Source organism: Antennarius striatus, chromosome 17 (genome assembly GCF_040054535.1).
Source record: "Antennarius striatus isolate MH-2024 chromosome 17, ASM4005453v1, whole genome shotgun sequence".
NCBI lineage: Eukaryota > Metazoa > Chordata > Actinopteri > Lophiiformes > Antennariidae > Antennarius > Antennarius striatus.
In genome coordinates this window covers 13,713,346-13,857,524 of record NC_090792.1, presented here as the reverse complement: position 1 = coordinate 13,857,524, position 144,179 = coordinate 13,713,346, and the positions used below count along the sequence as shown (strand labels likewise).

At 41.1% G+C, this 144,179-nt stretch overlaps 4 protein-coding genes and 1 long non-coding RNA gene across 9 annotated transcripts; 2 read left to right on the top strand and 3 right to left on the bottom strand.

Annotated features, from left to right (window-relative positions):
* Nucleotides 1-54,067: 54,067 nt before the first annotated feature.
* On the bottom strand, nt 54,068-58,212 carry ctsl.1 (cathepsin L.1). Its single transcript, XM_068338334.1, has 8 exons — nt 58,098-58,212; nt 56,539-56,639; nt 56,169-56,311; nt 55,869-56,066; nt 55,571-55,762; nt 55,143-55,308; nt 54,946-55,051; nt 54,068-54,779 (listed from the first exon to the last, which is right to left on the bottom strand). Exons 2-8 carry the CDS (start codon nt 56,636-56,638, stop codon nt 54,680-54,682), a joined length of 1,005 nt encoding a protein of 334 aa, XP_068194435.1. The 5' UTR covers nt 56,639; nt 58,098-58,212; the 3' UTR covers nt 54,068-54,679.
* A 4,896-nt stretch (nt 58,213-63,108) lies between these two features.
* Nucleotides 63,109-67,806, bottom strand: vgll2b (vestigial-like family member 2b). Of its 3 annotated transcripts, XM_068338924.1 has the most exons (4): nt 67,469-67,805; nt 66,710-67,055; nt 64,525-64,971; nt 63,109-64,110 (listed from the first exon to the last, which is right to left on the bottom strand). In XM_068338924.1, exons 1-4 carry the CDS (start codon nt 67,553-67,555, stop codon nt 64,067-64,069), a joined length of 924 nt encoding a protein of 307 aa, XP_068195025.1. In that variant the 5' UTR covers nt 67,556-67,805; the 3' UTR covers nt 63,109-64,066. The 3 variants fall into 3 exon arrangements, with proteins under 3 accessions (XP_068195025.1, XP_068195024.1, XP_068195026.1); XM_068338923.1 differs by having other exon boundaries at nt 63,109-64,971; nt 67,469-67,806; XM_068338925.1 differs by lacking the exon at nt 67,469-67,805 and adding an exon at nt 67,295-67,462 and having other exon boundaries at nt 63,109-64,971.
* Nucleotides 67,807-75,662: 7,856 nt separating this feature from the next.
* On the top strand, nt 75,663-83,815 carry ythdf2 (YTH N6-methyladenosine RNA binding protein F2). Its single transcript, XM_068339450.1, has 6 exons — nt 75,663-75,834; nt 76,060-76,084; nt 77,257-77,336; nt 78,316-80,010; nt 81,946-82,008; nt 82,466-83,815. The coding sequence occupies exons 1-6, from the start codon at nt 75,808-75,810 to the stop codon at nt 82,487-82,489; spliced, it is 1,914 nt and encodes a 637-aa protein (XP_068195551.1). The 5' UTR covers nt 75,663-75,807; the 3' UTR covers nt 82,490-83,815.
* Nucleotides 83,816-84,233: 418 nt separating this feature from the next.
* On the top strand, nt 84,234-135,843 carry msrab (methionine sulfoxide reductase Ab). Of its 3 annotated transcripts, XM_068339544.1 has the most exons (10): nt 84,234-84,634; nt 84,749-84,842; nt 103,493-103,515; nt 103,651-103,880; nt 104,096-104,277; nt 110,774-110,842; nt 111,009-111,128; nt 115,579-115,683; nt 126,302-126,408; nt 135,184-135,843. In XM_068339544.1, exons 4-10 carry the CDS (start codon nt 103,810-103,812, stop codon nt 135,355-135,357), a joined length of 828 nt encoding a protein of 275 aa, XP_068195645.1. In that variant the 5' UTR covers nt 84,234-84,634; nt 84,749-84,842; nt 103,493-103,515; nt 103,651-103,809; the 3' UTR covers nt 135,358-135,843. The 3 variants fall into 3 exon arrangements, with proteins under 3 accessions (XP_068195645.1, XP_068195647.1, XP_068195648.1); XM_068339546.1 differs by lacking the exon at nt 103,493-103,515; XM_068339547.1 differs by lacking the exons at nt 84,234-84,634; nt 84,749-84,842; nt 103,493-103,515; nt 103,651-103,880; nt 104,096-104,277 and adding an exon at nt 108,209-108,265.
* LOC137611382 (uncharacterized) lies at nt 95,991-104,278 on the bottom strand. Its single transcript, XR_011038617.1, has 3 exons — nt 104,180-104,278; nt 101,046-101,114; nt 95,991-97,021 (listed from the first exon to the last, which is right to left on the bottom strand). It is a non-coding gene; the product is annotated as an uncharacterized lncRNA (long non-coding RNA).
* Nucleotides 135,844-144,179: the final 8,336 nt, after the last annotated feature.

Sequence of the window (144,179 nt, the reverse complement as noted above, 5' to 3'; positions counted from 1 at the left end):
CTACTCCAGCAGTCATTTTTGACTCACCTGTTGATTAATCCTCTTACCCCAAGTCTCTGCCCACTTGGAAATGGAAGCCAAGCACGGCAGCGGTCTTTGTGTTTCACCTACAAGCCTTTCACTTTGGGGGGAATTTGTTTAGCTGATTAGCTGTGAGCACTCTTCACAATCAAATGTGAACAACAGTCTCAAATTTGAGGTAAGCGGAGTCGCATACAGGCTGTAATTATCATCAGGCAAACAAAATGAAAAAAATGGAGAAAAAAATCCTTCAAAGATTGAACCTACCTATTTTCCTCCCAAAACCTCAAATTACTTTGATTCATCTGGTTTTTACCGAACAACAAATAGCAACAAAACACCACCATAAATAAATAAATACCCATAAAGGTGAAGGACATGGTCCCTATGGGCACACACTTCATGGTGACTGTGTCCATAATAACTGGCAAACAAGTGGAAACTATCATCGCTGCCTCATGCATGAGTAACAAGGCGTCAATAGCAGCTCTGAGGATCTCCAGGTTATATCTGGTGTCACCTGCAACCTTTTTAACCCTCCGTAATCCTGGCGAAACCCCTCCGTGGGCCGACTGACTATTTCCTCACCCAGCTCCACTTATTGCCTCTGATCTATGAAGCTTTAAATAGACTATTTTTTAGGTGTCCAGGTACCTCCTGTCTGTATTTCCCTGCACAGCTTTGTTACACTGTAACGGAGTAAGTGACTGCCCGACTGGAGATGCCAGCAGATTTAGGCAGAGAGGACTCTCTCTCTGGCTCTGATCCACACACCACAAAGCACCGGCACAATGGAGTTAGTGAAGTCTATCTGCCATAAACTAAATCCCCCTCACTCACCACAGCTCCCTCCATCCCCTCTCAACTGTCCTGCCCTCCTTCTTTGTCTCTCTCTCTCTCTCTCACACACACATACACACACACACACACACACACACACACAAAATGAAACACTCGTTAGTTTTCCTGAAAGCCCAAGTGCAGAAACAACGCTCCTCTCTCCCTCTTCCTATCCTTCTCTCTCGCTCTCATGCTGATGCATTGCGTGGGATTATGCGTAAAAGGCTGTGTGCTGTGCATTCCCCCCCCCCCCGCTGTGACAGGCCGTGTGCCACCGGCCCGTGTCTGCATGGCTGACTGTATTAAACATAAGCAGCTTTACTTGATAGGGCTCTATCCAGCTTTAATTACCACAAACCAAGTCTGTGGACAGCACTCTCCCACTCCTCACTTTTTTTTTTTTGGAGAACAAACACAGCAAAAAAGCCACTCATGTGTAATCCTGCCGGAGCAGAAATAAAAAGAGGGCCGTGATGGTGATGTAACATCGACACTCCTGATGATTCACATTCACCATCGCTGCAATCATCAGCTATAATGCTGGCTATGATGATGATGATGATGATGATGATGGGACACAATTTGTTACAGCAGTCCTTCTAACAGAGTAGCCGCCTGGAGGTAAGAGTGGCCGGATATTCCATGCATTTGCAATGTAAATACTGATCTCATAATGTGTGCGCGGCATGTTAGAATAGCGGCAGAGGCTTCAGACCTAAATAGCAGTCTGCATCCAAAGGGAATTTGTTGCAGCGGTTTAGATGAATTTTTACTGCACAGGACAATAAAAACAGGTCAATTTAACATTTTGCAAGGAGTCTGGTCCAAGTTTCTGACAATCGTGACTCAGAACCAATGAGTGCGGTCAAGGGAGGCAGGTGAGGCCAAATGGAAAATAGAAGAAATAAATTAAATGGTTCTATTTATCCAGTGATGTGTTTTATAGTTATTTTTCGTTTAACGTCACCAATTTGAGGTTATTTTTGCTCAAAATTGTGGAATTTTCACATTTAACGCTGAGAAGAGACCTGTGGTGAGGCAGCTGCCATCCGAGTCTCACTATGGTTTAACTAATGTATATAATGTACAGTGGGTTTTTTTCAACAACTATAAGTGTGTAACGTCTTTCTTGAGTTGAGCGATCCTTTGATTTTTCCGTCTGCCTTGCCTTACTATAAAAATGGAGGATTACATATCTCAACTCAAAATTTTTTTGATGCTTTTGTTCAGGAGCTGCACATGGATTTCATTTATAAGTACACATAACATATAAACAAACTTTTAGGAAACAACATAACTTTTTTGTTTTATCAAGTGTGCTTATGTGTGTTACAGTTTTGTAAGTGTAAATAATTCTGCTCTGAGACTTTAAACATAACTCGCTCACTGTTGCTACTTAAATGGTGAATAAATCTGATTGCGATCAAGTCAGTGCCTCACCAGCCATGAACCTCATCGCACGTCACTGCTCCGAACATACTGTTCTGGAGAAGCTAATACAGTGTGCATTCGCGCATTAATGATCTCGACTTCACCTCATCGCAGATTTTTGGTCGGCAGTCACGTGATACCGTACACGGATTCTATTGGCTTACGGTATTCAGAAGTGCGCTATGTTCTGTGTGTCTCATACTTACGTGAGACATAAAAGTGCTTTAAACAGTCGATAAGAGTGTGGGAAAAGGTAATACAGATAGAAGGTAGTTTAATATCAGTATGGGTAGGGTCACCAACATTTAAATTGCCGTAATTAATAAGATAAATAGTTTTTCACTCTATCGTGGAATTTGTTAATCGCATGTGGTTCCTGGAACGCATTGACCGCAAAGAACGAGGGCGCACTGTATTAGTTATTTTTTGTTTTAGGCAGGATAAAGGAAAACCTATAGAACCTGAAGGGTTTAAAGCTAATACCGTAGCTTGGCCTATTGAACCAGAAAACAGTGGGCGCCTACCTCCACCAAGGCCTGATTGAAAGTAACATGGAAGAAAAGTACTGAGAAGATATTTTGGTGAGGGCATTCCAACAAAGTTATGATGCTGCTGGGCAATGAAGAAATCTGAAATTCTGGATATTTCTGACGGAGTTAATTTTTTAATGGTTGTGGTTCGCATAATGAACATTTCTACTGTTTAAAGACAAAATCTACTTCTGAGAGCTGACTGGTTTAGATGTGCAGCTAAACAGAACATGAATCGCTGTCAGATCTGATAAAAGCTACGGCAATACGCTCATGTGTAAATGTGTAAATATCGCTAGTCAGTATTACTGTAAAGGCTCAGAACATTAAGGGTTGAAGCAGCAATGGCCAACAGGGCCTGCAGAGCTTTGACATCATGCTCATAGCTGCTTTGTTCACCGTTTCCAGACGGAGCAGATTTATTGAAAATGATTCCCATTTCATGTTTTTTGGAGTCAGATTTGTATTTCGATATCGGGGGAATAAATCAGCTTTATGGACAAATGTGATGTTGAGCCAATTAAAAATATTAGAGACAAATTTCCATGTTTCATAAATTGGGGGGATGTGACCCCTGTGATTGCGATTATGTGTGCAGATAATGAGCATAAATGTCAACAATAAAAAAAAATATGTCTCTCCTCAGTAATTACAAAACAATCACCTCCTCCCCGGCAGCAAAGCAAACCGTAATGATTCTATAAAAAAAAAACCCAGCAGCTGCTTAATGTAAGGATTAAGTAAATAAATATTCCATGGATGTGTAGCTGAGATGCATGAGAGCCCTTAAAACTTAAAACATGGAGGTCTTAACACAGCAATGCTGACAGCCTGCCCATTGCTATCTAAATGTAAACCCACTTTTCAGACAATGAATTAAGGGCTTTCAAGTTTCTCCTCTGTAAAGACCAACATGACCACAGACCATAATTGCTCAAAGAGGACTTTAGGTTGTCACAGTGTTGCGCCATAAATTAATTATCCTAAAGCGCTTAGTGAATGTTATTATAGTAGCTTACACTAAAGGAGCGCTGATGAATGGAGGTGAGGATGCAGCTGCAAATATGAGGGGAAAAACTTAAGAGACTGTAAATTCATACAGTATTTAGGAGTCAAGGTAGAAGTTATGTCCCCGAACTAAAAATATTCTTTGTGTCCTGGCTGTGACCCGTGTGTCCCTGAAGAACACCTGAAGAGAGACAACGGAGAACCGGTAGTGTTTGTTTTTTGTGAAGTTCTAACATGGTCCTGCAGCAACCTGGGAAATGACCTGACTGCATGCCGTCAATGGAAATCATCCATCTACCCTTGTAGTCATTGCTCAGATTCATTTGTTCCACATCATCCAAATATCTACATCATACTAACACATTAGAGAATGTACTTAAAATACATTCTATAACCTTTTCTTACACAATGATTGTGATGATGCAAAGCAGCGGCCCAGACAGCAGTGACATTTACACATGGTTTGAACTGCTCTTTGTAAATCATGAAATAATAGCAAAAATATGGCTCTGTGTCTAATTTTCAAGAGTTCTTCCATTGATTTTCTTCTTTTTTTGAGTTAGCTGCTAACTGCTATTTAGTGTTTTGTTTTTTTTAATCTTCTGGTTCTGGGTCGCATAAATGAGATGCCTTCACACACACACACACACGCACACACACACATACACACACGCACACGCACACACACACACACACATACACACACACACACACACACACATACACACAGACCCCACTCTGTTTAGGTTTTTGTCGCCCACTACTTTACACCACTGAGGTTTTGCTGGAGATCAAACCATTGACTTGTCATGGTAATCAATAGACTGGAGTCCTCCTCCTCCTCCTCCTGGAGTATCCTCCTCAGATGTTTTCTCTTTTCCACCCCTTAATTTGGCTTCATGCAGAGGAGTGTGTGGTCATCAGAGCTTTGTGCCGTTTGATGTAACAAGCTAACCTAATCCCTCACTAACAGGTCGGACGGAGACGCAGCTGAGTACCAGCATCCGCTCCAACATTATCCGTCCTGTTAGTTCAACCCTGATGCTGTGCTGTGATAAGCAGGGGTTAAAGAGTTAATATAATACAATGAGATTTTTTGCTGGTTAAGGAAAGGCTAAATAAAAGGGGGTTTGACAGGTGGGCTAAACTACTGGTTTGGCTACAAAATCAAGATGAAATCCAGAGGAAATATGTGATTCAATGAGTTAATAAAGAGTTAATATTTGACCTCTAAGCACAACCAAAAGCGTAGGAAAAAAATTACCATTAAACCCATTAAATAATGACTGTGAGATTCAAACAGCTTGAGAACTGATTCTTGTAACCATTACATTAATGAACTTGACATTTTCTCTGACTAATATCACGTATTTAATATTAAGCTAACATGACAGGCGACCTCCTCCCGGTAAACCGTGATCCAGCAAGACTGACTTGACATTATTAACCCTGCAACCGTTAATCAGATTTATTAATTATTGAAGGAGTTGCAGCGTTATTCTGAATGGTTCCAGTCCACCCTGCTGTTAAGTTACTGCTGGATTTTTAATTTAAATTCTTTTGAGTCTGTTAATTTGTTTTCATAGAGGAAATGGCTTTGTGAACCAAATTCAGAGGATAGATGGATGGATGGATGGATGGATGGATGGATGGATGGATGGATGGATGGATGGATGGATGGATGACCTCCACTGCCACACAATGTACCTAATATAATTGTTTTTGTTTGATTAAAAATGCAAACTACATTTTCAGGTGAAAAAAACCCAAACACAAGACACCTTCAGGTTTAACCCACGTTGACTCAACAACGTAGAGTCAATGAAGCCATCTGCCATCCTAATGTTTTAAACATAACCATTGGACGTATGAGTAAAGAGAGTCTGTCCAGTAGATATGCCGGTTATAAATTACATGTCCATGAGGAATGATTCCCCCTGACACGCTTCAAATATGCTTGAGTTCCTGGGCTGACCACATGTGAAAAAAATCCTTGTACGAACAGGCCAAGAGGAAAAGATTTCACATCACATAAGTTATTGATGAGGCTTAGAGTGAAGCATGCTGCCTCATGTGGAGGATTTAGAGGCTTTCTCGCTTTACTTACCCCATTCATTCTCAATTTTGGTCCCATCCTTCCCCCTCTATGTCATTTACCCGTGACAGTTTTATCTTTATGTTGTCTATCAGCATACTCTCCCCGGTTTTAGACACTCCTCATTTTTAGAAAAGAGTGCAGATGTCTGCCTTGCTGCAATCAAACAGATATATGTTCATTTATTTCACTTTGTCAGCAGGAAACTTCAAGGATTTGAAGGAAAAAGTTCATTAACAGACACACTTTATACAAGTCAAACATTTCTTTCATTTTCTGTCACTAATTATACTTCACAAGGCCGTTTGGAGGCTGGAGCCCACCACAAATAAGATGAGATGAGACTAATCTGGTAATTTGGCGTCCGCAGTTTGCCCACACATGGCGTGGAAAGGTTGGGTTTCGAACTAGGAACTTTGTAAGGCACTTTGTTTTGCCCACGAGTCAAGTTTTGTGAATAGATAAATAAATCCCAGTGTGAGGATGCACAGCCGGAGCACAGCGCTGGTCTCTGGGGTGTGGACCCCGGGACAGTGGAGCTCATCTCTTTTCTCCCTGTGGACTTCCTGACCCTGCTATTCCTTCAACTCCTGTTCCCACTCCCCAGTTGAGACTCCCTGTCTTCCAGAGTCAATATCAAAAAATGCTTCTATCCTATTCCACATTGTTTGACTCTTTTTTTTTTCCTTTCGTTTTTTCCTCAGCGCACCCCACCGCCACCTCTGCTTTTCCTCGCCTCCTCGCGACTGTTTGCATTCCGCCCCGTCTCATCCACATCACCTTCAGAGAAAAGAGAAATTCAATATGAATTGCTATCATTATTGCAAGGACGGGCTGAGAGAGAGAGGGAACGAGAGAGACGGAAAGAGATAAAGAGAGGAGGAAAAAAGAGGTGGGAGGTGGAATCGGATAAAATCTATATTCACTCCCCCTAATGTGCCAGCTATAGCCACAAAGGCCAAGCTCCTCTTTACAGAACTGTCTAAATGAGGGCACGACTAAAAGCCCAAACAGCCTTTCAGCCAGGCTTCACCACAGCTATCCTATCAATACAGTATAGCTACAGGCTCCAGGAGTAAAAAAAACTACAACAATAAAGGGGGGGAAAATACACAAGTACCCTGAGGCCAAGTGTAAGTCAGACATATGCAGCTGCTGTATTCTTGTTTCTAATAGCATGTGAGTATCCAGTCTGCATCCATCATTGATTACTCAATTACTTGAGTTGGAAACAGAAGAAATACAGGAGCATTAAGAGGGCAGTTTATTCCTGAAATTACACACAGAAGGAAAATGGGTTGAGGCAGACAATGAAACGATGGGGCTACAATGATGAAGAGGGACGTACATGCATTAGCGGGAGCTGCAAGAAAACAGAAAAGGAAAGAATGGAGGGGAAAGAATAGCCGTATATGGAGAATAGTGCATCATTGCCATGTCATAAAAGAGGTGATGTTCTGTATGTTCTTCATAAATGAGAACGTTTATGGAGATTCAGTACGGGCAGAGTTGTTTGGCGTCTTTAAATGATGACATTGTGTCTCTCTAACTTTGCAGTATTAAAATAAATGCCAGTCCAGAGGTTAAATATGAAAGGAAATGTCTCTAAAGCAGGGATTATGTGTTCTGTGTTAGTATTGTATTCCTTTTTATTTTAAGCCGTTAATAAAGTTAACCAGGGAGAGGCTTTCCAATACTGAATATAGATGAAAAATATGACGGTAAAAAAATGTCTTTTATTACTCTTAAGCAAATTGAGTTTTATTTCTCATGTGATCTCAAGACAAAGTAAGCATGTCAAAGACAAGTGGATTAAGATCAGTAGCTGCCATCAGTTTTATGATAAATACGATTTTAATTTAGCCAATCATGATGTTTCATGAGGGATAATTCATCGTGGAAACGACAAAGCCTTTGGTTCATGGGTTGGACATTTAAGAGAAAGGAGGGAAGCCAAAGGGAGGAAGGAAGAAACACCACAGAGCTGCATCTCGGATGTGTTTGTGCGTCTCAGCATCTATTAGAAAGATTAGGATAAATCTGAATATTCCAGTCTTGCAACCTTCCGTATACAAATCACTAAATGACTGGAGTGAAAGTCTAAATTGAGTTCCGGACCTTTCTCATCCACTCAGCTTAAGTGGTCAACAGCTTAAATTCTTATTGATATTTTATTAGGGACTAAATAATTCAAAAAATGCCATATTTAGCTAACAGTCAATCATTTTGTGGCTGTGCAAATTTTCTTTTTTCAACATGACAGTCGTTTGCATTTTTGACTACTACTAATACTGCAGTTTGTGTGTTGTACGTACTGTAGATTCAATACATGTATGCTTTATTGATTTAATACCTCATATTCTTGAGAATAACTTTACGACCTCATGTTACGATCGGGTATGAAATAACTTTTTTTTTTCTTTACTAATGAGTACTGTGTGTTGATTTGTAATTTTAAATCTGTAAGTACTTCGAGTTGTTGAAATCATCAATGGTTTAACTGACTGAGTAGATGTTGAAATTCAGTAATAAACAACTCTATGCTAGAAAGCTGTATGACAGATCCCACATCCATGAATGCGATCCAAGGGCGATCACCGGGGAAACGGGCTGATCAATAACAAGCATGATGAGCCCTAGGCCTGCTTCAAGTTTGAAGATTCCTGTATATCTACTGTTGGCATGGCACTGAGAATATCTTGCTCAAGCACAATTTGCAATAAGGTGCAGATGGCTGCTGTGGTATTAAAAACAATCTAGTGACGGGGCAGCTGCAGTATGGGTCAGTGGTTCTGTGGTGCTGTTTTCCATCTACAACAGATGGGCCTTGCAGCAGCTCTGGAAATCCCCTCGTGTCCCCGGAAAAAAAAAAAAAAAAGAAGTCACTACTGAACTCTGTCTCCACTTTACATCCAGGAACTGGATTATTTTATTTATTTGAATAACTTCTTTAGATCCATTATCTAATGGCATGATTCAATGAGTCACTATCCCCTAGATACCAGAGAAGAAGAAATGTTGGGATTTTTGGCAGCGTGACTCGAGTGCAGTGAAAAAAGAATTCAAAATGAATTTCAGAACAGAATATTGGAACAATTATAGAAGAATGTGTCCTTTTATCTAAAGGGAATATATGAGGAAAAAGTCCTTGATTCTCACTAAAAAATGTAGCTGCAAAAAGTAATATTCTACCATCAACACTTCACATTTCCCATACTCTGACCACGTCAGATGAGAATATATCCCAGACTCCCCACCAAGCGGTTTACTGATGAGAATGGACCAACGCAACAGACTACAGAAAAGTTGAGTTATCTCACATATAGGAGACAAAACCAATTCTGTGCAGAGGTTGGTATGACTGATGTCATGGTTAAGGTCAGAGAAAGGTTGACTTCATTCTGTTTCAAATAAGACAAAATACAAAAGATATCAGCTTTAGCTGAAATCATGAGCTGCTCTGACCTCATTTTACCTCTTTGCAGCTGTGAAATATCACCGAGTCCCAGCGCTGCTGAATAATTTTCTGGAGAGGAGGACAGGAAATTTTAAAGTCAAACCATCACAACTGTTGTTTGCCTGATTAGACTAGTTTTATATCATTGGCAAAAATACAACTGAAACAGGTGAGATGGTCTCTTTTGATTATTTGGGTTGGGTTATTTTTCCAAACTGGTGAATTACATTAAAATAAATTGGTTCCTGCTTCATTTTCATCAATGTAGTCATTGTGTATTCAATCACAAGTTGAGGGAGTGAGTGGTGATGAGGGATGCCATTTGAACTTCATTCCAACCACTTTATCTCCCCAGAGATTATCTGTTTAATTATACGTAACAGTATAGTGATACTGAACCACGGATTGGTACGCTGCATTTTTGCATGCCTAGTTTTGAAAAAGCTGTGTGTGTGTGTGTGTGTGTGTGTGTGTGTGTGTGTGTGTGTGTGTGTGTGTGCGTGTGCGTGTGCGTGTTACATCCTGCGTCAGAACACCAATCATCATCTTCTACATATAACATAAAAGCTGGTACAAAATGAATAGCCTATTTTTACATTAGTCAAATGTAGCAAGAATGAAAGCGAGCTCTAACTCGAAGCGCTGCATGATAAAACACTAGATGGATAATCTAATGTGAAGACCACAAACCGTGGACCTGTGACAAGGAGAATAAATCTGGTCTATCGAGTTTCATTCCTGCACTGGAATGAGTTGATGTTTGTCGAAGCCAACTGATGCTCACAGCATCCTTTGCCATCTGATAAACATGGAAGATCTGAATGGGTGCCGCCTGCAGCGTTCTTGCAGCCTTCAATTGCTCTATAGGGTCACATAACAGCTAACCAGCATGAGACTGTTTTATGATACCAGCTGCACCCTATGGTGCCAACACTGTTCCTTCATGTTCCCCACATTCCAAGAAGATAATGACTCTATATTCATTGCTCAGTAAGGGGAGGTTTCATAAAAAGGATGTAGTATGATGTCAAAAACCTCACATCGTTCCAAAGGCTCCTTGTCAGCCTTTGCGTGAACCTGTGTCATTTCTTTGGTAATGTGTTTTTATTTCATCACAGAATTCCAAAAAGCACACTTTAGGTCAGGAGGGAATAAAAGTGTTAAAGGTGAGTCGAATAGAGAGACTCAAATGGACATTTATGTATTAAATGTGTAACATTTAGAACTACTTCCTGATGCATGAAACCTGCTCTCTTTTTAGGTGTTCAGCCACTTCTCATTGGTCATATCTGAGGAAATCTTTCTTATTTCTTTTTTCTTTTCTTTTTTTTAAATTTGTTCAGCTGGGGGAAAGATTGAAAAATCCATGTCAGGATAAAACGGAGAATTCATCTGGAGTCCAACATGCTTTGTGAACATGGCAACTTGACCTCCCAAGAACAAAACCCACATGGCGAGTCCTGAGATTAGTCATTTTCATTGGGAAGGGGGTGTAGTACATGTTTCAATCGATGAAAATGTCATCAGGGACAAACCTATTTTCCTCAGCTCTCTTGTATATAAATATTGTCCAATTCTGCGCTGTCAATCCCCTTCTGCTATCAAATGGTGACACCCCCCCTCACCCCATACACACACACCTTCTCCCTCAGCGCCACACATAGACAGACTCATTCACAGTATCACAGATTTCATCAGGAGTGAAACACAAAAATCCAAAAGAGGTTTCTCTACTGGTGATGTTGTTTGTGTCCGATATGGATTTGTCAAGAGATGATGAATTACATGTTTTGTAACGAAACCCTATCAATCTCCTCAATCCTGCTTCTGGCTGATGCAACAGCTGAAACATACCGAATCAATGACACAAAACTCGTGCGCGCACGAATCAGGAAAAAATGGTGACAGAGATGGATGTAAAAGCAGAATGAGACATGGTTTCTTACCGACAGCTTCAGCAACTTTTCTTGTAATGGCTGCAATTACAGTTTTTCACCCCAGTGCACCGAGAGAACAGGAGGGGGTCTATTATCAAATGATTTCAGGGCTCTAAAATCCCAGCAACAACTTGATATTTTTGAGACAATGAAATTTGGGACAAAGCGTCACAACTGCTTATGGGATCGATATATGATTAGCGTTCACTGGTGAATAGAAAAGAAAGTGCTGCAAATAATGAGGGAAACAAAATTGGAGGCCGTTCTGTTACAACTCTGGTTGACAGCAAAGGTGTCAGGTTTGTGTTCCCTGCAGGTTGTGTTTATGAGCCTTCGGTCATTCAGAGGCCGATTGCACGAATCCTTCTGTCAGTGATGGCTGTTGCATCAGGCTGACGCGTCTCTTTCAGGCCTCGCCAAAGTCGAGCCTTTGGATCAAAAGAAATTCAATCAAAATAAATTTCATAGTTTACACTGTCCGATGTGTTTAAAATGAAATAAACCAGGCAACTCTTGGCTGTGTGTGTGAGATTAAATTATTTTGATTTAGACTCCTGGTGCGATAGGAGGAAGCGCATCTGTCCTTTAAGTGCCACAGACGGCATAAATGCAGGACCTCAGCTGTGGCTCCGCAATGGTCCTATGTATCACTTACAACATGGACCAGTGCCGTGTGTGTGTGTGTGTGTGTGTGTGTGTGTGTGTGTGTGCGTGTGTGTGTGTGTGTGTGTGCCCATGCAGCTTGCATGATTCTAGGCGTGTACGTTGGTGTGTATTCGTACATCGGGCAGGTGGCCATCGCTGGCAGAGTCTCTCTCCAAAGATGTGTGTGAATATAGAGGCCTGTTGTTAATGGAGGGTCTGTCTCTGTTTTTCATATCCGACAGTCCATACAGACCTCCACAGGCACCCGCTTCAGAGTGTGTGCTGGCAAGACATTCAGACCCATCACACTGGGACTCTCTTCCTGTCGAACACCAGGGTGTCAGGGCTTTTCACAGCACAGATCAGAGTCTGAGCCAAAAGCAAGAATAGGAGAAGGTCAGAGTGTGTAGATGGAGGAAGTTGTATCAGGATGCATGGCTGAAGAAAACACCAGTGTTTTCAGGCAGGAATATAATATTAGAAGATAATTTTGTCAATCCAACACTGGCTGGCCTTTGTTTAAACAATTATTTTGTCTCTTTTGAGTGTGGAATTTATAAAAGACCACCAATTCACATATGGCTGTATTTTATATGGTGCATTAGTCTTGCTTCAAATTATCAGGAATTCTAATTTAAGTCAAGATATTTGTCATGGAACAGACGGAAATAGTGGTAGAGTGGTAATACAGGATGTGATTAAAAGAATTGTAAAAGCCTCCTCCTCCCAGATTGGTGTGTGTGTGCTAAAAGTGTCAGGACAGGCGGGATTAGGACCCGAAAGCAGGACACGGGGGGGAGATGCCACTGATGACAACAACTTTCCTTTCAGACTTCAACTGAAAAATGTTGAACTCAAACTTATAAAAAAATAAATAAATCTTTCAAACTACTCATCACTTACCCCCAAGAGCACATGAAATACATTAAAAAGATGAAAAGGAATAGAATAGACAAATGTGGAAATAATGTCCAATTGAGGGATGGTAGCTGTGGTGAATCAGCAATGATTATCCCTCAGAGGTTGTTACCCCCCGCTGCTGCAGGATGGGTCACAGGCCGACTCATTTGGAGGAATAGACCTTCGTATAAGCATGCAGTAAGTCACTGCACAACGTGAATCAAAATCTACAAGCACATATTCAATTATTCTGTGAGTCAGATCAAATAAGATCCTGAAAGACGAAGGCCACAGAAATTCACTCATTCTTAGTTGTCTGCACACTCATCTCTTCCACTTCACCAGTCCCATCTGATCGAGCGTCTGCCACTGCTCTTGTCACATCTAATTGGTCTTTAAGTGCAAGAAGGCAAATTCTTTTGTGTGTTGGCAGGATATCAGCTTTTAGGCATTTTAATTCAAAATTCACAGCATGAAACTATTGCAGAAGTGGTCTCTTGAAGTGAATCACGACTGTAAGCTCTACTGTTTAGTCATTCAATGCAATGCATTGCAGTGCGCTGTGGGTAGTCTGACCAGGGAGGGCATACAAAAAAGTATTGGGATATCAACAATGGCAGCCACATGGTACCTTAATTTGTAAGCTTCTGTGCAAGTTAGTTTCCCAGACCATCAGGAAAAAAAAATCTCACTGGCCAAATTTTTAATTAAGAATCTAGCCAGAGGGCTTATTGTTTTTCACTATGTGGCTGAAAACGAGTTGAAACTTTTCCATGTTACCTTCATTATGCCAGCCTTCTGCACCTGTTTGCAAATTGCTCTGAAACACTTTCCTTTTCTTTTTTTTGTCCTGCAACAATTTTAGAGCATCAGATCGAATCAACCAATATGCCCGTAAGATTTGTCGCAGACAGTTCCTCATGGGGTCTCTGGACATTTGGCGTAATCACAATAAGGAAATTAAATATAGATACACACTGTTACCAATACTTGCCCTGCATCGACAAATCGTAACAGACCTGAGATTGTATATCAGGAAATCGATTGTGTACTTACTGTATGGAATAGATTAGTCCAACAGGCTGAGCTTGTCAGCCGTTGTTCAGTCCTATCTGTGATTAAACCATAGAGCGCTAATACTGCTCTGGTTATTATGGGGAGTTTTGTAAAATAAATCGTTTGCCATCACTAAATCCGGACCAATGAATCACAGCAAATGGTAGATCGGAAACAATTCTCAGAAAGGTTCTTATTTCCAAACGTCAAACGCAGCATCCAGTTTCCCTCCCTTCTCTCCCATGCTTCCTCTGGTTCCACGTTCCCCCCCCCCCATGTCTCCCTTGTCTGCGTTCACACCGTTGTCTCCAGGGTGGGGCTGATTGGTCCCCTCTCCAGTTTGCTCACACCCCCTCTTCTCATGATCACCCGTACCTAATCATCACATCAGCTCCACCTGACCCACTCCATCTCAGCCTTGGTCTTCCAAAGCTCAGTATTTGTCACAGTTGGTGATACTCTGCTGTGACTCCCTTTTGTGACAATCTGTGATTCTTGTTTTTCTTTGTCCGTTTTTTGCCGGCTTCTTTCTGACCGTTTCTCTATCTAATCTACAACCTGTTTGTGCTGCACCCTGGAAGTTTATATGTTCACTCCAAGTCAGTCAGTCTGGGATCAGAAGATCAAGGCTGCTTGTCTGCCTTGTCAGTCTGATTCGTCTTTCTTTTTGGTTTGATTCTTTATTCTTGCCCTATTTGTTTCCCCTTATTCAGAAAGCAGTCATCAAATCATTTTTTAATCCCATCTTTTTTGTGCCACATTGTTCCACATTGTGGGTCCATCTTTCAGGGAAAACCTGGTGAGTGGTCCTGGGCATCAAACTAGGATTACAAACAGATCGCTTAAAAGCACCACAAAGAAGACTCCTCTCAAAGCCGTCTTTGTTTATGTACACTGGACAAACAAAGACTAGAATAATGCCAACCCAGATTGTGATTTCAGATAGCATGTCAGTGTTCCGCAAGCAAAAGAGGTTTGATGCGAGTATCTATTGAAAGTTTTATAAACACATCAAACATAGCGGTTGAGCTCATCCTCTGCTCCTAGTATAAGAAGCTCCTGGGCTTCACTTTTCTTCCAAACATGGAACAATTTTTGGAAAATGCAAAACCTTTCAGTTTGCTCTTAATTGCTACTACAGTCAAACCTCGGTTTTCGAACACTTCTGTTCTTGACCAAATCGGTTTTCGACCAGAAAATCCGAGAATTTTACGTCTCTGAACTTGACCAAAATTCGGGTCTCGACCAAACCGAAAGAAGCCGAGCGTACCTGAACGCGACTCACTCGAATGCCCAGGATGCTTCCTCCGTAGCACATTCGTGTTCAAAGTTCGATAGGATATCTTTTATTAAAATAAAACCAGTGTCTATTTCTACCCTTTTTTATTTATGGTAAACAGTATACAGTGCAGTTTATGGTGTAAAATAGTTTTTAAAAAAAACTTTAAAAAAAAAGTCGTTTTTTAGACTTGGAACGGATTAAAATTATTTACATTAATTATAATGGGAAAAATAGTTTCGGATTTTGAACAACTCGCTTTTCGAACAGCCTTCTGGAACGGATTATGTTCGAAAACCGAGGGTTGACTGTATTTGTTTTTTAAATGTTACATTTCTGAATCACGTGATCATCAAAACCAGAAAGATGTGACAATATATACACATATATATGAAAATCTAACTAACTGGAATCGTCCATAACATTAATAAGAAGCTGAACAATTAGTAGTTTCTTTGAGAAAATCTTGTTAGCTGAGATAACAAGGTAACGTTACCCTCCAGAAATGCTTTAAAGTGATTCCATGAATTGCTTACAGAGCAAAACCAAACTTACATTCAAAAGTACTTCTCAGTTGATTTCAGCCAACCGTGTCTCTTCAGCTGTCAGTCAGCTACAACCATAGGAAACGTTTATGGCAAAGGCTGGTCGTACAAACGTGTTCTTTTACAAACCCGAATGTGAATTCTTCACTTTATCATAATTGTTCAGTGTCACCATGTGTATAGATTACATTCCCTAAATTCCAATGAAAACCATGTTTCTGAAAAGATGAATGCAGTGAAATCAAAATAAAAAATTTTTTTATCTGAGCTATGATAATGTTTGGTATAATGTTGTACAAATGTATAGTGCAGGAATAAAATGTTTAGCTAGGTAATAATGTGTTCATCCTCTATTAAATATCCCGTTGATCTATTCTGTCCTCGCGCGCGTGTGTGTGTGTGTGTGTGTGTGTGTGTGTGTGCGTGCGTGCGTGCGTGCGTGTGTGTGTGTGTGTGTGTGTGTGTGCGTGTGTGCAGCTCTGTGTACATCTCACCTCGCTCCTTTGACGATTCCTCCTCATTAAACGTTCCACCCATTCCACTGACAGTTTATTACGCACTTGTCTGGCTAATCAGAATCTCCTGCTGTTTGAATGAGGTTTAACAGTGTTATGCAACATTGTTTCATAACACTGATCATTAAGTTCAATTGATTGGCACATTAATCAGAGGAGTTAATTGGACAAGCACACGAATGCTAATAAGTGTCTGATTTGACAGAAACAGAAATCTGTTATTAGATTGTACATCATTATCCACAAAATACTATACACCATGCAAAAGTGTGAACATGTAATTTCATGTGCTTTCCCCAGAAAGACCAACTTTTTTGTAATTAGGCTTTAATTGGAAGAGTATGCTGAGAGTGAGAGGTAGGAGTAAGAAGGGCAAAGTTAATCTCAAAGAATATGAAATTTGGTTTGAGTAGAAGAAGATGTGAGATTCGCTTGTTGTTTTTTGCACCAGGTCTACATCAGCATTTTGTCCAGACAGTTTTATTTAGACAGTTAGCAGAATCATTAGCAGGAGTCTGGGGTGGTGTCTGACCTCTTCACCTCTCGGCAGTCGTGCCCAACATATTTTCCTGTAGGCTGCTAAATTTGTACAAGTCCCTGTGGTATTTCGTAAGTTCATTAATAAGGCGCTGTGACTGCAACAAGTTATTTTACAAAATGTAAAGGCAAAATCTGAGAAAACACGATGAGTAACTTTCTGCATTTTTACTCGTTCCACAAGTTTAGCCAAATATTACTTCATCTGTGTGATAAGTAAATATTTTGCACACACATTACATGCACGACCATCTCAGCTGTACTTTATGTTTAGTGCAAATTAAACATTTCATCCAACTGTACAGTGAGATTATCATGTTCAACATTAAATCTGCTTAACTTCCACATGCTGACATTGTCAGTGTGAGCACACGTAGCAGTTAGCTTGAGACGATGACCTCATGACTATTTGTTATAATAATCGTGAATCACTTTTTATTTAATTTGCTTTGTGCAACATTCTGGTTATTCTGTGCATATGATGCATTGCTGGCTAAGTTGTCAAAGTCACAAAACCACAGTCTTCAGCTCTTCTCTGCAGAGGCTTGGCGCGCTGCCCGGTGGTAAACTCCATGCCCTGCAGAAATAACTGGATCAATTGATAAATGGTCAGCATACACAGCTGCAGTGATTTGAACTACATTCAGCAACAATTCAAACATGTGCTATCCCCACCCGCCCCCCGAAAACAGTTCAATTGATTTGTCGGCCTGTGGTTCCTCCTATTACTGTGTTATTAGGCCATGTGTACAAACAAACTGTAACCAGAGCCCACAGCACGCTTATTAAAAGAAAGACTTCAAACAGAAAATACTGGCTTCACAACATTTGATGACACAATGGACACGTTGAACCTCTCCTCTACAGGAACTGACTGAGACAATGAGATCAACATGGACACGTTTACATTAAGCTGTTATGTACATAAAATAGGTATCAATAATTTGACATAACTATGATAAACCTTTCATTTGCAGTATAAAGCCTTTCAGATTCAATTGATTGCATGCTTATATCATAATCATGATCCACCCACTGGTTCATACAGAGGATTTATTGATCCTAATAGACGTGAAGAGAAACGCGTGATGAGCAAGAGAATGATCTTCAGTAACACGTCACACTCCTGAAAAAGCTGTGCAGAAAGAGCTGGAGAATGCAGGTTTGTTTGTTTTTTGTCCGTTTCATTGGCTCCCCATCATCGTCTGTGCTGGTAATGCATCATTATCAGTCACTTGATTCTCAACACACCGTGGACAAAATATCTCAGTTTATTTATGGTGAGAAATGTGATTCTCATGTCAGTGGAATACACTTTCAAGGGTATGGCACACAAATGGTTAGTAGGAAGGAGGAGAGCGGGACTTCCAGATAGTTTGGTAGACGACATGTAAACAGCATGTAGCATAAATACAAGCCTGCTGCTAGACTGATTGCTTCATTCAGCTGCTGTTTGGATACACACAGGTATAAAGTACAGTGTACACCGAGACATAACCACAGGTGCTTTAATTAGAAACTAAATAATGAAACAGAATGGACGAGTGAGCCGAAAGCAGAATAAAAGGACTAGTGGCCAGACTGAAGGGAGAAAGAAATGTTTCTTAATCATAGCTTTGTGCCTTGGAGCATGGAAAGTTTTAATGAATGATTGAAAACCAATCATAAATGGTGGTACATTAATACTGCAGGAGACCAGATGACCTTTTCCTTTTGAAGTGAGTGAAAAATGACATTCCGGCTGAAAATTTTGATGACTTTTTTTTTTTTTTTTTTTTATTTCTTCCTATTACATGTTTTCCCTCCTACTATACAGTTGCCAATCCTTTAAGAGTTTTCAATTAAATTGTCCTCCTGAATTATTCACTTACTTTCCTTAATCTCTCTCTTGGCTTGTGGCAAAAAGTGATTTTGTTTTTTGCCCCCAACCCCCCCCACCACCACCACCACCACCGATGTCATTTCCCATTTAATAGAAGTTTATTTTTGTTCAGCTGTGTTAGGAATTAAATGGAGATTTTTATGGGTAGAGGTGCAAGCTGCTATGGTTGAGCACTCCTTCATTCAAACTCTCTGTACCTTGAAGGTGAATAGACCAGTGCCTATGTGAACTCCATAAATTGAGTGGTAAGAGTTCTCCTTTGGTGTTGTTGAAGGTAGGGCTCTAGACTTGCCCTTGAGAAAGTGTTTGCTCCTTGTGAATTATAGATGCAGTCAGTCTGCATAAGTCAGTTCACTTAGAGGGATGTATTTTCTCAGGAGATATTAAACTCCATGTGATGAGTATTATCTCCATTAAGAGAGACAATGTCATGGTCGTTTATATGATTCATTATACAAAAAAATCCAAATTAAAACCAGGTCGTTTGATGCAACTGCTTTAGTAATGTCATCAGCAAAATAACACAACCTAGCCCTCTTCTTATTTCATGACTCAAGTGTGACTCATGGCAGCTGACAGATCAGAAATCTTTGAAACTTCCTTAGCGAAGCCTTGTCGTTCTGGGCTTTAGATTCAGCGGCATTAGAGCCTCTAATGAGGACAGCCCAGGGATCTGTGAACCGTGTACCCACAACATGAAAAGACAAGCAGAGAACAACCCATCCCAGAATAAAATAATAATGAAGGCTTTGGCGCTTGAAACTCTTCCTTTGGAATGACCCAACATTCTAACATTCTCTGGGAAATGAGGCAATCTTTCATATCATGACAAAAAGACGTACTTTTGTTGCCCCCAAAATAATTCCCAAATGACACATAGCTTGTGAGTGAGTCCCCCTCCCCAAAAAGAAAAGAACTGACAGGGCCCTTGGGTGTTCTAAGTTGACTGTTGTTGCATTAGTAGATGCGTATGTGCATCATAGACGACCTAAATTAGAGCACGCATCTGTCAGTCTTCAGGCCTGTGCTGATGGCTCGTCATCCATGCTTGGATACACAGTGGTCACTGGATGCGTGTCTTCTTGTTGCATTCAGCCGCGCTTACAGCGACAGCACATCAGCCTCTGGCTAACTAGTTGCCACCTTCAGCTCGAGACAGACTTGATTCAATCATAGTTTGCATTTTATCACTTTAAAGGATTCCTAAAAGGGAAGTTGATGTCAGGTGATGCCTGTAATATAGTTTATAACAAATATAGTGGCTGTTTCACTACTTGCTGCTGACTTTGGACATAAGTTATCAAAGGCAAGTTCCTCTTGTTTGTTATCAACCATCTGACTTGCTGGCAGACATAATAGCTGTCTGGCAGCTTATTTAGCTATTATTAGAGACTAGCTATCCGACAAACACAAACTCCTCTTGGCTGAACGCTTATGGCAGATTTTTCATTTTCTCCATGAGTTGAACGGAGTGGAAATATGCATTTTAAGTCCATTTACAGTACATATAATATAATGGTCATTCTATGCCAACTAATTAACATTATGTAAAATAGACTGAGGCTATTGCTGCGTGTTAGGACTTTGTAGGAATAGAATGTTGTATTTCTGCTTTCAATCTGCTATTATTTTAATGAAAATAATACAATTGAGTGTTTTTTAAACTATAATTTTTTTCAGATTTTGTTCACAAATACAGAGACAAGTTATATTTACTACTAGTAGTTATTTCAGATTTTCAAATAGCATTTTTCACTTAAATAAAAATGATCCAGTTTGGCACGTTTAGGACAGTATCTCTAAGGATTCACTAATGAAAGGACCTTGAACTGGACTATTTACAATTGTAACAAGAAAAAACTTTACTTTTTCAAATAGTGATACATTTCAAATACTATTGATCAACTGACAGGCCTTGGACAACCTATTCATAACGCCACTATTTAGGTCTTCAATGACCACCATGTCAATGAGTAGTTCATGCAACAGTAGAGCCTGGCAGGCTCAGCAAATCTTTGAAAGTGAATTTTTCCAAGTGACAGAGGTTGACTTTGTGATTCTACAGTAAAAATCATGTAATAATTCAATCGATAATAATAATTCAAACTTTTTTTGTTGGTGTCAAAATATCGGAAAGTATATTTTACAGCCCATATACAGTTGCCTTAAAATATGACTTTGTTTGACTGCATTTAATTTGGAAGTGTTTCACATTTTTATGTCATTCCCATGCATCAATCTGTCAGAGAAGTTAGCTGACTTTAGAACAGTTTTATATTTTGTGGAAAGATTAACATCCCCCTGTAAGCTTGGAGTTCAGCTGCCATTTCCTGAGATGCTTCATATTTTCCTCCAGAGCTTCAAAGTCAAGTGTGAAAGTTTTAAGCAGAATATTTTTGCAAATATTCCAAAAAAAGAAAAAGCTTTGGAGTACATGTAAGTAAATAAAACTTTCTAATTCTTTTGCTGCATTTGTTCTACGTTTGAAAGATGTTGCTGATGCAAATTTAGAATCTGCCCGTTACAATAACCATTCAAGGGGATGAGGTTTTATACTTAATCAAAAGATGGTTTGCTAATGATCACATTTGGTTCCACTTTGCACAGCATCCCAGCTTTTTGGGGGGGAATTAAGGTTGTATATCATGCACTGACATTAGCAGTTCTCTTTTTCCTCACACTTCTTACTCTTTATGTTTTATCTCTTCCTCTAAAATAACTGTTGCTTTTATTAGTCGATCCTCTCCCCATGGAGTAAATTGCAATTTGAACCTGTGGTTTTAGTAGAAAGAACAAACTAGTACTGATATTGTGCAGCCATAAAACAAGACAGACTAGATTCACAACCTTATTAGCAAAAAGCATATCCAACTTGGCCGGAGAGCTGTGTTATGACAAGCGTATATCACAGATGGTAAACTATGTGGAGTCATTTTAAGAAGTGGAACGAAGTGGAGTGATAAAAAAAAAAAAAAAGTTTAAAAAATGGAACTTTGCTATGTGTTGAGTTACGAAAATAGCAGAAGGAAAGGAAAGACAAAGAAGTGATGCATGAAGAAACGAGTGGGAAGGATGACATGGAGCAAAGGCTGAGCACACAAGATCAAGATAATACATTGGAACCACAGGAGCTTGCTGTAGACGCAGCGGGGGGCCGTTGGAGGGGAAATCATGGAAGGAAATATCATACTGTCACAAATCACATTGCAAACTCCCAGGTCGCCAACCTTCTGCTCCACCACCTTCAACGCAGCGTTGGTTTTTATTTCCTCATGTTGCAGTTATGACATTTCTGTGAGGAATTGCTGTGCTGTCATGAGGAGCTGACCGTGGTACCACTGTGGTCAGGGCGGTACCGGAAAGTGGGGAAGAGGATTACAGGCCCGGGGAGGGGGGCGGGAGACATGCTGGTCAGCAAGCCGGCCAGCCCAGCTCCATCTGTCAGTCACCTGCTCAACCCACTGGGAGTCTTGGTAAATCCACGTCTCCCACAGCTCCCCGAGATTATGTCATTCAGTTTGGTTCCACTATACATCATGAATGACAGAAGTCTAATGGGAAGTGGCGTCAAAATGAATGATATGAACCTCAAGAAAACATTATGCAGATCTTTGTAGGATTAAAGAAGACACTGTGATGATTGCTGCTGCTTGTTAAAACCATCCATCCACCTTCCACAGCTTGTCTGTTGTCGGGCAGCAGCTTCAACAGAGAGCCTCCAACTTCCCTTTCCTTGGCCAAATCCACCAGCTCTGACTGGGGGATCCCAAAGCGTTCACAGGCCACCTGGTCCTGGGTCTGCCCCGAGGTCTCCTCCCAGCTGGACGTGCCAGAAACACCTCCCTAGGGAGGCGCCCCTGAGGCATCTGCACCAGATGCCCAAACCACCTCAGCTGACTCCTTTCCACGTGAAGGAGCAGCGGCTCTACTCTGAGCCCCTCACGAACAGCAGTGTTTCTCACCCTATCTCTAAGGGAGACACCAGCTATCCGCCTGAGAAAGCCCACTTCAGCCGCTTGTATCCGCAATCTCGTTCTTTCGGTCATGACCCATCGCTCATGACCATGGGTGAGGGGAAAAATGAAGATTGCCTCTCAGCTTAGCTCCCTCTTTTTGGTAACAGTGCAGTAAAGCGACTGGAAAACCGCTCCTGCTGCCCCAATTCTCTGTCCAGACTCACGTTCCATTGTTCCCTCACTGGTGAACAGGACCCCAAGATACTTAAACTCCTTCATTTGTGGAAGGACCTCATTCCAGACTTGGAGAAGGCAGTGTCAAAACCAGTGTCTACAAAACTGGCTCAAACATTACTTAATACCACCTTAAATTATGGATTGTAATCACAGAGAAACGGGTTGTGTAATGCTATTCTGGGGTTTAACACACACACACACACACACATAAACACACACACACACACACACGCTAGAAAACGGATTTTTAATTCTGTTTCACTCTAGTGATGCTAATAATTGCAAAATTGTTTTAGCTTTTATGTCCAATTTCTGTCACTCACAGAACTCCCCTGTGCAAAAAAAAATAAAGAATGGATCAAGAAAAGATGTCAGCAGAATGTTCCACCAAAATATGTCAGCAAAATATTTGCAGTCAGAACGGATTGATGGGTTCACTATCAGTAGATAGTGAACAGTGGATTTATCTGCTAGTTGTTGCATATTGGTGACAAAATACAGAACACTTGTCTGAAGTGGAAGTTTTTACTCGTGTGCTCTAAGATGAGCTCATACTAATGATACTCTATTACAAAAGAACAGACACTGAAAGTTCATTCTTTGCTTTGGAATAATGTGTGATGCAATCCTCAGCTCCAGAGCAGCTTCCACCTTTGTGCTGATTGGATTTTGTTTGGATGTCTTATTTTCGACCGATATGATAAAAGTGGTGTTTAATGTGCAGCAACAAAAAACTTTTAAACTAAATAACATTAGAACTCATGTTGTGAATTCGCATCAAAAAGCTATTCTATGTTAAAGTCCCTTACATGCTGTATTTAATATTCAATTCAACCCGTTTTTTTTTTTTTTCTAGAATCTTTGAAGATATCTCCAAGAAATGTTATTTTCCCAAGCCTTCAATCACCCCAGTTCTGTCACAGTTTCTGTTTCGTATCTCATCCATACTCAAGTCAGGTACCAAAAAACAAAAGATGCCCCCCCCCCCCCGTCCCTCTTCCCTTCCTATTCAGAACGATTCTGCATTTTGTTTTTACTGCTGAATCCCTCTGACAGCTGTTGTGGGTTCCTGTCAAGAAGTGCTGTTTCCTTTTTTCATTCCTCAGTCTCAGTCACACTAACAAGGAGTGAATAAACAGAAGGTGGAAAAGAAACAACAATCGCTCAGGAAATGCCTCTGCCCAAGAGAGCCAGCAGAATTTGAGAGCGAGGAGAGGTTAAACTTTATGACATGATTTTTTTGGTTTGTTTTCTCCTTCATCTGATATACACACGGAAGCGTCGAGCAAAAATTATACAGCAGGTTGACGGAAAGAGAAATTGTTCGATAATGGCTCAGTTTTTCACAACGCAGAAATTTGCTGCCTCTCGCCAACAACAACAGATGTCAAAATCATGTTTTCCTAAAAGTTTATAACTCTTATGTGCTTATTGCAGCCATCATAGTACAAAGCCAATTGTGTTTGATTGACTGTGACTGTGATTGGCAGAAACTTGGCTCTATTGCTTGGCCACTCGTGTTATCACATTTGAGAAGCCTAGCTAGCCTGCAGCAGCAAAAGCAAGCAGGGATATTGGCTCCTGAGTAGCTGGCATTGAGCCTCTTTCAGACAGGCAATTCCAGAGGAGCAATTGTCTGGTTTAATTGCTCCGAAAAAGAAAGACAGAGAGGCGGTGAAACTAACAAGCTGTCTACAGAATCAGCCATTTACAGACTCTGTGATAAAAACAGATTTTTACTTTTCTGTTTTTCCTCTCTCGCTCCTTCCCAACTGCTTGCTCTCTTCTTTTTTTTCTTTCTCTTTTTGTTCCAGTTATTGTAAAATATTCACGGGAGGATTATTGGGCTTTTCTTACTTTCAATTACGATTTGCATAGCGGTGGAGAGACAATTATTTCACTAACTCTCAGGCTGATTTTATAGGTCAGTGCGGCTCATCATCTGCCTCATTTCTAAACCAGAAAGGTGTCAAAATTTGTCATTCTGACAAAATGACAAAATTTTAAAGGACAGCTGGGTGTCATTTTCTGTTCTCCAATTTGGTGCGGTAATTCATGAAGAAGTAGAAAACATGTTCATCTTGAGATGTTACGTACTCCTTTAAAAATATTTTTAGACATAATCCAGCTAATTTGCTCCTTGGCCCATTTGCCCATTTCTGCTGCATTTCAATGATGCTTTAAGACAAAAGACACAAACTGGACCAGACACAACCTTCAGAGTCTCTTTATCATCTTCAGTTTTGTAACATTCATCTTCTTCCTTTTTTTTTATTCCTCACAAAGTTTGTATGATAATTTATCCACTGTAAATATTTATGAGTTGTGGTTGTGCACAACATTTCTAGCACATAATATTCCACCTCTATATGCTGCAGTCAAAAGCCAGCCACTGCAGACAGCGACAGTCAGGCATTAGAGGGCAATTTTCTCGTAAGAGTTACCTGGATATGAGCGTTACATAACCTAAATAATAGAGGCAGACAAAGAACAGGCACCAGAGCGCCGGCCAAATGAAACATGAGCCCTTGATCCTACCACAGATATACCCTTCCCATCTATTGCTGTCACAAAATAGCTTCAATTTTACAGAAAGTTATTGATTGTTTTTCACAGAATTAATGACCTGTGAAATCTGATTTGGTGTCTCAGCGGTGAACGCAAAGGAATACCAAAAATAGGGAGGAAATAGGTTCAGAGCAAAATGTGTGCACCACACACACACACACATACACACACATACACACATACACACACACACAAATGCTTGCAAAATATTGAATTGTAATGTGAGGGGAAATTCATGCACAGGGGGTGAAGACAAAGAGGTAGTGTTTCAGTGTGTGTGTGTGTGTGTGTTGTGTGTGTGTGTGTGTGTGAGGTTGTGGACTGGGGTCTATTCCTCTCCCCTCTGCAGTGGCATCCATCCATATTCATAGTCTCCCGCGGCGATAGAAGAAGAAAAGAGAAAGAAGGGAGGAAGAGGAAGGAGAATTTTTGTGAGTGCATGGTGAAAGAAGCAAATAAGTATTTTGTTGTGTTTGTGTATCCACATGTATGTTTGTGAACTTGTGTCCTTTTTGGTCATGCTGTGCTTTACCTATAATATGGTTTGCAAACATGAATTGGAGTGTAAACTAGAAGCCATAAACAAGAAAACTAATGACTGCTATTATTATAAATCTTTCAAGCACACCATTTGCAGTGCCCATGAGTTCCACTTCATGGACTCAGCAACAATATGCGGGGCGATTTAACAGAGATAAGGGAACATTTTCCGGTTCATAACCATTAGCACCACAATTAAATTAAAATGGATGTGAAGGTTCACACAAATATGCATTTAATGCATAAAGGCAAGGTCCAAATAATCATTACTGAAGTAGTCTTAGATTACTACTTTTTGAAATTCATTTTCGAATTTCCCTACAGAAATCAACAAACAACACATTTTCCCTGAATCCATTTTTTGGTTCAGGGGAATGATTGTCATAATAACAAAAATGAATAAAGGCATCTGCAAAAGAAGGAAAATAGGCTTTTCCCGGTAGTTTTACTTTTGCTAGTTGTGCATATGTATTTGCAAACCTCTTGGACATACAGAATGAAGAACCACACACTAAGTTAATAATTATTGTTTATTACAGCAGGTATTATGTGAAGATTATCTGTTGGAAACAGATTAGGAACATTGTGATCTTGGAGTGTCAGCTCTGAGCAGAGAAATAAATCCCATATGAAGGTCAGACCTGGTGGTGGTGGTGGTGGTGGTGGTGGCTGATGACTCCGCAGGTTCATGTTTTAAATAACAGCAGCAAGATGAAGGTGTGGCAAACTGATGAAAACAACTGATACCTCAGTTAGCAGTCCCAGATAATGACATAAATGATGTTAGAAGGAGGAATGAAAGTAAAAATACAACAGAGCTCTTTAGCAGGCTGCTTGAGGATTCAGACTCTGTTTTAGGGTCAACTGGGCAGCTTTATATGAAAACAAACAATATTTATGCAAGCACTGCGTTCGATGGGGCATCTTGTGTCGTGGCTTGGCCATGACTTTAATCTCTCTGGTGGGTCTTTGTGTTTTTGGTCTCTCCTGCTTTATTCCTGACCTGTCAGCAATCTAAGTTTCAAGCAGCAGAACAAGTCACATTTCTCACCTTCAACTCATCAACAGATTATTCATCTGGTTTTGTCTCCATAGATCAGAATAATTACATTTTTATACCTTTTTAGTCCGTGGGGTTTTGTTTTTTTCTTAGGCTACATTTTAAGCTATCTTCATCCTTTGTCTAGGCCTGCTGTGCCAACTCCCCCCTCCCTGTCTAAATAGCTATGTAATTTATTTCTTTTTAAATCTGTCAGCCTCAGTCTACAGTATGATGGTCTGGACACTGTTGTGGTGATATCATTCATACTCCTCCTGTTGCATAATCAGCATTTTGGGTTTTTTTTTAAATACAACAACTAGACTAAGAGTGGGATCAGTAGAAAGACAAGGAAGCAAAGAAAGAGGTTTGAAAGAGACAACAACATCATTTCTAAAGTCAACATTAACATTCACATCAGTGACATACAGTATATACCATGGCATCAAATTATAATTAGTGTTGATTGTATAACCTCACCAACCTTACTGTACTTGCGTAGGTCAGTGGTGTAATCATTCTTTGTCTTTCCAGAAGGGAAGTGACAAAATATGCACACACACACACACACCCCACACACACATGCAGGTTCTTTCTCTAATATTAATCCTCATTATTCCAGTAATGTCATCATATATTCATCTCTCCTTCAACTGTGCTTTTCTGCAAACCATTGGAGGACGTGATCGTCATTATCTCAGTTTGATTCCTTTCAGGGAGACGGGATTCACATTAGTTAGACATTGATTGGTCTGATAGCATCACGTTTGTGAATCGCCCTGTTCAGTCTGACACTGAGTTTAGCTATTATTTTATGTTTGATTTTTACAGTTGTGGAAATAATGCGACTCATAGCTGGCAATTAGCACATGTGGACACACACACACACACACACACACACACAAACACACATAGAAAGAGAGAGAGACAGAGAGGGGGACAGAGAGAGGGACTATGTATTTCAATCCTTGTGGACTGCTTAATGGGGTGTATAATGTGTTTTCACGTTCAAAGCATTTTCTACTAGACTTTCTTACGGGTTTTAAAGAACACCGGACTGTTTGATCATCCACTTGAGAGCTTTGCTGAGCTGGAGGAGCCCACACGTCCCCTATCTAAACCTTTTTACACTTATATGGCATAATGGTGCTGCAGCAAGGACTCTTCACTACGCCATCTAGTTTATTTAAATTGAACAAACCAACAGCGACATAGAGCCAGTACAGTGTGTCATTGTTCACATAATGCAGATGTTATTCTAGTAAAGGAATTGTGAAGTAGTTGTGCGATACAGCAGCATCTCTGACTTGTGTGACGCCACACACACGCCCCCTTTAAAGGTTTAAAGGATACTGCACTAGTTGTAAGCAAATATGTTATCTCTAACTAGATAGACTCTAAATTAATACGTATATATATAGCTATTCAGTGAATATTTTTCTGCTTCATACTAGGTGACCCGGAAAGCATCATTTTTGCATAACTGTCAAACCAACACGCAGGAGCAACTATCTAATTAATGCATTTATGAAGACTACACTTGAAGTCGCACATCTCAATCATTTCGGAGGGAGAATCCGATTCATGTACAGTATGTTCACCGCTCATAGGAACTATTAGCTACCTCTGCTTGCCTAATTACTGTCATTCATCCTGCTGCTGCTAGCAGCTGCTACCAAATAACTGTCTTCTCTTATGCATGCAAATATACATGCGTGCACACACACGCATGCACGTACACACACACACACAAACACACACACACAGACACACACACACACACACACACACACACACACACACACACACAGATACACATACTGTGCACAGAAAATGTCACTCAATTAGAAAAACACGATGGTGAAATGGGATACGTTTTGCATGTATTATTCTAAGTGATCTTTTGCCAACAGCGTGCGTCAGTACTTATTCCCAAGCTACTAGGGTGCATTAAGTCTCTGTGTGTGTATGTGTATGTGTGTGTGTGTGTGTGTATGTGTGTGTGTGTGTGTATGTGTGTGTGGGTGTGGGAGGGGGAGGTAGGAATCTATTTGAAGATGTCTGACACTATGGTGATGACATATTTTATTACCTAGCGCTCAGTGAACGCTGAGAATCTCACCTGAGAACTCAACTGTGACATTGTGGATCCTGACCTTGTTTCTTCTCATCGGTCTTCTGATCCCTTTTCAGCTCCTTCAAATCATCCTGCCTCCGTGTCTCTCCACCTTCTCTTTCCACACCTTAATCCATCCGTCATTCTTACTTCACTTCTCTCCTGCTTCAAATCCTCCATCCGCTCATTCTGCTCGGGCCTTCTCGCCGCATCTCCAACAACGGACGCCTGTTATCGGTAATATGATCCCACCCTACTGTGTCTTCTTCCACAAACCTCTTCCTCTCGTGACAACTGGCTAATTAGGTGTCACCAGGGAAAGTGAAAGGTAAACAGACAGTAGATAAGGCAAAGTCATCAAGCTGTCAAGTCCCCGAGTTTTGGTGAGGCGGATTGGAAGAAAGGGAGATGAGGAAGATTACGTATCGTGGTCAGCTGATAGGATGATGAATGGATGAAAGGATTGAGAGGAATTAGGAGGTGTGAGGATTGAAATAAATACAGGTGAGAATGAGAAGATGAGAGATATGTGTTTAGACATGGGAGGGGAGAAGGTTAGAAGTGATATGAGAGGCAAAGGCCACTGCTGCCGTTTCCTGTGACCGTTTATGAAAATACTCCAGACAGGTCTTGTGTATGTGTGCATATGCATGGGAAACCACACACACACAAAGGGCAGGTACGTCCTGATAGATTGAGCTGTGCCCTGCTTTGACATCCCAGCAGGCCTTGAGATGAATGAGTTGACCTATGAAGGGAAAAAAGAAAGAAGTCAAAAGAAGAACAAATTAAAATCTTTGGCTTTAAAACCCACAGATGTCATGTGTGTGTGTGTGTGTGTTTCCAAATGTTGTTTCAATAAGTGATTTAAAACTGCTTTACAGTACAAATACTGTATGTTAATATGAAACTATAGAATGTTTTCATATTCCTAACTTTCTTCATTCCATAAGAAATATTTCTAATATATTTCAAAAACTTTTCCAATTTTTTTTGCCCTGATAGATCCCAGAGTGCAACAAAATGATTAATAATTTTATAGTTCCTTTAGAAAAATAGAAGGTTAAAAGAAGTTGGGGTCTTGGAGGAATACTAAAATATAACTTTTTATATTTGCTGTATGTAACAGTTTACTATTTAAGTGCTTTAATGTTTTCATATAGAAGTTCAGGGAAACATTTGTAATGCATAAAGGAAATTAATCTTTTGGAAAGAGTAAAATGTAGCTTGTAAAAGTTTAACCAAACACACTTTAATCAGTTGACTATCTAAGCATCCTCAAATTTTTTAAGGTGTTATAATATACAGAGCCACTGCTACCTTTGCTGCTGAAAGAGGACAGTAGTTCCTCACAGAATCACTTGCGATCAAAGTTTAAAACACTAATTTTATCTTTGAACAAACATTGATGTTGTCCATTCTATTTAAGAAAAAGTCAAAGTACTCACAATAAAGCAGCTGCTCAGATGCAAACCATGTGTTTACTCTAGGTGCAAAAGAAAACGGACAGCAAGAAAATGTGCAAACAGTAGATTTACACCAAAACTTTGTTACAAGTTTTGTATGATACATGCACGTGTGTTAACCTGCTATTATGCTGCAATTGTTGTGAACTTGAAGTCTTTACTTTAAGCTGAACCATTACCAGAGACAGATGTGAGCTGCTCCTGCCTCACCCAGGACCTGAAAACCATCCATCACCTCTCAGCCGATGGATCACCGATGACCGTCCTGTCGCTGCCGTTCTGACGGAGCTGCCAGGAGAACGACTGCTGTGCACTGAAGAGGGCACAACCACCATTCCATCCACACTGAGTTTAAAGCTAGTTAGCAAGAATACAAGGATACGTTTTAAGTAGATTTTCAAAATAGATTAGAGAGCTTACATCAGACTGACCCACCACTGTATAACCTTTGGTTCAGTCATGAAATGTTTACATGATATAATCACGATCACAAATATTCAGTGATGAAATTAATTCCTCATTAAGGTAATGTGGAACAAGAGCATCCAATTAATAAATCTCATTATCTTCTTTGTCAAGTGGCCCCTCGCCTTTCGTTGTGGAGGATACAGCATTTAGGACCACAATGCTCATATATCAGTACTTAAAGTTGTAGTATCATGAGACTTTAATACACACACAGACACACAGACACACAGACACACACACACACACACACACACACACACACACACACACACACACACACACACACACACACACACACACACACACACACACACACACATATGAGGAAGATCCTTTTGTTTGTGGCTATGCACATGTAGGATGATCTTGAGGTCATTGCGTTACTATACAGAAATCCAACCTCTTTCATATTTTACGTAATTATTTTTATTTGATGGACAAAGTGTAACAATGAACAAAAATCTCTGTGGAAGCATTTCATTTTTTAAATTTTTTTTTGGTTCCAAACAAGGAAGTTAAACCGATTTTTGCTTCCTGCTAGTTTCATATCAAACCACCATGCATACACAGAATACAAAGAGTTGTCGGAATAAGTGAATTCATTAATCAAACTGTCCAACTATTTGATACTGTTTGATTTACACAATGCAGTTCAACTGTGAATGTAACTATGCACTTCAGAACACCATTCCTGTGGATCAGAAGAAAACAATGTCAGAAAACCATTTGCTTGTAAACCTGAACAAGTTGCAAAGTGGAAATAAAAGGCAGGAGGCTATTTTTCATCGGGATGCTCCAGCATGTGAGCACAAAAAAAAAGTCACGGATTGAGCTGCGTTTTCTGTCAGTGATGTAGGCCTCCAACTCGAACCCCACACTGAATACATTTGTGCATCAAGGCAAAATTTGTTGGTAGAAAGTGGGGGCACTGACCGGTTGTGAGAAATAGTGGGAAGTGAATGAAACAGCATGACTGCAGCAAAGTGTTAAGAGTTTTCAGTTTTCAGGCATCATCCCTGAACAGCTGGGATTTCTGAAGAAAAACAAAGAAAAACCTATCCCATCATAAAATTTACCCTGTATACAATATACACAATATCTACTAGTTTAAGTCACTTCATTACAGTAATTATTGAAAATATAAATTATGCAGGCCTCATGTTTTTCACCAAGGAGTACACAACCACACTAACAGTTTCCTATTATATTCCGGAGAGAACGTTTAAGTGAGATTAGCGAGACCGATTATGTACGCACTGTTTCAAGACAATGGCTGTTGTTATCTATAAACTGTAATAATTACATAGAATGTATATATAGCTGTAATAAACACAAATAATGCACACAAAGCATGAGTCTGCTGAACTTGTTGAAGCCCTGGAAATGCTTCAGAAAGAAGTCTGGATCCAAAAAGTCAGTCAGGGCTTTAGATAGCATGATGGTACTTTGCACACATGACCCAAAAGGAAACCAAAGGAGGGGTAGGAAAAGGTTTAAACAAAAATAAATACGGTGAAGTCGATGAGGCAGGTAATTAAACAGGCCACAAACAGATGATGAAACAGATTGCAACACATGAGCCTAAACAGGAGACAAGACAGATCATGGTAAAATGGGCACAAAGAATGACAAAGAGTGAATACGACAAGAGACGCTACAATGACAGACAGGTGGCAGAAGGGAGGAGCAGACAAAATTGGGGACAGGTGGAAACGATCAGAATCACAGAGGAGGGAAAAACAAATGACATGAACACAGGAAAAGGAAAGCTCAAGACATGACATGACAAAATAGAACAGGAACTAATCAGACATAGAACCCAGGACCAGGATGGGTTGATAGTGAATATATGGATCCATCCATTTTCTTCTAGATGACACTTTTGATGGACTGATGGAGCCTGTCTCAGATGGCTACAGGTGAGAGGCAGGGTACACCCGGACCAGACGCCAGCTCATCACAGGGCTACATGAAAGACAAATAACAATGCACTCTCACATTCACCCCTAAGGGCAGTTTGATGTTACCAATTTACCTGAGCTGCGTGTTTCTGTGGGTGGAGGGAACCCTGACCCACATAGAAGTGGAGACCATACAAATTCTGCACAGGTAAGAATCAAACACAAAACTTTAAACTTCTTGTTGTGAAGCAACAGCGCTACCAACTGCACCACTGTGCTTCCCTAATACATCAGGTAAATAAAGAATAAATAATAATATAATAATAAATATAATAATAATAAAGGGCGGCACGGTGGCACAGTGGTTAGCGCTTTCGCCTCACAACACGGCAGGTTCGGGTTCGCGTTCCGCTCTGTGCGGAGTTCGCATGCTCTCCCCATGTCCGTAGGAGTGAGTGTGTGTGTGCGTGTTTGTGTGTTGCTCCGCGGTGCACTGGCGTTGTGCCCGGAGTGTCCCCCCGCCTCACGCCCTATGCCAGCTGGGATAGGCTCCAGCGTCCAGTGACCTGCTACGGCGGATACAGCGGCGGTACATGAAAATGAAATGAATGAATAATAATAATACAGTGCGCCCTCATGCATTTGCACATCAACACTTGCAACTTCACCTCATCACGGATTTTTGGTATAGTAATAATGGGGATTTTTGGGAACTTGATATAGTTCACATTCAGAACTACTTTTTTTAATTATCATTTTATCTCATATCTGTTCAAATTTGGGGTTATCAGAATATTAGAGGCCTCTTTATATTTCTTGTGTGAACTTATGAGCTGTATGTAAAGTTCTACCATACCTACCAAACACTGATGAAGGCTGACATTTTCAATTATGGGGCTTTTCCTATTTATTTCACCACAGCAGCAGAAAGAAAAGGCCGCTCAGTCACAGAGGGCAAACGGGCTGTTGCTTCAGGCCAGCTAGTGCGTACCCTTTGTGTTTACTGTGACATTAGACTAGCTTGCAAAATGCAAGTCTGCCATTGCTCTGACTGCTTTGTCAACTCATGGGATGTGTACGTGCAGGACTAACGGTCTTAATCCCACTTTAACGCTTGGAACATTAAGCCAGCTGGAACACACAACCAGGATATTGATCACTGTTGGTGTTTGTAATGCAAGTAAACCTACCCTTTTTTTTTCAAACTTTATTCACAAAGAAAAATTAATTTGATTGCGACTCTAACAATTGCGGGGCCGTTAAAACGTTCTGCTAACTCTGTGACTAATGTGCCAGTTAGTGGACAAAGTCCTCAAAGTCCTCTGCAAGAGTTTGGATATTAGTCAAACGGTGCTTAGCATCCTAAAGCATCCTTGTAAGATGGGATCTTTGAAGCTACACCATTTCCAGACCTGGATGGATGTTAAGACAAAAAGCACCTGTATACACTTGAATGCACTCACACACTCAAGTCAAATCACTACACACACACACCTCGTCTACAGTAATCTCAGGACAACATCACTCAAACGACTGAGGAGGAACAGGAAATGATTGCTGTGATCTTGCCATACTTTACTTGCACTCCAGTAATGAGTCGGCCACAGTGAACAGCTTTAATGGACTGTTGAGTCACTGATAAGAGTCATGTCTTGTCCTATGATGATGTACTCTCATGTATACTGTGATATGATGTTAGCCAATGAGATAAACATCTCAAGCCCATACAAAACGCAACATTTTGGTCTCGCAAATGAGAGGACGGATCCTCCTTGGATGTAAATGTTTGTGAGTTCAATGTACTTCAGTCACAGAGGTCCCAAGAGGCTAACAATGCTTATGGGCTACTTTTGAGTGTTGCTAAGTGCTTGAGTTGCACACAAACATTTAATTTAGGATGTATACAGAGACAGCAGTATGTTTTCTGAAGGCTACAAACACATTATTGCTGGAGTTTTAGACAGTTTAAGTGTGCTTTTACAAGCAATGTTCTAAGAGAGCCATGGCTGGTGATTTAGTCTATCCTTAGTCCATCACTATTACAGATAATGCTACGCAGCTCTCCCAAGGGCTCCATTAGTATCTCAGATTCATTTTGAATCTTCCTTAACTTCACATTGCACCTCTTTAGTATATCTAGCTTCTGAAAAAGTCTTTTTCTTTTCCCCTCGTGTCTTGCTCCCCTCCTGCTTCTCTAACATTTTCCTGTGTGCAACAGCCTTGCATCATCTGGTGTAGTCAATTTAATATTGATGATGTGAATTGATTAGAAGCGCACCACCCTCCCCTTTTCTGCAACAGCAGATCTTGAGTAATTCTCTCCACATCCAGCGGAAATGGAAGAAGTCGAAGTTACATGACAATTTTATGATCAAAAATTCCATGTGGTTGTTTCCTGTAATATTCCACAAATTATAAAATTTGCAGATGACACCTATTCACCTCCATGAAGGCCAGTTAGTAGCACCATATTTAATCCTCTTCCTCGAAATAAAAGTTTGAGAAAGCTTTCACATTCAACGACTAACTACAGATCTGACCTTTAATTTCTAGCAGTGTCAGTTCAGACACGGTGCTCAAGACATCAAAGCATGGGACAAAATTATTACGCGTGTGGGTGAGGTGTTTTTTTAATCATAATGTCAAATGTGGGGGGGGGGGGAGCAGCAAAATAATCATGTTAACCTTTTCCTTTGTTTCCACTCCTTTGACACGGCAATGTGTTTCATGGTATCTGGTGTCCACTTACCTCATTGTGAAATGAACGTCTGCTGTTATGTCTGGTTTAATGTCAGTTTGTGGCCTTAAGGTTTTATTACAGAGGGCGTTCATGACTCCAGCACCTGCAGTAACCACAGAGGATTAGACAACTCTAAAGTAAATTATGCTCTAACCTTACTTAGAAAACAGGAATTATGGTTTCAGTGTCTAAATTAAATCGTCTGCTCCTGCAGAACTGAATGTAATAAAACCAGAAGAGGACTAATTGTTGAAAATTAACGTTGCTCTTTGTATACTGTGTTGTTACCGTGCATGAAATTAATTATTGTACCAACACAGTGACATCCGGCTGGCTGTGGCCTGCAACAGTTTGGTTACACAACATTCACAACATGGTTAACAATTACCAAGAATTCCAACATAGATACCCCAGAGGGACCGCGACTAAATTCAAACCACAGCAGATTTTTATCAGAAATAATGTCACAGGCAATTACTAGATTGAATGTAACGGCATAATTACAGGCTGCTTGTATGCTCGTACTTGTTAATGTGGCAGCTAACAATTTGTTTGTGTTCTTTAATCCTTTGGTCACAAGCTGACGGTGATAGTGCTCACTCTTACTTGTCAATTTGCTTATTTTTAAATTAAGGCCTTTTAAAATTAAGATCTAACCACATCAAAACCTTAATAATAATAATAATAATAATAATAATATAATTATGAACATAATGTAGATAAAGCCAGTTACAGACACAGGAAAATAACCCAGTGAGATTCAAACCTGGGTCAACCAATGGCCAGTTCACTCACTGCCATCCACACACATGCATTTTTTTAAATTATGCCAAGCATGAAGCAAACACTCATTACATTCTTTAATATTATTATTGAATCTGTTAATTTAATATGATTTATTCATCTTAATAATGAACAGCATTGAAAGACCTGCTCTTTTATATTATATACCTATATTATATTCCTGCCACCATCATTTGGTGACCTCCGTCTTATTTACCCATACACTCCAGTACTTTTAGCTCCTGTAAATGAGACAAGAAGAATCAGCTGTAACAAATGCATGAAGTTTGTCCTCATTTTGTCTTCATGTAACCGTAATCAGTCATGGAGAACATTCTAGGGACATAATCAGAAATAACCTTAAACACTTGCCAAAATGTATGCCAAACACACACACACACACACACACACACACACACACACACACACACACACACACACACACACACACGTACTTTAATCGCAGCCTGAATGAAGGTCTCCAAGACAGGAGTGTGTGATGATGGATGTGTTGCATCTACTTCCTCTCTAGACAGCTGGTCTGCAGTGTGGACAGAGGGATGGGGAAGGCCATCGGTCAACACACATTTGAGCCCCCACCTTAACTTACTATTAAGTGTGTGTGTGTGTGTGTGTGTGTGTGTGTGTGTGTGTGTGTGTGTGTGTGTGTGTGTGTGTGTGTGTGTGTGTGTGTGTGTGTGTGTGTGTGTGTGTGTGTTTTGGCTGCTGTCCTCTCTCTAGCTACAGCTCCTCTGGTGGAGGATTTCAGGCCACATCCTCCCTTCCCATCTGCGCCGGCTCTGCCTCTGCATCCCTCAGCTTGCTGTACTGACAGGTGGAGTTGCTACAGTGATGGATGAGGGTGCGCTTAGTTTCGGTGTCAGAGTCCTGCACCTCTGCTACCTACTGTGTCAGTTCCTGTCAAAGACTTCCTGTCAGGGCAGATATACTCGCTCTCTTCGTTTCCCCCCATCCTTTTTATCCGATGCTTCATCTTCATCTGTAGCTCCATCATCTCTCCTTTATGTAGATAACAAATGCGACCAAAGCTGGAACACAATATACATTTTTACCAGAAATAGCTTGTCAAGCTCAAGAACGACCAAACAAAGACACTAAGTGTATTTCAACTTTTGTTCGGCAAATGAAGTTATCTCCACCGTCTCCTTGATGATTAATTCCTTCTTGGCCAATACTACGTTTTAGTCCCAAATTTAAGTAATTCCAAATTTTGAAATGTCGTGAATGACACTCATGCCGTGTCATTCATTTTACTCCATCAGTATACTTCATGCAATTTGCAGGATTTCTCAGATGCTAAATGTATCATTAGAATGCAGAGGAGATGAAAATATATTGATAAATTGTACAGAATATGTGAGTTAGAACTCCATGTCCACAGTTTTAAATAGAAGTGTAAGATAATTTGTGTTGGCTATATTTGTGGTGCATAGAAGCAAGCATGCAGATGCAGGTTTGTCTTACACCTGCATCTGATTTCTTAGGTTCAAGTTTGAATAAGAGTTAAAAGCAGCTCCAGATCTCTTCATTTATCAAAGCGGTAATGAACTTGCACATTAAACCAAACTATCTATGAGCCGTCTTAACCAGAACTTTCTAAATGAATAGATCTCTATGGGACCTTACTGGATGTGTAAGCATAAATCAGCACCTTAAATGTGCTGCAAGGGTTAAACTTATGCTAAGTGAGCGCTTAGGTCACACCAAATATATGTGAACTCACATAGTTTCCAAAATTACCCCGTGATTAGAAAAATATCCAGACTCCCCCGATATCAAAGAACACAATCTGCCAGTTATTGTTGCAGAGTTGTTATCCGACACCCCCAGCTGCTCCTCTGTCTGAGGACATTTAAAAACAAATCCATTCATGACAGTTTCCCAATTTACTGAACTAACGGCGGTAATTCAGGTTACTGGACAGGAGTCAGAGCCAAACAATAAACATCTGCTGCTGTTTAGAGGTTGTTCCCGGCCGCTGTGGTTCAAGGCTCGAACACCAGGCACGCCAAGTTGGAAATGTTAAGGAAGTATTGTTATTAACGTTGACGTTTAGTTTTGTTTATCTTTCCTATGTGCGCACTGACTTCACATGTTCTCAGAAATACGCACTTCATTGATTAATGATTCGTGGCAGTTCGTGCACCACAAGCAGGGAGCTGCAGATTTCCACAATTTTATTCCTCAGCATTGTTCAAATGGATGAGAAAGGTCATTCATTATCTGTGCACCATGCAAATATTCTGGTCAAACAAGTGACATTTTTTAAATGTTTGTTATATCATTACCGCAGCAGAGCATAGAAAAGTTTGACTTTAGAGTCTAAGCTCTGACATCATCACTCTCTGCAAATGGGTTTGTGTAGAAAAACTGGGAAGTGATGAGCAGACCTCTGAACAATTGTCTCCTTAATTGACACGTGCAGCATGTTGCCGATATATCAATACTACTGATGTTATCAATTACTGTAATTTAATGCTACAAATATCAATACTGAAATCTACTGCAAGCATTAGGTACAATAAAATATATCTTGGGAAATCTGCTGGCTGAATGTGAATATTGGAAACATTTCAGCTCATACCAAATTTATTCATCCTTTAAACCAGAAACTCCATTCAAACCTTTTCATCTTCCATGTATTTGATAGGACTTTTATTCAACTTTAAAATTCTATCCCAGCTAATTAAAGCATTCCTCACTTTTATAAGTCTGCATACAGCATCTCCTCCACTGAATCCAGACATGCAGTGAAGCAGTGCAGTTTAGCTCCCAGCTTAGAGTACATTTTGCATCCTTCAACCTCTCGCCGCTTTTATTCGCCCCTTCAGCTCTACTTCAGACACATTAATTTAGCAATTGAGCCTGGTGTGAGCTTTTCACCGAATCTAAAAATATTCCACATCTTTTACGCAACAGTGATGCTTCTCTACTTTAGTGTCAGCGCCCCCATATTTGCCATTTGCACCTGCAATGTCTTCAGAACTTTTATCGTTGTTAATGCTCTCTCACATCACACAGATTAACATTTTCAGTCAAAGCGATGAATTGTTTAAATAAAAACCATGTTAATGGTGATATATTTCTTTTTTGAGCTGTATGATGTTAGTCAAATCGCTCCGTCTTTCATGGGCATATTTGTTTTAGCGTGTAAAAAATGAATTTCTATGACAGCGACAGCGCACCTACATTAGTGGCTGTGTGGTCGTGCATTCATTACTCGGCTTCATTATTAAGTGTCCTTAAGAGTGACCTCCATCTCACGCCCTGCTTTTTAAATAGTGGCCCTTTGAAATGAGGTCCATAAGAAAAGCACTCGTGAGCTTTGTCTGTGAATGTAATTAGCCAATTAGTCTGTTCCTTATTAGAGACTAGCAGCAGTCATGCGGCTCTGCTACCAGGGACTAGTTAGTGTGTTCTAATGAGCCTTTAGCTTCCAACCAGAAGTCCTGTCAAGCATTATTAATAAAGAGGCTATTTGTGCAGGTCTTCCAGTCAGAATTCTGTTAATATACCAGTGAACCACGCTTATTAAGATTTATTTGCGAGTCCCATGAATGAGGTTATAAAATGAAACCACAACCAAAAATAGAGGTAGAAGAAAACAAGGCCTTGCTCACCTTTGGTTGTTCAAAACGCAACATGTTTGTGAATTTTTATGATTTCATCTCCACAGTATAACAAGCAGAGATGTTTTCTGGAACATCTACTATAAATGTCCTCAGGCTTTTTTTATTATTATTATTTTTATATTATACCCACATTTTCCCAAACCATTGTATTACACTGTTAAACTGTCAGTGGGAACAACAAAGAGCACAGACATTTGGAATTGCTTATTCTTTATGTGTCAAAGAGGAGAATATATTTAGGATTCTACTCTGACTGCTAGAATTACACTGTAATCACAACAGACTAGATATGCAAGTGACAAAAGCTATTTGTGACAGGTAGGTTTTAGAGTCATCGGTGTTGGATTTTTGAGCTTTGAATGGATCAAAAAGACACTGGAAGAATAAAGACAAAGAAACTGTTGTCGTTGACGTTTGAACATTAAGCTTTGAAAATTATACACACCAATAATAAGCAGCAGAATTGTTACTTCTGGTACCACAAGCTGCAAATAGCATTATAGCCTCCTAGTGAGAAGGTTCTGGGTTTTAAATCTTTTCTAAATTTTCTCCCACAGTCCGGGACAAGTAGTAGAGGTGAATTGCTGATTTAAAAGCAGCCCTGGTTATTCCTCTTAAGGCACACCCCCCCCCCAACCACCCACCCCTCACCAAATGTCATGCTATGTATGACTGCATTCTTCTCACAGCGTATGCACATATAATGGATTGCAGGTTGTCTCCATCGTTCTTCACTGTAATGCAAATCACTTTTTTTCCACTGTCTTTCCAGATTAACTAAGGTAAGGCAGATGTTTGTGAACACACTGTTTGTTTCCCCGTGAATCCCATGACTCCCTTAAAAGTCAAGCACTTTTGAAAGTTGATGAGCCGGGAGAACAAACCTTGTGAAACAGCCACGGTAAATTATAAATCATTTGTGCCTTCTTGTAAATCTGGCATTAAATCCAAGCTGTTTTCTTTTTCTTTTTTCTTTCCTTGTAAGAATTGTCTATCTCACCTGCCAGTTTCTCAGTAGTTTGAACAGACTGTTTCAACTGATTCCACCATTCTACAAATGTTTGAAAGAAGATATCATTTTGTGGAAGGTAAACACCACAATGGCGGCTAGACTATCACCCATGTGGAAAGTCCCCACAATCTCTAGTTTTGGTTTGAGAACTAAGAAAAACTTAAAACCTTTCTAAAAAAAAATCCATTATTTCTTGTTTGGGCCATCTTGGAATTTCACAAAAGTAATATGTTCAGTAACTTTTTTTTAATTAACAACATGTTAAGCCAATGCTAGCTATTAGCATGTTCATTCACACACAGGATAGGTGAGAAGAGATCACCAGGTGCTGCTGGAGATGCCTGTGGAGTTTTATTCTAATACAGGAGCTGTGACCTGTCGTACCTGATGCTGTTCTCTCAGGATCAACAAGGAGAATTGTTCAAATTTAGTTACAAACAGGCTATTCAGAGGATGTGATGTAACAATATTAGCACAATCACTGTTGTGTAAGAAGTTGATTATTCAAATTCAAATTGTAAAATTGACTGAAACTAATTTGTATTAGTTGATATTGATAAATGGGACTGCAGATCAACAAAGGGAAAAACGAACAAGAAAGGTCCACTGGTTATCACTATTCTTGAATACGATCGTCTCAATTTTTCATCATACGGCGTCATTACATTGACAAGTTAGCATTAAGTCTTATTTTATTACCTGCTTGGCAAAAGAGTCTTTTTGACGATACCGCTATAAGTCAAGCATACATACCCTGAGATGACATATCATAGATGTTATATCCTCTACATTGGGGTCTAATCTATCCCTTTGATATCTCTGGTTGCATATGGCTCTTGGGGGTGGTCGTGCAAATCAATGAGCAGAGCAGCTTTATGGATGGCTTTTTATGTGTTTCAGATAAATGTATCTCTGCTTTCTTTTTAATTTATTAGAATGGCCAAAATCAGATAATCCTGTCTGGTTAATTTGTCGATAAACTGCTTCACTATTGGTTTGCCACCCGATGACATACACGTGTTAGTTATGAGGGTTATAGTATCCAACATTGTACCTTCATAAACACCATATGCTCTATGTTGTTAAAGGCTAAATGCAGGAATGACCTGATTCACTGCAGAATGGCTGAACTTTATATCCTCTTCCTAGTGGATGTGAAACCACTTGAGCCGCCCCTGAATCATAGCAACTATATGGAAATGCTGCATAAAGGCAGTCAAGACCCCAGCTTATCTCAGACACACAACTGTGTAAACCACCTGGGACTCTTTACAGTCTGAAATGGGACTGCTGCTTCTCATTTTCTCTCTCTCCACAGCCTCTCTCCACAGCACAGGCATGAGTGATGCTGTCTCTGCATCGTCTTTGACTGGCAGAGTAAACACTGGTACCGCAACAGCAACGCTAGGAGACAAACTACAAGCAACAACAGAGGTAGACAGACACACCACAACTATGACAGTATACAGTAGGAAAGATAAAGGTTTGACAGTGTTAGCAGAGACGTGTCAGCCCAGTGATGAACAGACTGAGGAGGCAGAGATACTTATCAGAGATTCTCAGTATTTTGTTTGAATATGACAGTAAAGAATGAGGTCTAGGTTGGAAAAACCTTGAAAGATGATTGATTGAGCCCATGCGAAAGAAAGATCAGAATGTACGTGTTTGTATATACCGTGGTATTGCTCTGTGCATATGATTAGAGGGGCAAGATGGTGAAAGGTTTGGGGCGTAAAAAGACAGAAATTTAAATTGTGTTTACAGCAGAGATAGGTAAGGTATTAGCATACCCAGCCACTCAGGAAAACAAAACTAGCATTAAAGAAACCTTTTAACTCCCATCTTCCTCTTTCTTGCCTGTAATTAACAGAAGAAAGAGAGTATGATACAAAAAGGTAAAGGAGAATGAGGAGGCTGGGGCGCTGAGCAGGAGAGGAAAAAGCAAACAGAAGGGGAAGATGGAGATGAAACACTGGAGGCAAAGCAAAGCCCGAGCAGAAGGAAATCTGCACAATAACTGTAAAGCATGACAGCGAGGATAGAAAGACTAAAGGAAACAAAAAACGTTGGGGTAGAAAGGAAATAAGTGAGAGGCAGCGCAAATAGAGAGAGATAAAGAAAGATTGACAGGCCAAAAGGGAGAGCACAGAAATGTACACACCACCAGGCAGATATTGTCATTCTGTGCAGCAGCCCAGCTCCAATGTGCTGATTATGAGAGCATCATTTGAGACTGACAATCTTGTTCCTATAGTACAGCACGCCAAACAAATTCCCAGCCCCCATCTTTCCCTCCCTGTGTTCTCCTCCTGAGCTCACACAATAGCCGGCTGATGAAGGCTGAATGATTGGAAGGAGAACGAAGTGAAATGTGTAAGGCTAACAGAAATAGACACATTTGGAGAGGCTCGTGATGCGGAGAGTGCAAAACAACCGACATAGAGAAAGCGGAGGATCTGTGGCGAACACGGCCTCAATGCTGCTGCAATTAAGGGAGCGATTTTGTGCCAGAGAATATGCTAATTCCTCCTTTGTGTGAGAAGTTGATTGGCCATTGCATTGCACACCAGGCAGTAAGGGAAAGGGAAGGATGCCGCTGTCTAGCACAACGTCCATCACAGGCCTCATTTAGTGACAGCGTTACAGTCCGAAGCATCGGAGGAAAAGTCAGAGTTTTGTCGGCTGCTTCTCTTTACTTCTGCATGTGGACCCAGAGGATGTGAGAAGAGCTTGTTTGCTAAGTTAGGAAGCTCCAGAGACAGAGATTAGAACAAAGATACTCATTAATAGTCATGTATGACCTTTATATATACGAGCCCAGCCTCAACCCACTGAAGACTGGTTGTAATTTTGGACCAAGGGGATTAAAGGAAATGTTAGAGGAGTTAAGGCTACATGAGACTGTATTATTTCTACTTCACTTTGTGTTGTTGAGACTAATCCAACATATATAATTGGTTGAATTTCACAGAGGCATTCGCAATTAAAAACCTTTTTTTTAAAAAAAAAAATAAATCCAACTGTTGACTGTTTTGATCCATTTTATACATGAATCCCATACATCACATCATAGAACAACATCAAAAACAAGCTTGCATAGGCTTAAATGTTCTCTGATCTGTTATGCCTGAATTTGTGTCATTATTTAGCATTTTGCCTCACCAGCATTTCACACAATTAGACACTCTTGTGGGAAAAGTGGAGGAAAAACACGTCGAGGCAGCATCGGCTTGTGAGCTGCAGGAGTGTGTGGCTGGTGATTAGCTTTCCTCGTGCAGTTTGCACACCTGTCCATAATTATATTTCACAGCATGCGCTTGAACAACGACACGACGCAGACCTGCCAGCCTGTGTGAATTTTTGCATAGCAGCTACACATTGTGACAGCAGAGCAGACTGATATGATTTATGACTCTAAACTATGCTAAAAGCTGGTGTCACGTGTGAGTTCAATTATGCACATCATTCATTTCAATCATTTCTAGGGATCCAAAGCAACGCAAATTCAATTTCATCTCATTTCCTCTGTTCACTTTGTTTGGCTGATTCCATCAGGAGCTTTAACTCCTTTGCGAAGGTAAACAGCTGGGGCGGATGAGGGAAGTAGCTATTGTCATTGGGTATTGAGTTAACACAGACCTGCCAACCTTGGGGGAAATATTTAACATAACACTAATAAAAAATATATTAACATAATATTCCATAATATTACCTGATAAAGCTAGGCTAACATTACATAGTTTATGTATGTTTGCCTTGAAGATAAGTTGGTAAGATAACTTGACATAACACAACAAGAGTTTTTATAGCGGTTTGTTGTTAGAGCCAGCCCTGCCCTGAGCTGGCATCTCATCCAGCGTGTATCACGCTTCTCGCTTGGAATACGCTCCAGAAGATCCGTAACACATATGAGCGGCATCCACAAAATGGATGGATGGATAATGAATAATCCATTAAAATCCAGTGGATAATGAGGAGCTGATTTTTGTCATTGAGAGACTATATGACTGTCATGTACCTGAAAGGAAAAGAAGATACAGAGAATAAAATTACATTGCAGAACTTTACTGCAGCTGACAATTTTTTTCCCAAGATCAGAAGCTCTACATGATTTAAAAATTGAGTTTCCATCACTCAGGCTGATCATGCAGTCTTGGAGTGTATAGTTTGGGGTTTTCTTTAAATCTAGGAAATGTGACCACAAATACAATGTTTCCCTTATCTTTTCTGTCTCAGACATAATAGTTTTTTTAACTTTAAATTTTAATTTAAATCTGCTGCTGCAATTGCAATTTGAGTAAAACGGAGCTTTTACTCCAATCTATAATTAATCACTAATGTAGAAAAAACAGAAGCACAAATTAGAGTTGTAATAAAGATAATTGGCTAAAGTCTGATCCTGCTGCAATACGGGATGGATCAGGTCTGTAGGAATTATTATCTGCTCTTTTTAAATGAGTGCATAAATCAGGTCCATTTCACCTCAGGCTAACATGCATGTAGTAATTATTATTTTCCTTTGTCTAAAAAAATGGTTGAGAGTTTAAATTAATTTCTACACCATTTTGATCAATAGCATTTCATTTTTCTCACAAAATTTTACCTGGCAATTTATCGAGTCATCACCTGTCAAAAGTAGCTTCACCAAAAACTGATTATTGCACTATTCATGAAGTAGGAGTCATTTAAATCTGTTTTGCTGAGGATACTCAACATTCTTTTGGTTTAGTAAATATTTAAATGCAGGAGTTTTACTTGTATAGGAGCCCTTTGGTATTGTCATATTTTAACTTTGATGCAAGTGCAATGAAGGATCAGACTGATTCTACATCAGAAATACCTTTACAAATAAGATAGGTGGTTGCTTGTTAATTGTTTCTTTTCTTAATCCTTATATAAAACCAGGACACTGACCACATTAGTTTGTTTCTCTATCTCTCTCCCCTTTTTCTCTCTCTGTCTCCCTTCCTGAACGATGATGTCAGAAGCATTTTGGGTGGAGCGACTGGCTCGGTGGCTCCATCACCATCTGGTCCCCAGGAGAAGGAGACCCAGCAGGCCTCTCGCAACGCACACCCACTCACAAGCACATAACAACACACACACAACTTAACTCAATGACAAAGCCAAGTTCCTGCAGTAGCCTTGCATGAGCACACAGACACACGCCAACACACATGCTGGCACCAGTAGGTGCATTCACAAGCACACAAGTACAGGGACATGCAGACTTTGCCACCCACTCTCTCTGCAACGTGCACTCCATCTGTTCACTGTAGCACTCTCTCCATGGATTTAGATGGCCAATATGTGATGTAAAATAGCAGGTCCATGTACCTCACAGTCCCCTCAAATACATGTGAAGGTATGTGCATAAAACGCCAAAGCTGACCAAGGTAATTTTAGTCAATCGTATCTTGAAATTAGCCTGCCAGTAAGTAACAAGTTATTTTGCTACAGACGTGCCAAATAGAGCAGAAACGAGAAATGAGTTTGTTCACCAGGTAGCTGACAGAAAATGATCTCCAATTTTACAGGTGTTATTATTTTCTTTTAGACATGCCGTATGTGCTATATTACACGTCAATGTTCTCCAGAATATGAGTTGGACAAGGTAGCTGGAGATTGTGAACTTATATCTGGGGAGGTATCAGTTCACACCTCAGCACTGAAGAGATGCCTTTGAGCAAAACACCAAAACCTTAAAACTGCTTCCAAGACGCTACCAATCCATCCACTCTCCATTTGTTGCATGTGTAAAAAGAATTTCCCCCTCAGTGTTTAATTAAGTTTCTCAGTCTTAAAACAAAGCATACATTTTCAAGGTTTTATTAAAGTGTTACAAACATATTTTGCTGCTGTCTAATATTTTAAGAATCAAATAATCACAAAAGTGTCGTTGATTGATAATGAAATATATGAAGACAAAAGATTGTTTTTCCTTACAAATATCCAGGTCAGCACATTTATTAATCACAGTCCTTCAACAACATTTTTTCCAAAAAAAAAAAAAATATTCTGTATTGATTTGAGTATCTGTTTCAGATACTGTACTCGTCTTCAAATCAATGGAAACACACACATACACAAACATCTACCCTGGAGCATAGGTTGGGGGGGTGGGGGTGGGCAGGTATTCACTAGAAAAATGCAGGTACTGCTTAAGGTAATAAAAACACCCCGAGGAGTGTTAAAGAACCTACATGCAAAGATCCATGAATGAAAAATACTACTTTGTACTGAACAAGACCTGAGGCTGAGACAGTAACATCTACACATGTGTAAACATCACAGAGAAATAATATATTAATAAAGAAATGTTGACATACTTGTGTAAAGCAATGTCCCAGAGCAATTTGATGTAACTCTCCAACCAAAGTGAGGCTAAGAGCCAAGAGTGTGAAAGCAGACTCCAGATCAGCTGAGCGTCCAGGTTGCACACTGTGGCTTAAACATCACTGATGGCTGTTTCACCCTCTGACTCACTAAATTAACTCAAAATCCATTTACCACCATCGCAGCTTTAAGCTCTTCAGTTTTCTCTTGGTCTTCGGCGGTTTCTCCTAATTGAGTTTCTAGTAATTACCACAAGGCTAATGCTTTGTAAGAGCCTTCTAAATCAGGGTAAAGATTTTGTTTCAGACTACAAGTGCTCGTAGTGATCGCACGCAATGGAATGTAAGAGAAGCTTCGGGATGCATGTGGAAAAGCAACATGGATCAGAGCTTTTGTGACAAGCGGTTCACAACACAAGGAGGGGATGATCATCTGTCAACCCCCTCCTCCACTTCTTGCTTAATCTGTCACTTTGATTCCGAGTGCCAAGCAGAGGTAACCTGGCTGACATGCTGCAACCGGCTCTTTGATCTGTGCTGGCAAATTTGACAACAATGAGTGGGCTGACACCGGTTGGATGAATCAACTTGGAGCGAAACAAATTACCTGACTACCTGGAGTTACACATTTCTTGATTCCAGTAAAATTGCAAGGAAAAAAATATATATACAAGACTGCAGAATCATGATGGGATTGTGTGCACAGTTCCTTGGGCCTTTCATTATCTCACTACTGTTTTTTTTGTGAGACTTTGTTGTGTGGGTCAGGAGATTTTGTGGGAGAGGTCACAAGAGACATGAGTAAACACACCACTTCCTTACCCTCATGAAGTTGCCTGAGACCTTCAAGTCTCTCTGAAGACTCCTTTAATTAGGACTAAATTGCTTTATTAGCTCTGACTATCGATAGAGGAGGAAAGGCAGGGAGAGAAAAAGGTCAGGCAAGCTGGAGAAGAGGCAAGATAACCGGGCAAATAAATAAGGTTGGGCCAAAAGAGGGCAGATAAAGAAAAAGAAGACACAACGCTAACACAAAGACATGCATGGGGAGAGCTGATTCACATGTTTTTACGGTGCGGGCAGCAGTGGTAGGTGAAAGTGAGGCCAACTCCTGTGGGAAAGAGATGTCAGGTACCATAAAACAGAAAGATAAGATGAAACACACACATACAGTAAGTATTCCTTCAAAAACAGGCTCTGCGGCGTGCTTAGGCAATTGACCCTTCACCCTGACCTCTGGACGGCGGGGGCTGATGTACGAGGTGGAGGAACGAGCTGAGAGGATGGGCAACAAGAAATGATGAATGAGAGAGGTGGAAAAAAGGGATGAGCAAAAACTGGGCAAGAAAGAGGGGGGAAAGAAGGCCTCAGTAAATAATTTCCAGATGAATCTCAGCACACACTCCGGGTTTCTCAAGTGTCCTGCAACGCTGAGCTGCAAACCCAACAATACTGAATACATACCTGACTTGCTTACTAATGATTCATTCTATGACCATTTTAAAACTATATTTTTCAGGGGTTAAGTCTCTAAATTTTCTGACGTGCGCTTTGCCATCCTTGTTGTTTTCTATAATTTCCTTTCAGTTTTTATTCCTCTGGGATGAAGAACAAAAGAGACTTCAAAGATGCGGATCTTAGTGGAGTTGAAGTCCGGTGCATGACTCAAAAATAAAGCTAACATCTGTTAAAGCCAAAAAGAATAACAGCTGACATTTCCTTCTCTCTGCTTTAGCTTTCAGCAATCCATACTTTAAAGAACGCCAGTGGGAGTGATGCTTTGACGCAGGAACATCTGCAGAGGCAACACATAAGGTAGCGTTCCACTATCTCCCCTTCATCTACCACCCACTGCAAATACTGGAGCAAGTTTATAGCTTTAATCCAGGGAAGGATTGTCGATTTATCTCAGCGTTGACTTAAATGCATCACCGCTGTACGTTAAGTATTCTTATCAGAACGATTGCACACCTTTGCACCACAGCTGTACAATCAAGTCTGTCCTTACCTGCATGTTTTGTCTACAGGAGCACGTGTGAATCAATCCATTAGGGGAAACGGGGGGAGTGTTTCTTCCCTTCCTGCAAGTCGTTCCCCAGCCTCATTAGAACCTATTCAGTCAATCAAGCATGAATCCCTAACACAATAACATGCAAAGTGCTTTGTCTGGGTGTAATTGGCCTAGCCAGAAGGGGTTTTTTTTTTTTGGTTTTTTTTTTTTTTAAATCTCAAACTGTTAGCTTCTCTCTCCTCTGTCTGCGTAGCCAGAAGCCCTGTCCAAGAAATGCAGCTGGCTGGAGGAGGATGGAGAGATGGCACCAGGAAATGAAATCAAAGGAGACATACAAGAAAGGAAAGATTAAAAGAAGCAAAATGGAGAGGCGAGAATGGATTATTGCCCTCCTCTCTGGTTTCATTTCAAGACATTCAGACACATAAAGTATTTATAATGTGACTGAAGACATTTTTCATTCAGCTGCGCTCATATTCATTCTCCATACATTTTGTATGCATTAAGCCAAAGTATTTTACGCGTGCGCGGACGCGTCTCTGCGTCAGGGCTGTGTGCGGTCATCTGGAACTTTTTCCCTGTCACGGCCACACATGCTCCCCATTACCATGACAAGCCAGCTGACATTCATCTCCCCTACCACACCACACCACACACACACACACACACACACACACACACACACACACACCGCTGACACGCAAGCAGCATCGCGCACGCAGTCACACAAGAGAAGCGTGATTGGAGATGGATAACGCACGGTCGCAGAGACGCGGCCCTCATCCGTGTCCCCACAGTTTGCTCGCTATGATGGGGTGACACGGTTGAATGACGGTTTCCTCCGTAGCAACGCATCAGCCAATCTACTGAAATTGTGTGGTGACATTCTTTATTATTAAGCAGTACTCTGTCACAGAGCAATATGCTCCGCCGGTGGAGCAATACGCAGTCTCAGTGTGTGTGTGTGTGTGTGTGTGTGTGTGTCAATGTTTTGTACGTAATGAATGTGTATTCCAGAGATAGTTAATGATACGAATCAAACTAATATGTTGAAGTCTGGACCAGAGCTTTAAATGTCACATCACAGTGCTGATACATCCATCAGCAGTCACGTACTGCCATCTAGTGGCCATGAAGAGAAGCGTCTTGTAGCCACATGATCAACTCCTTCAATTTTTGACACATTTACCAGAAAACTATTGTTTGGAGCTAAAAACAAAAAATAATAATAATATAATAAACTCAAAATATTCCATTTTAACGAGATAAATCCCATGAAGTTATCATCTTTTCTTTCGCTTCCTTCTCACAACCTTTGTCAGATCAATAGCTTTGTTTGTTTTTCGCAAAACCTCCTAGTGATTTCATTCGTCCCTGCATATCGCAAATTGGATGTCCTATGGTGGTTATGCTGTGAATCAAAAAAGCTAAATTAAATTGTCTAATTGGTTTCCTTGGGAAGGGTAAAACAGATTTAAATTGATTATCGTTAATGGCCTTTTGTGGAATCACATTGGCTTCTGTTGTTTGAGGAGGATTTAGCAAAACCAATTAATTTGCGTCTTACGCACCCTCCTTCTGCCTCCCTTTGTCTCTGTCTGGAAGCTTTTTCATCCTTACTTTTCCAGTTTTTAATGCTCTTCTTCATACAAAAATAAGGATGATGATGACAATAACGTCACTGGATTGTAATCACTCAGGCCTAATTGGCTGCGTAACATCATGCTGATAAAATGGAGACGTTTTCCCAGGTTTGGTTTTACTTGGCTGACAAAAGATAATACAAATCCCCCTTTCAATTACATTTGCTGTGCCTCTTTGCATCCATGAGGCAGCGCTTGCCACTTCCGCTGAATCAGCACGAGGAGGAAAAGGTACAATGTCAAAGTCGCATTTTGTTACTCAAGCTTATTAATTTCCTCACTGTTTATCTTCACCTCAATGTTTCTCCACCTCCCATTAAATATTATCACAGTCAGACCTAATGTGACATTTAGAATGGAAATAAATGCAAGCACTTCATCTAATTTCATTACTTACACTGGGGCTTCTATTGTGTTTGATTAAAACAGATGTCATACCTCATGGAAAGAGGAGAACAATCATTATTTCACTGATGATGTTGGAAAAGGATTTTTCCCCCCCAGCAAATTAAAGAAATATCTAAAACCAGAGTATGTATGTCTGGTGATTAGGGGAAGTCAGACTTCTTTGGTTTCATTGTGTGAGGGATTTTTAAATACCGATACTTTGAATAGCTCATGACAAATTATGACAATAAATTCAAACATTGTAAAATGCTTTTAAGCAATTTCATGGATCTCATATAAATGAACTTTCCATCGCCTATGGTTCACCAATGATGTAAGAAAAATGGCCCAAGCACTGCTGTGTAATTAAATTATGCACGGATCCATTATGCAGTACAATTTGCTGCTGAAAAAAGGCTGGTTCTATTATAGCATAACTCACATATGTGTGTGTTACTTTACGTGTGTGTTACTTTACACACATAGGTTATTTTAAGTGGCGTTGGTGCAAGTTTACTCTGGAACCAGTGTCAGGGCACCAACTTGGACCTTGATGTGTGAAGTTAAAGGGTATCATGATGAAGGTAATGGAGAGACTTAATATCAGATTATGAACCTGGTGGCACTGTGGGAAATAAAAGAAATCAGGTTGTGCAACTTTAGTCATTTATATTGATTTGTGGAAGTCAATGTAGATAATATGAATAGACAAAAAAACACACAGAGATGAATGAAATCATCTTCTCTGTGAAAAACAATACCAATTAGCCATGAACAGCGAGAGGAGGATGAAAGATTTTGATTAAAAAATAGAGATTTATTTGAAAGATGAGAAACTCTAAAAGAGGCCTGAATGAGATAACAAAAAGAACTGCGAAATAAAGCAAATTAAAAGGCAATGAAATCAAGATGATTCCCTCAGAAAGGAGTATGAATCTTATTTGGACAAAAACAAAAGTGCTGCACAAAACACAATAACTAATGAAATAACTAGACAGAAACACAAAACAAAATATAATTATTACTCATTAAAAAAAATAACTCTAGACATGCTAAATTAACTTCAAAATATGTTATTGCATTTGCAACTGAGCTTAGTCCGCAATCTATTATTTAAGGGTCAACCATGACAACGGGGTATCCACCTGCTGTACGCGGTTTTATTAAATTATTCGAGCAGTTTTCCTGATCATTTTGTGTTTTGGTCATTTCTGACTCCCACATTTCAGTCTATGCTTTTTAGTACTTATCAGTGGTTTTGAAAGATGAGGATGAATAATTCTTAGCTCTCGTTTCTCCCCCTGTGCAGCATCATAACCACAGTTCATATGGAAGACGATTATTAAGAATCAAAAGGGTCAAATTTCAGGAGGGATTGATGAAACAGATGAAAGGAGACCGTGATGTTGAGAGCAAAAGACAATTTGTAAAATATATTTACTGTAAAAGAGGTCAAAGTACACACCGCAAGCTCTTTGTCTGAAATCCATAATGGCTTTTTTACAGCCTGAGACGAGGGCTTCAACCGCAAAAGTGTGTAATTTCACTCATTTCTCCACTCTGTCATTGTATCTTACTGTAAGTTCACCTTCTTAAACTTGACCTGTTTTCACTTTTACTGCTTTCTTTTCTGTGGTGAAGTCCCCACCCGCATAATAAGGATGATTCAGAAGTGTCTTTTAACAAATCATGCACTGCCAAAAACAATAGAGAGTGATGGAATGGAATGGAAAATGTTACCCAAACAATGACAACAAAGAAGACCAGAGGGGATGTTACTTTACCAAACTTCACACCTTTGAAGCTTCCAGCTATTTTCTGTGGCCTGAGCTTCACAAACCAAAGGCCACGACAATGTCAGTCTATGAGGCAGCAACTAAGTCCAAATATCAACTGTTTGAATGGCAAACACCTGTGTGTAGTAACCAGATTAAGACATGAATTCAGACATGACATAAAAACCCAGGATTTAATGGATGGAATAAACCTTCATAAATATGCAAATATTTACATTTTTAAACTTGTTTTCAGGCAAATATTCTCCAGAATCTTAACTAAAATAAATATATTTGTATTGTTAAAAGCCCCATGAATCAGGTCCTAATGCGTTACCTAATTTGTGCCTGAAATTAGGTAACGCATTACCAAATCTGCTGCTTTGATTAGGCTTTAAAGTGTAAATATTGTAAATACAACTAATTTTAAGCAACTTTAGAACATACATGTCTCGTCACATTCATAGGGTCTGCTGGACCCTATAAATGGACCCTAACTCAGCTGGCTATGGTGAAAGGCAGGGTACACCCCAGTTAAGACGCCAGCTCATTATGTTTTGTTGGATGAACATTAACCCAAATGCACAAGTCACGGGTGGATTTCTTTGTGGCAGCACTGCCTTTCTTCTGCGTCATATGTAGTAATATATTATTAGACATCAGTCTACACAATGATGAGATAGTTCATGATAATTCCCACATGTAAATTATTTCACTATGAAACTATAATAATGTGTTTTAGAAGATGTTTATTGTGTTAAGCATAGCTTAGTATACAACACCAATACGACATCAAGTTTTACAGAACAGTGTCAGATGTGATCCTAATATATTTAGAATGTCATTGGAAATTATTTTTAATATTAAACTACATTAAAAACTTAATAGAAACATCCAGATTCATAAAGATGCATTCAGAACATCACTAGAAAAACCTCAGATTTCATCAGAACACACTGAGAATTCCATTAGACAGACGTATTATATTAGCATATTCAGAATTGTTCTGAAAAAACATTAAATGCCAGTGTATATTCAGAACCTCATTTGAAAAACAACAAATTTTATTTAACTGTATTTGTAACTTTTATTATAAACTATCTTCATCAAATTTTATCTGACTGCATTCCGATCTATTTGTCCTTCCATGTGGCCCTGTGATGAACTGTACCCCACCTACCCAGTCAGCTGGGATAGGATTCTAGACCGGATAAAAAGTTAGAAAAAATGAACTAGTGAGAGGAGTACGTTCCGAACTTCATTACAAAGGCATCCAAATTAATTTTATTCTCCTTTATTTCAAGATAGAAGAAGCAAATGAATAAACGAAGAGATGAAGAAACGATTACGGCCATTTTTCCGATCACCTCCTCAGACCAGTGGGTAGCTGGCTGCAGTAGCGATGCCACATTGATTGTGTTTGTTCCTGCTCATCATGATGTATCCCTTTTGTCCCCATTCTAGACCCCAGCTGCAGAAAAACACAATTACTTATCATAATCAATCACACAATAATAATCCATCGCCTGCATACAGAGAAAAATCCTGTTTTCTTGAGTCAGTTTCACCTTTTTTTTTAACTAAATACAGGAGATCGGCCCGTAATGTAATAGAAGAACAACGGAGTGAGTGTTCACCTGTTCTTGACCAGCCAATAGTCCTGTCCTTTTTCATTGCCGTAGCCCACAGCCAGTACACCATGATCCAAATCTGTGCTGCTGCATTCCGGCTCATCATACACACCTAAAATCACACACATCAGTGATAGGGCAAAGCTATAACATTTCCCATTCTTTTTTAGATTCCACATGCATATTTTCTGGCAGATGCCCACCTGACTGATAGAGCTGGAAAGAAAACTGAGAAGCATCAATGGCCACAGATATTGGTCCGATGGTGGCCACAGCCTCCTGCAGCGCATCCTCATCACCTTCCTTCACATCAACGTAGCCTGTGCATTTGGCACCAATAGTGTCCGGATTGAAACGGCATGGGCCGTCCTAGTTAATGTAAAATATTTCAAAGTTCACTAGAATTCATCATCAAGTATGAAATCTGATGAAAATGATCTACAGTATATGAGGAGACAAAGGAATGGTTTCTGTCAGAGTTGGGGTCATTGTAAGGTTTGTCCACATGGTGGCAGCATGGTAGATCTCCGACAAGGAGGACAGCTCTTCTGTTTTAAGACTGAATCAGTTGCTTCTTTTTTGCATGATAACTTTGTCCATGCCCCATTCAACCAAACTGCTCTCTCTTTACCTCAGCCTCATATGGGTAGGACTCTTCTGTGTCAATCCCTCCGTTGGCTTTGATATACTCAAAGGCGTTGTCCATCAGGCCTCCATTGCATCCCAAGTTTCCATAATCACCAGAACAGTCAACCAGCTGCTGCTCACTCAGAGACACCAGTTTCCCAATCTTTCTGAAGTTCTGACCCTCCAGAGAGCCGGTCTGCATGATATATAAATTAATGTGACACAAGAAAAGCGGCAATTGTTTCCCATATTGTGAAAAAGTAAGAAAGACTCAAACATTAATGTCTTAATATTGCACATACTGCACTGAAGGCCCAGCAGGAGCCACACTGCTTCTGATCCTTGATATCAGTAACGTATCCTTTGTCCCTCCAGTCAACGCTGCTGGGAAGATCAGTACCTTCAAAGACCCGAAGGAAAGTGGAACCTTTCCGAGGCAGAGAGGCATTGAAGGAGCGCAGAGAGCCTCGAGTCACCAACCGTTTGTACTCCTCATTATGCTGGTGAAGAAAAAACAAAATTCAAAATGTAAAACTGCTTGCATTCAAGGCAAGAACTTAAATTATGCCATAATCAACCACATTTCCTTTGTCTTTGAATACCATGTCAGCATAGTAGGTCATGCCGAGGTGGTAGGACTTGATGCCTTCATCTGCCATGATGTTGTGCACCAGCACCAGTTTTCGGTTGGTGAGCCAGATCTCCTTGCGGTGGGTCTCCTCTGATGGGGAGCTGTACGACTTTCCTGCCAGTCAGACAAACAAAAAGTAGCAAAGAGATGAAATTAATGTCACAATTGAAATCCAAGTCAAAAGATTACTGTGTGTTAGTCTAAACTTCACAGCTGATTGCAATCCCTTTGCTTTTACCTCTGGATGTGTGTTGTGAGTGAAAGAGCACACATTGTGCTCCAAAGCAGCATCTTCACAGGAAACAAATATGAGTAGACATAATACAAAACAGTTTTCTCACCAAATTGGAGTTTCCAGGCATGGAACTCCAGATCCTCCAAAGAAACGCTGGCACAGCTGGCGACAGCCAGAACAGCAACAATGACCACTAGCAGCTTCATCCTATCCAACAGCAGAAGCAGAATGAAGCCTTTGACTTGAAGGAGGCTACACATGCAAAGACCACACCCCTCTAGGTCATTTTATATATATATATATATATATATATATATATATATATATATATATATATATATATATATATATATATATATATATATATATATATATATATATATATATAAAAATTTTATATATGCATGTTTACTAACATCCTTATACCATGAGTGGACATGATCCCCCCCACTTTAATGATCCCCGTAGAGGGATCATTGAAGTGTATTTCATTCATTTCATTCATATGTGATGCTGCAGATTACATTTCTGATGCGGGGGCAAAGTGGTCTAGGTCAATTTCTGACTCACGGATATCTGTAGAGTCTTACCTGGGCAACAGACTGTAAAGTGGTCAGTAGCCCAAAGATTTGCACAATAATTGTCTCTGTACTTAAATCCACTCTTATATGTGCATTATACATCACAGGAGACTTTGATGGCTTTCAATCTGGAGGACAGGGGTTACCGATGGCAACTGAGGCTGCTGACCCCTTACACTGAACCAGCTCCCCCCCCACCCCCACGCACACAGAACTGGGTTCACTGCAGAGCGAGAGGCCGGGTGGAGATGACCATAGGCTTGCTGAAAGCCCATTTCCATGCCAACGTCACCTCAGGAGGATTCCTGAGAGGCTCTTATCATATAACTGTGTCGTTCTTCTATTGCCTCTATTAGAGGAGAACAACATATGTGTATCATGTGACTAAAACAGACAGACAATAAAACCTGGAATATGTAAAAGCTGTTATAAGCAGCACAATGTCATAGATATTGATGTAAGAACTAAAGCAGTTTCGGCTACTATCAAGGAAACCTTGCAAAAACTCGTAATTTTAGTTCTTATATAATATAGGTATATGCATGACTTTGAATATTCTTTTTATGAACTGTTTTCGTAATGCGCATATGCTGATTTACTGTCTTATTTAAATAAGATTAAAAAGTTTAAATGGATTTCCTCTTTTAACAGAACTTCACAGATGAGAGCACAGTTATGTGCGTGTAAGGAGCATTATGCTGGACAGTCAAATGGCCACTTAAGATTTACTGTACAAAGTCAAATTTAATGAGCTCATTCCTAATGAGATGATACAGTCTGACATGTGTGAACAATGTTTTTATATTTCATTCTCAGCTGCTGCCATGTGCGTTTCTCCCCTGCAGGATTGCACCTTCTTCTTCTTTCCCCTGTAATTTTACCATGATTGTAACGGACTATATTTAAACTTATGCACTGACTCCCACGCCATTTCCCTCTTCTTTGCAGCCACAGCGCCGCTCCCCTTTCTTACGAAAATGTCCTCAGTCTACATATGCATGGCAGGGTTTGTTAACTCTACTTGGTGAAACAAACCCTGTGTGGTTTTCTGCATCGGTTGTCTTTGTGTAGAGCGTCTTCTTACCTGCCTCTGTGGTGGTGTGTTTGAGATGAAGCTGTAGGTAAATCCACCTGTAGGAGATGTCAGACTTTGAAACAGAGCTGTTCTTATATAGTTGACTGCAGTTATGACTTGTGTTATGTTCAGTCAGGTGGCTTGTCAATAGATTGTAAAGTGAGATACAACTTGGGAGAGTCCATACCGGAAATAGGGAACAAGGGAAAAGTTCACATCATGCTAGCACAGTATACTGGAAACTTATTTTGCAGCCTCAGCAAAATCTCGAAACATCAGGTGACTCATTAAACCCAACGAGGTTTCATTTTAAGGCATGATCAGCTGATGAATATATTGTTGGGGATAATGCACAAGGAGGAATCTCAGTCTGTGTTTGCAGATCATGCATGAGAACAACCGCTGGTCAATGGTTTTCTGTCACATTTTCTGACTTCCCAAACTGATTCCACAGATAATACAGAACCACCGATTCAGTAACATCTGCATGAGCTAACATGTAGCATCAACCCTCCTGTTTTGGTTGAAACCCACTCAAATTTCATGAAACCACACTACAAAATGTGAACGTGTTGCTTTTCAGAAATGGAGGTGAAATCCAGATCCGAAAGTGTTTGAGCAATTAATGGATGATTTATCTGAAGCTATGTTACCTTGTGTTACCCTTTCTCAGAAACTCCTGCTTCTTTATTAGACTGTACTCACAAATATCTTTTCAGGAGCACAATTGGAGACAAAATTTTCAACAGTCAAATAGACAAAAGATGACCAAAAAACTAGGAAAAAGCAGAACTGGGTGCACAAAGACAACTTTATTTGTTTTATGTTACCCTCCAAGATGAATTCTGTATCTTATAAACTGTTTTCTCATATATGAGAAGTATCTCATTCATGTTTGTTTCCATGGTATTCGCTGCAACTACTGATGTTGTAATTCATGTCAGATGGTTTTTGTGTCATGACAGTACTTAAAACCATAAAGACATTGTGATGAACTAAAACTGAGAATAAACTAAATTTTATAGAGGTCATTGAACTCAGCTTGTCTCATGTTTCTACCTGTTTTTGAGTTGTTTCTCAGATACAAAGTGTAGTCAGTCCTTCTCATTATAAAAGTTTTGCATTGACTGAAGACTGTAGTACAATGGAAAGCATTACTGTTACAGTAGTTCGGTATTTTTTTAAATGCTCGAGTAACTTAAATTACCGTAAAAGACAGAACTATGAACATGAAACTGAACTTCAAGTACTAAAGACAAAAGTTCTTCAACAAGAGAAATGGGACAGGATTTTAAAATAAGTTTTGCTGCAAAGTTTGTCTTTATTTATTTATTTTGTTTTCACTGTGATTTGTGGTTTGCAAAATATATCATACTGTTACATTTCAGAGAGAGAAGTTAAGGTTAAATCCTCCTTAGCTTGAACTTCTGCTGTGGAACACACAGCAAACACGGAGAGGGACCTGACTATCGCAATTTTTATACAGGGGTCACATCGTAAAAATATCACACATATTTACATGAGATGTTAATCTGAAAAATTAACTTTAAAAAGGTTTTACTAGCAACATAAAGGTGCTCAGTAGAGTATTTAATTCCTACTTGGTTACTTTAATCCATTGCAGTTGAGCAGTTTCATTGAGAGTACACAGTATGTGACCTTTGAAATGTTTTTACATGCCGCTTCAAAGCGGTGATGTGTTTTGATTGTCAGTGTTCGTGTGTTTGTCCGTTCATTCGTCCATTAGTTAGTCCACCAAATATCTTCATAACCGTTGCAGTTAGAAAGATGAAACAAAAAGCACATTACTCAGGTAGCAAAAGGGATGAAAATGAGATGATGACCTTGAGAAAACTAGGTCAAGGTCAAATTTCAACGTTTGTACACTCTGGAACCGGATAGGACAAGAAAGACGAGGGACAAGGCCAGTGTGAGTACGATCCTGCAAGTTGATCATAGATGTGTCATAAAACATTTTAGAAATCCTGGTATGGGTGGAGCAGTTAACATGTACTGTACATTTCCTCTGAAAATATTTCTGAAGAAATTGCAACAGAAATTGCAATAACAAAGAAATAACAAAGAATCATGAGTCAGCAGGATACAAATGCAATAAGAGAGCTGTCTCTCTGTACATGTGAGAAAGAGTTGAAGAAACCTCCTGGATGGAAGGTTGGCTTTAAATAAATACATTACAACCCTGTTCATTTGAACGAGCTATAAGATAAGCAAATGGAAATCAACTGACTGACAGCCTTCACCACATCCCGTGCTTTGATGCTTTGTCATCCTGTTTTATTTGTCTCTTTCAGCTTGAGCATGACAGTAATTACAGTATGGCTGCAGCTGTAAAAGGAAATGACACATTGCTTTTCTGAAATCTAGGTCAGAAGCATCCCATTTATACAAAATATCAGTGAACAGATGGAAAGTCTTGTTTTAAAGTCATTTAAATTGAATCATAAAAACAACTTCCATTATTTCAACATTTGTAAAGAGTATGAACGACTAAAATTTCGGTCAGTTGGGCCTAACAACTGTAGTTTGTCTGGACAATTTTAAGATCACACAAATGGTTCTGAATATTAATCTTCACCCACATGACCTTTGCTGTCTCCTGTTCTTCTCCTTTCGGCTTTTCCCTTCAGGGGTCGCCACAGCGAGTCAGTTGCCTCCATCTAACCCTGTCTTCTCCATCCTCTTCTCTCACACCAACTACCTTCATGTCCTCTTTCCCTACATCCATAAACCTCCTCTTTGGTCTTCCTCTAGACCTCCTGCCTGGCAGTTCAGAACTCAGCATCCTTCTACCAATATATTCACAATCTCTCCTCTGAACATGTCCAAACCATCTCAGTCTGGCCTCTCTGACTTTATCTCCAACATCATAGTCCATGGAGATTCCTGTCTAACCTCCTCTGTCAGCCTGTCCATCACCATAGCGAACAAGAAGGGGCTCAGAGCTGATCCCTGATGCAGTCCTACCTCCACCTTGAACTCCTCTGTCACACCTACAGCACACCTCACCACTGTCTTACAGTCCTCATACATGTCCTGCACCGCTCTAACATACTTTTCTGCCACTCCAGACTTCTTCATACAATACTACAGTTCCTCTCTGGGCACCCTGTCATAAGCTTTCAACAGATCCACAAAAACCCAATGCAGCTCCCTCTGGCCTTCTCTGTACTTCTCTATCAACATCCTCAAAGCAAATACTGCATCTGTAGTACTCTTTTTTGGCATGAAACCATACTGCTCACAGATGCTCACTTCTGCCCTTCGTCTAACTACTCTTTCCCATAACTTCATTTTATGGCTCATCAGCTCTATTCCTCTGTATTGCCACAACTCTGCACATGTCACTTTAACATCTGAGATGTACTGTATTTTTACTGTAAGATGTTACTCAGTCAAATCAAACCAAGTGATGAGTTTCCTGACCTCCAGGAAAGGCTTACAGTTCACTCACAGGGTAACTTTTCCAAAGCAGCTTCTAATCATAAAACTAACAAATGAAACAAAGGCTTGGGGTTTTCTTGTTTTTGGACACTCTGATTTATTAATGTTGTAAATACACCAGGAGAGGGCGCTGTTTCCTTAAACTCTGCTGATACCACATGTCTGTATCAGAAGCACAGATCTCACACATGTAGTTGTACGTATATCATCATTGAAATAATCCAGTCACTTTATGCTATTTTTCTCCATTTTAAACAAAGTGAGATCAATCAATTCAGCATCCATTATGTCTAAAGTTATAGAAACATGAGGGGTTTTTTCCATGCAAACCGTAATCAAGTGTTAGAATGGCTTTTACTATTGCTATGCAGAGTTTATTGACACCTAAGTAACATAATGCGACAATAGCTGTGGGCACATGCTCACTGACTATAATGCGCATCCTGGAAAATCCGGTGTTAAAATGACACCATCAGGCCCAGTGACAATACCAGTGTGAAAAAGCAGAAAGATCTCTGGCATGGGAAACCGAGAAGGATGCTATGCCTGGTAAATTCTTCTAATTGGATTACTCTACATGTTTCCTCAGCTTAAAGTCAATCACATACTTCAGCACTCTCTGGTGGGGGTCAAACAGCTAAACAGCTACATTGTGATAGTGGCACCTGGTTGACATACCTTAGCACATTATATGATTAACAGATCAATAGCACAGCAACATTGGGTACATAGCTGGAATGGCTAGCTTCTTCTCTGGTTGCACATTGCTGGCATTCATCCTCCATTCCCACTTTATTAGTGACAAAGTGTGAATGCAAACAGGAATTCAAATGGAAGGCCTTTTAAATGAGACCAGTTGCATGACATAGCCTTGATCACATCTGGTTATTCTACTGTCTCCAGGATTAAGCTACTAAAATAGCCCCACACTGTGATGTAGTGTGTGTGCATCAGAAACTATTCTAAATCAGGTCCTTAGTGTCTACCAGGTGTGTCCTGCCCAACACTGAGACACATTTTTAACTCTTATTAGACTTTATATCATGCAGGTACTACTTCTATCTCGCTTACAATATCTTTTGAAGTAGTAGCTCTGCTGCCACAACTCTAAAAAAGAGGATTCAGTGTAAAACAGCAGCTAGCAGCATTCATGGAGCAGGTCAGGCAGGTCAAGGCAGGTCAGTTCCACAATGTATCTCTGTGCCTAAACGCAATAGTCCCATGATATTTTGAACCTCATATTATGACTCAATGATCATAAAAGTCTACCAGTGCAGTGCAGAATCACATTGGTTTCATTATGAATTTGTTGGTGATTCATGAAAAAAAAATCCCCTGCAGCGATTTCAGCAGATTCCACAATGGTCTGACATTGGTTCAAGTGTGTAACATTATTAATATTTATTTTCACAGGGTGTTTTTCTGGGCGCTATAAAATCAAATATTCTGGATCTACAGATCTGGAATATTATTTATATTCATATCTGAAACGTCAAGTACAACGTAGAACCATCAGAATAGGTAAGTATGTAGGAGGCTTAGCAGTTTACCATAAAAATATTTATTGACAATAAAATCTTCAAAACACAAGAATGAAAACTGACAAACAAAAAAAACATTTTTTTTTAGAAAGTCCAATCATCCAAGAATGACACATAGAACCTAAATGGAACATCATCCTCAAACTGAAGGAACACAAATCTTTCAGTCTGCTCAAAACTGAGCTGAACACATTTTGATATGTTTAAGAAATTACTTGTATCAGCCGGAAAAGATATAGACGGATAACTTATCAGAAACATATAGGTGTAGTCATACGTCACATTAGAAATCACAAAACTGGCCTAACCAAACATTTTCAAAACCACATAAACACCAATAAATAGAAACACTTTATTTCAGAGACAAAAAAATCAAATACGAACAACCAAAAACCGACCATGGTGAAAATTAAAAAACATCAACTACCATAACAGCTGTTCCTGTTTATTGTTGCGTTCTGCAGTTGTTCAATGCAGATAAGTGGGTGATGATGACCACGGCACCGACAAGGACATGAGACAGATAACCAGGGACGTTGGAGGGAATCCCTGCTTGCCACTATTCGTCCCTCTGTGTCCTCCATTCATCCCTCTATCTCTCTGTCCTCTGCAAAAGTCTGTTGTGATCCCGTCCTTCTCAGTCCAAACAGGTCACTGTGGCTCACGCCTCGCCAAGGTCTGTGCAGCAACAGGAAGGGAGAGAGACGCAAGAGCACAACCCAGATTAGAGTTGGTGACACTCGTTCCCTCTTCCTCTCTGTCCCTCACTCTGCTTTATCTCCATGGTGCACACATGTCAACCTGGAGCAAGACTGTATACTGGCAGTGGAGGCCGGGCGCAGAGAGAGGAGGGGGAGCATAGAGGGGGCCGGAGTGTGTGTGGGGGATATAAAGGGATACGCTGCTTCAATGGCGGAACAGGTCCAGGGACTAATTGGATCTAGTGATGGCTGGTCAATGTGACTGAAGGGCTCATTAGAACCAGTACAGCTCCTTGCCTTTCTTGTGCTGCTGGAGGCCTTGGACCAAAAAAAAAAAGGGAAAAAGAACAAGGCAACAATTAGGACAATGGTGAATAGAACAGGACACACAGGTTGTCATGGAGCCCACTTTTCTAAACATAAGATTTCAGATGTAGAAACAGAGCTATGATAATGATGTGAGTGTGTGTGTGTGTGTGTGTGTGTGTGTGTGTGTGTGTGTGTGTGTGCGTGCGTGCGTGTGTGTGTGTGTGCATGCATGCTAAGGCAGAAATTAGAAATTAGAGAATTCAATATTGCAAATGGTGAGGTTATGTTTGAATAGTTGTCAGTTCTTCCGTTTATGATTAAATTAATGATTAATAAAAAATGTTATCCATTAAACAGCGACGAAGAGACGCCTCCATTATCCAAACAGTGTTCCATGTAATCCTGACACAATGGGGTTCTTACCTGCGTCCATGTTGAGTGCCAGCGTCTGGCTGACGTCTCCTGGTGGTAGGAGGCTGGGCCAGGAGGCAGAGGGCTCCAGCTTACTCACTTCATAGTGGCTTGGTAAGGCGGAGAGATGCGGTGGCCTCACTGTGGGCATCAGCAGGGGCCCATAGTGGGGCTCCAAAGCCGAAGGGGAATACAGTTCATGGATCGGACGCGGGGGCCCGTAGGCTTGGGCCTGGGGATACGCCCAGCTTTCCGGTGGATGAGGATGCGAGTGAGGATGAGCGTGCGGGTGGGGATGAGCGTGTGGGTGTGGTAGGCCCGGGTGCAACCCTGAGGTGTACGGGTCTATGGAATAGGGAGGAGCCCCCGTCTCACAGTGAGAGCGGCTCTGAGGTGAGGAGTAATTACTGTCCCAGAAGGATGGGGGGAAGCTTCGTCGGCTGCTTGGTGAGGGGGTATCTATCGGGAAAGGTAGGTAGAAGAAGGGGAGAAGGTTAAATAATTGTCAGTTTAGGTGAAGTCACAAGAATATACACAACTGTGTGGTGAATCATTTGATTTATAGACACAAATGGACAGGCTAAAGCTGTGCAAAACACAGGATCAGTGCATGCTGAAATGCAGATGTCACTCACATGACTGCTACACCCTCTAGCCCAGATATCTTCCCCATTGGATCATACCGTCACACACACAGCTAGTCCCAACGAGACACAGAAATAAACACAACCACGCTCTAGCAGACGCAGCAAGAGGGAAAGGTAGAAAGAGAGACATCTTTTATCCTAGAGTTCTATATAAGGCAGACACTCAGACCTGGAGGGAGCCCAAGGCTCACAGAGCCTTAAATCACTGACTATGGTGACATGTCTCACTCTTATGTCAGTGCAGCACTTCTGAAAGTTTCACAACACACACACACACACACACTCTCAGACACACAACTCTGGCCCTGCACTAGTACCCGCCACCCCCTTTTTCCTGTCTCCTGCACCCCCACCTGTTGTTTTCTCTGCTGCCCCCCTCTCCTCGCCCTTGACAGAATGTCTGCGAGCCATTATATGTTTTGAGCAGTATACTTTTATATTTAGATATTCCTCCTAAGACGGACACAGCATGTGGCACCCAGAGAGGCAGTGTTTCCCTCTGCTCCTATCACACGGAACACGGCATATATAAATCTGGCGTGCAGGCAGACAACCGTCTGAGCAACCAATATGGGGCAAGAGCTGGTGTGAGAGTCAGAATGGTAGCCACAGAGACGTTTGAAGGGGATACGCCAGCGAGGCTGTGTGCTTACGGTCATGTATAAACATAGAATCTGTTGTGAGGCAGGAAGTGTGTGTTGATGCTGAAAAGAAGACATCTGACCAAACCAAAGAAACCAACGGCAGCAGGAAAGTGATGGAGAAAGTACAGGTACATGGATATCTAAGGATGACAGCTGGTAGACAGCCACTTAAGTTTGTTTAGATGATTTTAATTTTTTTTTTTTTTTTTGCAGCAGAACAAACACAAAACATCTGAAGATATTGTTGATTTTAAAAATTAAGCATGAAATAAGTAAATGTTTTACTACTTATTCAAAAGACGCACACGACATAAGATCATGCTGATTAAACTTTTATCTTTTTTTTTACCACAAATAAAATTAAGTCTGCATGCTTTGTGTTTTAATCAGTATCCTCAGATGTCCCTTTAGGCTCCTGACAGCTCTTGACCTTTGAACTCTACCCCTTGACCCAGGTACAACACTCCCAACAAGCAGCTTTTAGGTCCTGTCACATGATCACATCACCTGTCTTACCCGCTGCTGTGCTCCGCAAAACTGTCCACTGTGTGTGGCCTCAAAAGAGCAACACTACACAGAAATCTGTCCTCACATAATTCATGGAAATAGTGAGGCTGATTTAGGCAAGTGTGAAATTAGTATGAAAGACATTTCTGTAAATATTGAAGTAACTCAACGGAATGGTTGCAAAATAGTGAGATGTAGTCCTTGGAAAAAGGTTAATGATATTTAATGAGCTTTTTTCTTTTCACATACCCTCAGAACAGCCTTACTCAATCAGATCAAATCTCTTTTGCTAAGTCCTTTCACTGACGGATGCAAGAGTTTCAGCAGGATGCATGAGTTTTTATTATTTACACAAAAGCATGTGTGTACATGTGTTTATGTATGGGCGATGTGGTGTACCTGTGCCGGGTTGGTCTGATGCCCGTCGTTTACCCTCTCCCTCCATGTAGGTGCTGAGGGCCCTTGAAAAGTGCTCATCCACAACGCTGCTGATGTCTCCCTGATAATAAGTGAAGAGGACACAGCGAGAAGTCAAGTACTCTGCCTCAGGGGCCTCCTGCTTCTCCTTGGGGCCATCTTCTGACCTCAAAGCCACAGGGGTATAGGAGGACGAGGATGAACTGGATGAAGATGAGGAGGAAGTTGATCCTCCGTTGCCTGGGCCCCCAGACATCCCCCCAGGACCCCTGGGAGTGTCCATAAAATCCCGGCAGTGAGAAGAAGGTCTGGTCAGACCTGTGGGAGCCTGGGATGGGGTGGGGGTGTATCCGGGGAGAGAGTTAGAACAGGTGCTGCGGAGCTTCCTACAAAACATTTAGTGTAATGTTCTTTGTGTGTGGGCAGCGATGTGTGCCTGTGTGTGCGCTCTAGCGATCGCACATGCTTCCGGAAGACATGTGTGTATAATAGTATTTATAAAAATGCATACAAACACTTAGAAAATACTTTTTGGTGACGTACCAATTTAGTCAAACGAATACTTACATCACAAACACGTGAAACATTTAAGCGTTTGTTCAATCGGTCCATTTGCTTTTACGCACGGAGCTGCAAAAAACTCCAGCCTTATCATAGGTTGAATGCTCCTCACCCCATCTCCCCAATAACACCAAAAATACGAAGAAATGTAAAACATTTGAATATCTGCTCACTTCCTACCTGTAAGCTATTTATAAAAGCAGGAGTAGTCGGTGCGTACGGTGCGTAATGTCCATAGGCTGGATACATAACATCCAAACAGCTCATGGTAAATGAGCGGTATCCTCAATGTTGTGCTGAAAGCGACCTTGCTGAGAGAGAGAGCGACAACATTCCGAGTTATTTGTGCCGAAGACAACCCTCATCGGTGATTGCTGATCAGTGTGAAAAAGCCTTCGCCAAACTCGACATAGTGAACTCAGAAGGAGCGCACGTCTCCTCTCACTGCGTGCGCCACAGCAGCTGCTGCAGCAAAATGTGGTGAGGTCTACGGAACAAGCATGTGGCTGTCTTGTCTTGTACATCTCTGTGTCAACCCCTCCCACCTTTACAAGCAACTCTTCATCCCCACCGACATCACCACCACCACATAGTATCTGTGAGACAGATTAGAGATGATTGGTAATTGTAATTAATTGATTACACCTAAGAGACCTGGTGATTTCATTCGATATTAAAAGTGAATCATAGGCTTAAAGAGGTAAACGTTGAAATAACGTGAAAGCATGTGTGTCATTGGTTGAAATTATGTCAAAGTCCAGGAGTGAAACGTTTTCATGAATTACAAAACACAGGAAATGGTGTTGAAAAGATGGAAACAACCTGTGTGACTTATCATGGCTCCACAACTTCTTAATCCTGCCGTAAAATAAAGCTTAAATAGAATATCATCCAGTTACACAAATAGATTTGGATGAAGTCAAGTGAGCTTTATAACCAGCCACGACAATGAGCACATGATAGCTGCACTTCAATGACTTTATTTCTTTCCATGTACTGCGGATACTTCAAAAACTTTGTGCTCGGTCCAGGCTGAAAGGGTATCCATGGTCTTAAAACAGCCGTCGGTTGCCAAGTAAACCCTCAAGTCATCTGAAGTATTTAGTGTGTTCCCAGAATGACACATAGGTGTCAACTATAGGTTGCATACACTGGTCATACCAACATAGAGGAGAAAGCAACCCTGCACAAATCTATGACAAATTATCACCTATCAGCAGTGCAAACAAAAAGAAATTTTCACACACACACACAAACATACCCAATGGTAATCACAAATGCTGCAGAGCCTGGAAGTCATCAAGCAGCCATGTATAAATTGACAAAAAAAACAACTTCAATCCAAATTTGATAAAAATAAATAAATAAATTCAGATACATTCTGTAGAAAAAGTGCCGTTTTATTGTTTAAAAGATTTACAGACTGACATTTCAGCATGCCAGTCTTTTTGACAGGCACTTGCCTATGTGCCTGGGAGAATAATGTGGAAATTCTGAAAAATTCCATGGACGAGTGTTAGATGAGGTGGAATGTTTCTGATGTATGCGAGCGGACAAGCTTCTTGGGAAGTTACATTGTGGATACGCTGCATTGTCCAGATGGAGAACATGACCAACATCTTACTACCTACATTATACGTAATTAGTAACTAGAGGCAGGACAACAGTTTGAACATGCTTTTAAATAACTGTAAACTAAAGCTTACATGCTGTACTTTAGTCTTCACTTTGATTTTAGCTGGCTTCTCCACCATAAAACGTATTCAATTTAATAATAGAATTGCTGAGTAATATTTTGTCTATATCAAAAGAAGCACCTCAACATAGGACATCCCATTTCTAAAACAGGGCAGTTTCAGTGATCCTGCTTCAGTCTTTTCCCCTTGCAGCATGATTTGCGCTACGGTTCCAGATCCATATACATTCAGGGTAATGCAGGACAGAATTGGAGTCATGGAGAAAGGGAGTGATGCAATGCGAGAGCTCACTGTTACACCAGTGTGATCAACAGCTGCAGAAGGGAAGGGAGGCCGCTAATATTAAATGGCCATGACTAAATTTCTCTCTGTGTCTCTGCCTCTCTTTTTTTTTTTGCCTCTCCCTCCCTCTCGCCCTCCCTAGTAATACAAAAACCTTTTCTATATTTAATCACCTTGTGTTCCCCTAGAATGGTGAGCATCATTGACGCATGTGTGAGAGCACACATGCCCTAACGCTTCAGTCACCGACAGAACACACTAGGGAGAGACGCGACCAGCTTGCAGAAAAATGTCAGACTTCCCAAAGTTCAAAACTAAGTCAGATCATATGGAACATTTGTGAATGATACGGCACTGGTCATACTGAAATCTTTGTATTTAAAGAACAGTATGTGCAAGAGTCTACAGTTGTTCGTGTGCGTGTGTGTGAGTGCATGCGTGCGTGCGTGAAGGTGTCTCTGTGTCTACATTTACGTGTATACGCTGAAAATAAACACGGGTTACATCACTCCTTGTGACCCTTCAGCACATCTAGGCCCCGCCTCTGTTCAAAAAGCTCTGAGCAGGCAAAGTCTCTCATTGGCTGAGATGTTGCAGGGCCCGTTGAGGTAGTAAAGGCAACCTAGTTTTATTTAGACCACTATTCACATTGCACCACCACCATTAATAGTGTTTAGTCTATGGTATGCTGAGTCCATAAGTGCACAGGTGAATCCTGTAGCTTGAATTCAGAGCAATTAGATCAGTAAGCTGATGGCGGTCGTCTGAGAAATGGGGCTTGTTGAGATATGACCCTGAAACCGTATCGGCTACCTCCTGAAACAACAAGGCTTTTATTAAAGTCTCATTCCGACTCTGTCCCAAGGGGTCGCACCTCAGAATTCCACTGCTGTGTGTGTATGCATGCGTGTGTGTGTGTGTGTGTGTGTGTGTGTGTGTGTGTGTGTGTGTGTGTGTGTGTGTGTGTGTGTGTATGCATGTGTGTGTATACGTCCAAGACAGAGATGTACAGCTGCCCCGTTGTGCAGTTCCACACAAACTCATCTCAGCTGTTCAAAACCATCACTGGACGTCATTGGAAACACAGACACCCTGGCACACTCAGATACACACACACACACTCACACACACACACACACACACACACACACACACACACACACACACACACAAAGGGCCACATATGGACAGGTTTGGCTCATTCATCCTACTACACAAATGTTGGTGATAAATCTAGTGTGATAGAATGTGCAAGTGTGCTGCTATTTTCTCTGTGAACAACTCCTTCATTGTCTACACAGACAAGGCTCAGAATGGCAGAGTCTTCAGTCTACAAGCCACTTATGTATAAGGGAAGAATTTAACAATCGTATTATTATTGTATTTTGTTGTAGTCCATTCATTAGAACTGGTACCAATGCAGATATGGATATGGACAGAATCAGTCTCGTCCCTGCGTTACTTTCATCCTCATTTGAGCCTGTTTTCTGAAACTTGGAATTCACTGCCATATTTTGGATTAATCAGTTCCAACAAAAGTAGATGTAGGTTCACTGGGACAATCCAGTTCTCTTCTTTGGTGGATGAAAGTAAAGGAGAACTAAAACGGTTATTGCAATTAATTGTGATATAAATATTTGAGATACAGCTATTCAAGAAACGCACACAACCTCCTAAGGCACTAATTGAACAGAAGGCCTCATGGACACGCACCCAAGGGGTGCGTCTACTCCCACATGATGGATAATCAGGTGCTTACAGGTGAGATAATGCAGGGTAATTAAAGTAAATATATCATTTCCTACTTTTATTGGTATAATTTCTCGCTGAAAAAACACATTTCTGTAACTCCATGTAAATTAAAGTATTCAGTCTCATTCCATAGACAAATTGTGAAGACAAAGTGTGAAGTATGTGTGCAATGAGGGATATGTGGTTTGAAATAGACATTTTTAGCTTTATACTGTATTTAGAGTGATAAGGTTCTAAAATGTAACAGCAAGGCATTATTAAAGCAAAAAGGATTGACCTGTGACCTGTAACACCTTTAATTTGGTATGTGTAAAAAAAAAAAATAAATAAGGAAGGGAGAGAGAGAGAGAGAGAGAGAGAGAGAGAGAGAGAGAGAGAGAGAGAGAGAGAGAGAGAGAGAGAGAGAGAGAGAGTGAATCCAATGAATGATTTCCATGCTCCATTATCAGCACGTCAGACTTCATTAAGATAGATGTTCAGATTGGTTAAGAAATTGCGGTGCACCCACTCCTGATAATGATTAACTGCAGGATTACCAGCTTGACTATATCTTTATAATATTAAGACCTTACTCTTAATATTATTGATACTTAAATCTTTTCTTTTTTCGGTTTGGCTCTTATTCTTTGTCATGCAATGTCAGCACTGGGCGACCATTTATTTCAACTCTGAGGCCGCTAAAATTGTTATTTACATTTTTTCTGTGCAGAGACGTAAATGTTTTCCGTTATTGAAGGCAAACCCTCTGAAATGGACAGAATGTGAATCAAGAACATCGTCTGAGAGGCTGACAAGTGTTACATTCCTAACATCCCATTACTGGGGGTACCCTGCCACCGAGTTACCACTGGGTCACCAGAGTTATGCACACATAATTACAAATTCACACATTCAATACATACTCACACACACACACACACACACACACACACACACACACGCACACGCACACACACACGCACACATATATGAAGGCTGCACACACAAACACTCGTCTGAGCATGTAATGATTGTTACCTGTCTGCCTGACATTTTTTACCTGAGTGTACCAGAAGAGGAAACAACTATAAGGACAGTAAGGATAGCATCATGAGGATGAAAAGAGGTGTGTAGGATGAACTCACAAATGGAGCACGTCACATGGTCAAACAGAAAAGATTTATGACTGATCAAGTTCCACATCGGCAGCATGGTGTTGTGACTTCAGAATGCCAGGTATGGAAATGAGATCAGACTCCGGCTTTAGTCTGTACACTCTTTTTGGCAGCGGCAGGCTGGTTTGACTGACTGAAGAAGGCAGTTTGGTCTTTGGCATGTGGTCTTTCATTGGATGATCTTTCATCGTCTTTCTTGTTATATAAATTTATGCATAAAGACATGACAGAAAGGTGAGAACACATGCATGGAATGAAGTGCAGAAAACTGATACAGGTTGGGATGGAAGGCAAGGGAGCTAAAAGAAACCTGTAAGACATGTAAGGACAAACTAAAAGACAGTATGAAACTGAGGAAAGAGTATCTGATTTTATTTCTCCCTCTACAGTCAGACGCTATGATTTACTCAGCAGTGACATCATGGAGGCCCCAGCTATTTTTATTGACTGGTAAATGGCCAGCTCTTCTCCATGCTATGCCACCTGTCCAATCCGCGCTAGTCAACAACCTCTTGGGAAAAAAGTCAACCATCCAAAAATGATTGAGAGTTGAAAGGCGGAATATGATACACGCATGCCATGCTACTGTCCTAAACATGTTTCACAAGTCAAATATCTTGTCAGTGCTACTGGTTTGTTACCCTTATTTGCCTTCCTGCTTCATACATAAGGTAAAATGTCCTCATAACAATCCAGAAAAAAAAATATTTTTTTCTGTTATAACCAACAATCATTCATTGAGCTTTGTATATTTTTCTTAATGAAATATCCCTTTGTTGAAAAAAGTCTTGTGATCTGTCATGTTCTTCTCCCTTGCAGGCTTTAGACATGCGTTTATGTGTGTCTATGTCTGTCTTTGTGTGTGTGTGTGTGTGTGTGTGTGTGTGTGTGTGTGTGTGTGTGTGTGTGTGTGTGTGTGTGTGTGTGTGTGTGTGTGTGTGTGTGTGTGTGTGTGTGTGTGTGTGTGTGTGTGTGTGTGTGTGTGTGTGTGTGCGTGTGACTCAGAAGGAGGAGTTATTCCTGGCCCTGTCTTGTGTGTTCTCAGGTCATTTTATCACATGCCATCCAACTAACCCTTGGTCTGAAAAAGATAACTGATTAAACAGGTATTCAGAATCACCATACATAAAAAAACACTATAGAGCATCTGTATAAAGAGAATAAACTTGTGCCTTGTGGAGGAAAAAAAATTTCAATTCAATATTATGAGCAAACATTACAAACTGTGTCACAGCTTTAACGAAGGAAATTGCAGATAATCTCAGTTTGGACTGCGTGCCACAGGAATGCCAAAAAGCCACATGGTTTCACCAATTAACACACTTCTCTGTAAGTGGTGATTCATTAGATATTGAATGGCTATGGCAGAAATACTGACAATTCTAAATAGGAAAAGTGGATGAATATTTTAGCAAACTGTGGAATTTTTTGACTGGAGTTAAGAGAAGTTCATACAGCAAAAAAACAAAAAGAAAAACACGGATGTTACCACAATCCTACAAGACTGTGATTGAAGGAGGAGGCATAAAAAAGGTGATCAAAATCGTGATTGTATCTGAAATACAAAAACATGTCAAAAGATGATTTTTCTGTCAATTAGGCTTGATGACAGTCCCTGGATTCATTGTGAGACACTGAACAATTCAGTAGATCAAATGTTTGAGGCTCTATATCCCATGTATCTGTCCCATAATTTATTAAGCAACGTAGGAGATTTGATTACCACCAGGAATATTTTTTGGATTTACATATAGATTCATGAAAAAACGTCAAGCATCTGCAGTGACTTATGTTTTGTAACACGCCATGGTACATGACGTTTACTTTACAAAGTATCAATAGCCTGTTCTGATCGTTCATTAAATAATTGAGTCTTGTAAAATACTGTAAAGACTATACAGATGTAGTCTGTATGCTACATAATTAATAATAATTTTAGTAACACTGTCTTCTGTTAAAATTTTATAACAAAAGACAAATCCCAAATTTAAAAATAAGTTATTAAAAGCCAATTAAGTATCACAGACCTTTACCAAGATTATATAGATCATAAAGGTGTGGCATGAACTGAAACAATATCAAAATAGATTATTTTTTAAACTTGTGTCAGAAAAGCCAACACCTGAATGAAAGATGTATTGTTCAAAAAAATTGTTCCAAATCAAATTTAATTCCCATAAGCTGATTAGTTTATGAAATGTCACTAATGAATGTGTTAGTGAGCAAAATACATTTAACTGTGAAAGAGAAAATAGGTTTAGATATGTAGGACATAACTAACTACTGTACAGTATATGCCACACTTTACTTCAAGTCCCCCATTCTTGACTGCAACTAGGAGTCCACCCTGTGGCTGCAGCCGGACATGACAAGTAAACCTTTATTTTACTCCTTGTTTCTTCCGGGAGAGATTTATTCCATCAAACAATACTGAGAGACAAATATAGTACAGTATTTACAAACTCAAAAGGCTGTCTAAGCAACTGCTCTTTAGCCAATGGGATATCTTATGATAATCAAAATTACTTTCTTTGGGCTTTTGAATTTAAGAAATAGTGAATTGTTTTTCCCCACAATAGATTTATTTGTGTAATTTGTGATCTTTCATTGAAATCAGAACCTCGGGATGGTAAAAATTAGAACTGATAAATAATTAAATTCAATTAGTAAATCTATAATGAGGATAAAGCCAAATACAATATGTTCATTTGTAAATTGAATAGTTTAATCTGCAACCAAAAGGTATGACTGGATATACATTATACATTCTTAAATAGTAGATTATATTCTAAAGAGACTAGTCAAAAAAATTAAAATTCATTCACCATATGTTAAAGTTTTTTGTTCATTAACAGTTTCAACCTCGTCTCCTTTGAAAGTAAGAGGTGCCCTGTAAACTCACAGGGAATGAGTTATGGTGTGAATTTGGCAACCGATTTTTTAAAGACATGTTATAACATTTAGAAACATACGTTCTGTTTTGTATGGAATTTTTAGCCAAAAAAAGAGCAGCAACTCTAGATTCCAACAACTCTTATCATGGCCGTTGTAGCTCAAACGCAACAAATTTAACAAGGTTGTAAACGTTAAAAGTCCAAAATACTATTGCTTATTTAATTTTATTCTGAGCGACAAACCTTTGAAGCTAAATCAAAGCAAAGATATCATTTATGTGTATCGAATACTATCGTTTGGCTCTTCCACTGTGCAAATTTACCATTACTTTTATTACTGTTACTTTTATTACTGTTACTTGTGGTTATTATAAACTTATCATATATCAATCGAAATGATTGTCAAGGAGCAGGAGTGATGCATCAGGAGAGACAAATAACATATTATTCTTAAACACGTTTTATGAGCAAGAACGCCGTGTTGTCGGCCGAACCTGCTCCTCCGCGCCGCTAGGGGGCGCAAGTCCGCTTTAAATAAATGCTATAGTGGTTTGACGAGGGCCGCCCAGCCATGTTGAGTAGTCTGTCAAGCAAACGGATGCCCGCCATTGTGTAGAAACTAGGCTGTGTAGAAAGATAGGGGCGCTTGGCTGAAATTCTCCAATAGCTAGACAAATTCTACACCCTGCAGCTTTTATTTAGGAGCAAATACACTTACACAGGCTCCTGGGTGGAAAGACATGTCAGCCAGCAGCCTTCTCGAACAGGTAAAGAGAGGTATTTTCTGAACATTTACGTGGGCCAAATTGCTCAGCATCGCAACGGCTAGCACGGATAGCTTAGCTGAGAGGAAGCGGCTGTGGCTCAGTAGTGCAGTAGGCCTGACCACCTGCTAAAGGAACTGACTGCTGAAAATATATCTCTTCATTTATTTTTCCCCTTCCTCTCTTCTCAAAAATCAAACCTTCATGAATCACCTGGACCCAATCCAGAGACCGAAAGGCCAAGCAAACAAAGGTAAGGGTCTATGTTGTCTAACACTGTCGCCATGGGGCGAATGCGGGTCTTTTTAACGTGAACTTCGTGCGGTGCGCTTTGAAAATCTTACGTGCGCTGATGCGTTAGCGTGTCGCCAGTCAGCTTTAGGCCTGTCCTCTTAAGTTGTGTCGGATTTTTACTTTTTATTCGCCACTTCAGTTAAATACAAATATAATTAACCTTTTATCGGCCTTTGACTCTTCAGTTGTACGTCCCCTTGCAACCCCGACTCGACACATGCCACAGTTAGCATTAGCTAACCTTATAACCGCTCATGTTAAATGTTAACATGATGCACATCAGCGTGTTTTTCCCTCCACTTCAAACAATTTTTATTGCCCGAGCAGACAAGAGAATAAACTTAGCGCATCGTGTTTCTCTTTAATGGCATGTAAAACATTTCAGTGCGTTGCGCTCCAGGTTCCCTCGCTGGCCAATATAGTCATGTTGAAAAGGCTGTTTGGCGCTCGTTAACATGGAGACGCTGCGCACTGCATGCCGCTAAGCATTTAGCTCTCATGCTAACTGTGTGGTTGCTAAGTTAACCCGAAATGACACGTCTTCCGACATGCTTTTCCCCTTGTCCAAGAAGACCTCGTGGTCTCCTGTCATCATGCTGTTTAGGTTATAATGTTAGATGACAGTAATTTGCTAACCTGTATTTAATACCAACTTTTCCTGATCACTAAAAGCTCAAATGTCAAAGTGCAGCAACATCCGTCATGGAACATTCTTAGTAAGTTGTAAGAACAACGCGTTGAGCGCTGGTCCACCTGCATCAGGCATGCATCGGATGTTTTCTGGAAATTTGTGTCTATTGCACAACCTCACCTATATTTTTATAGTATTTTTTTCATTTTTTATGAAACGTTATCTTAATGTCCCAAGTGCCAGTGTGCAACGAGTTCCAAGTGCACACAGTTCATCATTTGGGCCATTTCAGGTTCTCATTTAGTTTTATGCTGGGTAACCCAAATCATAGTGAGCTGTTGTGTTAAATGTTTAATCATGGTCACTGTAGATGGTGGCTTCCCTTTTGAAAGCCATGAATAGGAAAATGCATGTTAAGAGACAAATTGTGACCAGATAATAACCCTCCATAGTGTGAAGAACATGAATGATGTGTTAACCACAGTGCTTTTTTGTTCCAGTGCAAAACGGAGCTGTGACCCAAAAGGATACTTTGAATGACGATGAGTTTGAGCCTTACCTGAATACTCAGGCCAGACAGGTGAGCTGTTATTTACCTATGCTTGACAATTATTACCATTTTTAGGTGGACTCAACTTTTTTACAATGGGAACAATTTACTGGCAAATTAATTTTTTTATATCTTCCCAATGATCAAATAGCTAAGAAAAAACACTTTTTTATCCCGGATATTCAAACTCGGAGACATCAATATTTTTAAGCAAAGTAGCTGCATTTTACTTACTGTCCTTGCTGTAACCATACAGACAAATGTGTATGGAAGGAAATCTGCAGTCATTACTAAATGTTATGTGAATTAATCCATAATTTAACTGTTTTGTTTGGTCCACTGTGCGACAATGACAAAGTGTAGGGTCATTTTTAGTAGTGTTAAAAAATGATGCAAATAGTGAGAGTATTTTTAATTATGAAAAAGAAAATACAGGTTGTCATGGTGCTAACAGTGTTTGGAGATATGGCTACTTTGGCAAGAGCGGTTTTTACATCCCAGAGGAATAAAGTGAAAGCCAGCAGCAGTAATGAATATGTAAATCCCCAGTATCTGCTGAAATAAATTGATGCCTTTTTTTTTTTCAAAAATATACCACATTACTAATTGCAGCTAATCAGTATATTTCAAAACTGGCTAATTTATTGTAAATCATTTTCAGAACTGCTGTCTCTGACTATAAATCACAACCCTTAGGAGTTTACAAATGAAGATTTTTATATGTATAACCATTCCAATTAAATGTCTCATCTGTGTGTTTATATTCTTCTATGCATTTTCAAGACGTACAGGAACAGCCTAAGGACTGGGAGGAGGACGTTGTTCATTATCTAGTTCAAAGCAGCCTTGGATTTCTTGTGTAGTTCATTTGTTAGTGCTGACAGGATGAGAGGAGAGCAGGAATTGCATAGAGATAATTGTTTGATAATTTCAGTTGCTTACAATGTTAAGTTTTATAATGTGATTGTAGCATTTTTTTGTCACTAAAAAAAAATCTTTTTTTTTTTAGAGCAATGCCTATACGGCCATGTCAGACTCCTACATGCCCAGCTACTACAGCCCCTCCATAGGATTTTCCTACTCCCTGAATGAGGCAGCATGGTCCACAGGTGGGGACCCTCCTATGCCTTACCTGGCCTCCTATGGACAGCTGAGCAATGGAGAGCCCCACTACCTCCCGGACGCTATGTTTGGCCAGCCAGGCCCACTTGGGAGCAACCCCTTCCTTGGCCAGCATGGCTTCAACTTCTTCCCCAGTGGAATCGACTTCTCAGCGTGGGGCAACAACAGCTCTCAGGGACAGTCCGGGACACCGCAGAGCTCTGGCTACAGCAGCAGCTATGCATATGCTCCCAGCTCACTTGGGGGAGCTATGATCGATGGACAGTCCCCATTTGCACCCGCTGCCAATGAGCCTCTCAATAAGGCGCCTGGTATGAACAGCCTGGACCAGGGCATGGCGGGGCTTAAGATCGGCGGTGCTGCTCCTGGTGGTAATGGTGACATGGCTCCTAAGGTAGTTGGCTCCGGTTTACCTGGTGGGGGTCCCCTTGGCCCCGTGTCATCTGTAGGACCTCCCAGCATGCCTCCTGTCTCAATTGCCCCTGCCAAACCTGCCTCCTGGGCAGATATTGCCAGCAAGCCAGCCAAGCCCCAACCCAAGCTGAAAACCAAGGGTGGTATGGCTGGTGCCAATTTGCCTCCTCCGCCCATTAAACACAACATGGACATCGGCACTTGGGACAACAAGGGTACCATGCCTAAAGCTGCCACCCCTCAGCAGGTGCCCTCCATTCCCACCAACGGGCAGCCGCCCAATCAGACTTCCCCACAGCCTGGTGCTACCGCTGTAGGGAACCCACAAATGCCCCTCAGCAATGGACAGCTGGTACCTCATGTTTCCCAGATGGGGCAGCATCAGCTTCCACCTGGGCAACCAGGAATGGCACAAATGCCCCAGCCTCCTCTCTCCCAGGGTCCTCCTCCTCCACCAATCCAACAACAGCAACCCTCTCAACCCACTCGCTGGGTCCCTCCACGAAATCGGGCCAATGGATTTGGTGATGCCAGTGGAAGCGGAACAGGCCAATCACCTCCCACCTCCTCCGGTGTGGGTGTTGTTCCTGGGGTGCCCTCTGAGCCTCACCCAGTCTTAGAGAAGTTGCGAATGGTCAACAATTATAACCCCAAGGACTTTGACTGGAACCCCAAGCAGGGCAGGGTGTTTATAATAAAGAGCTACTCTGAGGATGACATTCACCGCTCCATTAAGTATAACATCTGGTGCAGCACCGAGCATGGAAACAAGAGGCTTGACGCTGCCTACCGTTCATTGGGTGGTAAAGGGCCGCTTTATCTTCTGTTCAGCGTCAATGGGAGTGGTCACTTCTGTGGCGTGGCAGAGATGCGCTCCCCCGTGGACTACAGCACGTCTGCCGGCGTTTGGTCACAGGACAAGTGGAAAGGTCGTTTCGATGTGCGCTGGATCTTTGTTAAGGACGTTCCCAACAGTCAGCTAAGGCACATTCGACTGGAGAACAACGAAAACAAGCCAGTGACCAACTCTCGGGACACACAGGAGGTACCGCTTGACAAGGCCAGGCAGGTGCTAAAGATCATCGCTGGATATAAACACACCACTTCCATCTTTGATGACTTTTCTCACTACGAGAAGCGTCAGGAGGAGGAAGAGTGTGTGAAAAAGGTAACGAAGTTACTGTTGAATAACATGAATGGGAAAGTGGATGAATGAAATTTAAAGTGGAGTAAAACAAAACAAAAAAAATCATGAAGCCAGTTTGGTTGTTTGAATTACAGATGAATGTGTGAACATCACAAGGGGTCAAACAGGATTAAGGTCTTTGTCACCATTCGGTGTGGTTGTACAAAAGCATATTATGACTGTTTTTCTCTATGGTGTTTTTCGGTGGTGTTTTACCTGTTTCATTACTGGTATATGTGTTGCCACAGATGAATAAACTCAAATCGTATTACTGTATTTGCACCAAGCTACTACTTTTGTAAAAAAGAAAATGGGAATATTCAGTGGATTACATGGAAAATCAAATTATTGGTCTGAACTTGGATTGGTATGTTTGTGGTCTTCTCTTTTTGATGGCCTTTGAAAAAAGACATGTGATTCCGTTTCCAAACTTTCCTCAGGGGCACAGGGTCCTGAAGATGTTTGAAATCCAATTTTTTTTATTCCTCATATCTGAATGAACGTCTGACATTGATTTTGATGTCTGTTGTTTGGCATATATTCTGTTTATCTGTCCGCATCAACATATGGAACAAAAAATAGGAGAACATTTGTATTTCAGCTTGTATGGTCTAGTCATCCTTTTTATATTATGAATTGTGGAAAAGGAATTTAACACTGGGCTTTCTGTTTTTCTCAGCTTGAATATATAGTCCTTTTATTTGAATGTGAAAAATTACAAGATAAGACCCAAAACCAGCAGGTCAACAGCAAGAGTTTCAACAACATAAAATAAACCTTGTATTACTGACTTCCCCAACAGTAAGAGTAGCTTTGCTGCCATTTTTAAATTCATTTCAGAAAGGATTTCCCATTGCTTTTTTTTCTCCATCTTTTGGGTTTGAGTTTTCTGATGATCAGAAGCTGCAGCTCCAGGCCTGAAAGCATCCCTCCTCTTGGTCCAAAGCTCCTGAAGTAGAGGCGTAAACACAAATAGTTTTCCATGCTCCTGGTTCAGTCTGTGCTGAAGAAATCTAGCTGCAAACTAACCTGTGGCAGCAGATAGCGGTTACTGTAGCAACAAGCAAAGCTAAGGCAGAGCGGCCAGAGAACGAGGGAACGTCGAAACGTTTTCTCCATATGTCCCGTTTCATCGGCGTGGGTGGTGTGATGAAGTCCACACAGCCTTCCTCAGTTTTTCTTGTTGGACCTTCTCTTTCGACATGCTTTGTGCAAGAACCAACATTTGGGTCATAAAATAATGGTGACGGATGCAACAATCTTTTTTATTCCCCATGCTGTCAAACCGTTTCAACTGTTGGAATGCTGCTTTAATTCAGCATCTAATGAACCTAAATTGGTTTACTTGCTAAGGAATTCTATCGAATCAGTTTAGGCTTCTGGTTTGTTGTGATTGTATTGGGTTTGTGTCAGGAGCTGTTGGCTGGATCTCTATTTACACCCTTTACTGTATTTGTGGAGCCACTTGCTGACTCAGGGTTACTTGATCCCCTTAATGTTCTGCAGAAACAAGTTTACAACTGTGACACTTTGTGTTTGGGCATTTTATGAAATGTACAAAACTGTATTTTTAGGGGTTTATGTATGTAAACAACTTTACTACGCCTCATGACCAGTGTGTTAAAACTGTACGGAGATCATTTTTATTAACTCTCAGATTGCATGAAATAATGAAAATGCGAATCGCTCTACAGTTTTAGATAATGTAAGATTTAGAGCTTGGATTCCACACATTTGGCATTTTTATACAAACCTGTGATTTCTGTAAGAACAGATCTATTTAACTTAAACCTTGGTGTGGCTAACTACCTCAGCTGGTTACTATGGTAACCATTTGGGTAACAAAGAGCTAACTTCAGCAAAGTCACTTGTTTGAATCTCTTCCAGTGTCTCAGTTTTCACTCCTCTGTGTGACAGGTGGAGGTCCAAGGCAGCGAGCCATATCCCAGCAATCCAAGCAGGAGTCATTACAGGCTTCAGGTACCTCGCCTCGTCCGTGGCTGCGAATCGATGCATCTATTGACACCATAGTTTCAAATTTAATGTAAATGCACATTTGTTTTTTTCGTCAGACATCTGGAAACATCTACTGTAGCTCCTCCCCAAGAGTTTCAACTTGCTATCTGCTACTTTTATTTTAGGATAGAACCTCTTGCTGTGGCGAGAACGTCTGCATAACCTGCAGAGCAGCCACAGTTAAAATTTAAAAAAAAAAAGAGGGTTGCTAATGTAGTTTGACTGTTTCCGTGTGAAATCCACTATGCTGTGGAAAAGTGTTTTGTGTCTTGCTGATAGCGAGAATTGCGCTCTTCATTTTGATGTAAATGAAATGGAAGCTGCGAGCACCGGTCAAAGGGCCTGTAGGTGTTCTGAGCAACAGATTTGAAGTTAGAAATATTCCAATCTACATAACAATTTTCTCCGTTTGCTTTTCCAGGAGCGCCAAGGACGAGTCAAGTAACATTCGGTTCTTTGGTCAAAGAACTCCAGTGCCCCCCTGCTCCCCTGAAGCCTTGTACACCCTGTCATTACATCCAGATCTCTAAGAAATTCTAATGGGGTGGAGAATTAACCAAGGACGAAAAAAAAACTAAATGAAGACTTTCTTGATTTCTTTTGACTTTAAAGACTTACTTCGAACTTGTAGTAAAGAAAAGGAAAAGATTATTCATAGGACTACAACTAAATGCATAGCATCCTTAGATGAAATCTTTTTTTTGTCCCACCCCATTCCACTACATATGCTTTCCCCCCTTGTACGCTGCTTTTTTCCTCCTTTTTTAAATGAAAGGATCATCTGTTTTATGGTCCAAGAGCAAGTCTGTAATTTTCTCACAAAGGCACAAATCCAATAAGAATTTGTGTTGTTTCCCTATTAGTGTGTCCCACAGTCAAGAACGGGCAGTTTGTCTCATTTTTTTGTAAACCTCCCTCATCCCACCAGGCTTCTGAGGATTCTTGCATCTTTACCGGGACCCAGTGGAGTGTCCTCAGTGGATTTCCATCAAGTGCTCACTCCAGAGTCGACGTCTTGCGTGCTCGTCGTGTTTTAGTTTGAGAGGACTGCTGGGGTCCGGAGCGGTCCTCTTGCTTTTGATGTGTTGGACAGTGTGGGGAATGGTGGATTTAGAAGAGGAAGAGCATAGAGGGAGGGACAAGTTTGGAAAAGAAATGTTAAGTTGATGAGCCTCGCTTGGTGTATAATTTTATGGTCTAACAAAATGTGGGTTCCCTGCTAACATTCATTGGACTTAATTTACCCTCATCTGTCTCTTGGACAAGTTAATTCATTGTTGCATTTGGGCTGCTTTTTTTTTTTCCTCCCTCAGTTTTCTAAAGACATCGATGTGAGTGGCCTTGCCCCCACTCTTTATTAATCAGTTAAAAAAAAGTAATAAATGTGGTATATTCAGCAGAACTGGTGTGCATTCCCCTTGTGTGACTGTAACACAATTTTGTCATGCAGTTATGTCTGTTCCTTTCATAATTTTTTTCTGTTTCCAGATGAGTATATGAATGTGCTTCTGCTAACTGTCATATTCCACACATTCGCTCCCCATTCAGACTTGAATTTTCACCAGTGATCCCTTCATTTCTCTTACCTCTATTTTCCAAACCCACTTTGTCCTCCACACTTGCCATTTTCTGATTGCTCATCCAACTATACATACTATAATATCACAATCAGCTTCCACCATTTTCAGAATGTTATTGTTGGTGAGTAAATAAAACGCAAGGTCCTCTTTCAGAACTACTGGCTTTTATTTGTGGCATAATAAAAATGCTCCACAAAGTCGTGTGTGGGTTTTCCTCCTTTCTTGGTTTGTTCATGTTCTGTTGAAGTCCAGGTTTTTCTGCATATTCAGAATTGATCTTTCACGGCTCACAAACCTGGAGGCAAATTTGATTTCCTGTCCACAATAACCAAACGCTAATACTTGGGTGCATCTTTGACAAGAGTTTAATTCATTGCTGTTGAAACTTTTTTCATCCTGGGCATAACTGAAAAGCCATTGCATTTTTTTTTCTAGTGATGTTTGGTAAAATCAATGCATTACAGTATTGTTTTTTTTTGTTGGTTTTACGCTGGTCGATGGAGTGGCAGTGTTTGGCCCAAAACTTTACTTCCTGTATCTTCAACAAATGGAAAAAGTTTTGGAGTTGAGCCAATTTAAATGTTTTTATGTTTGTTTTTACAGTAATTGTCATTTACATTGAAACCGCACACTCTGGAAGACCTGGGTTATGTGTCCACGCTTCCTGTCAAATTCTTCTGTAACCGCCAATCCTGAAGGGAGGGGGGCGTGACTGAAGCGTATCTCACCTGTGATTGGACAAGAGGCGGAGAAAACATCCTGTACAACTCACCGGTTCGTCTTCTGGAGAACACGTAGAAAGTCAAACATACGTACAGAGGATACAGGCGTTTGCACCGTGGGGGGAGGGAGACTGGAGAAGCCGAGGGAATCCACGCAAACACGTACAGGTCACACAAACCCGAAATTCAAAAGTCCGCAGGAAAAGCTGAACCCAGAAAGGTCCTGCTGTGAGGCAGCGACGAACTCACCTCTCTGCCATAAACTGTTGCTGCCTCTAGTATAACATAGTAAGTACTGTCAAACTTTGGTTGTGAACATATGTCTCGAGTGGACAAATCACTGTTGAGGAAATGATCTGTAGTCCGCCATTTTCTCTCCACGTCGTTCTGTTTGTAATGCAGGTGACGGCCACAAGGGGGAGACACATCCTCATTAGTTCAGTTGATCCCGACCACAGGGCAGGATGTCAGGGATATGAATCAAGGCCTTCTGGAGGTACACTTCAACATTAGTTTGTCTCGTTTCATTTTTCTACTTAATGACTGAAGAATGTCGTCTATCACCCAAAGCAGAAAAAATTAAAATATGATATAATAAAATACCTGATTTGGTGACTGAATGTGGTCAATAAGAATCCCTATTGAACCACTACAGACTGATATAAAGACCCAAAAATGAGTTTGTGAGACATGGAACTAATAAAATTAATAACCGCTTTAATAAAGTGTTGCAGAGGAACTTTAGAATGAGTAATGTGATTTGTTCATAATGTGCTTACAAGCCTCACAAACTGCTATAAAGGGCTGTATAAAATATAGGATCTACACAAAAATCACTGATATATAAGTGATGCCTTGTGCTTTAGGTTTAATTCGCAAATATACTATTTATTATGTGTATAAAATAACCACATCAAACAAGATCAGTTTAAATAGCCGCATAAATATTTTATGGCGTTTTTCCAGATGCCATAAAAACAAGGCAGACTGCAACAGCCCGCGACACCACTGAAATCAAAATTTTACCCTGACCTACTTGCATAGGTCAAAGGTCAAAGTTAGTGCTCTGATCTACTGTCATAGATCAAAGCACTAGCTTTGATCTATGGTCTTACTCACACTAGCCTTCTCCCTCGTCTTTCTATCTTATCCGGTTCCTGAGTGTACAAATGTTGAATTTTGACCTTACCTAGTTTTCTCATGGTCATCATCTCATTTTCATCCCCTTTGCCGCCCGACTAATGTGCTTTCTGCAATGGTTGCAAAGAGGTCAGCACTCTGAGGTGTGAGTGCTGACCTCCTGCACTCACATCTCAACAGTTGCAGAGATACTTGGTGGACTAACTAACAAAACGGACGGACGAACGTACAAACACACGAACACTGACAATTGCAATACATCACCGCTTGGAAGTGGGATGTAAAAATGATTTTTTTACTACAGCACCCTCAATTATTCAACCCTTTAATGGCGAGCATCACTAGTTCTTCATGAATAGCCAGAGAGCGGCTCCTGACAGCGTTCCTGAGGAATCATAGCTCATTCCTCATGAGGTCTACAGTTTTTTATATTCCTGGATTTACATGCTGTGATTTAAGTCAAGTGACTGCAAGGACCTCCCTACAATGTTCCAGGAATTTGAGGATTTTTGAGGGTTGCTTGGGATCGTTTCTTTGTGGAATTTCCTGTGAAATTCAAGCTTCCTTCCAAATCTGTAATCTTCTGGAGCACATCTTATCCTCCAGGTTTCCAGCATCCATCTGGGGGGAAGTAAAGCCGTTCCAGGGCACAAGTCAGCCACCATGTTTTTTCTGATGGACCTATTTTTCCTCCTCCAGGCCTACAGCTTTTTCTGAGGCCTGAAAAACTTCGGTTTGCTTTGATGCTTTTTTTTTTCTTTTAAAATTAACCTTTGATTAACAAACGTGTGCTCATGGGAGGGTTGTTCCGTGGGTTGAAGCCTGCAGCAGTCATAGCTACGTAGCATTTTGTGTTGAACGAGGGAAAACATTCAAATCTGTTTTATATTGAGCTGTTTAAATATTTCTTTTGTGAATTGGATATTGCTAACTATGGATAAAGATGATATGCAAATGGGTTGAATATCCCATGTATGCGCAACGCACACAAAAGAAACAACGCACACAAAATAAAACACAACGCACACAAAAGAAGCCTTTTTTTAAAGTCTGTAGCTGCAAATCTCTGGCGATCAGATTTTTGGAAGCGAAATGCAGGCCTTTGTGAGAGAACAGCCGAGTGTGTGCGTGGTGCGGGGGTTGAGAGGGGAGTCGACGGCACGTGTCGTGTCTGCGTTGAGAGGGCGCGCGGCAAACACGCGCTGCCTCGAGGGGATCTCCTGTGACCCTTGTCTGCGTCTCTGGGGACGCCCTTCGCCCCTCACGGGATGCAAATGAACGGCCATAAAACAGGGCCGCATGCAACCGCCGAGACCAGGGAGGAGAAGAAAGGGGAATGGGACCATGGGGAGAAGGGGTGGTGGTGGAGGAGGTGTGGGGGGGCGAAGAAGAAGAGGAGGAGGAGGAGGTCAGCACCCACATCTCAGAGTGCACATTAGGCTAAATGCAAAGAGATGGAGGAAAAGAATAAGATGCCCTGCAGAAGTCTTTGTGTGTGTGTGTGTGTGTGTGTTTTAAACCTTTTGCTTTCTCCATATGCAAGTCCTGCCCCTGTTGACTAAATACAAACAAAGCACTTAAGTTATTATCAGTTAATTTTTTTATTTTTTATTTATTTATTTTTTGCCAGCTACAATTCAGACACCATTAAAAACACAAGTTAATTTAACTACAGTAATATTACATGACTTGTGATCATTCACTCCCCAGGTTATAATGCATTTGCAGTGCCTCATTTCGGAGATAAATATAACAGTCCTTGCATGTGTAATGGCAATATTCAAATCAGATTTTTTTTTCGGTCGTATTTCGTCCTATAGAAAGTATTGTTCTGTCAGGAGGCGACGCATTAGGCGCGTCGTGTCTGTGGGTTCATATTGCTCTGCAAGGTCATGGCTCTGCTTTATTTTCCCCTCATTATCATAAGGCATCCATCTCTTTCTTTCATTAGTGATGCTTCACCATGTCGCCAACCCAACCTCTATTTACATGCCTAAATTAGATTTCTTCTCTCTTTCCACGCGTTTTGTTTCGCAAAACCAACCTTTAATTATCAAGAGAGAAAAATCAGTAAGAAACCTGAAATTGTAGCATTAAAATAGCTCTCTATATTCACACTAAAATGATGTACGTTTGGTAACATAATGTTCTCATATTTGGCAAATAAAGGCTATTTGAGATAATTATATTTCACAATATTTTTTTCATAATATTTAATCTAACTTAATTTCATTATTATTATTATCTTGATTTTTAACCATGGATGAAATTAACCCTCTTTGACTTCAATCCCACACCTGTCAACAATTTCATCAGCATTATTTTGCATCATCACTAAAAGCAGCAGGGGGCTTTAAAAATATAGGTTCTATTATAATAAGAATATGTCACAATGATGAACGTCTGTACAGCGTGAGGGGTGGGGGGTCTACATGCGGTCACCTGCTCCTGCATTGTTGACATATTACCCCCCTCATTTCTCTTGGTGTCCCAATTCTACTGAGAGTTTTTAAAATGCATAATTTGTAGACAGGCAATGGGGCCCGAAAACAGTTGATGACCTGTGTCTCAACATATGTGGCACTCTTGCCCTCTGCACACTCGTCTGCAGAGATGACAGGCAGTAATGAAACGTCTTCCGCCGGTGAATTGAAATGTAGGGAGTCTGGTTTGCAATGACCTTAAAATGTGATGATTGCTATGATGCTATGATTGTTTTGTAATGCTTTTATCCTACAGCAGACCCACGTTGAGTCACATCCTGAATAGACTTCTGCCTTTAAAAGCTCTAGAATTAAAGCCACAGCATGAGGAGAAAGATACTTTGCTCGTTCTGTATGTATTCTGAGATGTAGGTCAACTCGCATCTCTTGTCCCTACAGCAATTTACAGCTTAAATCATTCAGTACAGCTCTGTGATTATAGGAGTTGAGTGAAGCTCGTTATTTTAATTACTTGATGGATTTTGAGCAATTTTATTTTTGTACTTTGAAGACAAATATTAGATCGTACAAATAGAATGCGATAAACGAAATGACTTCTTTATTGAGACTTTTTGCAGCAACAAAAACAGAGATGCTCTATCGAGACTTGCAAACAATATAAATATATATATATATATATATATATATATATATATATGAACTTATAATTTTTTTTTAAAAAGTGAGTGTAAAACTGTATATTCAGAATATGGATGATGATGAAAATATACTCGGCTAGAAAAAAAGAAAATAAATTTGACATGCATGACAATGATTTGTGGAGGTTATCCTTTATGAGTGAAAACATTGATTTTTTTTTTATGTAATAGCACTTCATGCTGTTTGTTATGGGATCCTCATCCTGCGTTCCCTTCTTCCTCTCAGTTAGGGCAAGTGTACACTCATGCGGAAACACAGACCTTTGAAGTGGCCCTCTGTCACCACATGGCAAATCCCCCAGTGTGATCCCTCTGTCCATTTGGCTACAGGACCAACACCAGTAGGCCTGCCTGCAGCTCTGTCTGTTTCATGGCTGCCAGTGTAGTTCTGGCGTCCTGGGATTGTGTTGCATTTCCCTCGACTATATCTCCCTGTGTCAGAAATACCTTGCTGTGATTTTTCTAACTTACATGAACAGATCTGCACCCATGTCTTCGGTCACTGCTCTGCGACCCCTTCGCCTGATGCTCCCCCCCCCCTCGGCTCCAGTGAATGTCATCGCTTGTTAATCTCAAAGGATTGCTGTGAACATCTCTCTGTGTAGTTACCAGCGCCACTCTCCTGTCCTGCAGCGACTTTTCTGTTGGTCTCTCAGGTGAGTGAAGACTGTGGCTTCTCTCTTGGCATTCACCGCGTGCCTTAATTGTATTGAAATTAAATCAAGGTCCACTGTGAACACAAAGAGCTCAAAGCCAAACTTCCAAAATATTCCCAGTTCCTTTTTCACACCCTGATTTTCCTCACTTACCCTGATTTTAGCAACACGTTCACCCTCCTTGGCATTCATGTTGCACTGCGTTAGTTTTACCCTGACGACAGTTTTGCCAAATATCACTTTCTCAGTCTTAAAAATGCATCGTATTTCCTGTCCAATAATGTTTGATTTTCTTCCTCTTCTCTCCTCACCTGTGATTTCTCCTTCCTGTGGGCTCAGAGGTGGCTATGCGGTCCTTTTTACACGGCAAAGTACATCGCATGCTAATCCCACACCAACATGCAGTCTTCAAAAAAAACACATTTTCTGCACAAGACGATGCAAGACAACACTCGTAATAATACCAGCCTTGAAATTGAGATGGTTCTGACCGGACAGCCCGGAGCATGTGTGTGTGTGTGTGTGTGTGTGTGTGAATGTATGCATGCATTTGTGGATGTGCAAAAAAGGGTTTCAAGCAATGTGATGTGAACAAAAGAAGAAAAAAACACGCACACACACACAAACACACACACACACATGTAGTGATCATCAAAGCAGTAGTTGCAGCATTAAGGTGTTCTCAGTAGACACAAACTCCAGCACATCATTAAAAAAGCACCACAGAGAGAGGAGAGCACAGAGAAACAGGGAGTGAGATAGAGCGAGCGAGCACAGCTACCTTTGTTGCACCATAAAGAGAGCAGCAGCCCAGCTACCTGATTGCTGCCATTCCTGCAGACCATCTTCCCCTCAGAGCAAAACAAAGGATGACGACTAGATATTTATGAGTACAAACTGTGATGCGCCGCTACGCCGTACTATCGCACTGCCCTCACCGATCCCCGGTTAAGAGCTTGGTACGATTTAATCAGACCAAGCGATTCTTTATTACAGTTGGTAAAGCTGTGCCGTTATCTTCCCTTACCCTCCCTTCTCCCTCCCTCCCACTCTCCTATACTCTCTCTCTCTCTCTCTCTCTCTCACTCTCTGTGCACTCTGTGCATGTAACTATAGCAATGTACAGACTGAGAAACATAGATCTAAATAACAGTCTCTATCCTCTGAATAACTGCATACACAAATAGATGATTTAGTAAAGATTATGTACTCGTGTATAATAATAATAATAGATAAAATCAGTAAGCCATTACGCAAGCCTCTCACATCCAGAAAACCTGCAACTGTTACATTTAAAATCCTTTTCCTTTTTTGAACTCTATACCGCCGCTCAATTCATTTTTCGGTTTGCCTACAGAATACTGTAGCACAAGCAGAATAGCGTTAGTTCGGATAAAATGTATCCTTCCTTTCTAAAGACGAGGCAAAAAATAGACTAGGAGCTGCAGAGTATTTCCTCCTTCAGATCCTTGGTCCTGGTTGTGTTATTGTTGATGCTGTGACTGCGCAGCTCCATCAAGATCCTTGCAGGATGGGGAAGAGGAGCAGGGGAGCAGGCAAACAGGGGGTGGTGGGATGGCGGAGAAGGGGGCTGAAGGGGATGGGAGGCAGGCAGGTGTCACGCATGCAGTCAAGGGAAAGAGGAGGAGAGGGTAGCAGGAAAAAAACAAAAAAAAAACCTAAAACAAGTCAGCTAAATTCTACCCAGTCATCACCAGTAGAAAAATCCATCTGCTCAAGATAAAACCAAAAAGGAAGACAAAAAAAGCCCAAGATGTAAAATATACATATATACAGCAGTTAGGTATATATGTATGAGGATCCAAGGGAGGAGGAGGAGGAGGACAGAGAAAAGGGATGGACGGACGAGGAGGAACAGGCAACTGGCTCATACACAGACACACTGCGCCGAGGCGAAGGCACGGGCTTCAATTTATGCTTTCTGGTCGACACCACCCCCCACGATCATGCTCACACAAACACACACACACATACACATACACACACACACACACACACACACACACAACGTCCCGCCCCTATCTGCCCCTGTCTCTGTCCTGTCCCATACTGGATGCGTGGCCCAGCTGATCAGTGCAGAGGGATTAGCCAACGGGGCCAGCTGGCAGGGATTACATAGGCAACGTGGGGGAGGTGTGTGTAAGGGGTGCTGGGAATGGGGGTGGTGGGTGGAGGGGAGGACATGGGGTTGATGAGGGTATTCCTAATGCTGGGGTAGGATGTGGGGGAAGGCCCTGTCTTGTCCTGAACACACACACACACACACACAAACACACACACACACACACACACGCATATACATCAACATGCACATGAACAGATGTGCATGTAGACATAGAAATCTTTTCACTTCTATTAAATAGTCACACACACATCTCATGCGTGTGCACATATGTGTCATGCGCCAGTGCCTGAATTCTTCATACGTTACTTACAAATATTTCCTCTCCAGTGAACGCAAAAAGCTGTAACGGTGCAGACTGCGTAATTCATGCGGCGCATCCTCTTGCCCAGCGAGTCACAGCGATGCGTAGTGCTGATAAATGTATGTAAATGTGCAGGAGGCAGGAGGGGGTGGATGGAGGAGGGAGGCGAGCAACGGAGGGAACCCCAAGGGAGAGGGAGGTAGGCTGACAATGCAAGGCTTTGACCCATGACCCTTCCCTGCTCCATCATCCGCGGCCATCAGCTGATTTCCAAATGGACAGCAGTAGCAACCTCCTCCCCTTCTCTTTTTACCGCCCGTGCAAACACACACACACACACACACATACACACGCACATTTGTCCACTCAGCAGCACCATATCCAGGGCCCACTTCACCTCTTTTTATTTTTCTCCCATTTCTTTTCCATCTCTTGCTTCTTTCCCGTCTCATTCATCACTCCACCACTTAGTTCATTCCAGCGTTCCTGCTCCTAACCTTTCTCATTATTTTGAAATTTGTCGACATCCACAACTGTCAAACCACCGCAAGAAGACATTGACTCTATACAGGCATATTTTTATGTGTTTGTGTTTTGATTTATGCAATTTGCAATAAAGAAATGTCTTTTTTTTTTCCCCCTCATATTTCCTCTCTAGTCCCACATCTAAGATTTAAGGCTGTGACATTTTGCAAATTAAATCAAAAGAAACAGCCTTCATCAATATTTCAGATGTGCTTGAAGCATTACAATAATTAGTGCAGTTTTATGTCTTAACATTAACACTAAAAGACCCGTTTTTTCTTTTTCTTTTTTTTTTTTAAAGCAAAGTCAGATAGTCTCGTATCTGATCATGTTAATTTTCTTCTTTATGTTAAATTAACTTCAACAGCACATTCAGGGGAAATGTAAGTTTGAATCAACCGGCTCAGTCCCTTCCAGAATTAGGCGTAACCAATACCACACATGCTAAACGGATGCATGTCTTTCCTGTAGCGATTTGACACACATTGACTCAAGGCACTTTGATCTCCATTTTAGCAACGGCGTAAAAAAATATCTATTTCAATATCACACAGAATTACATAGCTGGAAGGGCAAAAAATATCCTTAAATTTGATACTATATTTTTCATGGAAAATCCCACATGTCTCTCATCTGTCATCAAATGTGGAAAAACTGACACGTGTGAAGGGATAATTCATCGACGTGTTCAGTTAGAATTAGTTGAATCAAATGTTATTTTGAGAGAAGCTTAATGTCACAAGTTTTTACCGATTGTGAACGGCAGGTTCCAGTGTGTAAGGTAGAGTTATGGCACAGACCAAACATATGCAAACTAATGCATACACAGCAACACACACACACACACAGTAGCAGATGCGGAGTCAATACTGTGAAATCAAAAATACATTTTACATTGAGGTCAATGGTGGAAAACAATTCTTCGGAATAAATATATGGATTCGGGCAGAGAAAGCTGGATTTTCATTATGAGGGTGAGAAAAATGGATTTTCAGACATAATCAGAGTGACGGCAGTTTGGAAAGGAGTAACAAAAATTAATCCCATTTGTGGTTTTTTTGTGGAATACATTTGTTTTTGTTGTTTTTTTAATTCTGTAATTTAAAAGTGTAAATTACAGACCATGAATTTCCTGCAATCTATGTTGTATATATTGAGGATATATGTGTAAGGTTAGGCATGCGTGCCCTTGCATGTTAGTGTGAAGAGAGGAAGAAGAAATCTGGCTGCATGCATTTTGATATCCTGACACCCCATTCTCCTTTTTAAAAGCTTGTACACGTGAGGCAGAGAGCGGGCAAAAAAGACATGCAACATTCCTCACAGACAGCAAGCAGCGTAGTGGAGAGGCAAGCAAAGAATTTCTGTCCTACGGAGGAATATGAGGAAAAATACACAAGAAAGCACTGATACAAAGAGACAAGCAGGGAGGGACAGACAGGCAAGATGGCAGAGAGACAGGTCGAGACAAATAGACAGGGCTCGTCCTTAGTTTGGTAATCCGATGGGGAGATTAGCAAGAAGGCAGCATTTGGGTCAGATTATCGAGTCATTAGAAATGACTGGTGCTCCAGAGCCTCTCTTATGTGTTAATGTGGCTTTGTGATCCTCGGTGCAGTCTGTACAGATTGTCTAGATTTAGAGAACTGAGATTTAGTGAATATACAGTACAAAGTCTTTCAATATGTGAATACAGGCACATAAATCTTATGCCCCCGAGGATGGATTTGTTTGTCTGTTTTGTGGCATTTGATGCCACGGAAAATACACAAATCATTATAGCTTCTGCCCATTGTCTTCTTAAAAAGGAGTTTTAGTTATTTTTAAGGACAAGAAAGAGGAAAAGTATTTGCTTTTTTTGGTTAACATAGTTCCATATTGCATTGCTGCTGAAATTTTTATTGACAATGTGTAGAGTTTCCCTCCAAATGTCAGTGAAATTAATATAAATGTTTTTGTTGAAATCCTGTGTCAGTTGTAGAAATTGAGGATATTTTTGTAATGTAAATGTTAAAATTTGCACGTATTATCACAGTATATTTATTTAACATTTAAGACTACTGAGGATTTTTTTGGTATGTTTTTTTGTTGTTGTAAAGCAAAGTCACCGACCTAGAGGTTGATGAACCACAAAACAAAGCAGCAGCGCCATGTGTAGCTGGACGGCTACATGAGCTTTAGCATTTAGTGCAACAGATCAGTAGAGAATACCGAGGTGTCTGGCCTCCGTGCACTTGCATATCATACAGCTGTGTGATGTTCAGTGATGACGGGATTTAAACTGGATCAGGCGGAAGCCAAAGAGCTTACGAGTGTGTGTGGGTGTGTGTGCAGGGGAATACGTGTATTTACAGTGCTTTATGTGGATTTTGGATATTTGCTCTGTAAATATCAGTGGCAAAATACAGTATATCAATATCAGTGCGTGCATGTGTGTGTGTGTGTGTGTGTGTGTGTGTGTGTGTGTGTGTGTGTGTTTTGGTGAGGTCAGGCATGGGGGGGGGGGTTACAGGCCAGTTCACTGACAGCTGATCAATGCTGCCGACACACTCAGTGCCGACATGGTTCAGTGACCGCAATATCAGTTTTAGTCACTGTACAACGGGAAACGCCTTTCATGATTTCTGTGTGTGATTTGTAATATTTAATAAGTACAAAAAAACAAAAGTGTACTCAACCATGTGTCAGCATGAAGGTTCCATACTGACCAAGCAGATTTTGAATGAGCCAAAGTAGTTTGTAACTTTTCTCTCTCTCTCTCTCTCTCTCTCTCTCTCTCTCTCTCTCTCTCTCATCTGTTCCCAAAAACCTCCTCTTTTGCTGCTGCCTCTGCACACACCCTGCTCTGGTTCCCCACCCCCATCTTTTTTTTTTTTTTTTGTCAAATAAATTGCTATGTGACCTACTTCCCATTTTGCACCATTTCTGTCATGTTCAGATATTGCCGTTTGAACATGAGTGATTTGCTTTGGGGCATACAGTATAAAAAAACAAGGTGTATATAATAAGGGGCATACTGTACAGTAAAGTGAAATGAATGAAATGTGTTTTTTAAAAATATGAAAATGTGAAAATCATTGACAGTTTTTTTCTGAGTGATGAACTGGTGTTGTTGCAGCATGGCAGCTTCTTTTATCGTGTGGGCAACGGTGTTCTTAAAGGCTTTTGTTTTTAAAATTGCCCTTGTACAATTTGTAATTAAAATGCATGGTTCACATATTTTCTGATTAGCACATACAATAATACTCACAGCCCTCATAATAACAGGATGTCTTTGTGATGGCCATAGACTGGGGAAACAAGGTAAATCAATTTTGCAGCCTAGTTAAGCAGAAAGCAAAGTGGTGATTTTCAATAATAAGCATGGCTAATTCATTGGACCACATTCCATTTATAACCCAGTTAGGTCTACACTAGCTGGCATCGTCTATTCTGTTTGGACTTCGAGTGCATTCAAGCAGTCAGAAAGCTCATCATGATGAAGGGGATCTTATGTCGCAAGTAGGCAGATTCCATGGCAAGATAAAACAGTCTAACACTTCTGTTTTCTTACGTTTATGTAATGTATTACACATCTGTTCTACTTTTTTATTTTAGCTGAGGAAATTACAATTCAACAGATATTTTATATTTTGGCACATTCATGCACAGTTCACAATCACAAAAAGATCCAAAAATGGTTGAAAATGTCAAAAATGTTATGTTTATTTCACACATAATATATTTGTCTGACTCTGTGTCTTTATATATTTCTGTAGTTTATAATTATACATCTGTCCTTCCTGTTCCCAACAATGCAGAGATGTTACAGGAGACCACACTGGCCTTGATTTATTGGGATCAGAATCCACATGACAGCAATTACTTTACATTCATTAGCTACATCACTTCTTCTCTCCTTCTTGCTCTCTGAACATTTTGCACTCTTGCACAATCACTTTGAACATTCTTCGTTTGGCCCCGCGCTCTCCCTCGTTTTCCTTTCTCAGCATGTTCGCTCACTCTGTCCCCTTTAATCAGTGACTATCGCTCTAACTCCTGCATCTCGCTGCCCCGTTTTCACTCCAGGTTCTGCGATTCCATGCTCCCAATCCATTTTAGAAGACTTGAAGCATCCTGTCCAACCTACTGCTACATAAATGATAATGTCATCAGGTTTGCGGTGTGTATGTCTAGTGTGTGTATTTCTGAGTACATTTAATCATTACGTTGCATGTACTCAGACTTCTTAATAAGTGAACAGACTATCATTATAATTGGAACAAATTAAACTGCGCTCAACAAACTTGCTGATGATGACTACAGGAAGAGTTTGCATGTTAAGAGTCGAAGCTCAGCATCTTGTGATCAATTCGACGGATCCTTTATGCTGTTTTCTCACTAAAGCATCCAGCTCATGCAGGTTCTCGTGCTCAAGGGTCTTTTCTTTCAGCCCCCTTATGATAAGACACTTGCTGGCCTACATCCCTCCCCACCTCGCACTCTCCATTCTACCAGTTTCTGTCTGCCAAGTGCTTTTTCCTGGCTTTTCAACTTAAGAAAGTAGACTTTAGCTTGAGGGAGAATTTGCCATTTATTTCCAAAGACAAAAAATAAAAAGAGGCTTTTTAGCTCTATGTATCTTTCCCCCCCTTTTTTGTCTGCATTCTCCTTGCATCTTTGTCCTTTGCACTATTGTGGAGTCTCTTCATCCAACCCAGGGCTTCCGTGTCTTCATTCTGTCCTCTGGGTGAGAGGGCTGGGAGTGCTCGTCTGGCTAAATGCACTGGGGGGTTGGGTGATTGGGACAGGAGAGTGAAGAATGAATTCTCTATAAAATCAAGCAATAAGATGCACATATACACAGCTATTATTATGGCAAGTCATGATGCTTGCTCATGCACGCATATTCAAGCATGCAAGTTTGTTTTATTATACTGATCTTCTTTCCTAATTCCAAATTCATTCTAGAAAGACAATAGAAAAGTCCCAGCACCGCTCAAGGCCAGGTTCTACCAGTATCTTTTTAAGGATTGACTAAGAATGAATTGCGGGAGGAAAAGTTGCACTTGGCGACAGGCAGAAAAGACATTGCAAGGGGAGTGGGTTTTCACAATAAAGGATTTCAAACCAAAGCCTCTTTGGTAAAGAGGAGGAAAGAGGGGAAGAAGGGAGGGGGAGAGGGAGGAAAGAATGGAGCTGTGGGGGTGGTGGATAGATACAGGATGACACAACGTCCAGATTAACCCTAATCTCAGGCCTGGCGGTTTATTTGAGGTTGACGGACTAGAGGAAACTGTCCTATGCCAGGTGGTCATGGGGAGTCTGAAACTGGGAGGGTGTAGGGCTCTGGGAGGACAAGGATGAGACGGGTCGTTCCAAGAAAAGGAAGAGCGAGAGGGATTCCTGTGGAATTAGGGTGCTGTATTTATTTAGAATTACATAATAGAGTAGACATAAAACAGCAAGGTACAAAAGTGGAAATAGGAGATACTTCTGTGGATTTGGTGGGGGCAGCAACCAGAACAACAGGCATGATGATGGTGGCTGCAGGGAGATTGGATGGTTGGTTCATGGTGACAGTGGCACATGCCCGGTGCATGGGATTAGAGGGACAGTCAGTAATCTGCTGTTTAGGCTGTATGTAGGGCAAGAGTGGCTTAGCCCAGCCACTCTTAGCACAGTGCGGTGCCAGAATGAGAGAAAAAGGAAGTAGATGGGTTTTATAGCTGCACTCAGCTCACTCCAAACACCTCCTGTTTTCTCCCTTTGTATGTATCGATGTGCGCTCTCCCCATCTGAATAGGGATAGGTTCAACGTGACATGAAAAGTTATTGAAATTCTTGTGTGTGTAGAAATATAAGTATAATATAAAGGAGAGAATGATCTGTATGGAAAAGTGAAAAAAACCCATTTCTCTCAAAGAAGCAGTTTAAGGACATTTACGAAGGAAAAAAAAGTGACAATTTAATCTTAGGCTGTTTTGTACTTTTACATTACAATTCATTTTAGAGGGGTATACATACTATATTTTTGGAATACTATACGTCTTACTCAAGTGAATTAATTTGACTATGTAGATACTCTTTGCAGAATAACATTAGCATCATTATATATTCAACTAACATTCAGTATAATAATAAATTGTTTTTGACCTACTTTGATAAAATGAATCCTTAGAATTTGATGCATCATAATAATAATGATGCCATAGTTTCATACTATAATATTGACAAATGCAATTCTTAATGACTATCTCTATGTATCTTAATTTTTTTTTGCCACCACTACACTTTCACTAAAAATAAAATTTAAAAAAAGAAGCAAAGCATGTACTGGAGTTGGGGTCGGTTTTCTATAGTGTTTTAACATTAACTGGTAAATTATGATTATTGTCAACCACGTGGACAACATCAGAACTGAGAAAGTGAGCACCGAGGTGAGACGTTTGACTAAATTAGAGCCATGCTCCTTTTGATCAATATTTTATTATTTTTATAATCCAGAATAATTCTCTCAGTCCCATGCAGACCTCTACTTTCACTGTGGAGACTACTCACATTTGAAAAAACACAATTTAAATAAATGTAAATTCATCTGTAGGAATGAGAATATTCACGAAAAAAAATTAAAGCTGTATTTATATTGTATAAGATAATTTGCTTCCATAGCATTTTCTGGTTCACTGTCAGAGATAAAGCTTGAATGATTAGCTGATTAATCAGTTGATATAGAGTTTATTAATCTGGAGATATTTTGAAAGTTGATAGTTTGAAAGGTCAGTTCTTAATAAGGCCATAAATTACTCAGTTATACTTTCACAAATGTGAATATTTGTTGACTTTCTTTTGTGACGGTAAATTAATGTATTTGGATTCTGAACCACTGCTGAGACAAAAGGTTGTATCAGTGATGAATAAAAATACTTGTATGAACCTGTCCACAAACTACTAACTTAAGAGTCCATCATATTACATTTCAGCACATTTTTCTAGACGCACCTCACGTGATATTTTTCTGGTTGCACGTTTTTCCACAATGTCACATGTTCAGTTTTGTCTTATTTTGTAGAGATTCATCAAACACACGAACATTTTGTACATTTCTCTCAAGTACTTTAAAGATGTCTTTTGATATTTTGGGAAGTTCAACCATTTATTTTGTTATCTTATTTTTAAAATTCCACTTTTATTAGTGACTAACAATAATTGCATTGGACAGGAACAAATTCATTCTTTCCTCACTGAAATAAACCTGAGGCAGGGATACTTGTTACTATTGGACACGCAGTGTGTTCTCTGTTTGCTTCATTATTGGCATGCATTTTGTACTTCATGTCAGTGAAGAGAGAAATGAGTGTATTGCACTATGGCTTAAACAGAATATATAATTTCTTCTATGGAGAAATCAAACACAAATAACAACCATCACTGACAGCTACCACCAGGCATACCCTCCCTATTCTTTCATGTCATTCAAACGATCCTACACATCTTCTCCACATTTCCCAATGAGCTAAGTGATTTATGTCAAGTGAAGTCAAGCATGGGCCAGAGTATGAATCAAAATTTGTCAAGTTGGCTTTTCCCTCTCAGTTCTACCAACTGATATGGATTAGTTTTGAATATGAATCCCCAGAGAGCACCATGTTGCTTTTAACCGACTGTAGCTTCAGCAGGGCAATCAGAGCCTTTGTTTTTCACACCAACCCACAATCCCACCTGCTTCGGCGAGACGATGGAGGGCCCTTTGAAAACAACGAGGCGGCATGATTTATTATTCTAATTAGGCGAAGTGAGACTTTAGAAACACTCAAAACAGTTTTCTCTTTGGCTGGCTCCTGGTTTGTTCAGATGTTAATCAGAGGTAGCTGTTGAGGTGCTGCTCGTGAGCCACACTATTGCCAGGAAATATCCTCCACAATCAAACAAACGTGTGAGTCCTGTGTCAAATTACAAGCAAGCGTTCGTTCTTATTGGGGGAAAAAAAAATAGCTGTTGAAACCAGGGGAACAACTAACAGCTTTCAAATCCACACAGTCAAACAGAGGCCTTAATGTGTAACAACACCCGGTTAAAATCTACTGCAGTGTTAAATCCAGGTCATTTCATAATCTCTTTGATACTTACTCACATCTGCACATCCCTTCGCCCTCACTCACCGGCAATCAAACAGCTGCAAGCTGGCACACTCACTAAATCCTCCGGCACTACACACAAATCACACACACAAACACATGCAATCATCCAACACACACACACACACACAGACACACACAAATATATGCTGCACAAGTGCCCATTAGAGAGCACACACACAATGGTGCACCCAGACACAAACACTTATATATGCAAGCGTACACACACACACACACACACACACACACACAGGTCTACTCAAGCTGCTACAGCACTCGCGCAAAAAAAAAAGGTTTTATTCATGGCAGATATTTTTCTACATTAATAGCAGATCATTCCTCCATGGCAGTACGCAGCTGAGACGGGAAAATGTATTGATCATTTGTTGGAAGGAAACACACACATTCACAGATGCAGACACAGGGAAATTAGCACACGCTGTGGACTCCATACGTGTGTGCAGTTCCCATCCATCCCTTTGCTTCTCATCACCTTTCTCCCTTCCTCATCTCTCTCCTTTCTTCTTCCTACATCCCTACACACCCCCAAAACACCCCAATCATCCTGCATTACCGGGCATGTGAACCCAATGTTTGGTTCGTCTCTCTCCCTCTCTCTCTCTGCTCTATTTTAATCCTGTGCTTCCACTCTCCTAGCTTTCGGGTAATTACCTGGCATTTGCATTGCAAAGTCCCCTGTGCCGCCCTCAGCTCCTCTGCAGGTGATTGAGCTTCATTTCCCTGCCAGATAAGAGAGAGGAAAGGGGTGAGAGAGAGAAAGAGAGAGAGGAAAGGAGGGGGTTGCAGCTGGGTGTGATGTTATTCTGGTTTGTAGGATATAGGAACAATGGCCCGGATTCTTTGTTACTGGCTAATTGGCTGGTTCAAAGCATGCACAAGAATACTTTAAGTTCTCTTGTAAATAATCATCCTTATTACGACCATATTGCTCGTTTAGCTGCTGTGGAAGTTAAATCACATCTGAGCGTGAGCAGAGGAGTGCAAGCTGTGACTCTTTAAGACTTTTTTGTGGTATTTTACCACTATAGATATGTTTCAGTAGAGAATAAAACTGGAAATGTGATGACACAGTAAGAAGGGGAGTACATGCATCAAATATGGATGTCAGTCTGTCAAACGAAAACTGAGTTTATGTGGCACCAGAGATTCTAGACGCATGGCGACTCTATTCTACGACTGACAAAATATAATTTATTCAGTAATCATTCATTAGTCATTGAGTGAATCAAGTATCAAGAAATTTCACATCGAATAAGATGGAACCAGAGATATAACTAGAAGATGACCAATGCTCTGCACGGCAGCATGGTGGTGCAGCGGGTAGCGCTGCTGCCTCACATTAAGAAGGTCCCGCGTTTGACTCCTTCCTGTGCAGTTTGTATGTTCTCTCCGGGTTCTCTGGCTTCCTCCCACCTCCAACAACATGAAGTTTAGTGAATTAGTCACACCAAAATGTCCGTAGGTATGAGTGTGAGCATGAGTGGTTGTTGGCCTTTGATTGCTATCCAGGATTGGTATCATCTCTACAGCTTCCTATACGCTTTGCGGGTCACAGTTCTGCTGGAGCCTATTCTAGCCAGCTATGGGTGAAAGGCAGGATACACCCTAGAGAAGAAGCCAGCTCATTACGAGGCCTTTTTTATACAAACATTTCATCGTAAACAGTGACTAGTTTTTGATGGTGGAGACTGGTTCTGTGATCACACGACCGATTTAACCTCCATTGTTCTGTATGTCTTAAACTACAATAAAGGAAACAGCATGTTGATGTGCTACTTGAAGTTAATTTCATTGACATGCACAATTGCAAACTGATTCAACTGGTAGCCTTAAGCAATGTATTGTGTTTATTTAAGTGATTAAATTTGAATTACTTTTGTATTTACCTGACAAAATTTGACCACTATGCAGAGAAAAAGAGTTCAAATCTGATAAATGTGCCTTTTATACTATTTCACAACACCCCACCAAGTGCAGCAAGCTACACATTAAATTACCATATGTGCTTTTTAGTGGAAGGATACCATAGCTCACGTCTTTTTGAATCACGTCATTCTCAATACATTGGTTTTCAAAAAAATGTACACAGAAAAGTAAAAGTCAAATTTAATTCTTTTCACTTGACTTTACATCTGTCCGCCACAAATTACTAAAAAACCATTAAAAGTACATAATATTATGCTACAATACAATAAGAATAAAAACATACATTATATTATTAGCCCATAGCATCCCCGTTACCCACAAAGCGGAAGAAGCAGACAGCGACGTACAAGACGGCAAAGTTATTTCTGTACTATAGTAAAAAAATAGATTTTAATTGTCTGCGAGCTTAAAATAGATTTGTACTAACCTAAAATTGAAAATGCACTTGAAAATAAAGTGCAGTACAGAACTGGGAATGGTTATTTTAGGTTTAACCTGGAGACAAGTTCTTTTGACTTAAGTCGTTTTTCGACTTATGTCACATCTCATGGAAAGAATTAACGACGGAACCCAACGTATATCTGTATACGGTTTACTGCCAGCATGTTTTGAGCTCAGCTGAAAGAGTCTTTTCCCGGACACATGGCAGTCATGTGTGACAAGATGTCATCCACATTCGTAAGAGGAATGAAGTGGAACCAGTAGCGACCACACCTTGTGAGATGATCGTTTACATTCCTTCTTATACCGAGACTGGTCCACAGAACAGACTTATGTGATAAAATCACATAAGTCTGTTCAAACAGTGCATACAGCATAGCATATATACTTCCATTTGTCTTTTACATTTGCATTGATGGATGTAGGAAGATGTGAAGAAACACGTCTAAACAACAAAAAATATAGTAAGTATAGGAAAAGGTTGTGTTTAGACACATAGAGAGAAATGTGTCTTGTCTGACTTAAATTGCAGCTACACTACTCATCCATTTCCATCGCTATTGGTCCGTTTCAACCGTATCCTCCCTGAAATTGTGCTACGATAAATGACTGCAGAGAACATATGGAATTTTCAGTCTATATCCATAAGGCACAAATGAGCCTTTCAAAGGAGGCACAATAAAGAGGCTGCGTAAAAGAAGCTTTAGATTTGAAAAGATGTTGCTCTCCAGGAATCTGAGCGTCACATCACACGGTGAGTGTGGAGAGACAGCTGCTACCAGGAAGCAAAGGGTCACCACATGAATTTTTAGGTACTCTTGTTAATATTAATCCCAAATACAGGTGTTGCCAAACACCTCAATTATCTGTCTATCCATGTCCCCTCCAGGTCGCCGAGGCTCCCCTCCAATTTGCTGAGGATCCCTTGATGCCTGGGGCCCCCATTTTCATAAACTGTTTAATACATGCAGGGCTTGAGCCACTTTGTGAGCTATTACCAGTGGACCCTTGAAGTTCTAAGTCATCAGCAGGAATAACACGCATGTAAATGGAACCACAAAGCTACTCATCTGCACATCCCTACTCCAGCCTGATGCGACCGGAAGCGCCTCCCACAACGTGAGAGCTGATTACCAGCGCGGGCTCATTTGCATTCAGAATGGCGCGGATATTTATTTAAATTTAATTTCGTTCCCGCACACGATGTATTGTAGGCTTTTGTGCCAAAGTCATTTTAACCCCGTGATTAGTTAATATGCAGCGCACGTCGTTGCCGACGAGTAATGAATATTCATGATGATGCCAGTCTCTCCTCCCCTCCTCCCACCCTCCAGTATGAAGGTATCCCGCAAGACCGAACCATTTTCACGGTGGTTCTCCCCAACACGAATATCCGCCGTGTGGCTGCTGCTCCTTACTGTACCGCTTCCTGCCGCCGAATCCATGGCGAGTAAGACTCAGCTGCCGAGCAGAGACCGCGCTCTGAAGGGACGACAGGAGAAAATGGTCGTGGCAGGTAAATGACACACAGGTGCGTTTCAGTAATGGCTAAGCCCCGCCCCTCGCGCGGGAGAAGAGACTCAAATCATCAAATTCTAAAATAAAACACCATTATGAATGAAATCTATTTGATATTAAAGGATGCGGTGTGTTAAGTTCAGACTAAACAGTGTTTGTGTGATAGAACATTAACAACTGATGATATTCCTAGGGTAGGAACCTTGCATAATAAATAATTATAATAATAAATGCCACATTTCCCCCCAATTTTAATTACCCGGATTGGATTAATTTAAAGATTTTAGGACCATTGTGTTATTTGTGATAGAAATACTTCCCTTTATATTCATTTTAACCATTAATCTTTGGAGAATATTGAACTTGTATTATTTCAGTGACACACTTTATTCTAAAACTGCAGTAAATGTACTGTTTGTAAGTTTCCTCTGGAATAGAAATAAACACCCTGGAGCACAGATGTCTCATGTTACCCTGTTGACTTTAAGGTGTATCAAGTTCAGGGTGGTTCCATGGCTTAAAGGCCCACTATCCCTGTTTGGGTCTATCGTTAACAAAAATTAGAGAGTTCAGGACCAAAACTCATTTTTAACATCTGTGGTTTAAAATGTGTTTGACAACAGCTTGTTTGTCCTGGAAAAAGTGAGAACTTTAGACCAGTAGTCATTGTGGCCATTGGTCTATGGCTCAAGAGATAAGATAAGTCTTATATCACACTGCTGTGACAAACACAGTGATCATCCAGTGCAGTGCAAAGTGCTGATTCTCAGGTCATATGATTGAAAATGTTGAAATGTTACTAATAAATTAATGGTTGGTGAAAGTGGTGCAACTGATTGTTGCCATAAAAAGAAAGATTTATATAGTGACTGTAAAATTGCAAAACAATGCAACACATTCTCATTGCAGTTTCCTGGGTCCTAAACTGTGTTTTTAATTATTTCATATAATCAACTGTGCAAGGCGCAAATTTGCATGTGTTATTTTATTGATAAAATAACACACACAGCAAATTCTTTTTTTTTTTCATTCTTTCTTTAGGAAGCCAACTGCTATACATTTAGTATTATATTTAATTTTTTTATGATTCTTGACTGAACATTTTCACACACTTTATCATCAGTGATTTCTCTATTTGAGTTGTAGCCTGGTAATCTAATCTGAAATATTTGACCCTTTTTAACCAAACAGTCCTTAGGTTTATCTGCTTTGTTTTTTGAGTATGTTCGATATTTTCTTAGTCAAAAGAAATTTGAAGTGTGAGACAAACTCCAAACTCTGAATTGTCAGCAAAATCCTGAATTGTTAATGATGGAAACAGGTTAAAACAGATTGAAGAAGTTCTTTTTTCATTGTGCTGTTTTGAGGCAGGAAGACGAGCGTGGGACAAAAGCAATATATGCTTTGATTTGAACCTGGTCCCTACTTTCACTTACGGAGGTATCCATAATATGCATTATGGTAGCTAGCGCGTGTACAGGAGGAAGTGTTGCAGCAGCGTCCAGGGGCCCATCTGGGCATTATGCGCTTGAAGGCTCCGCCCCATCGTAAGTTCCTGCTCCGTCTGTCGAAGCAGCTCGGAGACACCGCATGGCAGAAAAATGTTCCTCCCCTTTCACCGTGGGGGGTAGCTTAGGTGGGAATGGGCTTGTTGTAGTGTGTGTGTGCACGTTGGAATAGCATGCTTCTGTGTTGTTTGGTGTGGGCCACTGAGCATGAGTAATTTAGGAATCACAACAGCATCTCCACATATGCCCTGTACAATCCCAGCCTTATATGCATGTGTATGTCTATAACTCCATGTATCTGTCACCTCTCTACTATGAAAGTCACTAATTTTGATTGTTGTGCTTGAACCTCTAGCCTCTTTATAGAAGCTTTTTGTTCAGAAGTCCTACCTTTCCCTCGCTCTGTATCTCCTACTCTCTATATCGTACTCTGTGACCTTGGCGAGAGTGATTCAGTGGCAGATTGCTACATGGTAGGGGCACAGTAGCTATTATTTTGAGTCAGTACAGGATATACTGCCAATATTTCTTCCATACAGGGTGGGGAAGGTCAGCTGACCAAAATCAATCTCCGTTACATGCTTAACTATAATTCTTTATAGCAGGTTCATGGGGAAAATATATGTCTGTCTGTCATTTCTCTCTTGTTTTCCTGTCTTTGCTGTCTCCGGATGCCCTTGCTTTTTTGGCATTTGCAATAAGCTCAAAGGGGGCGAAAAAAGTGAGAGTAAATAAATGGGAAAGCATAAACATTAATTATACAAACAGATAAATAAAAGACAGATTTATGCTCATAGGCATTACTGTGACTTACTGATTAGAACTCTTGCCTCAGTGCAAGTACGTTGTGTGATCTGACCTCGACCTGAAACGTAAGCCCCGTTTAAACAGAGGTTATGAAATGGCACCACAACAAAGACCGCTCAAAGAAATAGACATGTCAAGTATATCATTTCATGAAAGTGTAGCACTGTACTTTTGCGCAATCATTTACTATCTCTGTTACATGGTGCTTGATTCCATATTTTTCTTGAAGGTCAAGGAGCCCTGAAAAATAGATTTCAGGGAATGGCTGAAAATGTTACTACACACATTACAACTTTTGAGAAAACCAGCCACAAAATCAGGTACAACAAACCCCCCCAAAAAAGGCAAATCATGGAGGGACTGTGTCGTTGAGAATGTCTGAATAGTCTATGATCTTGCCAGAAGGTGATAATAGAGCCTTTTTCTAACAGTAAGTAATCTTTTCCATAGCAGCTGCTTCTGTTAGATACCATATGAATGGATGGCTTGACAGTTTCCCCAGCCTGAACAGAGGCAGCTTTAAAAGCAAGTGTCACAATACCAAATTGAGTTGATTGTTGTTAGAGGAGAGCACCATCATTCCTTTAACTTAACTCCTCCTCTTTCCTTCACTTCAGTGAGGGCTAGACAGAAATCTTACTCTTTGGTCCTCACAACTTGCCACTTCACAAATTCCTCCATCAGACAAAAACACTATGAACCCGTTTGAATGGGCAGATAAATCCCTTTATCCCGTCTGGCTTCCTCAAACTCAGAAACTTCACTACTATTGTCACCCCTACTTCATGATGCCATTTCTTGTTTTCATGTACAATTGCTTTCACCAGTTTTTTTTGGCAAGGTTTCAGGAACAAGACCTCATCACTCCTATCAAGGAGCTCTGCTTGTTCATTTCAGGATAAACTTTTACATCCTTTTAATTGTTTCCATATCTCTTCATTCTCTCAACCATGCACATAAAACTACATCTGTTATTGCATCACAAGAGCTTTCTCAGCCTTTTTCCATTTGTTTATTACCTGTGTCAGATTAAAAAGAGCCTGAGATGGAGTTTTTTTTACGTTGTCTCTGTTTGACACAGGATTAGCCTGCTGGAGACTATCAGAGACTCTGGATTGGATTTTTTTTCTGACTTTTTTAAATTTATGTTTAAGATGGTTTCTGTTTTTATCTTGATTAATTCTCAAACTTCTGTTGTGCACATCTTTACACTTTAATTTCTATAGTATGTCTGTGTTTTAAAGCACTTTTTAAGTGTTGAATATCTGTAATAAAATCTAAACTTGGAAAACTAAAGTCGGAAGCTTCTTTTAAAATGGACCACCTCCCACCAGTCTTGCCTCTTTTCTCCCCTCCCCTGCTTTCCCCCACTCTTCTTCGCCCCAACCCATCCTCCATACAGCAGAGTAGTTGGCAACAGCATAAAGCGTCACCCTCCTCCGACGACTCGTGCCTGACTCTCTGCCAACCTGTGTGAAGCTAGAAAGAGGAATGGCAAGAGGGAGGGAAGAGGAAGAGAGAGAGGGGGAAACAGAGAGAATGGATTTTTGGAAGGAAATAAACAGAGCAGCTTGGAAATCGACCTTTCATTCCCAGTTTTGCCATCCAGGGATAGTACCTCTCCCATCTTTCTGCATGTGGGGCAGCATCGCTTGGACTTCAGTGTAACGGGTGAGAAACACAGGACCATAGTTAGAAGGGGTAACACGGGCTAAATACCTGTCAAAATAAGTCAAACCGCAAGTTATTATCTGTGGAACAAGAAATAGTTTGTTGTGCCCTCGCCTGATAGTAACCACGATACAAAAAAAGTGGCACAGTGGCAAGTCCGTTGCTTTGGTTCTCCTCCAGCCGCCTGCAGCCGCCATGCTGAAAGCAACAAAAGGTGACCAAAGTATTCCACCTCAGTCTCACTGTACTGTATAGCCTGTACTGTGCTTTTCAAATATCCTTGAAAAACAAAGGTGCACAAAAGAAATTACGCCCAAATCTCTATCCAAGTTTGAAAAAAGCTCCTTTTCATGAGTCCTTCCCTTACATTCAGCCCGTTTGTCCTCCTTTTTGAGATCGGTCAGTCACTTTCTCTGCTTGTTTTTTGTCGTCTTCTTCTTTTTGTGGTGTGGTGGGGCGGCAAAGTGAAGGTATTGAGACAGTTCTTTCCCTGCGCCTGTGTGTGTTAGTTGGGGTAATTCTGGCAGAGTGGGGTGTGGGCGCTGGCGCTGGCAGGGGGGAATGCTGGGCTAGGCACACTGAAAAGAGCCAGCCTGGCACAACCTGGATCCTTGCCAACGACTCCATGGGAGAAATACCCACAGCAGAGGTTGATGTGTAAGTGATTATGTGACTGGTTATGTGCACATGTGCGCGTTTTCTAAGAGGGGAGCGAGGGATGATGGGAAGGTTGCGTGATGAAAAAAGTGTGAAGTGAGGAGCGCAGCTGAGTGAGATGAGCAGGCGGGGAGCTTTGGCTCAGATTTGGCTTCTTTGGACAGCGCTGTGTCGGTGTGTTCCTCACTGTTTTCATTTTTACCTCTCTTTTTTGTTTGTTTATTTGAGTCCTTGTTTGTTTACCCCATGTTCTCTCTCCGATGAAGTGATTAGTCTCTTTATATAGTGCCCAAAGGCATGATGGTCTGAAAGCCAAAAGAATCTTTCACCGCCTTTCAGCAACCCTCATCTGTTGATTCTCACAGGCTATTTACTCCTTTTATTGTTTGGCAGGCTGAACTCTCCTCCTCCCACTCCTCCTCTTCTATCGCACACTTGTCTCACTCGCTCTCTTGCTCTTTTTCTCCCCGTCATTTGGCAGCTTCAGCGCCTTTTATCTCCGTGGTCAGAAGAACAGGACAAGAGGGCGAGAGTGAGCAGGCGATTGAGACAAAACAAATTCACAGAAGATGGATGAAGATATTTTTCTCACTCCTGCCACATTAAATCACCCCATTGGTCTGGGATTATTTAGCCAGCACAGCCAGTGAAACACTTATACTTTGATTGAGCGTGACCTGGCAATGCCAAGCAACCTGCTGCTAAAAGACCCAACTGTCAAACAAAAGGATTGTAGGACGCGACCGCCCGAGAGCTACCGAGCGATTTTATGACATTTTAAAAGTCCTTCATGCTTCTAAAATCTGTTATTGCACAGAAAATCCAAACAGGTTTGTCTAATATGAGAAAGTGCCCTCAAGGTGGCACAAGACAGGCTCAACTTTTGTGTCCCTTCCTTTGCATCATTTATTCTTCAAAACACTTATTAATCTTTAGGGCCCAGGCATGGCAGAGATTATTTTTAATGCTTCAGGCTCCACAGTAATCACTCGGTCTGTATTAAACTGCAGGTAACTGGTCGTTTACCTGTTGTCACAATTGAAGATCATCCCAAGCCTATCTATGAAATGAAATATAACCTTGTCTGTTAGATTAGAAATCGTTTTTACATACCACATTAGAGAGCAGCTATAGACCAATGACACATTGAACTTATGGCAAGCATCCATTCTTGGTACGTGCCTAAGCTGTTAGTGGTTGCAGCACAAACCAGCCTTGCTTAGTGCAGATTTGCATTGCTAAGTCACCTCAGTCGTCTTAAACCCTAATCCTCCTTCCACATCTGTGGGTGACACACAAACACACACACACATTTTCCCCTTTCACTTAATTCTATTTAGCACAGTTGGCAGTGGAGCATTACCCCTGCTACCTCTCAGTACTCCAGTTTATTTTACTTAAAAAAGTATATTTAATACAGCACTGGGTGTTCTTGCAAAGTCCACCCCTGCTCTTGAAGTTATTTATACAGGCACATGTCCCTGAAGAGCCATCATTGGTTTGCTTAGGTTTTATTGGACCGGTGGGGCCAGGACAACCGCATAAAATGTTCATATTCAAGGACATGCAGCAGAACAAGAGAGAACAGGAAATAACAGTGTGGTTCTGTTTAATTGTGGGTATTGAGGAAAGAACAGCAGGCATAGAACAGCAGTCAAAGCCGTATAATCTCTTAAATGTCTTCAGCACAGAAGCCTCTTCCTCTGATCCTCCGGCCGGGGTCAGCCTTTAAAAACGAAGCACATACCTATGAGGCCTGGCTGCTAATGGCCACTTTACTGGCTGTGCTGGGATTTGTACTGTTGATGGGAGTATTATAGTTTCAAATTTACACACTGTTTCTCATCACAGACAAGCATGCAGTCAATGGGAATCCCACAGTGGAGCCTTTTCCAGAAGGCATGGAGACCATCATGTTTGGTGAGACTGCACAATCACACATTTCTGCAATCAGAATCAACCCAATATGGAATCCCCTGTTGCCAGTCTGTGATTATTGACACATTTTTGTGAAATGCTGGCCTCCCTGTGGTATCACAGAAACACTAACACTTTGTGTTTGTTTGGACACTCTTTTCATGTGCAGGTATGGGCTGTTTTTGGGGAGTGGAGAGACTTTTCTGGCGGCTTCCAGGGGTCTTCTCCACTCAAGTGGGCTACGCCGGCGGCTTTACACTAAACCCCACTTACGAAGAGGTCTGCACAGGTAATGCACTTGGCATCTTGTGTGTTTATTTGCACATTCTTACATATATCTCTTACTTGTTGATATTTGTTTTCTTCTCCTGCTCCTTGTGTGCAAGGAGGTGAAGTGGGTTGCCAGAACATTTCTCAGTCAGATCAGTCTGGGATCAAAAAGCCAAAAAATTGTAAAGGAAAATAAAGAAGCTACAGAGTCAAAACGAGTGTTTTAAGTGCAGCACTCTCATCCTCCCGCCACCTTCCCCTTCATCTGCAGGCAACTACTCAAAATGCGCTACTCCAGAAGGGCTGTACCCCCATCTCCACCCCCCATGACCTACTTGTAAGGATTGGGCTCTGTGCTGTGCTGTACTGCAGTGTTTTTGCCAACACAAGTAACTGCATATAAAGAGCCATAGATAGGATTTTTGTTGGCGATTATGATTTAGGTGACATGATGTTGGATCCAGATCTTAATATTTGCTGTTAAAGACTCTTAAAAATGGCCGGCTACCTTACATCTGAAATGTGTTCAATCTGTTTTCCTCAACATGAGATTCAGACAGTTTCATGTAGAGTGTTGATACATAATTTAAATGAAGATGTCACACTCGATCTTATTGTGTGTACACATCTTGTATTTTAGGATTTGTGAACTGTTAGGTGGGGGTTTCTCCATTTAGGAGGATACTGTGGTGAACATGAAGAAAAGGGGGAGGATGCTTTGGGTTTAGCTGGCAGAGGTTCTGAGCTGAGCCCTTCATGTTTCCTATCTGTCAGTCCTTTCCCAGTCTCTATTTCTGTCAGCTTCCCAGCAACAAGATGGTCAGCCATGAAGGGGGCTGAAGATGGAGACGGATGACAGAAAAATTTAGAGCTGCAGCAAGAGAGGGAATGGGCAAAATAAACTTTTGAGTGGGAGAGAAAATTTGAGGAAGAGGAAGTATGAGGAGGAATGGTTGCCTGTCCATCGGCTGAGAGAGTGCAGGCATCGCTCCAGTGACCGTGACGGAGCAGAACACTGCAACGTCATGAGACCAAGGAGCTGTCAACATGGTCAGGACAGGACAGACAGCCCAGCAGACAAACAGATGGATAGAGAGAAGGTGTTGATGGAACTGTCAGCTGAGTCAGGGAAGGATGGAAGGACAGGCTGATGGGAAGATGGTCTGACAGACAGAAATAGGAGAGGTTGAGGCTCAGTCAAATTTGTCTTGGGAGGATAGACAGCTGAGGGATGAGGAGATGTTTCTACCACTTAACATATTTTATCTTGACCAATTTGTTTACAGCAGGAGAGATGATTGTGTAACCTTTTGTGCTTTAGTGCTACTTGTTTTGATGGGTTAACCCAAACTAAATGGTTGTCCAGGATGTCAGTGTCTTTGAAAATATGAATCATGTGGTTATTTCATATCGATTATCATATCAATATTTTCAAGTTTTGATTGCTAAAACTTCTGGTTATTACATGAAGGGAGCAGATAGAACAGTGATGGAATTTACATGAACATTCAAAGACAAGGCAACGAAGCCACGATGATGGTCAGTTTTGTTCCACTTCTGTGACAACAGCGGAAGAAGCAACAGCACAGAATCACACATCCGTGAAGTGGAAAGGCAGGGTTGGGGTTTTTTTTATTACGTACTATATGAGTAGCCCAAACCTGAAGGCCTAAAGGAGAAATCAACGTAAAATATCCTCTAATTGGAGAGACAGCACAACCTTTGGGAGCTCCTTATCATCCGATTAGAGGATGAGATCAACTAGCACTTAAGGGGGAAGGTAAATCTTATATTGCCATGCTAATCCAAAGCACTGCTTGACGCCTATGTTTTACACTGCTGTGTTATAACGGTATATGTCGTTCCTCTTTTTCTTGCTATTTAACGTCACACACTAGCGCACCATTGTTTTTCTGTTGTCTTATTCAGTGTAAAGAAGCAAGAGATGTTGTAGAGATGGGTCTTGGTTGCACCATGTCTGTAAAACGGCCTCTGAAATGTTTTCAAGATGGTGCAACAGCACCACTTCTGTCTTTTCTACTTAGAGAATACAGTAATTATTCTGTCAACCACAAGAGGCTGCTTGTAAGAAAGAAAAAAGAAATAAACACAAGTTTTTTTTTAAAAACAACAAGGAAGTGGTGCTGTTGTTTTATTTAAATAGGGGCAATGGTGGTTTGTGTGGGGACTTTGTTCACCCTGACTGAAGTGTCCTTCAGTGAAACATTGACGCTCTAGCAGCTCCAGTGGTGTCGTTATGCATCATTCTTAGCTATTCACCCCATTCAGAGGGGACGGGCATGAAAACCCTTTGTGCTGCCTCCTGCCTCTCTCCTTCTACAGCTGATGTCCGCTTTGCAAGCTCTGCTTTTACATGTGAATATTTAAAACTTTCACAAGGACATGCTACACAACTCAGTATTGCTTTCAAAATGCACAGTTGTGACACCACTGCATTATATTACATTAATTTAATAAATGACATTTAATTCAGATATATCCCTCAGGTGGAATAACTCTGTTAAATCACTTTATATTTTGCTTTTTTTAATGCATTTTAATCATATTTAGTCAGTCTTCAGCAGACACTGACTATTTCGTCTTACTGACTGATGACAGATTGCTAGTTTTTGACTGAGATGCAACTGTCTAAATAGGTGAAATCCTCAGTTGACAGGAGAAGATCCTTTGGGCCAATGCCATTTAGAGATAAAAGTTTGACTCAGAGCAGTGGCATGGAATTTACAGGCCAGTGTACTCTGTACCTGTGTGTGTGTGTGTGTGTGTGTGTGTGTGTGTGTGTGTGTGTGTGTGTGTGTGTGTGTGTGTGTGTGTGTGTGTGTGTGTGTGTGTGTGTGTGTGTGTGCACTCACCTGCATGTTAGCCTAGAAGTTCCCCCTAGTTTGTGAATGCCTGTAGGCAGCTTGTTGAAACTCTGGGGTCCTGGCAGCTGAGTACCACCCTCTCACTCATGCATCGCTCTCTCTCTCTCTCTGTTTCTCTCTCTCTCTCTCTCTCTCTCTCTCTCTCTCTCTCTCTCTCTCTCTCTCTCTCTCTCTCTCTCTCTCTCTCTCGATTCACTTTTCAGCTCAGGTTTCCATTTTTGACACAAGAACAGTCTCAGTTTCTGAAAATCCTTCTATTCTTCAATGCACTTCTGTTTTCCACCATTTGGCATGTCTTACTAACATGTAAACAGATCCCCAATAACATTTCCAACTACTGATATTGACGTGAACAATATATCTTATTTCAATGCCAGCTGTTGGTGGAAAATAAAGAAGTGATCGGGTTTGTCAGTGACCAATGGTGAGGTGAGTGGGTCAGAGCATCCTGGGTGCTGCTGGTCTGCAGTGGAAATCACCAACCAAAAATACAGTTAGGAAGGACTACTTCCAGTGACATGGTGTACAATTCTCAATGATGAGTTTAGGGACCACGGAAAATCCTCCTATCTTCTTGTAGTTGAAACATTATAACCTAATAATCTTGACTTTTGCTGCTTATCTGGTCATGGGTCAACTGGAACCTATCCCAGCTGTCTTGTCTTTACCGAGTTGAAAGTTCTTTCTTAGCATGACTTAGCATTCTTTCTCTTACTCAAATGTCAGGTATTTTATCTGGATTCAGTTCAGTTCTTTCCTAAGTCTGTGCTGTTTTGATGCTGATGCTATCAAGTTGTCCCAAAATTGAACTTTTCTTAATTTTAATCAGTTGGGGAATTGGAGCGATTGGCCCAACTCAAGATTTAGGCCCTCTTTCGGAATTCACCGTTATTTAAAACGATTGGCTCAATAATACTTTGTAAAACAAGTTGTTACTGGGAGTTTTGTGTGAGTAGAATTTTTTTGTACTCTTAGATAATGTACAACTTTTATATTAATGATCTTCACCATTCAAATATCCTAAAGTGCTGATAGGCATGGTTATGTGTACTCTGTTGAAGGGGTCTATGTTTATACCTCATGAACTTTGTTGGTTTTTGTAAATATATGTAGAATTATGTGCCCGTGGAATGCTTAAAAACTGGAATGGTTAAAAACACCTGGATATACCACTTCACAGGTAAGCAGTGCGTTTTCAGACATGTATTCAAGAAGCCTTACAGCATTCCCAAACACGCACTGAGTGTTGTTCAAAGAAAATTGATGGATCTCAATGGTAAACACTCCCTTCTCTCTTCTTTTTAGAGATATTGATCCCACCCTCAGAAGAAATTTTCGGTAGATTTTTTTTCTCATTGGCGTCGGCTGCTAACGGTTATTAGGTTTCTTAAATTTAAATTTCATTCTGCACCTCTCTCTGTCACACTCTCTTACTCTCCTATTGTGCCATGAGCGGTACCATAGCTCTGTGTGGATTTAACCATGCACATGCACTCAGTGACCCGTACACAAAGCACAGAAGGATGCTGCTCTTAATCTGTCTTTTGATATGTGAATTAATGCAATTTCTAAATTCTCCATTAGGTCTGACGGGTCACACTGAGGTGGTGAGGGTGGTCTTCTCCCCTGCAGCCATCAGCCTCGAGGAGCTACTCAAACATTTTTGGGAGGGCCACGATCCAACACAAGGTAGCTACATGCACATATATGACTTAAACCAAAAATATGCCCTCTAATAAGCTCCATCCCGTGGGGGGTGGGAGGTGTATTAGAGCAGAAGGATGATGCCCAGACGTATGCCTATGTTTGTCTTATGGTGGGGGAAGGTCTCATGGGTGTAAGTCAATGCCAGACAGTGTTAATGTGTCTGAGATCCAGCCATCCATAGACAGACGCACCAGTGTGGTGTATGTTCAAACCCTAACTGCATTACAGCCTCTGTGTTGGAGGCTGTCTTTGGTTTGTTCTTTATCCGGTGTATGTAATCCAGTGTTTTGTTACAGACCTAACATATGGGCTGATGGATGAAAGGATGACACTATTCATACCAAAATTATCAATTGTTTTTGTAAAATAATATATGTAGAAGTGTATTTTATTGTGTTTTGCATGTTTTATTGGGGTGGGGGGTGGGGCTTTAATAGCAATAATGAGGTTATTATTTATAGGAAAAGTTTAAAAGTTTGTTTTGATCAATTAAAATTTCCCCAAATAACTGGGTTCTGATTTCTATATTTATATTACGTGGTCTGTGCAGTATAAGGCATACGTTTAATTTAGATCCTGGCCTCCTCACGTGTCCTATTTCATGAAATATGTCTCTTCTTCTCGACTCACCTCCCACCCCTACCTCCCAAATACAAGACAAATCCCATCCCCCAAAACCCATCTCTCCATCTCTTCAAGTCTCCTGCTCTCTTGTTTTCTCTGCTCACTGGAGGAGGTGATGTAACAAAGTTAATGTGTGTGTGTGTGTGTGTGTGTGTGTGTGTGTGTGTGTGTGTGTGTGTGTGTGTGTGTGTGTGTGTGTGTGTGTGTGTGTGTGTGTGTGTGTGTGTGTGTGTGTGTGTGTGTGTGTGTGTGTGTGTGTGTGTGACAAAGAAAGGACAGGCAAAGAGGTGCTTCACTCCCTCATATTGACTTCAGGGAGAAGCACGACAAGTTTGTAAGAGATGCATCAAAAATTCATAGGCCCAGCCTTCAGCCTTCAAACCAGTTTGCACACACGTGCTACACACACTGTCACACTACAACATTGTCCATGTCAGTTTTGTCATCTCTTGTGTGACCTAAATACACTAACATGTCAGCCATGTTTGTCCCGCTGAATACATACAAGAGTCGACGCATCAGCTGCATGTTCTCATATATTCTTCCCATTTCACTTCACCTGCTAACCTAGGGGTGACCAACAAATGAGGCAGAGGGAGAAGAAACTCTTTCCGTTGAGTTTCATCCGAGAACAACATCATCCAGATCACAAGATGCTCTTCTCCTGTACATTCTAGTCAATGGCGGAGACATGTCTTACCATGGGCAAAGGCAGAAGCGGAGTTGAGCTGACACGCCACAGGGCAAAAGCAGTGAGGCCAAAAGAGTAGCCATGCATTTCCCCTGACTCACACCCCTGTCTCATCTCATGTTTTATTAATAACATACTGCTTTTTGACTACGCACTTGCCTCCTTGTCGTTGTTGTTTTTATTTTTGTCACAGTTAAGACCAGGAAACTCATTCCAAAATAACCACCGACACAAATACAATTTTTTTTTTCTGGTAGCGTTGCTCCTTACACGTGACTTAAATGTGAATCCCTGCCATTTCTCTCTCTTCTCTGATTCCGGATTCACGTGTAAAAGAAATTCCTCTGATTTGACAAATGTGCCGTGGAGTGGTGGAAAGGGGCCTGCTGGCTGTGCCTTCACGCATGCTTAAGCTCCAATTTATTCTGACCACCTTAGAGCTGGGCTTAAAAGAGAATGGAGAATAATATGAAGTTTGCTTTTTCCCCATTCATCAGTGCAGAACCACTAGAGATCATCACACATGGAAACGAGCCCAGGAACATTATGAATTCCTTTTTCTCCTTGCATCAACAGGGAACGCATCCTGGTTTTTACATACACAGTTATGTTGGAAGTATCACGCACAGATGCATGCACAGCTGCATGCGATACTTCCTTTTACGGCATCTATGATTGTGCATCTCCAAATGGGTACGCACATATATGTGTGTGTTTTGAGATCTGTGCCTCTCTGCTTTGCCTCAGTTCAAAAGGGTTTAGTCCCGACAACGTGATGTCGAGCTGCATCAGCTCCACCAATCCCAGCCTGGATAGCAACATTAACAGCCAATCAGAAACTCCCAGCAGCCTTTGCTGTGTGCCCTCTTTCCATATTCAGCAACGCTAGTCTCAATCTGCTTGCTTCCTTGGGATGTTGCATAAAGACCCCCCCACCCACCCACCCCCCAAGTCAACATGTTCCCAAATTATAAGTTTCTTAAGGTAACTCTTCAGCATCATTTCTTCACACGCGTGTGTGCGTGTGAGTGTGTGTGTGTGTGTGTGTGTGTGCGTGGAAACAAGCCAGCACACATCGAAGTGACATGTCTGCATGTCAGAGGGCAAACACTGGTTCTGCTTCATCATCAAGGCTGAAAACGTGATTTGATGTATTTGGAGTGATGACACACATCTTGTTCTCTCACACGCTGCAGATCAATTGTGCACACATATCCGTCCGCAAGCATACTGCTCACTTTAAGTTACGCACAAGTGCTCATGATGCCTACTCATAAACAGCTTTCTCCATTTGAGCGTGCACGCAAGTAGGCGGAACACACACACTGTGCATGCAGAAGATGCACACAGCTCCACTGATGACATGTTCAGTGGTTTATTTGGTACCACAGGCCCTGAGTTCTCTGTTCCCCCACCTCCCAGTGGAGGAGAAGCATCTTTTATTGCCACATCTGTACCCTGCCAACCTGGAAATCCAGCCCTATATTTTAAACTACCGTTACTTCCATAGCTGCGCCGTGTGCCCGTTTTTCTGTTGACCATTCCTTTTTTTGTCATGTCTTTCCTTTTTAACCTCTACTTCTGTTCTTTTTCAACCATTTTCTCATGTTGTTTCACGGTTTCCGTCTCTCCTCCTGTTTCCCCACCCACACACCTATGCAAAAGCACACACACACACATATATACATCTACCTCACCCGTCTCACCTGCATACCCCCACCCTCTTTGCGGTGAGCAGAGGGGCGAATAAGTGAGTTAAAGGCCCCGGAGCCCGTCAGCACATCCGCAGAGCGGCGCAGTGAGTCGACCGCTCCCTGCGGCCATCCGCTCATCACACAAACACACTCTCATCCACTCACTCCACTTTTATCTCTTAGTCACTCTCTCCTCCCTGCACCTCATCCTCCCCCACCTCCCTTTCCCCATTCTTCCATCCCTTCCATCCCCCCTAACCCGCCTCTTCGCCCTTCATCTTAACAACTGAGGCTTTTCCCTTCCTCTTTGTTTCCTCCTCTTTTCTTTTTTTCCTCTCTTTTCCTTCTCATTCCTTTCTTCCTTCCTGGTTCTCTATATTTTTAGGCCATGCAGTACTTACACTGTGGGCTTCTGATGCTGCGTCAGAGAACATCGCAGGCATATGCTGTTAGACACAGAAAACGCAAATGCACAGCTAAGATGGACTGAGCGGCTGTCCTGAATTGATAACACCTAGAGGTGGCATGCACCCTCCTAAAATAGATCGATTGCAATTCTATCAAATAGGTGAAAACATATAATCGCTTTTATTAGCTTTGACTTTCTGTCTTTCAGCCTGAGTTGCTACTTTCAAAAACAGCTTATTACTTATCACACATGACTGGAGTCAGTGCGATCACGATATAAACATAAATCAAGCTGTCTTCCATCTGTCACGGAAAACCGGTGGCAGTTACTTTCTGACAATTAAGTTGAGCATGAATATTCTTTTTATATAATAACTTAACCTCAGCTGGCTGCGACACACGCCAAATCCCTCTGGGGTACCCCCTCATGTCCCCCTGTGTCACCACCTCCCTCAATTTAGGGATACCCCAGCCATCTAAAGGCAAACCCCATAGGAGGTGACCTTGAACCCTGACCTGTGACTTCTGCAGCCCCCACAACTCTAACACAGCGCCTTCGCTCTCTGCTGGTTGGCTGAAAATGGCGTGCTCATTACCAGGTGTCAGTTATTACACCCTCACACACACAGGCGAGCCTAATTTATGGAGATTGCGGCACGTGTGTGCACACTGTGGGGGTTGAGTTATTTGTCTTCATTTGATTATGTTGAAGTTGTACGTTTTATGACTTGGAAGTGTTTTTTTTTTTTAAGGTATTAAAAGTGAAATAAATGGATTCGTCTGAGCTATACATGTTGATTAGACACAAAAATCTCAGAATCAGTTTTAGCACAATGCCTGATTGATGAACCACTTAATAATTAATACAGAAGAGCACAAAGCCTAAGCTTAACTAGAATTGTAATTTAAGTTCGGAACTTTTGGCTGAAACTATATATATATATATATAAACACATGTATACAAAGACATATATATATACACACACACACACACACATATATATATAGTATATACTGTGTGTGTGTATATATATATAACATAATATATGTTTTGCAAAACTCAAGCAGCATTAATACACAGTAAAACTAATCTCACACATGAAATTGAAAATGTCATTAATAAAAATCTTACCATTATCATTATTTTCATGTGTTTGCTGACCTGAACACTCGAGTCAGTATCACATCACACAGATTTAAATACGGAGAATTGAACTCACGCTCTGATCTTAATGAAACTGGAGATCAAGCATAACAAATACAAATACATTTGTAAAAGAGACGATGATGATTGTGACTGCAGTAATGTATGTGATGTTCCCAGCTACATGTACATACAGTCTACACACACACACACACACACACACACACACACACACACACACACACACACACACACACACACACACACGTGCGCACGTATAGTGTAGCTAAGGCACACCGTGTTCCAACACTGTCGGTTTGACGTTGCCTCTGTATGTGCAGTGTCACCATCGACAGCCAGCAGAGCATTGCATTCCATTTTGTTTGTGTATGTTTGCATACACTGTATGTCACACACTCGTTCCCCTAAGTATATGTAGCATCTTCTTTGTGTGTGTGTGTTCTGGATATGTGTGTGTTTGCACGTGCAGGAGAGTGTGTGTCCGCTGGGGATGCTCTCACCATCCCAACTCCGTACTCTGCCTCTGTCTCCAGCGCGTCAGGAGCAGCTTACATAAGAACAGGGCAAAAATAGCAGCTGACAGGGAAGAGGACGAGAGGGCTCTGCTGGCACGCACACAGTCGTAACGGGACCGCGGGGCACAGCACAACCCTGAGTACCATCACACATGCACACATGGAGGGACAACTGCAGCTATCAGACGTGGTGCTTGATTTTTTTTTTTGGCATTGTTTTTTTGGGGTGGGATTTTGACAGAATATTATAAATGGTCAGACTCCAGCAGCACGTAGAACACCAAATTATAATCTCTGTTGATGTTTCAGCCCTCTTTGCACCTGTGGGTGAACAAACGTTGTGGTTGTGAAATATATTGTGTGACAGTGTTGGGGAAAATGGGTCGAGGTTGAAAAGAAAATGAAAAAGAGAAAGAAGAAACTTCTTCAGATAGTTCATTAGTGCTGGTTCTGGAACAGTCTACTTGGTATGCACAAGCGCAGTAATTCCAAATTCACTTCAAATGTTTTTCTTTCGTTTTCAGAAGGATGCAAAAAAAAAGTCACTAATTATGCAGACACATTTCTAAATTGCGGAAACTGGCAATAGCTCGACTAATGAAATGTTTATTCTTTCATCTCCATAATTAAATGGTTGGGTTTTTTTGCCTTGTTTGCAATATTTTTCTTGTTTTACATCTTTTTGAGTGTCGAGTGCTCCTCTGAAATAACAGAGGGGGGGAATGAGCATACAGGGACAGAGAAAAAGGACAGGCATTGCATGACAAGGTGGAGAGACTGGATGGATGAGGGACTGTGTGAAAAGATGCTAGGGGAGACTTTAGGCTGAGTATTAATTAAAAAACAACAACGTACCAGTACCAATTCCAGTACACCTGAACTGATACTGATACCTAAAGAGTGCCTGGGCTATGAGTTTGTGAGCCAGCTTGAGTGAATCATAAATTGGCGAAGATGTGCTGCGGCTGGCTGCAAATGATCATTTTCTTTCTTGATCTGAGTTCCAGACTGATCAAATGAACACACTGTGGGGAAAAAAAAGTCTGAGAAAGTCTCAATACAACTTTCCCATTTTGATCATTCATCCAATTTTCTCCAGCTGTCTCCATGTTGGGCAACATTCTGCTCTTCCCTCAAAGGGTCATGATATGAGTTGTATGGACAAAGTGGACAAATGGGTTAATGGGAATTTGGGAGAAGTGATTAAGGGTTGGTGTAAGGAAATAGATAAATATGATTGAGCAGAAAGTTGGAATGAAGGTGACATTGTGAAGATATGACAGGCTTTTATGTCCTCAACAGCCGGAAGGGGAGCCTTTTTTTTTCTCTTTTTTTTTGCATGCAAGGATAAAAGCTGAAAGCAGTTTTACAGACTTGCAAAAAAAAAAAAAAAACACCAAGTAGATGTTCATATAACAAATCCAAAAAGTGTATGCAGGTAAGTTTTGTAGCGAGCAGCTGCTCCCACTAAGACTTGAGGCCACATTCACTCCCTTACATCGCCCAACTTTGGCCACCCTTTGTGTTGAAATGGCTACTTTTAAATTTAGTAAGAGAGGGGGGGACAATTAATTACAATTTTGGCTTTGTGGGCATAGGTCGGGGACCCTGAGATATGGTCTGTGCGTGTGTGTGTATTTATGTGACCCATAGCCCCTCCCCCCCTGTCCACCCCCCATTACCCTTTGCTTTCAGAGGCAAGACTGTCATGCATAATGCAGCAAGAACAGGGAGGTTCTCATTAATTATTACTGCCACCTTTGATGGATGAAGAAAATAACGAAGGGGGCTTTTGAGAGCAAAGGAGAGGCAGTAGTAGTGGGAGGGGGGAAATCAAAGATTCTTTAGGATTGTATTTGTACTTCTTTGAGAATTTCAGGCTTATGGAGAAGAATTTAGACTTATTATTGTCAAAACCTAAGTCAGTGTTTTGGATGGTGTTTAAATTTTTATTTAGGAGGAACTAGTCTTCAAGTGGAAGTCTGAAGATGTGATGAATCTGGATTCTTTTTGTGTTCGAAGAACCCGCTTGACCCCAAGAACGTTTTGCATCTTGTGTTTTCACTAATATTGTGTATCATCAAATGTGTATGCGTAATGAAAATTGATTTAAATCATATATTAAATATATCCATGTTGTAAATGATCAATTAAATTCTTTTATGCTTTTCTAAAACACATCAATCCAATCATCTTCAAATAGACTTGTCACATTATCACTGTGTGTCTTTTATCCAAAAATAATCTTTCACAAGGCTGGTCGTTTGCATATGTGGATGGTCAAACTGGTCAGAACCTCGAGGTCATCAGAGAAGGTCAGAGGAAATGGCAAATCTAGAGACCCCTGACAATCAGCCAATGAAAGGAAAGACTCTGGTGGACAGCCAATGGCAGAGCGGCCCGGTGGCTTTCGATTGAGGGGCCGCCATCACTCACTCTCATAACAGCAACTGCACTGGGGGGCAAGATGGCCGACATCCAGCACTGCAGAAATGGAAAGAAAGAGGGTGATGGTAGTGATGGGTGCAGACGTAGCGGGATACAAATGAGAGATCAGGTTGAGTTATGGCTTTGTGCCAATGCTGTACAATATTTATCCTTCTGCTGGTGTTACTTCAGGTGGCCTGTAGGTCAGTGCACACTGGTTAGGATCAATATACATCAAGTTTTAAAATAAGTAATCATAAGTGTTGCAGGGACAGCTCTCAGACACATTGTCATGTTTACCCTGCGTTGTGTATCTGAATAATTCCAGACTTCTTGTCTACCGGCATCACCACAACAATTAGCACATACCTGCAAACATTAGACATTCCCCCTAAGCTTCAGTCTCTCCCCCTTTGTCAGTTTAATGATAATGCTAATATTCTAAACTGAGATGATGATCATGTTAACACTGGATGAGCTAAATGTCAGCCTGGTAGCTTTGTCTTTGTGTCATGTCACTGCTGGAGACGATGATTTATCTGTTTGGTTTGGATGCTTTAATTAAACATAAGCCTTATAGCTCTGCATAGCACGCAAACGCGCACACACATGCACACACACGCACAGGCACGCACACACACACACACACACACACACACACACACACACACACACACAAGTACTGCTGTCCTTGAGGCCTGAGCTCAGCTCACTTTCTGCAGATTCTGCACTCATCCTTACGTTTGCGTGTCTTTTATATTTGGACCAAATGTTCCAGACCTTCTCATGTGCTAATGAGATGAACCTGAACTGAAGTCCAAATGTGAAATAAATTACTACTGAATGTTTTCTATCTAAACTATATTTATCTACTCATGACGGGACTGTTAAGTTTCCTCCTTAAATGGCCATTAAAGTTATCTTAGCGAGTTGTCATCTCATTCATGAGTAGAGACGCGTCCTCCTGCCTGGTGAACGGAGCCTTGAGAAACCGAGGAATGATTTCTGAAAAGAAAACTGTTTTTTTTTTTTTCAAATGTATTTTTGTTTCATTGAATTTATTTATTCATCATTTATTTATTTGTTTGTTTGTTTGTTTGTTTTTGGTGCTTTGAATATAACAAGCGTAGCACCACCTAGTTTTTGGATCTTTGAAAGAAGGAAGACATTCCTGCGGATGATATCTCACACCAAAATGATCTGGATACATAAATAGCGCTGCAGGAAAGAGAAAGTGTGTATTTTTGATGTTGGAGCGACATTTCCCTGTAAAATCTGTGTGTGAGGGGTGAAAATGCCATTCTGAGTGTAACCCAGTCAAAGCTAAGTGACAAGAAGGAGATTCAGTCTCTCCCTTTGTTTCCATCTGAAACTAAATTCCAGTGACTTTAAGGTGACAGTCGTAACTCTTAGCTTCTCTCCGGGCGTCTATGGGAAACTTTTAATTTGCATTACATTTATGATATTCACATGCATGGGATCTAAATTGAATAGAGACAAGCGATTTGAATACATTTTGTAAAACGTATAATCTCAGCAACACAATTTCTTTTATCACGTTAGAACAAGTCAAGCATTTAATGCCGATGACATTTTCTGTGACGTAGATTCTCTCAGGCATTCGGTGTGATGTCGGAGAGAAGGCGATGTCTGCTTGTCTGCTCTCATTTGAATGAAGACCAGATGAATATTTACGCCATTACATTTACAGGCTTTGACACGCATTGATGCAAGGTAACATTTAATCTGAGGAAAACAAGATATGCAGATGGCTGTGTCAGAGAGATGTCAGAAGACTGTGACTCCAGCTGTATCTGTTGTAAATCAGCTTTCTCCTACAAATAGGAGACAACGTAAGGGATATTAACTGTTGCAACATGCAGCGTGGTGATGAAAAAATGTCAAACACTGCAAGAACAATATAATGTAAGAGTACTACATGACTGACAAGAGACAAGAGAAAGAGAAACTGACCTGGAGACCAACTGTTTTGGGGACATGGAGATGATATCTTAGATAACTAAACTAAAAAATTAATGTGTTAGGATTATCAACACAGTTTAAACACATAGATTCAAAAACTACAAAAAAAAACCCCAATGTGTTCAGGTGTTTAGCTGCTGTGAATTTTAGGTTTAAAAACAAAAGTAACCCAAATGAATATAATGATTCAGTGCAGATGCAAAAACCTGAGAGACAAAGTTAGCAACTAGCAGGTGGATACTGGACCATTTAGCTTCTAACAAGTCCAAGTATTTCCCTAAGGCATGAGTGGAGTGGAACAAAGAGCTGAAACTAAAAAGAAGGTGAAAGACTCAAACTTTCCAGAATTTAACACATTCACATATCAGTATTGTTACATGATAAAATAATTTTTGTTTTTGGTGGCGGCATTCAGCTGTGAATACAGCACCTTACCTGACAACGCCATAGAAAGCTGTGCTTCAACTAAACGATGACATCATCCATTGGCATCACTGACCTAAACTCAGCCCTACTCTGTGCTTATGATAGCAAAACATGTGAAAACATCAAAGAACACTTTACAGGCCACTTTCTCCAGCCTGTAATAGATGGAAAACGAGAAAGACAAGGATGATGCTCTTCAGTAAGAACAAGAAACAATGGCATAGTGGGGCAGAGAGAGATAAAGACAGAGAGAAGCCAACAATATTATGGTCCAAGGATGCCAAAGCTGCTCAGGACTCTTAAACTAATAGAAGTGATGGCAGCTGTTTGGCCTCCTAATTGAGGTACACTCGTCTCAGGCCTCCTCCACACACCCTGATGTAAAGCTGATGAAAATCTTGACAGTGCCTCGTAGATGACAGAGGAGAATCCAGCCGCCCACAGAGGCCTGTACACCTACACATCACAGGCCTCTCTGCAGAAAGCCTGAATCCGCTGTGATCTCTGAATTCATCTGGATTCACGCATTCAAGATGCAGGATAAAAAAAACATAACCGTGAAAAGCTTTCATATGCAAATGATAATCGTGCCTATTGTGGCCCTATGGAGTGGTTTGTGAGATGCCTTATTTCCTTTACTTGTGTGTGTGTGTGTGTGTTTATGCAGGTATGAGGCAGCACAATGACAAAGGCACTCAGTATCGCTCAGTCATTTATACGTCCAACCCGGCTCAACGGGAGCTCGCACTGAAGAGCAAAGTGGCCTTCCAGCAGGTACGGTACCTCACGATATCGCAAGGTTTCATCATGACGTGTCATCAGGAATGGTTATTCATGTATCAGAGCCATGTGTGACTGGAGGCAGGCACAGCAAAGCATCTGACGGAAAATGATCAGAAGATTGTTTGATTCAAAGCCTCAGATTGAAACGTCATTCTTGGTAAGGGCCTACATGAATGATATTCAACAGGAGATGTTCGTGTCTGAAGTCAGTTTTTGGTCTTTAAGCAGAGCTGAGTTGTTCTGTTGGTTATTTGAATAACAAATTAAAACCACTCTCTAGAACGCTGAGCTCTCAGAGTTTGATGCTGTTTAGTGAAGCAAAGCCGCTTCGGTTTGATTGACCTCCATCTATTTCCAATCGGTGACACCTCTTGTCTTCAACTGAAAAACAAACTCGTCCTTCCAGTTGTTCAAGCGTCCCCCTTTTGTCCTGCCACCCCCCCCCCCCTCTGTCTATCTGTCCGTTGATCCTTGCATCTGTTTCATTATTTCATCTTTCCCCCAAATTGCATTCACAGTCGAGCCGGCAGCGAGCAGAGGGGAGATAATTATGATTGTTACTCGTGGCTTTTGGGGTCAACAGTCACAGGCCATGGGGCTGCTGTGTTGCTACGGCAACAACCTCTCAACCTTGGCCTTGGGCTGGGGTCGGAGGTGAGAGAGGAGTGACAGCTGGGACCTGTGGGGGTGGAGGGGAGGCAGGAAAAGAGAAAGAGGAAGGCGATCAGATCAGAAGGCCATGATGGGTTGTCAACTGATAGTGACCCCCCTCCCCCCAAAACACACACACACACACACACACACACACACACACACACACACACACACACACACACACACACACACACACACACACACACACACACACACACACAGGTTAATCATCTGAGATAAGGAGTTTAATATGTGAGGTGTGTGAATTAAAGAAACAGGAAGGGAAACACACTTAAGTCAAAGCCCAAAGCTTTCTGGGAAATGAAGGATTAATTTAATAAGATAATAAGTAAATGTACTCATATTTATATTAATGTATAAGAAAGATTTCTGTTCTTGGGATCATTCTTGATTCTTACCCATGCAAACGGCAGCTTACCAACAATTCTTGCATCTGCAGCTTTCATTCTCATCCATACCAACATTATTAAAGCGTTTTATCCATGATCTGTTGAATTCAGGTCTCCCATCATCTGGCAACCCAATGAAATACAATTAAATAATTTCACCTCCAGTTATAGTGGAGATTAGATTATCACCTGTATGAACATTTTAATAAAAATCATTAAAGGATTATCTAAAATTAAATGGGAGAATTCAATAATGAGTTAGCAAACTATCTGCTGGTGTAATAAAGCCAAAAATGAAATTGTCGTTGAGATTCAATCGTTTCATATGAAGGAAAAAGGAAAGTCGCTGTCGTTGCAGGTTTACAGTCGGTCCAGCACTTCAAGGAGAAACACATTTCTCCCACTGTGTGAGCGAGGATCCATTTTCCGATTTAGTTTGTTTTCAGATCAGGTCACCTCCACCTATTGTGGACTTAAACGTCCTGAGGTTCGCTGACCATTTGTCACTCACTGTCTCGGGAAAAAAAACATCTTATAGATTTATAAATTCTTACAGATTTTTGAGCGATTCATTCATGGACCGTCTAGCAACTTGGGTGATTTGAAATGTAGACAAACATCCTCAAAAAAAAAAAAAAAAACAACCAACAGAAGAAGCCACCTGTTTTCCTGCTTTCAGAAGGAAAACCCCGCAGACCTCGTCACCCCGTCAACCCCCCCCACACACACACACACACCACCCAACAGCATTGCTGCTGACGCCACCGATCTGTCCAACATGTCAGCGACACCCCGGTTTCATTTGAGGGCCACTGGGACACGTATCTCCTCAAAGCAGCTGACGCGTTCTGAACCAAAATGGCAGCTTCCTGCCCCGAAATGGTCGCCTCGGCGATAGCTGCTGAGTCTCAAGAACGCCCGTCTTGCAAATGGCATCTCTACACCATGGAGGACTCGCTGCGTGCGTGTCCACTTGAGCGTGCGAGCGTTTGCGTTTGAGCGTGTGTCGTATCCGAAAAAAGGCCAAGCGCGCTCTCGATCAGGAGAGAGAAACGGGTGCGTGTTCAGCAGAGTGACAAGACGGAGTGGGCGGAGGCGATCTGAGTTGATCAAAGATAGGACAGGCATCACAAAATCCGGATTCCACCCCACCACCAACCCACGAGTCCCCCCACCCCACCACCCCCGCTCACATGTACGCACAGACACACATAGACATGCATTTGGCTCATACACACACATCCCAATGAATAATTAACCCATATGAAGAGTCTCTTCTGCACGGCTTTCAGTTTCTTAACTTCAGCATTGGGGGGGGGGGGTGGCTTATTTAAGTGTGAGAGCAGAAATGGGGTGGAGGAGGAGAAGAAGGGGGAAGGTGGAGGGGAGAAGAGAAGGGGGTTCTTTATAATGAAATTTGAAATTTGCAGAACATCAAAGGCTTCTGTAGCCAAGCCGCTGTGGCAGCAGTGTAGAGAGAAGGAGTGTGTGTGTGCGTGCGTGTGTGTGTGTGTGTGTGTGTGTGTGTGTGTGTGTGTCTGTCTCTCTCTCTCTCTCTCCCCCTTCCCTCTTTCTTTCTCTCCATCCCTGCTAAAATGTGTTTCCCCAGAGTGGGATGAGGGGTGGGGTTGGGGTGAGTGGAGGGTGAGAGAGAAGGGATGGAGAGAGTTGATTAGGAGGAGAATGTGGGGTGGAGGCGGGGGTGGGTTAGAGATGGGTTAGGGTTTAGAGAGAAAAGTGTAAGAACGGGGTTTCTGTGTGTGTGTGTGTGTGTGTGTGTGTGTGTGTGTGTGTGTGTGTGTGTGTGCGCGTGTATGAACAATAGGTTTATCAAACCAGCTTGAATATTGCGCGTAGACGAGCACATGCGTGCGTGTGTCGGGCCTTGGAGGGGTGAGTGTGCCCTCTGATAAGGCATCCTAACTTAATGAGCTTGAAAAGGGGGAAGCAGGGGGTGCACCGGGGATGATGGTTGGAAGAAAAAAAAAAAAAAGAGGGATGGGGGGGTCGTTTGGGGCGAGAAGTCTGGAGGAGAAGCTTGAGGGTTGTTAAAACTGGGCACAGTTTGTCACAAAAAAGTCACGTCGCTGTTTGGAGAGTCTTTAAAAAGTCAGATTTACCCTTCCCGCTGCCCCCCCCCCCCATCTCACATTTCAAAAGTGTTTCCCAACATGAAACTGTGAAAAAGTGATAAGTAGCACAGAGTCTTGTAACCACGGCAGCACATATATAAATTATTTGTGGTAAATTGTGCAAAAATAATAATCTATTTGTCAGGTTAATGCAAACGTTTAAAAGGCAGTTGTTTCTCCCACAATGCAGGAGTGATCCTCCGTGTGTTTCGCTCTTCAGATGTTGAGCTACTTGTTGTCTGTTCTGAAAAAACAAAACAAAACATCAACTAAAAAATGCAGGCGCATGCACCGCCCTCGCTCCCAAACTGAGGTGCGTGCGTCCTCTCTCCCTCTCAAAGTGTGTGTGAGACTTCCTCAGTCGCAAAATGTAGGAGCGCTCGCTGAAGATTAGACCCCAGCTAAAATGGATGCCTGACCTAAGAAAGATGTGAACATGAGGCTGGGAAGGGCAGGGGGTAGGGGGGGGGGGATAACCCTCTTCATCCTCTGCTGGCAGAGGGAAGACGCACACATAGTGATGCAATAATCTGCATGATGTGCTCTGTCTCTGTATTCTCTTTCTTTTTTCAGGGATGTGTGTGTGTGTTTTTTTTAGCCCCCCCCCCCCCCCCCCCCCTCCCATGATCGTCGTCTTTCCGCCGTTCATCCGTTCGTTTCACGTCATTGTCCGTCAATCCGTCGGCCTCGGCTGCTCCGACGCCGTCCTTGAGGTCGCCGAGGGCACGCGTGGTAGCGCCGACTCGTCGATAAGTATCACACCAGGCCATTACACGTGTTCTCATCCAAAGTGTTTCTAGTGCCAGCATTACACTGCGGCGCAGCTTTAGCTCTTTACTGCTTTACTGTACTCAAAGAGTGTTCTGGTTTCTGAGATGATGAAGGCCTTTTTTTTTTTTTTTTTTTTTTTTGCTGCAGAGCCCAGGTGTGCATCTGCATGCAACCTTTTATCGGTTTTACATGCAAGCGAGTTGATGTCGGCTGTTTTTTCTTTAAATTGTAGATGTTTACTTCCACCGTTTATATTCTTTCTACATTTTTTGTCGACTGTAGTCGCGGGTTAAAGATTCATATGTTGCACACATACAATATAATCAGCTTCTAAATTATAATTTAATTATAATTATTAAAATGCCCAACAGTGTTAAGGTAGAACAACATTTACGGATGCCGTTTGGCTGCTGGATGCATAATTTGCTCGTAGGGCAAATCGTATACTGAATGTAGGATTTTAAAAGAATTTTTTTTAAAAAAAGAAAATCAAAATAAAAGAAAATTCGCTTCACGTTTCACTATATTTACATTTGAAGAAAAAGTTTTTAAAAATGCTTTGGCATTCAAATACAATTCAAAATATAAATTAGAATTCAGAATTAAAAAATAGATAAATAAATAAACGAGACGAGGAAAGCCATGGGAAAGAACGAAAGGAGAGAAGTGATAACAGAGAAAGAGAGGAGGAGAAAAAGAGAAAAGGTTATAATGACACACAGATAAACACAGTGGTCTGCGAGATCATTACATAAATCACTGAATTGAGGTTGTATCCCTCTACAAATGTCTCCGCCATGAGTCATCGGGTCTCTCAAACTCTTTGTCAATGCACGTCTCTTCCCAAGCGCTCCGCCGCCGCGGGCCTTCTGAGGGAAAAACAGAGAGAGACAAGACATCGGGAGGCAGGGATAGGAGCGAGAGCGTTCTCCTCCGTTCTCTCCTCCTCTCTACCTCCATCCTCTTTCCGGGTGTCACGTCCTATTTGTGTCCCGGGGCCGTCTCTCTGGCATTGGTAGATGGTGAGAGGGATTCTCTCGCTTGGCTGGAGAGAAGGGAGGACTTGGTATCACGACTCGCTGGCCTGTGCTGGCAGAGAGAGGGGGAGATGGAGGGAGATAGGAAGAAGAAGAGAGAGAGAGAGAGAGAGAGAGAGAGAGAGAGAGAGAGAGAGAGAGAGAGAGAGAGAGAGAGAGAGAGAGAGATGCGCCCGTTCAGCCATGTCTTTGACAAGGGAGTCTTTCCGACAGGCGTGAAGAAAGGCAGGGCTGAGTGAGCTCAGCCCTTGACACACACACACTTATGAACATGTTTTTATCATTTAGGAGGACATCGTATGGACTCTCATCTGATCCCTGATGATTTAATCCAACATTACCCATAAGACCGACATGGAAAAAAACCCTCAACCTGATTGGAAGCTAGGTCCGAACCCTTAAATTGACCTCGTGGGGACATCCTTCTTTACGGTCACATGACGAGTGTGTCCCCATGAAGCGGCTGTGTCATGATTTTTTTTCTTCACAAACACACACACACACACACACACACACACCTATATCCTTTATTCATGAGCATGCTTCCATCCTCACACGCCCTGCTACATGTATTAAATTTGCATACACGACAGCAGCCCTCTCTGCAGCCCTCGCTTTTTAAACGTCGACGGCGTCAAAAACGCTCAACCTCCGGATGGGTCGTTTGTTTCTTCCTCGCTCCATCTTTACCATTTTTTACGTCCCTCGTTCTTCTTTCCGTTCTTCCACCGCTGCTGCAGTGAGCTGGGGAGAGAGCGCAAAGCCACGTAAGGTTATACACAGCGGCGTGACGCCATGCATTCTGATTTATAGATCTAAAATGGCCGCCGTGTTGTGACTACTGTAGAAGGCTGGATGGAGAGCGAGGGAGTCGTGCGTAGATGTCAGGGTGGGGGGGGGGACCATGTTTGCCCAGAATAGGAGACCTTTTTGTCGGACATAGAGCTCTCCTCACATGAAGCGTCTTCAGCCCTGCAGGGTTTACGACTCCAGCGGGCCGATGACGACTGATTAATTAGGTCACGTCGAGTAAAGCTCCATGTTTGTACGTGCGTTGGATGTTGGATTGTATGAAGTGTGTGTTTGGAAGGTGAAATGTTCCTGTGGGTGTCTGGGTGGACTGTAGTTTAGGGTTGTGGACATGGAGGACCAGGAGAACGGCGTTCTGACATCGCGGCAGCACCGCGGAGGACTTGGAGGTCAGCTGCTGCCTCAGCCTCTCTGTCGGGCTCCAGCTCTGATTTACTGACTCCGCTGCATCACCTCCAAGACACACACACACACACACACACACACACCAAGTTGGTACCACACTGCCTCCATGTGGACAACATTATTATTTATTATTAACCTGCTACCCTTTACCGATAATTTCCTCTCTATCAATAAGCAGCCATGCTTTTTCTTTTTTTTTTAGCACCAACTAAACTTTTTGACTTAAGTTGACCGCCCACATTATGATCCATTACACCAAAACATTATTTAAATATTGCTACTTTAAAGTGACACATTAGTCCTGCTGTTTCACATTTGAAAGTGAAAGAAGAAAAGTAGTTAAAATTTAAGAATAAAAATGTGTTGTTGTTGTTTTTTTTTGAGAAAATGGCTCAATAGTAGTGAAGTTATTGGTCTACACACTAAGATCGTTTGTCAGGAAAACTTCAATAAAATTGGTTCCAGTAGAAATAATTAGGCTCGGTAAAAATAAAACAAGACAGCAGAATTTAAGACAAGAGACGTGAGTTGTTAAACTTTTATTTCTATATTCCATACTGTAGAAGAACCAAGAGTCAAGTTTATCTATTTCATAACTCCTTAAGATGTGTCATCTTGAATTTGAAGTGTAACACAATCACCTCATAATGCCATGAATGCTCTTGAAACTGAATGCAAAAAAATAAAGAAAAGAAATGAAAAAAGATGTTTAAAAAAAAAAAAAGCACAAAAGATGAAGAGAACACGCCGTCATGCACACAGTAAATAAAAGTACTAATGATCAACTAATGGAAAAAGAAAACACGTACAGTAGTTCTTTGCGATATGAGCTGTATACGAGCAAAATCCGAGATGCTTGGCGTGCTTTGGGCGCCGCTAGTTGGCAGATGAATAGAACATCAGCTGAAACTGGATCTTCTCCTCTTTCATGTGGCGCACATGCGATTGTGACTTTTGCGTTGCTTTTCATACTTTATTATTATTTACGTAAGTTACAGTATACATTATTATAAATTATACAGAGGAAAGTTATGCATGTGTAGTAGTTGATAAAACATACTTTTTTCATAATTTAGAGGGGTTAGGGGCTTTTTTTACAGGATGGAATGAATTAAAATTATTTTACTTATTTTAAATGGGGTAAATTTGTTTGACTTAAGAGTCGTTTAACTTACAAGATGTCACAGGGTTTTTGGTTTTTTTGTAAAGTACGGAAATATTTTCTAATCTTCTTGAACATGAAGAGTTTTGCAATGAATAAAATAAACTTAAGTGACGCCGCAGCCCCTTTATGAAGATATTTTCCTGCCTATATTTCCTGCTTTAAAATGTGGAACCTACAGCGATCTACAGGAACTGAATGTCCTGTCCTGTCCTGCAAACTGATCTCAGGTGTAAATGCTACATGCAGACCTTCTTGTTGTCCACTGTTGTTCTTCAATCTTGTTGTTTCACCAGCTCTCAGGAGCACTGATCAAGAGACGACTGAGTGCTTCTAGATAGATAGAAAAAATCACTCTGCCCAGAAGGCATTTGATACACCTGACAGCTGTGTTTAGTGTGTTTTCATGTGTGTACAACCAAGGGTGCTTTTTTTTTTTTAAAGTCTCTGAAGCCTTGTCTCAAGGTGTTTAGCCAAGTGTAAGTATGAAAGCGTCTTTAGGAGTTCTCAAAGTGAGCAGATACTCTTTGATGCCTTGTCCCGTGGAGTCAAAGAGGCAAAAAGAAGAAAAATGCTACTTTCTTCTGTCACTCAAGCCGTCTTTACTCGTCATGAAGCAGATATTCTTTATTGTATTGGTTAGCAGTACTGAAGGTGGACGTCCAATACACTATAGAGTTAAACAGACATTTGAGAGGCGGAGAGAAGTTGGTGCAATCAGGAGAAAGTCGAGCTCAAATGAATGTCATGACTGGAAACAGAATCTGAACACAAGACGAGGCTGTTTTTCAGAAATCACTTTCTCACAGACGCATTTCTTTTTTTGAGGACGTTTGTCCGACACATTTGTTTTGCAGCATGTGACTCATAAACGCTATAAAACTCTCTGTTTCCATGGCTACAAGTTGGAGTGCGTTTAGGTTCTGGGGCAGATCTCAGAAGACATTATCCCACATATGTTTGGACAGAATTTCTACACACAACAACTATAAGTTAAAATGGTGTCTTCTGCTATCTATGAATTTGTAACATTTTAATTTTTTTGCTTCCATGGTTACACTTTAAATTTCATTGTGTGACTAGAATTTGTCTCAGATGAATGTTTCAGAGGTTTTTTCTTTTTTCTTTGAATAAACAAGTACGACCGTTTTCTTCATTGAAAAGCAACGATGGCATCATATGGTATCCAAACTATTTCTCTTCTTCTTCTTTTCTTTCTTTTAACCTCAACATGATTATCATTTAAAAGATTTTTGTTAAAAGGTGTGTCAAAAATTGGTTTTAGCCTGATGCATTTTGAAGGAACATCGCCTGACCTACAGTTATACAGTTTTTTTAACATAATTTATTTTGGACTGACTTTAAATTTGGTTGTTTATCCATAGGAGCTGGATGCTGAAGGCTACGGTCCCATCACTACGGAGATCCTAGAGGACCAGGAGTTTTACTACGCTGAGGACTATCACCAGCAGTACCTGAAGAAGAGACCCAGTGGCTACTGTGGCCTCAAAGGCACCGGCGTGTCCTGCCCCAGAGGATCCAAGAAGGATGAGCTTTGATAAAAAAGGTGTTGAGAAAGACTAGGGTGATGTGATGGTTAAATATGCAGTTATTTACAACGGCCTTTTATTTTCAAAACTGTTTTGAAGGTTTAAAATTGCTTTACACAAATACATTTTAAATCCCTGTTAGTGGGCATTTATCTATGCCGATAATTCATCCACATGATATGTGCGGCAAGATCGAGATGCTAGTTGAAAGAGGATTACTGCAGAAATGCAAACATTCAAATGTAAAAAAACGATCAGAGAAGAAATGAATATTTGAGGTGGTGCAGCTGCAGGAATGGTGGGACTGTAGTGACAACTATTCTCCACAGGGGGGCACTCTATCTCTAAAGAGCACTGTGGAGCTGGGCATGCTGCCTTTGCACTGTCCTCTATAAAACATAAGATCTTAAATACTGATTTTAAGGTGAACTTTCATGTGACCTCATTGTCGTGATTAATGCCTCACTGTCAAAGTAATAAATAAGCATATTTTCACGCTTGCGATTTTGTGTTTTCACTCTAAGGCACTCATGTGAAATATGATGGCCTAGATCATCAATCCACTCCTCACAAACCCGTATCGTGTGATAAGTAATCATATGATAGGAATTGATGAATAAGCATTCTGTGCAAAAATATTTTAACATACAACATTTTCACACAAAAGTCTATTTTAAAATAAATCACCCTCATTGTTGCGTTTGAACACACAGAGATGACATCAAGAAAAACCTTTTTGGTCGACCGCACTGGTGTGATTCACCCCACTTTTGTTTTTCCCCCTCCCTCTATGCTATCTTCCTTTCTGTGTGTGTATGTGTGTGTGTGTGTATCACATCCTGACACCTGTGTGTAGGTGTGGACCAGGGCACAGGTGCAGGTGCAACCTCTCAGGGCTTATTTTACTATTGGGACAGATATTTTTGCATGCGCCTGCATGCAGTAGTCATATGTGTGTGTGCGTGTGTGTGTATGTGTGTGTGCGTGCGTGTGTACACACACACACAGATACACAGACACAGACAGATAGACGCATGCCTGTGTGTGTGACAAGGTATATAAAGCTGTGGCTTGCTTGATCAAACCGCTCTGAGTGGCGTGTGGTTTGGCCAGCTAGCCGTTTTCCAGCACCCACCTTTATATTTGCATACGGTCGTGTTTTGTCAACCGTGAAACCGGAGATAACCTTTTAATAAAGCAATCATAATTTCCTTTGAAGAGAGGATTTTTTTATTAGCACAGTCAAATAAGCAATTCCGTTGTCTACAATGTTTGACTTGAACCAACGATACCCCGCCAACCAAATCGGTTTTCTGCGCATTTCTGCCACGTCACAGAAAAGAGGTTATCACAAACTAAGGGTGTGAGTCCAAAATAAGATCCGAGATTCAGATCTGCTGTTGGAAATGGCTGTAACATAAAATAATGGATATTTTAAAGTATCTGCATGAGGATATTCATGTTTTCTTGTGTATTCCTGTGTAATAGATTAAAATGGGGCATGGAAATGCATGGTACTCACATATACGCTTCCATACACAAACACAGTGAGGCACGACAGGAACCAGGCTGTGTGTGCCCTTCAGACAGAGCCTATTGTCTGCAGATGGGCCTTTAATGGCCTCACAGCTGGCCACAAAGAGAGTACCACTCCAACTCGCTGCTCTGCCTCTCGCTGGCCTGTAAGAGAGGAGGCAGCTCACGGGCACAAAACTACTGTGTGCATACATTTGACGTTCTATTCTGTCTCCTAAAAGAATGTTTTGTGTTTCTTTCGTTGTCTTTACCATCTCTAGTCATATTCTTCTCGACTGATCACCAGAAATCCTCATCATCATTTGAAGCAGAAGAATAGCTTCGTGAAAAGTCGACTGACAAGGACAGACGGGATGGCGGTGTTGATTGTCTTCCAGACATGCACTGCACCTTTACACTAGTGTGCACGCACACGTGTAAACACTACCCATCCACTTCTGCTAACTCAGTCCTGTACTGCCGTCTAATGCGAGAGGCGCCCACGCAAAAAGTCAAAACACCTTGCAGAGACGTGCACCCACACAAGCATATTTCACTCTGATGTGCTCTTGTGTCCTCCTTTCACAGCTTTTCACTTATCCTCCCCTTGACTTACATAATAAATGTAACTGTCTGGATATATAGCAGCATGAATTTGTACGACATTGTTATATACTGTTTTTATTAGTATACATCTCTAAATAATTTTCTTTAGACAAAGGCACATCATTATTTAGTCGAATATATAAATAGAAAAATAGCAGAGAGCATTCTGTTGTTGCCCTGTTGGGAATTGTGCACTCTTGTCCTCACCTAATTACTTTTCTAGATCGTAAAGGTCAGAGTCACACAATGCGTGTGTGGGTGTGCATCTTCCACTGCATTTGTTATAACAAGAGCGCAAAACAGAGCTGGCTTTCGTTCGTGGGCCCACGCGTGGGTCTCGTGGTGTTATGAGAGTTGTGTGCAGGTCTTTGCTGATGCCAGATGTGTTTGTGTATCCATCCTCTCCGGCTCTCGCCCTTCCCCTCCCTCTGGTTCCTGCATCGGTGCGGCGTCTCAATCAGAGCGCCAGGGCTCCAGGAACCGGAGCACAGCAGTGTCTCTGTGCTACCCAGAGAAGTGCAGCCTTGTCTGGGTCGGTGCATCTGCAGCCTGGGGGCGAGCTGGGGAAGAAGTGACAACCTTGGTGACCCCGGTGCATGCTGGTCCAACTTGAGGTCCTCTGCCGCCTGACCCCCTGGAATGCTAGTTTTTGCAAATACAGTAGATCTACACCGCACACAGAAAATCCCTGTTGCTTAGTCATGCATCATTTCATGACACATCAAAACTTTTAGGTCAACTGTATCCTCAATTTGGTTGGTTTGACATCGACTTAGAAAGGGTCAGGGTTCACATACATGCAAACAAGCATGTTCCTCGTTTCCTCCAAGAATACCAATGGGTTGGGGAGGGGGCAGCACGTGTTGACTTGCTAACTGGCCCATTGGCTTTCTGGCTGATGGCCCAAACAGTGACGCTCTGCACCTGGGAGTCTGTGAGTTGTCATCCAAGCTGGCTAGTTTCAGCTACCACATGATGCACAGGAAATGCAGAAATAACTGCTTAACGTTTTCACAGGAGTCACCATTGACTTGGAGGTGATGAGGAAAGAGGTTAAAGGTGAGGAGAACACTGAGGAGTGTAAGATAGAATCAGACTGGGTTATTGCGTTAGGGAGTAAGAACAGGAGTCTGGAAAGGAAAGTGAAACGCCACGATGCTAACGCACCTGCACCTGTGCCGTGTCGTGTTGGTGGAACATTCCATCGGCCTTAACTCAGGTTCTTCATTTGTTCACTTAGAGCTCAGCACAGCGATGTGTTGTGCAACATTTGAGCTTTCGGGTAGTGATGTGATGGTGTGTCATCTCAGTAAAAAGGACAGAAACAGACATGAACACACACTCATAACTGCTTGTGTTGCAACTTGCGAAAAACATGTTTTCAGTTGGCCTGCCACAGACGACTTGTCTTCGGTAGCAGCGCACATCGAATCGCCAGTTCAGATTTCAGGATAAGAGCCAACATGAGACGGTGAAACGATGGTGGTGTTCTCTGTGTTAAAGATGTGAAGAAAAAGAGTTAAAGGAAAAAGAGAAAGAGAGAAGGCTGGTGCTGGCTGCACCAGGAGGAAGCCGGGTCTGATGCTTCTCCATGCAGCTGCTCCCAAACACCCACACTCTTCCTGTTGGAGCACGTGTGTGTGTGCGTTTGTATTGTGTGTGTATAGTTTCACAATATTACTTCCACATACAAAAAGAGGAGCCTGTGTTGTTCCAGTATAAGAGAAAATGTCTTTTCTTAGTGTTTATTTTTTAATGAATATATACATATATAATATGATCTTCTTCCGAGTCATTTGGTCGAAAAAACATGCGTTTTATTAAATCTTTGTGAGGACGTTGGGCACGTATACACGGTGCCACAACAAATCATAAAATAACACACATCATTCACTGACATTAACATTCTTACATCAAAAATAAAACTATGTGTTGCATAATCACTTAAGCCTCTGATACATCTGTTATGGGGTTTACAAAAAACCCCTGATGTGTAAAAGTATGTATGACATCAATGCTATTGCTCTATATATGATTATGGCACTACTTTTTTCTTCAAAAATGCTAAATGTAACTTGAAACAATTTGTGATCAAATGGAAACCTTTGTAGATCCGTGAAGTGGTGCTTGAGGTACAGAAGACAAGAGCAAAAATAGCTGAAGTAGGTCCCTCCTGCATGGCCAAGGCCCTTAGTATCTTTTCAGAGAAACAATGGCCTCAAAAAACATCCGCTGGTGGAAACACTGGCCTGACAGTCAATGAATGGAAATGTTTGAGGTGAGAATGTGGCCACGCCAAGGTGTCATCAGAGTGTGTGATTGTGTACCTGCGCCTGTGTGTGTCTGTGTACACGAATGTGGCGGTCTTGCTGAGTTTCCATCACAACCAAAACTTTTTCCGCTGCCGTGTCGCTATTGTTACTGACTGCCGGGTTCGCTGTACTTTTATATCTGTTCAGGTTTACTTCTGACACGTTTGTCCTTCAGATAAATAGAACATGTTCAGCTTCCATTTGGTTTCATTCACCATTTACAAGTGTTCAACTTCTGCCTCTTTTCTAACTTGAGTGAACACTTCATGAAATAAAAGTTGCCAATCGTTATGGAATGCAGTAATTGTGAATAATTAACTAAAGTCAAATAAAATCGGATTTGTTTTCTCAGTGACGTAAGTCAACAGCAATCTGATCATCTTCAGTGAGTGAGTGTTTAGAAAATCAATCAGACCACACATTTGTAGTTTTAAATTTGAGTTTCTGTTTATTTAAACATTTTTAAACAGTACAAATTAATGTGAGAGCAGTAGAAAATGTCAGTTTGGTGCAGAAGCCCTTCATCAGGATTGACTTGAACACTGTTCTAGCTTTATAAATGAAAAAGTAAAGGTAAAGTAAAAGATACACACATGCACACAAAAAACTTACTGTGCATAAAATTACAGCAAGTTCTTTCAAGAGGGCAGACTAGTAAGACGAACCAAAGATTTTTCTTTTTTAAACAAAGCTGTACTTTGGTAATAACATTGAAATATGACCTCCCAAAGTTAACCATATGTAAATTAAACCAAACTGATGTTTAGATAGGAAGGACAACTGAGTTTTAATTATTCTGGGTTTAATAGTTCTAAATTGCTTCTACAGACACACATGATGAACACAGACTGTAAGAATAAGGTATCTTGTGCTCAGTTGTGTCTCCAAAGATGTCCACCACAACCAGAGTGTCAGGTGATCCCATTTTTCCAAGCAGGTATCAAACTGGGCCGGGATGCTGTTGTGACTGGAGGCTTGTCTCGTGTTGTCCTCTATGTGGGGGTGCTGCTGGAGCTGCATCTGCTCCACACACTGTAATGATGGGGGGCAGCACATGTGTGGCACCAAAACTGTGTGACAGACTATTACACTACAGTGGTGCCAGTTGGGTGTGAATTGCTATTATTTAAGGAAATTAGAGTTTGTAGCAAATTACACAACAGGATTTCCTCCAAATTTTTGGGTGATATTTTTTTCAAGGCAAATAATGTGTTGGTATTTTTTTAGGCTAAAAGTGACCCAGTTTGGAATACATCTAAAATCTATTTGTCTTTTCTTTTTTTGTTTTTGTATGTTCTTTTATTCATCCTCATTATTCTGCTCTTTGTATTCAAAATAGAGCTGAAAATAAATAGAAATATATAATAAGCAGAAAATTAAGCATTTTAATGTCAAACCTATTTCTCAAGAAAGAATGCAAAATAATTCTCCCAGACTCAACAAATCTCAAGTCTGGGAGATTTTTTAATTTAAAAAAAATTAATCAACTTAATAAGTGAGAAATAATTCAGCCAGTTTACTGAATTCGGCACACAACAGACAATAATTGGTCGCAGAATCTTTTCTTTGGTCAGACGTTTGTACATCACATTTGGAAATGACTCCCTGATATCTCCCGCTCATTATGACCCTTTGATGACATGTTCCTCCTCAGCCTCCTCTTCTCCTTTCCTTCTTTTTACTTATCTATCTTTGTATTACTTGCTTCACTGTCTGTCACACTCGTTCTTTCTCTCTTCTTCTCTAGGGGTCGTGTGAGATGAGCACAAGACAAGGAAGAGTGTGAGCTGTGGTGAGCCACAGACCAAAATAACTGGTGCTCTTTTTTTATTTTTTTATTTTTTTTATAAAAACACATGTGCATCCACCCACACATAAAGTCACATATGCATGCACTGTCACACACGTTCACACAAACAGAGGTCCCTTTTACTTGAGGATCCCTGGAGAGAGGTGTAGTTGGATGTATTTTGGCCGTGCCAGTGCAGATTGTGTTTTGTTTTGACCTCCACAGAGAGGGAAACATGTTGTGTTCGCTGTACATGAGCTTATTCTGTGATAAAATATTAAAAATCAATTGTTCCATCCATTTAATTTCCACTTTTTTACTCTGACTGCGATATTTCTCTCCGTCTTGGTCTCACTTTCTCTCTCTCTGTTTCTGTCTTTGGTGACAGGTCCTGCAGCCTCCCTGTCAAGCTTGCATAGTGGCATCATTCTAAAACTGGTATTAGCCATTTCCTGCTGCGTCCGTTGGCGGGTGTGTGTGTGCGTGTGTGCGCGTGTCTCAGTGTGCATGTGTGTGTCGGGGCGGAACGCACCTGGTCCGCGCAGCTGTGGGGATCCTAGCAGGGGGGAGAGAGAGATAGAGGAAGGAGAGCAAGAGAGAGGGATGGGAGGAGACGAAAAGGGGGCCCTGTGTGTGCTGTGCTGGGGACCCGATGAGTTCAAACAGAAAGAAAGAAAGATAGTGGGAGAAATATAGAACATTATTTCTAGGATGAGTTTATCACGAATCTACAAACTTAGAGTTGCTGGAACTGTGTTTTGAAGTAGAGTTTTTGTGTTTTTAGGGTAAAGTTTCTGCTCTCATTGACTAGACCTGAAAACATCATCGGGGGAATAACGCATGCAAAAGTCCATCCACTCATTTTCTTATCCTCTTATCCGTCTTGGGGGTCACGTCTCTACTGGATTCTATCTCAGCTGGCAGGGGAAAAGTGGGGTACACCCCGGATGAGACGCCGACTTATCACAGGACCACATGAGAGACAAACAACCACGCACACTCCCTCACGCGCCACATGTAAAAATTATCTTGCTAAGTAATTCAAAGTATCGATCCGCCCATCTATTTTCTTGCAGACAAAACTACCGTGCTCGTTTTGTCTAAAGCCACTTCTTCCATTTAAAAAAAAAAAAATGTTTGTGGTTCATGGGTCGGCTGGAGCTGTGAGAGGCGGGGTGCACCCCAGAAGAGACGCCAGCTCTCCATAGGAATGATGAACACCCATGTACGCTCACACTCACAGCACATGTAAAAGATTTCTTGCTAAATATTTCGGTATTCATGTAAAAATAACTGTAATGCAGATTAAGTGTGACTGATTTAATACGCGTGTGCCAGTGGGTTTCGAACCAGACGCTTTCCATTCTTGTGTGTTGAATTTTCAGCTGGTAATTCTAAGAGTCAATACTTAGAATGCAGTTCTTTTCCTCCTCTGCAGAGGGTGCAAGGAATCTGGGAACAAACAATGGAGGTGATAGAGCGATTTTACTCTCCAGATTATCAGAGTGAGCGACTCGAGTGACGAGAAGAGGAAACCACACAAGAACCCACACTGTGAGGAAACAAGCTAATGCATTTATCAGTGATTCTCCGAGTTCACAGCGAGAGGCTACAGATGCGTTCAGACGTGCATGCGAGTCTATTTCGCAGCTGGACGACCGAGGAGCAGTCGTCACTGGGAAGGTCGAACAGCCAGGTCAAAGGTCAAGCCACAGAGAGCTGCAGCAGAGGGAAAGGGAGCGTGAGGGCATTGAGCACAACATGTACACACATAACCCTCACACACATTTATTTAAGTCATCACACAGTGCTGCTGTGACTCCAACATGTTCTCCTTTAATCGGAGGAGATTTTACACCAGGAATTTAATGTAGCATCTGCGTTTTATTTGACTGATTACATTCTCTGATATGGATTTGATTGGGACGTAACGTTCACCATGTGGTTGTAGTTGTCACGTGTAGCTGTCGGCGAAGAGCAGCACAGTCCTGTTTAAAATGCTACTCCCTTCGTCCATGTATTCAGATTTCTAGGAAATCTAAAATAGCTGCTTCTTGATAATATTCCGGAAATTTTGGACCACAAGCAAGTCTTTATTGCAAAAGTGGCCAGGAATGCATTACATGCTGGTATGCTGATAGGAACTGTAATTGCCATAAAGTGGATTTAGCAGCTACTTAAATAAGTCTAGTCACTACCTAATGTGACCTTTGGGACAGATGGATATTGTGTGGATGAATGTGAGCACAGGGAGCTTCACGAGGCTGGAAATACAATGTGAAGAGTCTATTTACAGAGTGAGGACTAAATGTCATTGAGTTGCATAGGATTTGTGGTTTCTTGTATGTGAGGAAAACCGCCAAGACATCAAGAGGGTAAAGTTTCCTAAAAGAAGCCTGTGTGAAATTTTCCATTTGGGGTTTAAACATCTGTTTATTCCTAAACCAGACGTCTGAAATACAACTAACGCTACAAGCCTCAACAAACCATGATAACTAATTGGTACTTTTGATATTTTTAATTTTACAATAATTTTATTTTTGTGTAGTTTCCATGGAAACGTGCTGTTTCACATAGTGTATCTCTCAAACTGAGCTATTTCTTGCTTT

Bases quoted from the DNA above. Each gene is read 5' to 3' on its own strand.
- ctsl.1 (XM_068338334.1), bottom strand. From the start codon at position 56,638: ATGAAGCTGCTAGTGGTCATTGTTGCTGTTCTGGCTGTCGCCAGCTGT. The intron at 55,763-55,868 runs GTATGTGCAATA...TATATCATGCAG, and splicing joins CCTGCTGGGCCTTCAGTGCA to ACCGGCTCTCTGGAGGGTCA. The intron at 54,780-54,945 runs GTGAACACTCAC...GTTTTTCTGCAG, and splicing joins TATTGGCTGGTCAAGAACAG to CTGGGGTCTAGAATGGGGAC.
- vgll2b (XM_068338923.1), bottom strand. From the start codon at position 67,555: ATGAGCTGTTTGGATGTTATGTATCCAGCCTATGGACATTACGCACCG. The intron at 67,056-67,468 runs GTAGGAAGTGAG...ACCCCATCCCAG, and splicing joins CTTTTATAAATAGCTTACAG to GCTCCCACAGGTCTGACCAG. The intron at 64,972-66,709 runs GTACACCACATC...CTTTCCCGATAG, and splicing joins ATCAGACCAACCCGGCACAG to ATACCCCCTCACCAAGCAGC.
- ythdf2 (XM_068339450.1), top strand. From the start codon at position 75,808: ATGTCAGCCAGCAGCCTTCTCGAACAG. The intron at 76,085-77,256 runs GTAAGGGTCTAT...TTTTTGTTCCAG, and splicing joins GAAAGGCCAAGCAAACAAAG to TGCAAAACGGAGCTGTGACC. The intron at 82,009-82,465 runs GTACCTCGCCTC...TTGCTTTTCCAG, and splicing joins GGAGTCATTACAGGCTTCAG to GAGCGCCAAGGACGAGTCAA.
- msrab (XM_068339546.1), top strand. From the start codon at position 103,810: ATGGAACCACAAAGCTACTCATCTGCACATCCCTACTCCAGCCTGATG. The intron at 111,129-115,578 runs GTAATGCACTTG...ATTCTCCATTAG, and splicing joins TTACGAAGAGGTCTGCACAG to GTCTGACGGGTCACACTGAG. The intron at 126,409-135,183 runs GTACGGTACCTC...GTTTATCCATAG, and splicing joins GCAAAGTGGCCTTCCAGCAG to GAGCTGGATGCTGAAGGCTA.